Source organism: Chlorocebus sabaeus, chromosome 29 (assembly GCF_047675955.1).
Source record: "Chlorocebus sabaeus isolate Y175 chromosome 29, mChlSab1.0.hap1, whole genome shotgun sequence".
In the NCBI taxonomy this organism is placed as follows: Eukaryota; Metazoa; Chordata; class Mammalia; order Primates; family Cercopithecidae; genus Chlorocebus; species Chlorocebus sabaeus.
The window spans coordinates 7,838,957-7,983,135 of NC_132932.1; the positions used below are offsets into that span (position 1 = coordinate 7,838,957).

General features: G+C 44.0%; 1 long non-coding RNA gene across 2 annotated transcripts; it reads left to right on the top strand.

Moving 5' to 3' along the window:
- Window positions 1–5,803: 5,803 nt before the first annotated feature.
- On the top strand, window positions 5,804–105,232 carry LOC119620281 (uncharacterized). 2 transcript variants are annotated; one of them, XR_005236792.2, is made up of 3 exons: window positions 5,804–5,994; window positions 101,244–101,342; window positions 104,256–105,232. It is a non-coding gene; the product is annotated as an uncharacterized lncRNA (long non-coding RNA). The 2 variants fall into 2 exon arrangements; XR_005236794.1 differs by lacking the exon at window positions 5,804–5,994 and adding an exon at window positions 97,199–97,418.
- Window positions 105,233–144,179: the final 38,947 nt, after the last annotated feature.

Genomic DNA, 144,179 nt, shown 5'->3' on the forward strand with positions numbered 1-144,179 from the left:
AGGGCTCACAGTGTCCTCAGCATTGATGCAACCAGCACTGTGTGAGTGTCAGCTGAAAGTCTGAAGAGATAGAAAGAATCCCCAGGAGAACTTGGACTCTGGCACATCTGGTGGCATTCCTGCTGTTGTGGTGTCCTTCATGAAGAAACCCTGAGGTGCATGGGCTCAGCACACACCTGGGTTAGCATCCTAGCCTGAGGTCCACGTGACAGTTTGTAGGGCATGCAGTGGCAGAGCTGGGTGTCCCAGGCAGCTGGGAGGCCCTGAGTGGGAACAGGGACTGTTGCATTTAATTAGTCATATCTTGCTATATTTCCACACACTGCCCAAGGAGTACACCACTAACAATGCTATTGTTGGTGTATATACAGCTAGAATTTGCTTTAAAAGTGCAGCATTTTATTCTATACTAGAAATCATACCGCACATGCAGTTTAATTTCTGCTTTTTAAAAATGTGAGAACTACCTGAGTTATTTTACCCCAATGTTTTAACCATCATACCTTTTTTTTTTTTTTTTTTTTTTTTTAAATAAAAGCAGTCTTGAACTCCTAGGTTCAAGTGATCTTCCCACCTTAGCATCCGTAAGTGCTGGGATTAGAGGTGTGAGTCACCCCACCTGGCCCGTCATACTTTAATTCTGCATGAGATCTCGTCACATAGCTGCACCATGGTGGACACCACTGCTTTCCTCCTCTTGAATGTTTAGGGTCCTTCCCGTTTCATACTGTTATAAAGAACAATCTAGGCTGGATACAGTGGCTCACGCCTGTAATCCTAGCACTTTGGGAGGCCGGGACAGGTGGATTGCCTGGGCTGAGGAGTTTGAGACCACCCTGGGCAACATAGTGAAACCCTGTCTCTACTAAAATACAAAAAAAATTTAGCCAGGTGTGGTGACACGCACCTGTAGTCCCAGCTACTCGGGAGACTGAGGCACCAGAATTGCTTGAACCTGGAGGGTGAAGGTTGCAGTGAGCCAAGATCGCACCACTACACTCTAGCATGCGCAACAGAGCAAGATTTTGTCTCAAAAAAAAAAAAAAAAAAAAAAAAAAAAAAATCTCCAAAATGAAGAGATCTTACCCAAAGGAATAAAACCAAGGAGAGTAGGGGAAATATTTTTGGTTAGGGGAGGATTTCTGATACCCTAGTTTGATAGTGGAACTATTTTGATAATGGAAGAACTAGTGGCATTGTGGTGGGGGAATGCGGACAGGGCTGTAATCCAGCAGTATGCTGGCCACATTTGGAGTGGGTCGCCCATGCCTCCTGATCTTAGGGACCTCTGCCTTCCTTCCCCTGCATATCAGAGCACAACAGAGGTGCAGGCATGCCTGGCAGAATGCACGTGTCAGAATAAAGAGCACAGTGATTGCTGGTGTTCCAGTGTGACCAGGTAGCTCTGATTCCCCAAAGTTAGTCTGAGGACCCTGCTTTGGATGTGAGATGATTTTGAGGGATGTGTGGATGGCTGTTACTAAGTTTATTAGTTCTCTGTTGATCCTGAAGTTAATTTTTATTGGAGGCAAGTGGCACTCCTTTTGATTGACAGTTGCCCTATGAAGTTGATATTTACATACATGTTTGCAAGTATAATAATGAGTTGACTTAAGAAAATAAGTAAACAAAAATACAAGTGGCAAAATCGTGAAGATGACATGGAAATGAATATGTTTGGTAAACAACTGAAAAGGCTGGGAAGAAGGCTCCTAAATGGAGAGCAATGAACCGAACGGCACGTGGGGTGGGGTGGTGGGGAGGCACCTTGGTAAAACTTCGTCAGGGATTTTTCATCCTTCCTGTGTTTTCTCCTCCTCCTCTCTCAGGTTTGTAATAATCCTCTCTCCTCACTTCCTGTACAACAAAGAGATAACACAGAACCGGAAGACTGGTTAAGTGGCAGAACACATTTGGAATCTTGATATGGCTTTGTGTTCACGGCAGGTGATCTTGGGTGGGAAGTTTAATTCTCTGAGCCTCAGTCTCCTCATCTGTGAAAAGGGGATGATAATATCCTGGTCCCGGTGTTGCTGGGTGGTGCAATAAGCTGATGTAGGTGGAGGTATCTCAGCTGTAAGGTGGAGCCAGCTGTTCCACGGTGCAGATCAGAAGGGCAGTCCATCCAGCAGGTGTCATCTGCCTTCTGCATTCTTTTTCTCTGCTTCCAGAATAGCCCGAGTTTTGCCCGAAATCCCTCTCTCTGCCTCTTACCTGGTGGTTAGAACAAGGCAGGTGACCCAGGCCTAAGCCAGTCAGAGCATAGGATTCTCCTGAGTCACTCAGGGCGGCAAGTTGGCTTGAGCTGGTCCAGACAGAATGAGCCTCAGATGCCTGAAAAGAGTAGAAGTGAGTGTGAAAAAGCTGCTGCCATCTTGTGGCTACAGAGCAGGGCCAGAAAGTGGAATGGGAGCTGAGAGATGGGGAGACCTGCGGTTTACTGAGTCTCTGAACCCAGCTCTGCCTGAAGCCAGAACTACTCCTAGAGTTTTCAGTGACAAGAGTTAAAAGTCTTCCTCTTTTGCCTAAGTTAATTTGCCTAAGTTGGCTTTCTGCCCCTGAAACCAACAGTCCAGACTGACACGTTCCTTCTCCCCAATCGACTATCTTTTGTGATAATGGAGGGAAAAGAGAATGGTTATATGGAACCGCAGATAGTTAGAGCTGTACAGGCCTCCAGAATGATCCAATTCTTCCTATTTGCTTGAAGCATGACTTTCCTGGGCCTTACGAACTTTTGCCTTCATAGGCCCCTTCCTCCATAAAAATATTAAAAAACATATTTTGGTACTGTGTTGGTATAAAGACAAATATACTCCAAGACAGATTGTATTTACTTACTTTTCTAAAAAATAAATTAAAATATTTCCTTGGGCCTTGGGCAAGATGCCTATGTACTTAATGGATAGATCAACTCTGGGGCTGTTAACTTTCTTTTCTTGCTTGTATACTTTTTTTCTTTCTTTCTTTCTTTTTTTTTTTTTTGAGGTAGAATCTCACTGTGTTTCCCAGGCTGGAGTGCATGGGTGCAATCGCAGCTCATTGCAACCTCTGCCTCCTGGGTTCAAGCGATTCTCCTACCTCAGCCTCCTGAGTAGCTGGAATTATAGGCACTCACCACCATGCCCGGCTAAATTTTTGAATTTTTAGTGGAGATGGGGTTTCACCATGTTGGCCAGGTTGGTCTTGAACTCCTGACCTCAGGTGATCCTCCAGTCTCAGCCTCCCAAAGTGTTGAGGTTACAGGTGTGAGCCACTGTGCAGCCTGCTTGGAGACGTTTTTGTCATGGGCATACGTTTGTGATAAACAGTGAGTTCCTAGTGCAGACACATCACTTTTCAGCTGATCTACAGTGCATATTAATGGCCACATCAATGGAGGCCGTTTATGGATTAATAGAACAGTTACAACAATATTGTGGATCCCGGTGGGTGAGGGCTCAGAGTAGTGATCACTTCCGATTGGCTGAATGCATTTATGGTCTGTTTAGGCTGAATGTGATGGGGATGGAGCTCAGAGCAATGCTTACTTCTGATTGGCTGAATACGCTTGCTGTCTGACTGGCTGGAATGTAACAGGACGGCACTAAAGAGCACTGCTCACCTCCAATTGACTGAATGCACACGTGGTCTTGTTGGCCTAAGTGTCAGCCAGAGATCCACAGACTGCAGGCTGAAGAAAGGACCGTCTCATGAAATCATGGTGGTTGTATCAGAACAAAATCTTTTCATTTGTGTTGATAAATCTCTAGCATAAAATGTCCCCAGTACAAATCTTTCTGTAAGGTGGTGGAAATCCATGAGCATTTATGTTGCACAGATGACCCCAGGCCTGTCCTCCACAGAATGTAAGCCTCCAGAGTGTAAGCATCCTGCCCTCACTGACTGTCTGGAGGCTGCATTTGGGACCAACAGCCTTTGCAGGCCTGAGGCTGGGTATGACTTTAACTCCTGGTGGATCTGGGCTGCCAGAGCGTAGCGGGTGGGAGAGAGCCCCATGTTCAGCTCCATTGTATCCCCTTTCCCATGCCCCCCCCCCCCCCCGCCCCCTGCCCAGCGCCTCTCTGGCTTTTCCTGAAAAGTCCCAGACTCAGGCTCTGGAACTCTGCCAGCGTAGGTGGAGCAAGATAAGTGCAGATCACGGGAAATTTTTCAAATGTTCAGGAAGAAGCAGCCCAGCTTAAATAGCTATGAGGCTTAAGAGTGGGTCTCAAGGTGCTCCCCAGACCAGCAACATCACCATCAACGGAGGACTTGCTAGAAATGCAGATCCTCAGCTCTCACCTCAGACCTGCGAATCACAACCTCAAGCCCTCTGGGGGACGCTGATGCATGCTCAGGGGTGGGTACCTGCGTTCTGTAGGGTACCTTCCCTGAGAACACAGGTTTTCCCTTCCTTTGGAGGATTTTCTGTGACAGTTTTGCTGACCCGCACTCCCAGCAAACAGGCTCCTGGGCCGGCTCTAGCCCAGGCAGACAGGTCCTAAGACCCCATTGGCGGCGCACGGGGGTCCCACTAGCCCAAGAGAGCCGAGAATCCCGCTACAGCGTCCCCTTTTAGGGCTCTCCACAACACCCAAGCCGAATAGGTCAAAATCCTTTAAGCGTTTTGGCCCTTACTTCTCTTACTGAGGTGGCACTGATGTTATTTAAGAAGCTCCAAAGGCCGTGCTGCTGCGCTGTGACCACGCATCGCAGGGATCACGTTCTCCTGCGGACGGTGGATCCTGGGTTGCGGCGCGCGCTCTCCGCTGCCTCCCAACGAGGCCACTAGATGGCGCTGTTGCACTTTCCTATCGGCTCCGCGGGGCGCGCCGGCGCCTGTCTCCTGACTTCCCAGGGTCCCACCCGAGTCCCAGAAGTGTAATAACGACGTGCCACTGTGAGCTGAGGCCGGCCTCACTAAGATGTCCAGGAAATGATATGCAACCAGGAGGCTTGGCCTAGAGGGAACGCTGACTATGGGATTGTCGCTGGACAGCCTTTAGGACTTTACAGGTCTCCCTCTCCACGCCCCGCATGCTGCCCCCACCCAAGACCAAGCCCCTTGGGGTGGCAGAGTTCCCGTCACGGACCCTACTATCAAGGCCCTCCCTTGCCGAGCGCTCATAAAAGTGGCGACAGGCGATTTTCTTCTCACGGGAAGTCTCTAATCTGATTGCATCCCGCATTCTTTTGTGTTTGAGCATCAATTCAGCCATGACAGGGAGGAAAAGGAAAAACGCCACAGATTGGCAAGGGGCCCGCAGAAGGCCCCGAGAGAGAAGGAGCGATCTGCTGGGCTTGAGGACTGCAGGGCTGGGCACGCGATTGAGTGGTCTGCGGGCGCTGTGGGAGCAGACGAGGGACGGCAGGGTCGGGCCAGGACTGAGACACTCGCTGCAGGGAGCTTCCGGGACACACGCAGCAACCTTGGCCTTTCCAGCAGCAGTTTCCTTGGAGGATGAGGCCGTAATGGTGATAGTAATAAACACAGGGCGGCAATGAGAACGAACGCACTGAACTCTCATTGCACCCCTACGAGGGAGGGACTGTGGCGTCCCAGTACACAGGTGGGGAAGTGGAGGCACAGGGAGGCGGAGGCAGGATTCCAAACCAGGCCTTTGATTCCAGGCCTCGTTGCCTCCAAGCCAGAGGCCCTCAGGTCTGCAGTAGAGGTCTTAGGAGCTGTGGTGTCCCGACTGAGGGGTCTGCCCCAGCTTGGGGCCTTCTTGAGATGTGTCTCTCCTCATTGGCTCCAGGGGCAAGGAGGGGACCCAGGGTTTGCGACTGTTCCACCCAAGGCCCCACCTCCTCCCTCAGCGCAGCTTTGCAGACACTGGGGACTCCCAAAGGACAGAGCTTTGAATCCACCTGGAAGGTTTAAGAGAAAGTGTGCAGTCCGCTATGCCCTACCCCTGAGACTGCTGACAAGCATCGCTGAGGGCTGCAGCTTTGGCATCAGGCATCTTCTGAGGAAGAGAAAGGCACCACAACCACAGCACAGAAGACTAGGTGAGGGCAGTGGGAAGCCTCTGGACCAGGAGAAGCGGCCAGCCAGAGCCGACCTGTCCATAGGGACCAGATGGAGAGAGGGAGGTGGATGAACATGAAATACAAGTGCAGGAAATTGCTGTGTAGACAGCACCCCTGGAGCTGAGTGAGGCTCCCGGCAGGGTCTCCTCTCAGTGACTGGCACTCCGCTCACCTAATTGCTCAATCCGGGATGCCTGGGAGCTGCCCTCGCCCCTTTCTTGCTGCGTGTTTTCAAGCAAATGCTTCAATGAGCCCCTCAAGACCACCCCTCAAATGCCCCGCTCCTCAAGCCTCCCTCAGCTTTTGCTTTAGTGTTCCAGAAACACACTCTAATTCAGGTTTCTGGTTTTACTTTCTCATAGGACCCTGTGTTAGGGTGTTCGTGTATTGTTATAAAGAAATACCTGCAGCTGGATAATTTACAACCAAAATAAGTTTAATTGGCTCACAGTTCTGTAGGCTGTAGCGCATGGTACCAGCGCCTGCCTCTGGCGGGGGCTTCAGGAAGCTTCCAATCATGGCGGAAGGCAGGGGGTGGGGTGGGAAGTCAGCATCACATGCAAAGAGCAGGAGCAAGAGAGAGGGGGAGTGCCACACCCTGTTAAACAACCAGGTCTCAAAGACTCACCCACTGTGGTGGGGACAGCACCAAGCAAGCCAATCCCGAGGGATCTGCCCCCATGGCCCAAACACCGCCCACAGGCCCCAACTGCGACATTGGGGTTTACACTTCAGCATGAGATTTGGAGAGACAAACAGCCAAATTATATCAGCCCCCCAATTTACTGTCTTAGATTTTTTTTTAATTTAAGAGATGGGGTCTCACTCTGCTGCCCACGCTGGAGTACAGTGGTGCAATCAGAGTCTGCTGTGACCTTGAATTCCTGGGCTCAAGCGAGCCTCCTGCCTCAGTCTCTCTAGTAGCTGAGACCACACATGGGTAACACCACATTCAGCTAATTAATTACTTTTTTTTTTTTTTTTTAAAGAGATGGGATATCACCATGTTGCTAAGGCCAGTGTTTTAGATTTTTTTTGAACTTCTCCCTTATAGCTTTTAAGTTTGCTATAACCCATCTACTGGTGTGATTTTTGGCCTGTCTGCTTCCCCCTCCTCCTCCCTAAACCCCTCCTCCCCCCCCCCCCCGTTCCCCTCCTCCTCTTCCCCATTCTTCTCCCCTCTCCTTCTCATCCTCTTTCCTTTCGTCCTCCTCCTCCTCCTTCAGGCTGTAAGCCTCCTGAGACTGTCAGTTTTGCTCCCCACTGTGATAGGGCCTGGGGCAACCCCTGGAATCCAGTGGGACTTGAGAAAATTGGCATCAGCCCTCTCCTGGGCCCCAAGCTCGTCCCCACCCCTGCTGGTCACACTTTGCTGCCAGCTTATGCTCTAGTGGTGGAACATTCTCTCCCTCTGCCTGCAGTTACTCAAAGATAAGATCTACAAGCAGACTACTTGACCGGGCACAGTGGCTTATGGATGTAATCCCAATACTTGGGAGGCTGAGGTGGGCAGATCGCTTGAGGCCAGGTGTTCGAGACCAGCCTGGGCACCATGCAGAAACCCAGTCTCTACTAAAAATACAAAAATTAGGTGAGTGTTGTGGCACACACCTGTAGTTCCAGCTACTCAGGGGGCTGAGGCAGGAGAATCACTTGCACCCGGGAGGCGGAGGTTGCAGTGAGCCGAGATCCGAGATCACACCACTGCACTCTAGGCTGGGTGACAGAGTGAGACTGTCTCCAAAAAAAAAAAAAAAAAAAAAAAAAAGTGCCGAGCTTTTTTTGGAATTAATTTTAAATTGACAAGAGATGCAAAAATGTAGGTAGTACAAGGCACTCCTGTGTACTTTTTATTTCAACTCGCTTGTGGGTCATTTTTTTTTCTTAGCCATTGGAGGGTGAATTTTATGGAACATGGCCCTTTGCGCTTCAGCACTCCAGTGGGTATTTCCTAACAATGGAGATAACCTCTTATGTCATCACAGTGCAGTCACTGACACCAATTTGCATTGATGCAGTACTTTCATCTTATCTACTGTCTGTATTCTAATTTTGCCTCTTGGTTTAATAATGACCTTTATAGCATCCCCCCTCCTCCATAGTACAGGATCCGGTTTAGGGGCAGATACTACATTTAGCTGTCATGTCTCTTTAGATACCTTGATCTGGACCATTTCCACAGCATTTCTTTTGTCTTTTATGAGATTGGCATTTTTGAAGCATATAGTACTTCTGCCTTTAAAAAAAGAACCTTCTTTATTTTGTGTGTGTCCGATGAGTCTCTGTAATTATGCAGGAACAAGAACAGACGATTTTATTTCTTCTCAAGGTATCCCATGTGAAAGCAGATTTAAAATCAGAACCTTCTTCAAGTGCCTTCTCATAGCACAAGCTATTAATATTTTCATTTCTCTTTGCTACCATGGGATCTGTGCAAATGCTGGAACGTCAGGAGATGGCTCTCTTTCAATATGGGCTCTGAAAAAAACTCATTTATTCTCAGCTGTGGTTGAAAGACCTTAATAAGCCTCCTGGCTTCGAGCAGGAAGGCCGGCTTTAGGCATGAGTGATGCTGGCAGTTCCCACGCTTCCCAAATGCCATTTTCCCTGTCGGCACTGCCCGAGCGGTGCTATAAAGTCGTCCCCACAGAGCAGCTGTGGCTGGGAACAATCGACCTTTTACCTCCGTGGTGGTTTCGCTGCATTGTTTTCGAAAACACTCCAGTGTGCCGTACCACAGCGGGGGTGCCGGGGAAACAGCTGGCACGCTCCCTTGCCCTCTGGGCCACCTCTCTGCACTTGGAGTGATGCTAAAATGCTGATGTCCCAAGAAGAGGGGACACCAGAAGCTATTACTGGCCATTGGCTACTGAAGATGACCTAATAACTGGATGTCCCTGGGGAGGATGGTGGAGAACTGGACCACAGGGGTGCATGGTCCCTGGGACTGATAGCAGTGGTGACACCCTTGTAGACATCCTGTTCTGCGTGACTCTCACTGGTCCCAGAAAAGAAAAAAGACATATCCTTGTTGATGCTTTAAAGTCTCCATTGAGAGAGCAGCCAGAGGAGGTGGAAAGAGAACCACTGTTCACTGTTCAAGTCTTGGGTTCAAATCTTGACTCTGCCTCTGATGAATGAGGGGTTTTAACTGCTCCTGTGCCTCTTCGGTGTTCACAGTTTGTGGTGACGATAGAGGGGGTGATATAGGGAACGGGCATCGTGTCTGCTTAGAGTCAGAGCTTCCACAGTGCAGTGCGCTGCCTCCTCCTGCCTCCTGACTGCCTCTGTGCTCCCCCAGCATTGAGATGGGGAGACTGTGTCACCATGCCCCAGGCCACGTGGGCACAAGTATCTGTGTGTTCTAGATTTGTTTTGATGATGTATGCTAAGAAGCTCAGATATGGGAATAATTGTCGCCAAGAAACACCTTATCCTAATTACAGTTTCCTGCAAACAGGAGGCACGTTCACAAGAGGAAGCGCCGGGTTGGTCAGGGTGATTGGGTTGGGGAACATGGGTCAGAGGCCTTTATTGTGCCTTCCCTGGGGTGGAGCAGAGAGGCAGGGCAAGCAGTCTCAGGATTGGTGAATTTGAAGAATTTCCAGGTTCTGGGGCATCCAGGCTGTCCCTAGTTGTCTGGCACCTGGGCCTGGGTGATTAGGGTGGATGGATGGTGGCCCAGGAGGGTGGAAACCCAATAAAGAAGGATGCTGGAGGGAGTTGTGAGATCGAGATTTGTTTGTTTGCATTTGAAAAACATACCTGGGGATAGGGGGCAATTTGTTGGCTGTCTTAGAGATTAGCTATCCCTGGAGGGGCAGTCCCTTGAGGGTCAGCAAAACCACAAATGTGATAGCATCAGCATACAGAAATAAAAGGAGTGAGGAGACATGGTTGATATGAGTACTTCCATCTCCTGCAAGGAGTATGCTCTGACTTTGGACAGCCCCCCAGGAGGCTGCTCCCTGGGTCTCTAAGGCTGTGGCTTTGTGTATGGTCTTCTAGAATGCATGCTTCACTGACACAAATATAAACTTCCTGGGTGAGCACAGAATGGCTGGATTCTTCATTCAAATGGGGATGCTTCCAGCATTCCATGAAGTTTGGCAGGCAGAGCAGTGCCTGCAGAGGCCTTGTCAAAAGCCTCTCTTCAATCTGTTTCGTGCTCAACAGGTCAGCCAGGCAGTCACCAGGAGATGCCTGCCTGGGGTGGGTTGGGGAGGCCCAAGAAGAGGACTGATCCCTTTGGGAAGAGGGTGGTGAACTGGCTTTGCATGACAGCTTGTCTCAGTGGAGTTTACCTTCTCTCCGATGGCAAGTCCGAAGGGGAAGCAAAACATCATACAGACCACTCTGGAATGTAAGGGCTCTGAGCTCACCAGTTTTTGTTTGCAACTGAGAATGAGGCCATCTCAGGTGACCAGCTCCAGCAGGGAGCAGTAGAGTCAAGTGGCCTTGCACATTACTTCCTGTGTGTGTGTTTGTGTGTGTGCACTTGTGTAGGCTATGGGGCGGTCAAAACTGTTGTGAGCTCCAAGGGTGATGGTGAAGGTCAGTGTTGTGCAAGGCCACTCATGGGCCACAGTGGGTACACACTTGGGGTGGAGAAGGGAGGGAGACCACCTTTTTTGTGGCTCTCTGAAACTGAATTGTTGAGGGCTACTGATGAGGACTGATGTTGTCCGAGATCTGGGAGGAGCATCTGACTTGATATCAACAACTGGACTTGGAAAAATCTGGAAGGTTGGTGAAACACTTTGACAGAGAGACTACAGCGCATTGGTCAAGCCAAAATTACAGTGCCCCTTCATGCAGCCCTTTGTTTTTCCTTTTTTTTTTTTTTGAAATGGAGTCTCACTCTGTCACCCAGGCTGGAGTGCAGTGGCGTGATCTCGGCTTACTGTAATCTCCACCTCCCGGGTTCACGCCATTCTCCTGCCTCAGCCTCCTGAGTAGCTGGGACTACAGGCGCCCGCCACCACGCCTGGCTACATTTTTACCTTTTAGTAGGTGCATTTTCACTGTGTTAGCCAAGATGGTCTCGATCTCTTGACCTTGTGATCTGCCTGCCTCGCCCTCCCAAAGTGCTGGGATTACAGGCGTGAGCCACCGTGCCCGGCCCATCCAGGCTTTAAGTTTTTCTGAGAATGTGCTATGTGACTTCCTCCCTCCTCCTCTTGGTTCCTTCTTTCCCTTTTCCCTTCCATTCCATACCTACTGTGAATCAGTCACTGTGTCTTAGGCACTGGGGACAAAAGCCCCAATACTGGCCTGCGTGGAGTTTATAATCTAGACCAGGGTTCTTCAGCCTCAGTGCTATTTAGTGCTCTGGGCTGGGGAATTCTGCTGCCAGCGGCTGTCCTGGGCATTATGTGGTGTGCAGTTGCATCTCTGGATGCTACCTAGTGGATGCCAATAGCTCCTCCCTCTGCTCCAGTATTTGGCAATAAACAAATGTCTCCAGACATTCCCCAGTATCCCACGGGGTGTCACAGTCTCCCTGGCTGAGAACCACAGGTCCAGGGGGGAAAACAGCCAACCCATCAGCCTGGTCAACACAGCTTGCATAGCGCAGCCAGAGTGCCCAGATGGGGCTACTCAGGAGTCTTCTCCTGATCAGAGTCTGAGGCAGTGGAATTTGCAGTAGGTGGTTAGGAGTAGCCCAACTCCTGGGCTCAAGTGATCTTCCTGCTTCAGCCTCTGAGTAGCTGGGACTACAGTCACGTTCTACTGCACTTGGCTAATTTTTTAGTTAATAGTTGTTGTAGAGACAGGTTCTTGCTGTGTTGCTCAGGCTGATCTCAGACTGTTGGCCTAAAGGTATCCTTCTACCTTGGCCTCCCAAAGTGCTAGGATTACCGGTGTGAGCCACCACACCCAACTCTCTTAGTATCAGGGGGTGCTTGTCCTGGATTCTCTGCATTGGTTCCATCAATCAGGGATCTGTAAATAAGATAAAGAATAAAATGACCTCCCTTGCTAATCTCTTTCTGCTTTTCCTTTACCTTTACATAAATGCATTGTAGGAGAATGAGTTCATTTGGTGGCAGGCCTGCAATCGGAGGTTTTCTACTTTGGAGTAAACCTGGAATTCCCTTAATGTTTCTGTGGCCTTTTAAAGAGGAGGCAAAGAAGAGGGTCCTAATGGTTATCTTGTGTCTGATCCAAGGGAGCCAGCTTCAGCTTTTGCCAAGTGTTTGGTTGCATCTGACGCTTGGTGAAGGCACATGCATCTGCTGCCCTGACATCCAGCAGAAGGAACCATCTGGCTCAAGAATCCATTACAGAAGAGGCCGTCAGCACCCGCCACTTCTGTCTCCCCATGTCCAGCTGAGTTTCCTTCTCTCTGCTCAACTCCGAAGTGTTGATGGGTCAATCGATGCGGCCCTTGCCATTGCATCTCACTGGGAATTCTGGTGAGGCGGCTGTCTGCCTGCGTGCATGCCAGCTAGCTCCTTGGTCAACACACACTTGTTTAAAGTGCTACAAGATACTGCTGGAAACGATTTTCTCCGGCTCATTTGACTGTTGAAAAAGGCCACGCCTGCTTCAAGTTCCTCAAATACTCAGGGGGTAATTACAAGCATTTTTAGAAAAGAAAATAGCCAAATGGGAAATTTTTGTTACAAAACATGCTTTGGCCACTTCTATAGTTGAAATGACAAGAGATTGGAAACTCCCTTAAGTGAGATCATGCTAGTTTTGAGAACATATTCTTTAAGAGGAAAACTGTTCTAAATACTAACAATGGTGACAGTGATGCTGTTTATGATAACAATGACAGATCCACATAATTTCCATTCCCAAATGTCCCTTTCGGTCACTCAGGCTCCCAACCTTGGAATAATCTTTCTTTCCTGCATATCTTCTCATGGTCAACTAGTTGCCAAGATCCCTAGAGTTTCCATCTTTCATCCCACATTGCTGTTTTTCTCCTTTCCATCCCCATCACCTTTGTTTGGTTCCTCATGTGTCTTTCCTAAACGTTGGCAAGGGCTGCTTAACCTGTATCCTTCCTCCCTTCTATTTTATCATTCACCTTTCAACCATTTCCCACGAATTCCATTGTATTAGTTACTTATTGCTAAGTAAAAATTAGCCCAACATGTGTTGGCTAAAAACAACAAATATTTACTACGTCACATAGTTGCTGAGGGTCAGGAATTTGGAAACATCTTAGCCAGGTGGTTCTGGTTCATGGTGTCTCATGAGGTTTTAGCCAAGATGTCAGCTGGGGCTGCAGTCATCGAAGGCTTGACTGGGACTTAAGGATCCACTACCAAGATGGCGTACTCATATGGCTATTGGTAAGAGGCCTCAGTTCCTCCCTAGTTTTTGATAGGAGGTGTCAGTCTCTCATCACCTGAGTTTCTCCACAGTGCTGCTTCAGTGTCCTTATGACATGGCAGCTGGCTTCCCCCAGAGCAGGTGATCCATGAGAGGAAGCAAGGAGGACAATGCCATGCCTTTTAAAATCTAGTCTTGGATGCCAGACACCATGTCTCCCTCATATTCTGTTAGAAGCTGGCCCATATTTTAGTTTAGAGGAGGGGAATTAGGTTCTACCTTTAGAAGGGAATGGTGTTGAAGAATTTGTGGACGTACTTTAAAATGATCTCATCCCTTATGAAAACACTGCTCTCTGTGTTTTCAGGGAATTTAGTCCACAAGCTCTTCCATGGTTGGTTTACCCAGTCTAGACAGACAGGCTGCCGGAAAAGTAACCCAGTCCTGCTGTATCTTTCATTAAAAACCCTCACAGACTGTCCCGTGTTTAAAGAACTTAGCACAAAGTGCTCCTCCCACCCTCTGCGACCCTTAACTTTCCCTCCCTCCCTCCCTCCTTACCCTTCCCTCCCTCCCTCCCTCCCTCCCTTCCTTCCTTCCTTCCTCTCTCTCTCCCTCTCTCTCTCTCTCTCTCTTTCTCTCTCTCTCTTCTCTCTTTCTTTCTTTTGATGAAATTTCACTCTGCCTCCCAGGCTGGAGTGCACTGGCATGATCTCAGCTTGTGGCATCTTCTACCTCCCGGGGTCAAGTAATTCTCCTGCCTGTCTCCTGAGTAGGTGGGAATACAGTCGCCCACCACCACGCCTGGCTAGTTTTTTTTTTTTTTTTTTTTTTTTTTTTTTTTTTTGAGACAGAGTCTCACTCTGTTGCCCAGGCTGGAGTGCAGTGGTGTAATCTTGGCTCACTGCAACCTCTGCCTCCCGGGTTCAAGCGATTTGCCTGCCTCAACCTCCTGAGTAGCTGGGACTACAGGTGCATGCCACCACGCCTGGCTAATTTTTTTGTATTTTTAGTAGAGACGGGGTTTCACTGTGTTAGCCAGGTTGGTCCTGATCTCCTGACCTCGTTATCCGCCTGCCTCAGCTTCCCAAAGTGCTGGGATCACAGGCATGAGCCACTGTGCCTGGGCAATTTTTTGTGTTTTTAATAGAGAAGGGGTTTCACTATGTTAACTAGGCTCATCTCCAACTCCTGAGCTTAGGTGACCCACCCTTCTCGGCCTCCCAAAGTGCTGGAATTACAGCCACCACTCTCCACTGCCACCCCTAACTTTTAAGGTGATTGACATTTCTGGTCATATCTTCTCCTACTCCCCAAAGAGCAGCCTACCTTCTAGTTTACCTGGAAGCTCGCTGTCTTCTGAACACATCCTGTGCTCCACATCCTGTGGCTCCATCAATTCCCACTGCCCTCTGAACTCCTGCCTCTCCCTTACACTCATTTTTAATCACCAAGCCCTGCTGGCTTTACTTTCTTAATTAGTTCACAAATAGTTCCCCACCTCTCTCTCTGTCTTTCCAACTCAGGGTCAGACCCTTGGCTTCTCACCAGGAGTCCTGCAAAATTTCCCCTCTGGGTTCTCTCTCCACCTTTGCCTGCTTCCTCACCAATTTCTGGAGTTGCCCTGTGACCCATCTAAAGTGTGAATCTGACCACATTCACTCTTTGCTTAAAATCCTTTCCTGGCCTTGCACCAATGACTGGATAAAGTCCAGCTTCCTCCTGTGGAACCCAAGACCCTCTGACAGGTGCCCCAGCTGACGGTCCTCTCAAGACTCCCACATCTTGTTCTTGCAGCACTGCACCCCAGGCTGTTACAGACACACCGGGTGGTGTCCACTTTTTCCCTTTGCTCATTTCCCTTTGGCAGGTGAGATGAAGAGCCAGTAGGAAAGAAAGCTGCACAAGAGAAGCCCACATGAATGTAAGCCTCAAGAGCCTGAAGACATCTAGGGGAGCACTCAGCCTTCCACCTGGCAAAGAATGGGGCTCCTCAGTTAATTCTACATAGGCCTCAGAGGACGGGGTACATATGGATTCTGCAACCAAGGTGCTACTTAAACTCCCTAATGATCTTGACCTGGAAAATGAGGCTCTTTGCCGAGTCCCCTATAAGCCTGTCAGAGCTGCTACTAATAACTCTCAGCATATCTGGCAGAGTAATATGCCCAGAGGAATTTCTGCTTTTTTGTGCATTTTTAAACTCACTTCCAAGTTAGGGAAAGAAGCACTTCCTCACTTCTGTGCAAGAATCCACATTTCTGAATGGTTCCTCCCTGTTCTTGCCTAACACAGGCAGTATTGTGATACGATGTGGATGCCCAGTTAATATGAATACAGTTGACTTTTAAAGAGATCAGTAAGAGAATTCTGAGAGCTCCCTCACACTTTGCTAAATGCGAAACAAAGCTGTCTTCTGCAATGACCTTCCCCTTCTACTCAGAGCTGTTGTGTCTTGGGAAGGGTTTGATTCCCTTGCCTGGGAGTCATTCTTGTGGGCATCACTGTCCAGCGCTGGCATGAATGGAGCTTACTGGATGTTTTCTTTTCTAGTGGTGTGTGGTGCCCTTTAGTGTTATTTGCGAAATATTTTCCTTTGTTCCCACTCTGGCCACATGCTGGGGTTGCCCATCCTGGTCCTGTCTTGATTGGATGGTGTCAGATGATTAGCTCACACCAATGATTGTGCATAGATCATGTCATCCACAGACTGGACATTTAATTGTAATTATGAGACCCTCCAGATCTCTGTTTCCTCCTGGCACTGCTGATCAGCACCATTTGAGATGGTAAATGTTCAGTAAGCCTGGATCTCTGAGCAGAGTCCCCTTGCTGACCTGTATCATGATTTTTAGCCCACTGAGATTTTGGAGTTGTTTGTTACTGCAGCACAGCCTATCCTGACTGATCTATAGCATTTGGCATTTTTGGCAACTTAATATTTACCGTAACTTGGCTTGCACAAAGGCAGTGTGCCTTTGTTGCTTTGTCAATTCACAATTCTTGAGGGAATTTTCACTAATGGCCCATTAGAATTTATTATTCTTTCCAAGGTTGGGAAGAGGATGTTGTGGACTAATATTTTTGGCAACTCAACCTAGTGTCAAGTGGTCTAATATCTGAGAATGACCTTGGCATACTTTGTGAGGTTAACCCTTCCTGGCTTAAAAACAGATGCCCCAGCTTTGGCCAGGTCACTCCATGGTTAATATTGATAATAACAATTGATGGGGTGCCAACTATGTGCCAGTCACTGAGCATCTCTAATTATTACTGTAACTCTAAGCGAGGCTGTATCTTATTCCCATGTCTCAGATGATAACACTGAGGGACAAACAGGGAAAATCTATTTAAATAGATTGCCTAACCTCTCTTCGGTAGTGGAGCCCGGATTTGGTCCCAACTCTGGATGTAAAAGTCTATGTTCTTTTTTATTGCACTTAGCCAACTCTCTTTTGTAAATTTCTAGGAGAGGGATGAAAGGTGCCTCTGTCCTTAGGGATGTTATGGATGTTATCCTTGACGGTATTAGCCCGTTGATATTCTGTGTTTGGTTGGATGCCACATTTTTATTCATTCATTCATAAATTCATTCATGTATTCATCCACAGACTAATTCATGCATTCACTCTTTCATAAATTCATTCACTCATTTGCTCATTCATTAACTCGTTCATGCATTCATTAGACTTTGATGAGAGTCTATCAGGTGCTGGGTTTTGTTTGGGATTGGGATTTAGACAAGGACTGGTTAGGATTTCTGCCTTCAACCTCAGTGGACTCACAGCCTTGCAACAATAGCTCTGTGTGTGCGTGTGTGTACATATGTATATATATGTACACTATACATATGTGTACACCCAGAACTGTTCCTTCAGGGCTGTAAGTACATACATGTATTCACATATACATACATATATGTACACATACATATACCTATGTGTACACACACACACAATGTTATAGATATGTCCAGGGAAGTATGAGCCCACTGAGGAGGTGGCTTCTGGTCTAGATAGGATATAAAGTGGTGTCAGGGCTGACTTCCTGAAGGAGATGATAGTTTTAGAGTTTTTTGTCTTCTATTTTTCTTTGAGAGTTTTTCACGCTCCCCCTGACCCTCATTCCACTAAATTCACAGCCTGAGGGTCAATGTCATTATCCCCAGCCATGATCCTTCTGTTTATGAGGGTCACAGTGTCCATGGCTTCTATCTTCCACCCTCTTCCCCTTCCTCTTCTCCTGCCCCCACTGTGGTGTCATTACTTCCCACATCTAAAAGGTTAATGGCCCCTTCCAAGGAATGGTGATATGGAATCCTAGCTCTTTGGGGGCATATATAGATTTTTTTTCCTCAAAGTTTGGCCTGTCACTTGCTCTTAATGGCTTGAAGTTGGTTGCAGAACTATCCGGCAGGAACAAATGAAAAGAACCCTCTGATTATGTGCTCCTAAGATGGCTGGGGTAATTTGAGCAGAAACGACTTTGCAGCTCTGGGGAAAAAAAATGTAATTCTCGTGTATGAAAAGCGTGAACCAGAGTTGCCATGTTCACTTCTTGTTTTTAAAGCCCCCACAGGCCAAGTCACATATCTGGGTCAGAGGGTCTATTGATTACCTGTCAGGCCTTGAGGTGTGAGTGATCAATAATACTAACCTACAGGAAAGGTGGCCTTGAATGCAGAAATCCCATCGTGTTGACCATCCGTTTTTTTCTGGTCTGTAAGTGCTTTGCAGAGAAGAAAAACTGTCAAACCTAGGGCCACAAATGACCCGAATCCTAAAACTGTTCCTACAAACCAAGGCTTTGGAAATGCCCCGTTCCAAAGGAAGCAGAGGCAGGTTGTTGGCACTGTCTCTCAGCGTTCGGACAGTAGGGCAGACAGGGAGGCAGGGAAGTGAGGATGCAATGGCGTTGAGCAGGAGAATTCTTGAGGAATAGAGACAGAGGTCTCTCGCATCACAACCTTGACCTTTCATTAATGTTTAATCAGGTGCTTGGAGCAAAGCACTTTCAAAAAATCCTGAAAATCCATATGACTAATGAATCATTTTGTGATGGGAAGGCTGGCTTTGCCTGGATCTGCTTGTGAAGCTCTAGATGAACCCCTTTCTTTCTGCGGGGGGATCCCGTGCTCAGGGCATGTACCAGTTTTTTTTTTTTTTTTTTTTTTTTTTTGAGACTGAGTCTCACTCTGTCACCCAGGTTGGAGTGCAATGGCACCATCTTGGCTCACTGCAACCTCCCGAGTTCAAGCAATTATCCTGCCTCAGCCTCCCGAGTAGTTGGGATTACAGGTGCCCACCACCACGCCCAGCTAATTTTTGTATTTTTGGTAGAGACAGGGTTTCACCATGTTGGTCAAGCTGGTCTCGAACTCCTGACCGCAGGTGATCCACCCGCCTTGGCTTCCCAAAGTGCTGTGATTACAGGCGTGAGCCACCGTGCCCAGTCCATGCGCCAGCTTGTTATTGTGTGTCTGCCAAGGGGGCCGAGTCTGAGGCCTGTGTTGATGAGTCCATGTCATATGAAATGCCGTGGCTCTTGCAGCCACCTACCCAGTAACCAGTTTCCCTTCCTTCTTTCTAAGGGACTCAGATTTTGTTAATTCCCCTGCTCTTCCCTGGTACAGCTATGGGAAGCAGGAAGTGTGGTCGACCCCAGGTGACAGCTGAATCGAGGGGTGAACACTGGACCTTCCTTGGCCTGATCAGAAAAGTGCTGGAGGCCACTCAGGTGGGAGGTGTTCTCACTCCTGCAGGATATGAGTGGTCTACCTTCCAGCCCACCTGGATGACATAGTCCACCTGCTTGATGGAAGGCTGCTGATGGAACCATTGGTGGATCTCCAGGGGACCAGGGTGAAGATGACATTAAGACCACGGAGGGCAGAGTACAATCCCTGAAGGCTCTGTTGAGTTGGCAGATCTACATCCTACCTGGGTGTCCTGTTTATAACAGGAAATAATCAACGTCCATATTTTAAAACAAGTCTGAATCCAGGTCGTCTGTTGCTTGTAGTTGAAAACATCCAAACTAGGCACTGGTGGATACCATGGGCATAAGCTGCCATCCTGAAGTGTGGCCAGGCCGAGCTGGTGGACATTATAAAATCCACAAGTTGGGCCATCGGTGTGGGAAGGGAGTCAGAATCACAGAATGTCTGAAAAGAAATGGCTTGTGTTGCCCACAGTAAAGCCAGAAGGGTTCATCACATATCTTGCTGGGGGTTCTTGGTGGGCAGTGTTTGGTAGGGAAAGAGTGTGGATGTTGGATGCCATAAACCTGGGTGGGCAGACTGCTAGATAGTCAAAATTGATCAACAATAACGGTTCCACTTGGGTGACATGCTTTAATGATTTGTCATGAACACACGACTGATGGATGTTACTCTCAATGGTGCTTTAAAATGGTTTCTTCTGTAGAAGCCAGCAAAATGTAGATAGTGAGAGAGCAACCTCTGGCACCTTCAGGTGTCTGGAATAGCTCCACACCTGGAAGCACAGGGCGAGAGAAAATGCACCTGGGGTAGGAGGAGAAGGAAGGAGTGACCCAGTTGCGCCTGTTCACCCACCTCAAAGTCATCAGTCAAAACCTTAGACTTCCAGCCCCAGGTCCACCAAAAGTAAAATCTCTTGGGATAGGGCGAGTGTTCTCAGTAATTTTTTTTAAAGCTGAAGTCTTTGGGCTCCTGCATGGAGGACTCAGCAGTGGTGGGAGCAGCAGGAAGATGACAGGATTCTGTCCATGTAATCCAGTTAGGGATTAACTGTATGAGAGCGCACGTGTAGGTGTGTGTATGTGCACATACTTGCATGCATGTTTGTGTGTGCACGCATGTGTGCAGTGTTCTTGTGTGCATGCGTGCTGTATGTATGAGTGCACATGTGTCTGGTGACTGGAGACAAGGAGGGTTGAAGGGGAAACAACAGAAGCCTGGAGATTTGGAGAAGCAACAAGGGCATCCCCATCTGCTCAGAAATGAAGAGCACAGGTGGCTGGGAGTGTTGGGGGTGGGAGAAGGCAGTAGAAGGTCCCCTTGTAGGGAAGGGGCCTCATAACCCCACACATAGCTTCCGGGACTCCTAGCAATTCCCCTTGCAGGAGAGAGATTATCTGCCTCCCTCTATGGATGAAGACATGGAAGGCAGGACTTTAGTGAACAAGTCCCTCAGCTCACGAGCAAGACTCAGGAGGGGAGGGGAGAGTCTGGCAGGAGAGATGGTGTTTCTCACCGGCCTGTCTCAGAATGAGCTGTTGCTGCATCCCGGGCGACTCCCTCCTCTGTGCCTACCTCAATTTCCTTGTCTTTCGAGACTCCAGGCGGTGGCTACCTTATCAATCTTCCTGCCCCTTCCCAAGGCCCAGGTTGGAGCCCCTCTCTGTGTTCAGGAGGACTGGGGGCTTCCCCTACCCTTGCCCCATGTCTTTGTATTGCTATCTCAACTTTAATGCTGGGTTTTTCTGGAGACGTTGGGATCCTTGAGGACAGAGCTATGTCTTACCCACTGTTATGCTGGGTCCCTTACTAAACAGGTACTGAGTGCACTAATTGCAGCCTGGAGCTGGGGGTGGGTGGGCAACAGATACCCCTTGGCCTCAATGTTGTAGGTGTGGGCTCTTGGGAACTGCGTAGCATTTTTTTGTGTGTGAGTGTGAATGTATGTGTGTGTATATATATGAGAGAGTAAGAGAGATAGCCTGCATCATTCTGCACCGCGTTCTACATATGTGTAGTCACAGTACCATTTACAACACCTAGAATCTAGAATGTGGCTCTAGCATGTCCCAGTTTTCCTCAGACTTGTGGGTGCCTAGGAAAAGAAGGAGAAAAGTTAGTGAGAAGCAGCAACAGCAACCTGGGGCAGGGGAGGAGGTGCCTGGCCAGAAGCCCCAGAGGCACCAGTAGCCGATGGTGAACGGACCTTGTACAGGATAAGCTGTCCCAGTAAAGCCTGAGTCAAGGGCTCAGTCTCCATTCAGGACAAACTTCTTTAGGGTGAAGAAGGGGCTCAGACAGGCTGGCCTTGGGATCTGCAGCCTCACCTTTATTGTTCCAGAAACAGGGATTCTATTCAGGGTGGCTGGCCTTGAGGGGGTGTCCAGGAGCTCTGGGAACAGTGCAGCTCTGACGTACACAATGCCTTTTTTTTAGCCCAAGGTTATGTGTGGTAAACTATGTATAACATACAATCTACCATCTTACCATCTTAAGTGTACAGTTCAGGGTATTAAGTGCATTCACACGGTTGTGCAGCCACCACCAGCACCATCCATCTCCAGAACTCTTACTGTTTCGCAAAACTGAAACTGAAAACTGAGAACATGTGGTGTCTGGTTTTCCGTTCCTGTGTTAGTTTGCTGAGAATGATGGCTTCCAGCTTCATCCATGTCCCTGCAGAGGACAGGACCCCATTCTTTTCTATGGCTGCATAGTATAATCTCCTTCATTTTTAAGGCTGAATAATAATCCCCTTGTGTGTATGTGTGATCCATCCAGTCATCCGTCGACAGGCATTTGGGTCGCATGGTGCATCTTTAGTATTTCCATCATCGAATAATTAAATAAGAGGTTGGAGTCTACACACAGCATTTTCTACACTGTTGTCTCATTGATTAATTTCCCTGGAATTATATTCGTGTGGTTACCTTGATCCTTCTGTGGGAAGGGGCTTGGGAGGCAAAGAAAAGTATGAGTGTGTCTCTGATGTAACCCTTAGACTTCCCTGAGGCGGACAGTGGGTGGACGTCTTAGGTTGATAGTGTCACAGGTGTCTGTGCAGTGATGGGGTGTTTCTGCCGGAACCTACCCAGGTTCCCCACCTTGCCTTTTTTATCTGCCCTGGCCAGCGTGGGATGGTGCACTGCCGCTGAGGCTGGAGTTGGATGGCCTGGAACTGAGTGCGTGGCCTCAGACAGGTGACTTTGCTTCTGTGAGCCTCTCTTTACTTGTAGTCCCCAAAGGTGGCTGTGGGAAAGAAATGGGAGAGCACAGTGTCTGAACAATAGGCCTTTTGTGATAAATGGTAGTTTTCTTCCTACTGCTCTCCCACTTTGTGATTATCAATTTAAGAGAAAGGATTACCTGATTTTTGGGGAACCGCACACATGGCGATGCACTGGATGTTGTCACCCTGGTCAGTCTGGCTCCCCCCATCCCCGGACAGTTGAGATCTTCCTGAGAAGCCCCATCTTACGAGGCGTTTGCAGGACTTCCCGTGAGTGATTCCCAGCTCCATTATTCAGGGACACAATGAGGCCCCAAGGGCTAAATGTTGTGGCATTGGAAGCAAAACCTACAGCCCAGAGTTTGCTTGGGTGAGAGGCCCATGGGGCCCTCATGGCACCGACCTCAAAGACCTACAGGGATTGAAGCCTGGCAAACAGAAATCCTTCATCACTGCCCAGAAGTTCAAAGCTACTGGTCCATTAGGCCAACAGCCCTGCAGACCTCACGGTTGGATCCAAAGCAGCGTTCGTAGAGTTCACAATGAGCCTGGTCACCTTGGACATTTTATTGTGCCACCTCCTTGCAACAAGCCTCCATCTCAACACAGATGAGACATACCCCCAAGTAAGGAATTCGAAAAAGCAGGAAGCACCAGCAGATGGAGTGCGAGCCCGGGATCCCAGCTCACGCTGGTGCGGTTTGGGACCCAGCACACTTGTGCATTTTTGTGTGTTCATCCACACAGCACATCCTCCACTGTGGCCCTACCTGCTTCCCACCACTGCTGCCTGGGCCCTTCCCTGCTCGATTCAGCCCTTTTCTTTAGAGCTCAGGTCCACCCTCGTAGAAACAATAACACTATGACTAATTATAAAATCATTATATGATTAAACTCAATTAACTTCAAATAACCCTTGAAATTTGCTTAATGTCAGCCTTTGGCCCTGCTTGAACTGCTAAATATTGCTCTCCTTTGAAACTCCAGTGAGACCAGCTGATTACAGTGTGCTACCTGGCGTGATACCTGGGCTCTGTGGAGCCATGTGTCTTGGAGTGCAGGGCAGGAAATGATGGCCCAGTGCTGAGGGTCTGGAGCACAGGTTAGGGAAGAGGTTGGGGGAGGTAGTGGTGATGGAATTTGGGAACCTTTGGCTTTGCTGGCTATTAGTTGATGAATGGCTGGGAGGAGCTCTGAGGTGGCCTTTCACTTGGGCTCTGACAAGTTTGTTCAAGTCTCTGAGTTTGAACTTGGTGCCTTTTTTGGGCTGAATGGTGTGCTCCTAAAACTCGTATGTTGAAATGCTAATCTCCAGTATCTCAGAATGTGACTGTATTTGGAGACATGACCCTTAAAAATGTGATTAGGGTTAAATGAAGTCATGTGATGTGTCTGGTATGCTAATAAGAAGAGGAAATTTGGACACACACACATGTGCAGAGGGAGATCATATGGAGACATGGGGAGATGGTGGCCGTCTGCAAGACAAAGAGCGGGGTCTCTGGGAGAACCAACCCTGCTGATGCCTTGGTTTTGGACTTCCACCCTCCAAAAGTATGAGGAAATAAACTTCTGTCGTTTAAGCCACCCAGTCTATGGTACTTTGTTGAGGCTGCCTGTGATGGTTAATATTGGGTGTCAACCTGATCGGATTGAAAGACGCAAGGTGTTGTTCCTGGGTGTGCCTGTGAGAGTGTTGCCCAAGGAGATTAACATTTGAGTCAGTGGACTGAGAGAGGCAGACCCACCCTCAATCTGGGTGGGACTATCTAATCAGCTGCCAGCGCAGCTAGGATAAAGCAGGCAGAAGGAAGTTGAATGAGAGTGGACTTGTTGAGTCTTCTGGCCTTCATCTTTCTCTAGCACTGGATGCTTCATGCCTTTGAACATTGGACTCCGAGTTCTTCACCTTTTGGACTCTTGGACTTACACCAGTGGTTTGCCAGGGACTCTCAGGCCTTTGGCCACAGACTGAAGGCTGAACTGTCAATCCTCCTTAATAAACTCCCTCTCATATATGCATCTATCCTATTAGTTCTGTGCCTCTAGAGAACCCTGACTAATATACTGCCCTAGCAAACTAATACAGCACCCTTCATTCCCTGCCTCTCCGTTAGCCTAGAAGGTCAGCCTGTAGTCCTGATAGCAGGGTTGGGATGCGGGCACCCCTCAGACTAGTTACAGATACAAAGATGAAGGTTGGGAAAGCAAACCAGTGCCCTGTGGGGAGGCTGGCAGACTCCCAGAATTTCAGGTTAGAAAAAGTATTAATATATAAGAACTGGCTTAGTCTCTGGTTCCCTGATTTCCTCATGGGTAAAATTGGGATGATAAGTGTGTGCACCTCATAGTGTTGTGAGGATTAATTGAATTAACTAAACTTATAGCTGCCTGGCAAAGAGGGAGCACTGAGTAAGTATGTGCAACTGTGCTCATTTTCTATTGCTGTGTAAGAAATGACCACATACTTAGGTGCTTCGGGCGACCCACTTACTAGCTCATGGTTCTGTAAGTCAGAAGTCTGGATACAACATGACTGAATTCTGTGCTTGGGGAGGTGGCCAGGCCACTGCACCTGGTAAAAAATCTACCTCCATGCTCAGTCTCTGTGTACTTTGCTGGTTTTCAGCTGGGGATGCTCTCAGCTCCTAGAGGTCACCCACATTCCTTGACCTGTGATGATGGTCCCTCCATCATCAAAGCCAGTCACTGAGAAACTCCCTTGCATGGAACCCCTCTCATGCTTTGAGTCTCTTTTGCTAGGAAGAGGCCTGTCCCTTCTAAGGATTCAGTTGATTAGGTCAGACTCACTCAGGATAACCATCTGTTCTTAAGATCAACTGATTTGGGACCTTCATTACATCTGTAAAAATCCCTTTATGGCAGCATCTGGATTAGTGCTGGATTGAATACCTGGGGGAAAGTGTGTGTATACCAGGGAGAGGGAAGCTTGGGGGTCTTCTCAGCATTCCGTTTATCACGGCAAGTCTTATTAGTACATGTGTATCCTCCCAGCTCTATCTGGGAAGCTCACCTTGGTCAAAACACTCTGGTCTGCTTCCTCTAGACATTTCCCCTGCAAAGCAGGGCTGCAGTGACATGAGGAATGAGGCATTTGCTTTAGTCATTTTGTGTGCTTTCTGCTGACCTGCTGGGAAGAGGTTCAGAATGTCCTTCACTTCAAAATCCCAGCCCCTTTTCCCTTGATTGATTGCGTCGCCCCTTTCTGGTTGATTTCTCTCTCGGGGGTTGCTGTACGGTGATGAGCAGCAGTCCTTGCTGTGGTGGCCTTGGGCGTCTCACAGTTCGAGCACTCAGCAGCTTCAGGAGAGGTTCTGCTGTCTGGAAAGGATGTCAGACCTGGAGCCAGAGGCTGCAGGCTAAAGTCCTCACTCACTCTTATTGATTAACCACCTAATCTCATTTCCTAATTTCTGAATTAGGACTTTGAGAAAGGGTTTTAAGGATTTCATAAGAGGAGGCACGTGAACACATTTTGCCCCTTGTAAAACATCAAGCAGACATAAGACAGGTGTTATCGTCCACTTAGATCACCCAATGAGTGAACTTGGCAGACTGACTGGAGGAATTCAGATAACTGAGAGTCCTGAAATAAATTTCATATTTGCTAGTTAAGTCATTGTTCCTTCCTCAAGAAGGGCCCTATCATCTGCACGTCTCAGCGATCTTCCACATTCTCCCTCCTGAGCCATGTTGACTGTGTGAGTGAATGCCAGAATCTTCTCTCTTAAGCTGATAATGAAGCCCATGGTTGGCTCCTGGATGCGGCTGGAAAGTTTCTGAAGTCTCCACCTAAAGGATGTGATTTTGTGCTACAGGTTGGCCCTCAGAGGTTCTGGATGCTGCTCTGGTGGGATCTGCACAAGTTCCTCACATGGTTCTCCCAGGAAATGTGTGCCCAGTCGTGGGTGGCTGAGACCTTTGATGCTTCTGCACCGAGGGGAGCTGTCCACTCTCACTGTGCCCATGGGCAGCGGAGCCAGATGGGTGTTGTGATGATCTTTGTGGTGGTGAATTTTATCTGTCAACTGGATGGTGCTTTTGGGTAGATGAACATTTAGATTGATGAGCTCTGGGTAAAACAGATGGTCCACCACAATGTGGGTGGGCCTCATCCAATCAGTTGAAGGCCTGACTAGACCAAAACCACCAGCCTCCCTGAGCAAGAGGGAATTCCCCAGCAGGCTGCACCACTGGTTGCTGGGCCTCTGTTTACCAGCCCACAGCTCACTCTGCAGGTGTGGACTGGCCAGCCTCCAGAGTCACGAGAGCCAGTTCCTCATGAGAAATCTCTTTCCACACACATGCATCCAGTTGGTTCTGTTTCTCTGGAGAACCCTGACTGATACAGCTTTTTTCCCCACATCTTCCCACTCTCCAGCTCAATAGTGTCTCACTCTCTGTATCTTGAAGTTTGGAAAGCTCATGGCTGATCCTCTGTCACCTGCTGCAGGTAGGCGACCCATCACCAGGTGAGGCTGAGTCCATCTTTGCATGCTTCAGCTGCGGCCACTCCCTTCCTTTGTATTTCTGTTCCTTGGGCCTTAATCATTTCTTGGCTAAAGAATTTGTAAAGCTGCTTACTTCCAATTTGACCCTCTCATTGTTTTCAGAGAGATCCTTGAACATGGCTCACTTTGTGCCATTTCCCTGCTTAAACCATTTCCCATTTGGTCACAAATTACTATGCCAGTTCCCTTCTCTGGCTCCCTCTCTTCCACTACCCTGGCTCTGTTCACCCCCAGGACCTCCGTCAAGGGCCACCACCCATGGCGACTTTCCCAGTTTCTTCACATTGGTTTTGTGCACAAGCATGGGAATGTGATAAAAATGCGACTTGATTTTCTCCCCACTGTTCCTTCTGAGTGTGGACTTTCCCATGGTGCCTGGGCTCCATGACCTGAAGGTCCTTCTGAGGTTATAGGAGGTCCTACAGCTTCTGCAGCAAACACAGTTTTCAGCAGGCATGGAGATGCCCGCTCCAGTGTAGTACTGAGCACTCCAACTCTGATGGAAGTCAGAGCATCTCTCCTCCCCAACTAGAGCCAGCCATGTGGTCCAGGCGAGGGCATGGGCTCAGCTTATTTGCTTGCTTCTCTTCCCACAGGTTTCAAGTTCTGGCTTCTGCCTCCCTCAAGGTTAGAACTTGGGGGAGAGAAACAGGGAAAGTAGGTAAGAATAGCTTCACTTAATGTCTTAGGTGGCTCAGGTTGCCTTAAAAAACACCACAGCGTGGGTGGCTAAAATCACAGACATTGATTTCTTGTAGCTCTGGAGGCTGGGCAGTCCCAGATGGAGGTGCTAGGACGGCTAGGTTCTGGCTCGTGGGGAGGGCTCTCTCTCTGGGTTACAGATGGCCACCTTCTCACTGTGTGCTCACATGGAGGAATGAGACAGAGCCAGCTCCCTAGTGTTTCTTCTTATAGGGGCATTAGTCCTATCATAAGGGCTCCACCCTGAGGATGTCTTCTAAACCTAATTATCTACCAAAGGCCATCTCCAAATACCACTACACTGGGGGTTAAGGTCTCAACATATGAATTCTGGAGGGCACAGTGCAGTCCCCAGCCTTGACTCACACTACCATGAGGTACTGTTAGCTCCCTGCATCTGGCCAATCTCCAGAGCTGCCTCTTCATCACATGAATGTGCCTGCGGGTCCTTCAGAGGCAAAGGCCCTCAGGAAGAGGGTGATACTCATTTCTCACAGACCTCTTTTAAAATATCCGCAAGACAAACTCTAGTCTGTGGATTCCTCTCTGGGTCCCTGACCTTCTGCCTCAGCTCCAGGAGATTCTTTCTTTAGATCCTCAGGCATGGGCCAGACACAGCCCACTGCGCCCCAACTCAAGGGCCCTTGCTGGGCTCCTCCAAGTGTCCCTTCAGAGCCCCACTCTGAGGGAGAACTGTGCAAACTGAAACCTCGAGGGAAGGACCCAAGGTCCTCCCTATTTCTCAGGAGCCCTGAGGTCATCAGCAGCCCTGTCCACACACGGGGCTTAGGACCTTACTCATCTCTGCTTCCATCTCCTCCTGTTGTCTGGCCTCTTTTGCAAGCTGAGTCCACGTGGTGTTAGAGCTGCTGTGTTGACCACATCTACCTGCTCTGTGTCTTGTGGCCCAGCTTTTCAAGAGAGACCACCACTAGCTTCTGCCAGACCTTAGAACAGTTAATGGGATACCTAGGATGTATGTTTTGCTCTATTGAGTTCAGCTGTGGCCACAGCTGTGGCCAGGGCCACAAGACCACCCAGACCAGACAGCCACCAAAGCCACAGGCTGGATGGGAGTGGGACAGGCACTCTAGAACATGCCTCCTGTAGCCTAGGGCGAGACTTTATTTTTCCTTATGGCCTCTGGTGTCCAGCTCATTACTTTGCATAAAACAGATACTGGGCTCACCAGTGAGAAGAATACAGATCATTTTTAGGAAAGGCATTGTGTTTGCCTTTTTCTCTATATGCCGGCAGCACCATGCAGCATGCTTTATATGACAGAGGTGCTTAATAAATATTGTTGACTGATTCACTGGGAAAAAGTTGGTCTAGACATGCCTTCTGGAAACGTCCAGTAAGCCCCATTATTCCTTTTTGCAGTCAATTGTTGTGGAATGGGCCTTTTGGCATTAATCCCGAAAGGGCAGTAAACAAAGATGGCTGTATAATTTTATTGTCTCTGATCTTCCATCAAAGCCAGCTTCCTCGCCTCCACCCTCATCTCTGCCTCATTGCTTCTGGGTTCACCCCCGGTACAGCTGTTGGATCACGCTAATAGCCCTTGGATCTTCATTGTGAACAATAATGTTTGTTTCCAGAATAATTGAATCCAGCGGGGGAAACAAAGGGTATAGAACACTTTATAACACTTACTGTGAAAAAGGGAAAATAAAGAATTTCCTTGATGGCATTTAGTTCAGGGAACACAATTCATCGGAGTTGTCTTTATCTACTTATGTTTTAGTGATTAAATGCTGGGGGAAAATAGCCTCAGACATAAAATAGGAAGAGCACTTCTGGCAAAGCCTGTCGGTTTAATTCAGATGTTAAATATTTTCAGCAGGGTCAAGTGCTGAAGGCCTGTATGCTTTGTCCTTCGAGTGAAGCGAGCTCAAATAAAAAGGAGATAATCAGTAGCCCCAACCTGGGATACGCGGCAACGGGGAAGGGGTTAGAGGTCCCCATTTTACAGGAAACGAATGTTCCAGCTCTGGGGCTCTGAGAAAAGAATTTGAAATGTGGGTAATTTCATTATGTAAAAGGCAGCTTAGAAAAATCCTTGTTCCAGGAAAATAGATGGCTTATTTAAGGTTGATTAAATTGGAACTCTCACAACACTTTTGTCTGCCTGCCATTTCCCCAGCTTGGACAAGGGGACATTCCAGTGGAGGAAGTCCTGCCCCGTTTCCATGTGTCCTGAGCTAATCACCAGGAGTGGGTGGGTATTGGTTTGCTTCCTCTTCTCAGAAAGCGTCCCTGGGGAGAATTCTAGTCTTTGGGGCCTCCAGCTGTTTGCATGATGAGGTTCACACCCAAAAGGTTCTTTATTGTCTCCTGGGTACCTCAAAGCAAGAGATGGGCACTGTGACCCATTGGCCAGCGGTCCCATAGGGGTGGTCCTGCAGGAGCTAACCAGCAGGGCTTCCCACAAAAGTATACTCTTAAACATGGAGAGAAATCATCACACTGATAAGTCAATATGGCTTAATTATTACTAATCCAAATACCACATTTAAATAGGTAAGATTTAGGGAATTACTATTATGGTCACTTTTATGTTCAACTTTCCTTATCAACTAGCTCTAGTATACAGAGGTAACTGGAAATAACTCTATAAAATGGAATTTTTTATTAAGTCAATTAAATATACACATGAATCAATTTTAGTGTCAACATAGTTAAAATGAACTATGCAATTAGGATAAGATTTAAATAATTGTCTCCTTTATTTAGTAGCTGTACTCATGGACTGAATTAGAAAGAAATAGGTAAACTGAAGTCAGAACATAACTTAAAAATGAAACAAAACGGAATGATACACACAAACTCTTACTTTAAAATAGGAAGTGACAAGGATTTAGAACAGAATTTTGGAATAATTCTCCTCTTCCCAGGACCCCTGGATTTGTAGGAGTGGTTTTGAATACTATATGCTGGATATTTGAACTAATAGAGAAATGCCCCAATTTATAATTCAGGGGAGGCTTAAGGACTTGGCACCCAGGAATATTAAAGCATGAGATAAAATCTGCCAAGAGTTTTTTTTTGCAAAGAAACAGCAGTCAATTTCCACAAGGGTTGTTTCTGGGAATTCCTTTTCAAAAACTCAACTTAATGTCTGTATATTCTTGCAAAAGTTTTAAGCCTGGGATGACCATGTAGTTTATGGTCCCAGCCTGGCTGCATCTGAGAGTAAAAGGCAAAGCTATAATGTTAATAATTAACTTGGGACAACAGGATCAACTGGGAATCAGGAGAGTGGTCTTCCTGGAAATGAGATACCAACATAATCATAGCCTTTTCTTTCTTTGGTTCTACCTTCATGGTCCTGCTGATGGCTTCAAGTGCTCTCTGAATTACTTCAATGGGTTTAAAATATGTAAAGTTGCAGTATCTGGGACGGATTGTTCCAGAGAAGCCCTTGAAAGGCAGGAGAGCTCAGTCGCTCCGGCATGTGAAGTGAGGCGACACAGCGCTTGATTGGAATCTTAGCATTGCCCCATATTATAATAGCTTTGCATCCTACAGCAAGTTATTCCACCTCATATACCATGATTTTTCTCATCTACAAAACAGGGATTGTTATGAGGGTTAAAGACCATAAAGCATTCAATGCTTTGCAGCATTATAGTGAGCACTCCATAACTGTAGCTATTATTATTACTGTATATTTTAAAATGATGAATTTGATCAGGCTTAGGAACAACAAAATGGAGTCTGACTTCTTCAAAGACTGAGCTTCGCAGGAGCCCGGTTGGGTTGGAAGGTGGTACTGAAGCTGAAAAGTCTTGTCACATTTTATTAAAGGTGAAACCGTTTTTCCTTCGGAAGAAGCACTTAGAAGCGGGAGTCTAAGAAATATACAGAGAAGCATTTGCCTTCCTGTGTGTCTTAGTCCATTTTCTATCACTTATAATAGAATCCCTGAACTGGGTGATTTATAACGAGAAGGAATTGATTTTTTACATCTGTGGAGGCTGAGAAGTCCAAGGTGGAGGGACCTCATGGTGAAAGCCTTCTTGCTGGTGGGGACCCTCTGCAGAGTCCTGAGGTGGCACAGGGTGTCACATGGTGAGGAGGTTGGTGTGGTAGTTCAGGTTTCTCTTCCTTTCCTTATGATAGCTCCCACTCCCATGATAATTCATCAATCTATTACTTTATTGACCCATTAATGGATTAATTCATTCAATAGGGCAGAGCTCTCATGACCCAATCCCTGCTTAAAGGCCCCACCACTCAATCCTGCCACATTGGGGATTAAACTTCAACACGACTTTTGGAGGGGACAAACATTCAAACTATTCCTCCAAGCTTTCTGAAGTCCGGCCAGGCCCAGGTCTGCCCTATTCTTGGTGATAGTCATATACTCTGTAACAGCTGCTATAAGGATGGATACCTTGGTTTGCATGCCTCTGCATGGCTGATGAAGCTCTCTCACCTACACTCCTTAAATCTCTAATTGAGCCACTCAAGGAGATGGGGATAGAGGAGATAGAAAGAAACTATTTAGGTAGATAGTGAGGTGGAAAGAGTCATCAGCATCCCTTTTAACAAAAAGCAGACTCCAAATCATTTCTTTTCTAACAAAGAGCAGCCTAAAAATTGGAGCTGCAAACATAGACCAGAAAAGCTGGAAGCTTGCGTGGGTGAATGCGGGCAGCTGTGCCAATAGAAAAGGGCTCCCTGGGGTCCAAGTATGTTCAACATTGGAGACTCTTATCTTTCCTTTTCCTTGTCACCACGTGTACAGTAAAGAAGCAGGCAACAAGATGCCAGCTAGGTAGAGAAACCATCTACATAATAAAATATTAGGGTGGGGCGACCAGCTTTATTATGCAGTGTGCAAATGGCACACCTAGTCCTAACCAGTTTTTCACACCTTATGCAAATGACATACCTGGTCCAACCAATCTTTCGTGCCCTATGTAAATCAGACACCGCCTCCTCAAGCTCATCTATAAAACTCATCGCATATCACCTTGGAACCGGCAGCTCTCTTCTCCAGGCCTTCTTCAGTCTCTTTCTTTTACCTGTTAAACTTCCGCTCTTAACCTCACTCTGGTGTGTCCGCGTCCTAGTTTTCCATGACCATGAGACAATGAATCTCGGCTATTTACCCCAGACAACGACTCTGCTTCAGTGGCATGGACCCATTTTCCAGATGAAGATGTTGAGGCTCACTCAGGACACAGAGGGAGCCAGGGACAGAGCTAGCTAGAACTGGTGTCCGATTTTAAAACAGGAAACTGGCTTTCTTTCTGCTGCATTGCCCACCTGCCTTCTTTGAGGTTTAGCATGCGGCAAAATCAGAACAGCCACAAGGACAGGAATCATCACAAAGGCTAAACTTGGAAAGGTGGAGTGAGTATGGGGGCAGGGACACACGTATTCCCACCAATGCTGCTCCAGGCCGCCAACAAGGCACAGGTCTTGCAGAAGGTCAGCTAATACTTTTGATTGAAACCATTCTTGGTTGTTTAAATGTAACAAATCAAAATGTTACAAAATCGTAGTGATTTGGAAAGTGTACTGGGCTATTTCTTTTTAAAGGAGGAAGAAGAGCAGCTTTGTTTCACCGGGTGTTCCCACAGCATTCTTTGCTTGATGCAGATGTCTAAAACACGTGGATGGAACCACGCCTGAATGCAAAAGACACACAGTGCTTCAGTGGCGTTTCTAGTAACTGATGTAATGTGTGTGCATGTATGTGTGCGTGTGTGTGTGTGCATGTGTGCACGTGTGTGTGTGTGCTTCTGTGCGTTCACACCTACTAGGGGGTAGGGGCTCAGAATCACCGAAGGCTGTCCAGCTGCTTATTTGGATGTGAACAGTTGCACTTGCCCACACGTATGTCAATTTCACAACATGATGCTGTGCACACGTGCATTTTCCCACCCAACATCTTTATTTCTCAGCCACTTGGTTTCAAACTTGGAAAAGCTGCATCTGATGTTGAAAGCTAAGTTCACACCAGGCAGGGTATTTTAAAACCGAGCATCTGATGCCTGAAGTGTGAGAAAAACATCTTTCTTATCCTTTTTGTGGGTATCGAATGCCGGCAAAGTTTTTCTTAACTAACGTAGGAACATACGGCATTGACAGGATGCCGGTGTCTCTCAGTCATTGCAGGAAGCACTTTGAAATGATCCTGGATATTTCAGCCGAAAGACAGCTTCATTAAAATGTTGGTTTGGTAGAAAAGTTGTCTAAGTGTTCAACAACAAGGTTGATCTTCTGAGAAAGAATTATTCAAATTCAATTAGTAAAAATGGGTTTATATGAATTAAAAAAACAAGTATTTATACAAATAAGTTTTGAGGCTTATAAAGCAAAAGAATAGAAGGGACAGTTGATGGAATCACGACTAAAGGAAGAAAGGGCCGCACAGTGGTGAAGATGGGCAGGTCCCCTCACTGAAATGATTCCAGCATACTCAAATTCGTTTGAACCTTTGCTGGGCCGATGGTGACTTTCTTAGAGCTGTACCCCAATGCGAGGTTCTTCCTTTCCAATTATCCTTCCTTCCCCTCTCTTTCCTGCATCTCAGAGCTGCATCCTGAGCTGAAGGCTCCCTTCCTGCTCCTGTTCCCTCTCCCCTTTACAAATCTCCTGCACTTCTGGCTCCAGCTGTCCACCTGCTCCCAGAGGAAGCACCTGATAGACCTGCTCATCGGTCTCCTGGGCTTCTTGTTAAAATGAAGATTCTCATTTAGCAGGTCTGTGTGAGCCTGTGATTCTCCACTTCTAGCCAGCCCCCAGGTCCCCTTGATGCTGCTGGTCCCTGGACCCCACATTGAGTAGTGAGACTCATTTGACGCCCGTGTGGTATTTTGTCCCGCAAGTTTATTTTATGTGTGTATTTCCAACTAGAGTGTAGGCACGAAGGAGAAAAGGACTCATGTCTGGTTCATGTTTGTTTCCCCCTAAGTGTCCTAATAGAACAGCACCTTTCCCTTTGTGCTAAAAGGTAGCAGTTTATATAGAGGGGAGTTGGAGAAAGGCCCCCGGCCTCAACATATCTTATAGAAAATAAATTCTGTACTTGCAGAAGTCAAATCTAGTCTCACAATGGGCTTCCAGTTGGAAGATAATTTTTAGGAGTTAGGATAGCTCAGAAAACAAATTATGGAAACAAAGAATTGTATATACTAGTGTCCCCAGTTGAGTGGGAGGCATTATCCACAGTATCAGCTGAAGCCCTGTTTTGAGGCTGAGGTACAGCAGAGATGGCAGAGACTCACAGGCATCCTCCTTAGTCCTCAAATCTTCTAGGACTCAACCACCACCAAAGCTAGACCACAGTAGTAAAGAAGGAGTACCATGGTACCAAGACCCATGGCCTCCCTATTTCCCTTCCTTCCTGTAGAACAGAAGTTGGCAAATTTTACCTATATAGGGCCAAGTTTTACATTTTTGAGGGCCATCATGTCTCTGTCACAACGTCTCAAATTTGCCCTTGTAGGCTGAGAGCAGCTGGAGACAATAAATGAATGATCATGGCTGTGTTCCAATAAAACTTTGTTTACAAAACTAGGCAGTGGGCTCATTTGGCCTGTGGGCCGTTGTTTGCTGGCTGCTGCTTTAGAACAGGGTGTGACAATAGGAGAGGCAAACAGGGAACAGGTTCTTGAAAATCTCTTCTAAGAAGAGCTCTTTTCTGCTGATCTCTTATTTAACACTCCATGGAGGGAGGTGACCTTGCCCCATTTGGCAGATGAGAGCACTGAGACTCCATGTATCAGCCAAGTTGCCCACATTAGTACAGCTGACAAGAGATGCAGGTGGGTTTGAATCCAGATCTACTGAGTCAGAATCCCATGTCCTTTCTACACTTTCATTTCCTTGCTCTTGCCTTGGAGTATAGGCTACTAAGGCTACTAGCTCACAACACCCGCTGTGCCAAGGTAGGGCAACTCCACCCAGCTCTCTTGGAATTGTAACCTATCTTATATTAACATCACAGGAAACTGTCTCTTACCCAAGTCTTCTGCTAACGAATAGGCAAAGTATAAAGGACAATGTGTTACTCTGAAACATGGAGACACTGGGCTGGATTTCCTACAATAGCCCTTTGTGCACAAGGCAGTGAAACACCAATAGAAAAAAAAATAACCTTATCACAAATTAAAAGAACAATCTTTAGAAAATAGCTGAAATGTAAGGTTAATTGGAGCCAGAAATGTCAAATTAATGCAGCAATGCACCGGGGAGCCTGCCCTGGCCTTTGTGCACAGAATCAGAGCGCACGATGGAGGGAAGCAGGGAACGGTATAATAGGATTTTAGGGAATCCCCTGTCATATTAAACAGGCTGTGCAATTAATTTCTTGCTGCAATGTTATTTTCATTGGCCTATATTTTCTTTGACCTCTCACATTTTTAAAGCTACCAATGCAGGGCAAGTGGGACTTAGGACTGAAACAAAAAAGTCCCACAATACTGTTTTGACTTAAAATCAGTAGAAATAGGATAAAACTTCAGTGGGGTGGGTGAGTAGTTGGAGCACCCTTGGGGTGAGTTGGGGTTCACAGGTCATCTAGTGGGAAGAGGTTGACCTGGGAACCTTATCTCAATCCCTTTCAGAATCCCCACCCTACCCCTGCAGGTCCGATCTGGCAAGGAAGTCTCGGGATACCCAGGAAGAGGGCAGTGGCCTTTATAGCCAAGGTCTTTCATTCACTGAGTGGAAAACACAGGCCAAGCACCTTTTAAAAGCATCACCTTATTTAATCTTCATAAAAGCCCTAGGAGGTATGTTCGATAATTATTTCCATTTTCAGAGGGGGAAGTGGAGGCAAGAATGGTTAAGTGCCTGGTTGAAGCCACACAGGTAGTAAACATTCCAGGTTGGGATTTGAACCCAGGTCTTCCTGATTCCAGGGGCTGTGTGTTTAACCACATGCTATACCTTCTCCTCTTCATTACGGCACCAAACTTCACCGGGAGAGCCTGCAGGCCACATGATCACAATCGAATTACCTCTTATTTTTAGTTGTGGTAAAATAACACAAAATTTACTATTTCAATCATTTGTAAATATACAGTTCAGTGGCATTAAGTATATTCACATTGTTGTGCAACCATCACCACCAACAACCATCTCTCACATTTTTTAATCTTGCAAAATTGAAACTCTATATCCATTAAGAACTCCTCATTTTCTACCCCCTCAGCCCCTGGCAATTACCATTCTACTTTCTGTTTCTATGAATGTAACTACTTAAGGTACCTCCATGTTATACCAGGTGTTCGAATTTCCTTCCTTTTTAAGGATTAATATTTCACTGTATGCACACACCACATTTTGCTTATCCATTCATCTGCCAATGGACATTTGGTTTGCTTTTGCCTTTGTTTATTGTGAATAACGCTGCTATGAGCCACAATCAATTTTAAAACTTGGTATTGGGGTGTGACTATCAAGAGTTGCATTAGGGAATTCCTGTGTAGTAATGGAATGTTTTGTGTCCTAATGGTGGTGGTGGTTATAGGAATTTATTCATGGAGTCAAATTGCTTAGACATGCACATACACACACACACATGCAAACACAAACACTGAAAGTGTGTAAAAACTGGTGAAAATTGAATAAAGTCTGTCATCTAATTACTAGTATTGTACCAAAGTCAGTTCCCTGGTTTTGATATTGTGCTACTTTTCTAGATGAGACCACTGTTAATAATCGTTCTGTTCTATAGGTGAGTGCACAGACTCAGTATTTTTGTAATTTTCCGTGAGTACATAATTATTTCACAATAAAAAGTTAAAGAGAAGTTGCACACATTAAAGAGAAATTGCCCACATTAAAGAGAAGTTAGTAATCGGTTTGCTGCATCAGCTCAGCTACCAAAAGTGTTGTCATATTATGAGGTACCAGGTGAGGATATCACCAGAAGGTCTTTCATGGTTTCCTGAATTATCGAGGACCACTCATTACTACATTAGGAGAAAATTCCAAAGAAAATTTTTGTTCACCAGAAAAACGATCCAATGTCTGTAATGGCAGCAAGGGAGGAGGCTGGAACGTTGTGTTTGGCATTTTATTTGTTCAGAGGGAAGGTTTAGCACTTTGTTCTTGTGAGGCACTGGACATCTGGGGAACCCAGCACACAATGGGGAGCAATGATCCTGAGTCATAGGAATTACCCACCCACCTTGGCCTCCCAGAGTGCTAGGATTACAGGCGTGAGTCACCACACCCGGCCCAGCATTTAAATAAAAGACAAAATGCAGAAGTTTGCTATGTTGGGCTTCATGAGAAAGAATATATGTATCTGGAAATTCTTTGGATGGACTTGGCATAGGGAATTTGGGGGGATGGATATATTTAAAAGCAAGAAGTATAAAATCCTGGTATCATTGCTAAAATATGCTCTACCTTTCTTGAAAAATGTTGGTTCCTGGAATTGCTGGAATGCCTACAACTTAACACTACAGTAGTTCATGTTACTGCGTCCAGTCTGCCTGTGTATCATGTGGGGTCAAAGCATTCATCCATTGTCAGTCTAATTTGGAATAAAACGTTATATTAATTCAGAAATGTCTCAGGAGACACGAATGGCTTTTAAAGACCACTCCAGCAGTGTGCCCTAGGAAAATAGGAGAAAGCTCCCTGCACTGTAAACAGAGCCTCTCAGCAAACCAGAAGGTTTGCCAAGGGCAGATTGGAGAGCTGGCTTTCTCTCTTTTACAATCAAAGAAAGTGGGCATTTGGCTCTTCTACTTCAATTCTCACTACAACCTTGTAAGACAGATATTGTTTTCTCTGCTTTGCCACTGAGGAAACTGAAGCTCAGGGGAGTTAACTTGTTGAGGGTGACAAACTAGTAACAAAATAGTCAGGCTTGATCCTACTTTTGGATTCCAAGTCCAGCTCTAACCCCTGTATGCTATAATGAATTTCCTGTCATTTGGTTCTTCCAGAAAAATGACAAAGTCAAAGATGAGAAAATTCTGGCTTCTTTACAGATTTCCATAGATATATTTTCAGTGTATGCATCTACATGTATGTGTGTATTTATGCATACATTAGCACTTACCACTTAGCATATACGATGAAACTTGATCTTTGATGTGATAATTTTTTTTAAAAAAGTTCATATCTTATATGAAATGTTCAATTGTTAAAAATCCACCCAAACTGAAAAATGAGTTTGAGTGTGTTTAGCCAACTTAGCAATTCATGATCTCTTAGGAGACATCAAATGTGATATATAGATAAGTGCATACAGCTGGCGTATTTCCAGTATTTCAGGCTCCATTGAGAATTTAGAATTCACAAGTATCTTTCATCCCTTCTTGCCCTCCCCCTAAAATTTCCCCAATTGTTTGTATTTCCAAAACGCTGAAAGGTGGGGAGGATTTATTCGTAATATGGGCAAATCCTTAATTGGCTCTGCCAACCAGGTGGCTAGTAGATGAACCTCTGTATTTCAGTGGTATAGGCATTAACTTATAATTAAATATTTGCACGTGTATCTAATTGTCTATGCAAAATTGTTCCTGCCAAATAGAAATCTGGTTGAGCCTTCAAAATAACTTGGCATCCAACATGCATTAATATTTTAAACCATCCCTAACACTTGGTGCAGTGGATCCAATTTTACTAATGTGTTTTTTTAAAACACCTCCCACTGCAGTGTGTAATTTTTGAATATTTGTGGCATGCTTAGAATGCTACTGTAATGTTCCAAGAAACAAGAATTCTGATGATGTACTCACAGTGCTCAGATAATCAGTAGAAAAATCCCCAAATTGGGTTTCATCGACGAGTTTGTTTTCTTTTCCCAAATGATGTCAAACAAAACTGTTTTGGTAAGTATAGCTCCTGAGTTAACTTTGTGTTACTGCCCAAGTGTGGAGGGAGTTGACCACTTAGCACAACACGGGATGGATGAAGGCACAGCGATAATGCTTCAGGTTTTGACCCATGAATGAAATCCTTCTTAAACACCCATGGAGTGCCTGTTGGGTTCCTGGCTCAGTGTTGGGGCAGAGCAATGTTCTCCCTCCTGGCATTTGCAGGGATGGGGCAGATGGGGTTTGAGGGAGAGAATTATTCATTCTGCTTGAGGAGGATGGTGAATTCGGAGCCCAGAGTGGAACCCTCAGATAATGTCCTGCAGGGAGGCAAGGAAGGGGCCAAGGCTGTCCAGGCAGAAGGAGCAGCCATGAGCCAGAAGAGGAGAGGGCAGAAGAGAAAGGATACAGCACGCCTGGGTCATGCTGTGACCTTGGAGTTGAGATCATGAAAAAACTTGGAAGTTGAGCTAGGCACTGTAGACTGACCTGAGGGATTTCCAGCAGGGTCGTGAGGCACTTTGATGACTACTGAACCCGTCTGTGATAAGCAGCTCATAGCCAGTCATAGCATTGACACTGGGGAAATTTCACTAACTCTGCCCAAGAGCTTGTTTAATACACTGTGATCCTGCCCAGAAGAGGTAGATCACCCTCCCCATCATTGTACCCCCCAACCCTGCGGTCTCACTTCTACAAAGATTGTGAGGTTAAACAGGTCTGAGAAATAATACTGGAAGGTAGAATTCAAAAGCAACATCAGTGCAGCTAAATGCTTGGACAGGGCAATGGCCATCTGTGTATTTCATTTAACAAACATTTATTTTGTTCGGTGGCTTTCCAACCAGACAAAATGTCGGGAGACAGTTTTGGTTGTCACGACGAGATTGGAGGTGCTACTGGCATCTGTTGGGTTGAGGCCAGTGATGCTACCGAATGTACTACAGTGCCCCAGACAGCCCCTATGGGACAGAATTATCTGGCCCCAGATGTCAACAGTGTGAGGTTTAGAAACCCCGATTCAGTACCTAGTAGCTTCTGGTAGTCACTACGACTATCGAGGTCATGAGACCTGATTCATGCCCTTGAGAAGCTTGTGATCTACAGCAAGGAACGGGGTGGAGATATATAGGTAGGGGTCACTGAAGGTCTCAAAGCTGTTGGTTTCTAGAAGCAGAAGTGCCTCACCGCCAAGTCTGTGCACAGACTGATTCGGCACAGGGTTGCCCCACCCAGGACTAGGATGTTTGCTTTGCCTTTTCTTATGTGAGAAACAAGCCATGTCCTTCCTTCATTGCTGGGGCTGGCTCTTCTTTTAGCCTACATAAAAAAGTGAGACTGGCAAGGGGAAGTTGAAATGAGAAAAAAAGATGAGGGGCAAAGGGCCAAGTAAAGAGAGGCTGAGTTTAGAATGTTATAGCTGTACTTTTAATTTCTAGATCATATTTTATTTGCAGAGACATTTCAGAGGGATTGAAAAAGGCAAAGGACCTTGGCTTAGTTTTTTTATTTTTATTTTTATTTCTATTTTGAGACAGAGTCTCATTCTGTTGCCCCGGCTGGAGTGCGGTGGCCTGATCTCGGCTCACTGCAACCTCTGCTTCCTGGGTTCAAGCGATTCTCCTGCCTCAGCCTCCCAAGTAGCTGGTATTACAAGTACTCACCACCATGCCCGGTTAATTTTTGTATTTTTAGTAGAGAGGGGGTTTTGCCGTGTTGGCCACACTGGTCTTGAACTCCTGACCTCAGGTGATCTGCCTGGCTTAGCCTCCCAAAGTGCTGGGGTTACAGGCATGAGCCACCATGCCTGGCCCTTGGCTTAGATTTTTGCAGCCCATGAGTTCTGGGTCAGAGTTGACACATAAGAGGTCATTTCTTTTTCTTTTTCTCTCTCTTTCTTTTTCTCTCCTCCCTCCCTCCCTCCCTCCTTTCTTTCCTTCCTTCCTTCCTTCCATCCTTTCCTTCTTTCCTTCTTTCCTTCCTTCTCTCTTCCTTCCCTCCCCCACTTCTTCCATTCCTTCCTTCCTTCCTTCTTTCCTTCTTTCTCTTTCTTCCCTCCCTCCCTCCTATCCTTTCTTCTTTCCTTCCTTCCTCCCTCCCTTCCATCTTTCTCTTTCCCTTCTTTCTTTATCATTTTTTAAAATGAATTGTATTGAATAATTAAATGTTTACAACATGATGTTATTATATATATAAATGATTAAACACATTAACATATCCACCATCTCACATGACAGGTGCCTAATAAACATTTGTTGAGTTGCTTTGGCCTTTGACCTTGCATGAAGTCTCTTACACTCTGGTGCCCTTTCAGGGGGAATGTTTTTATGGTGTCAAGGTTTCCAAATGATGGTGTAGCTTGTCCTGGAGGGAGTAGCCCCATCAAGAAGCATCCTCTGCCTCTCAGCAGGCTCATTATCTAAGACTTGGCCACAATTCCTCTGCCTGCTTTTACAATCAGGCTAGTTACCAAAGTCCCTCCTTCCTGCTGACCTTCTCGCCCTGTGGAGGGCAAGCTGCAGCTGTACTACCCGCCAAGACACTCACAGCTTCCCAGATGTTTGTCTCTACTTGGCCCTAATGCCCCATTGCAAGGCTTCTGCAAACCTGAGCCTGCAGTAACCCTTTATGAGACCATGTTGGTTTCACAAAGTCATTCACTGGAACCCTGGGTCACAAGAGTCACTAGAGTCTTAGTGGCAAGAAATTGACAGGATAGGGGCTGCAGATGGACCCCACGCCCACACTGAAGCAGAAGAGTGACATGAATGGAGAAGAAAACATAAAAATTCCTGTGTGCTGGAGAAAAATTATGCTGGCTTACCCACTGGGCTCCCGCTGAGCCCAGTTGTAATTGGAATGTACTCTTTGCAAAGTTTATTGGGTCCTGGAGCGACTTGTTACTGAACTGGTCAATTAATCTATTATTATTATTTTTTAATGAGTTAGGGGATTTCCTTTAGCAGAAAATCACCAGGAAGCATGACCAAATGCCCAGAGCTCAGGGAGAGGCTGGCCTTTCCTTCTAGAAAAACCTATTCAACAATTAAAGGAGGAAATGGACGCCTCCTGCTACAGGTGGCAAATTGGGCTGATCTGGGAAGCGAAGAGGAAGGATTTATTCTGCTTGGAGGTGAGCACGGGGAGATCACCATGAAACCCGATTACTCAAGTGCAGCAGTTTGAATGTTCGGAAATAAAGCCGTTGAGTCTCCCTGCTGAGAGACAAATGATTTCTATTTAAAAACCTGCTTGTTCTGTGCAGTAACTCCCAATGTAGGAATAATTAATGATATCAGAAGGTTAAGAAAGACCTTCTGCTGGAATCCCTCTGCTCCAGGCATGAAATTGGATTAAAGTGAAGATAAACTTAGACATTGAATCTGTTGAGGAAATCAGTAATTATGTGGAAATGCACACATTTTGAGTTATTTGAGTGATTCAGGTTGATGCTGTGGCTCTGGTATTGTTCCAGGCATTTGGGTGCGTGGTGGAAATGAACTGTCAAAAGGGGTCACTTAAACAGGGCATTGTAGCCACTTTAGTCCCAACTCTAGGTTTAAATTTTTTCTCCCAAGTGAAGCTTTGTTGCCTTTTGGGCAATACTGCTGACTGACTACCTAATGGCTATTCCTCACTTTTCTTTATTGACAAATGCTTTTTTCAGCAGGACAACATAGAGATAAAAAAAATGTTATTTCCCATGCTATCTGGCTGGTGAGCATGGCTGCGTGACATGGTTTCAGCCAAAGACATTTAAGTGAAAGTCTGCTGGGTGAGTCTTCATGGAGAGTTGTTGATTTTTTCTGATGAAAATGGACAGGGTCAGCCAGCATGTGCTTTTTTTCATTTTCCTTTTGCCCCCCTCTCTCCTTCTTTTCTCTGCCTGGAACAGCAATGCAGAGCCTGGGGTTGGGCTGCCATTTTGTGACCATGGGGATAAAGATTCTGTCCTAAGGATGGTGCAGTCAGCAACTGGAGGGAACCTGGCTCTTTCATGATTTCCTTGGGCAGATGCGAAGGAGAAGGGTTGGCTGTCAAGTATGTTAACTGATCAAGCTTCAAACTATAAAGTTTAGATTTAGAATCAAATCCTTTCTCTGATTTCAGGCAGCAAACCAAAAGAAGTGGGATGCCTCATGGGAGGGCTTCATGTGAGGCTTCCCTGGTCTCCCAGGAGGAAGAAGCCATTTGTTTTTCTCCTGGCCCCTGAGAGAATGGGCTGGGCCATCTGTGGCACATGCCCTGGCATGGGAAGGATGGAGGGGTTGACACCTTCCATGATGTGTGGCTGAGGGAGGTGGATTTTGGTCCCCTCTGGGACTCCTCAGTCACTCTCAGCTTATCACATGTCTGCCTCCAGCGCCCCAGTCCATTCTGTGTGCTCCAGATTGATTCTGAGTTGAACACGCGGTATCCTGGTATCAATGCCTTTAAGATTAATAGAAAAAAAAAATATGTGCAGTCCCTCTTCCTGCAAATATCCAAAGTTCTAGACAGCGAGGACTGGAGTTCCACCTCATCAGGTCTCCTTGTCCTTAGGATGTCACTGTTTAGATCCATGCAAAACTGGACCAGAGGCTATTTTCCTCCTTTGTGATGGGCTTGCTCTGCTCAGCACTCTAGGCTACGGAGCTGGGGCATGGGGACAGTGTGCTGAGCAGGCCCTTCTGGATTTGAGCAGGGAATAGATTTGAGGCTGGGTACCTCTTGAAAACACCTCCCCTACCAGCAGAGGTCCTCAGCTCCCTCACACTTGCTGGGTCATATCGCCAAAGTCCTTCGTTGGAGGAAGGGTCCAGCATCCGTTCTGGTCTTGAATCATTTAAAGCCCACACCTGCGTGCATTGCTTCCATCAGTCCTTATAACAACCCGTGGGCTATTTTTAACTTCATGCACATATAAGAAACTGAGTCTTTAAGAGTTTCCATATCTAGGCCAAGACCACAAAATCATTCCATGTCAGAGCTGGGCTGAATTTAGTGGAGTCTTTTTCTTCTTTCCTTACTACTTCCATACTGGCTCCTCCTCCTTTCCAAGCATTCCCCAGGAATCACAGAGACTGTTCATCGAGTTGCTTGCATGCAAATATCTGGGGTTCCACTCCTTCCTGGGTACAGAGCTAAACTGCTTTTCCCAAGGCCTCACTTGAATTGGTTGGTACAATGAGTTTGAACCAATGATGTGGGAAGAAGTGATTTTTGCTACTTTCCATCCTGGCCCCTAAAATGTCTTGTGTGATGCAGACTCTTCGAATGTGAAGGATCCAGGAGACATTAAGAGGACTCAGTGGCTGAGCCACAAGATACAAGGGGTCTAACACATCCTTGGAAGAGAGCTGCCCAGCTTCCATTGGTCTATTATGCCAGTGAGAAATGTGTTTTTTTCTTTCTTTTTTTGATACAGCAGCTAGTGCGAGTAATCCTAACAAACACAGGCTTCTTGGGTTGCTGACACACAAATGTTTGTCTTGGATCTTGTAAAGGTTAAGACTGCTTAGTGGGGAGAAACCATGTTCTGGATATTCTGAGATCGGTGTAAGGTTTTGGTGAAGATGATCTGTTCCAACTTGAAATTTCTATAATGATATCTCTTTGAAGATTGTTGACATGGTTATGCTTTTCAGGATACAGCCACAAAGGCATGCAAATAGCTACTTCGCCTCAGTTATTGGTGCTCTCTGTCTTTAGTCTCTTAGAGTTTTTCCCCAGTGGTGTCTAAATTCCTCCATGGGGTTTTCTCTGAACACAAAACTGAATCTCTTGCAGCCACTTCCTAAATCTAACTTGTAAGGAATTATTGTCATGTTATCAAGACAGCTCTAGACACTCATCACCTTCTATCTTACTTCCCAACACACACACATGCAAACACACACACACACACGCACACTCAGAGGTTAGTTTCATATTGTTTTGTTTTGATCTCCAATAGTAGTATGTTTAAGACTGTATGTATTGGAGAGCAAGTTACTTCATTTCTGAAATTCAGTTTCTTCATGTTCCACGTGGAGGTAAAAATACTTCTCTCTCTCTCTGGGTTGTAGTGAGAACACATGTCATAACCTGTGTAAAAGTGCTGAGTTCTGTGTTGGGACCTCAGTGAGCTCTCTCAACAGGGGATATGATATTTATTAACTGAACAGACTTGTGTTCACAATTTCAGCAGAGGGTGGGGCAAGTCCAGAGTCTATGTTGCAGGATAGTTGTTTGATAAGTATGTGTGCTCTGAGAAAACACATAATCTGAAAGGAAATGCAGCCAATGATTTGCAAGAAGATCTACCTTTTAAATAAATTAATATGATTCATTTTTAGAGAAGTTTTAGATTAAAAGCAACATTAGGTGGAAGGTACAGAGACTTCCCACATAACCCCTACTTCACCCTCCCCAACCACTCCCACTACTAACATTTCACACCAGAGTGGTACATTACGACTGATTGCAACTGATGAAGCTACATTGACACATCATTACCCCCGAGCGTTCATCATGTACATTAGGGTTCTATCTTGATGTTGTACAATCTATGCTTCTGGACAAATGTACTATGATGTGCATCCACCATTATAGTACCTTACAGAATAGTCTCAGTGCCTACAATTGTCTGCCTTCTGCCTATTTATCCATTCCTCCCACTGCCCAAACCGTATTTTCTCATATGTTATCTTCTAGGAGTTTTACAGTTTTGAGTTTGAGTTAATTTTTGTGAAGGGTGGAAAGTCTGTGTAAATTTTGTGTGTGTGTGCCTATGGGAGTCTAGTTGTTCCAGTACCATTTGTTGAAAACACAATCTTTGCTCCATGTGATTGCTTTTGCTCAATTTTCAAGCAAACATGAGTTGGCTATTATGTGATCTATTTCTGGGCTTTATATTCTATTCCATTGGTGTATTTTTTCAACAGTAGCACATGGTCTTAATTACTGTTGCTTTGTACTAAGTCTTGAAGTCATGTAGTAACAGTCCTCTGACTTTGTTTTTCTTCAGTGTTGAGTTGGCTGTTCTGTTGCCTCTACAAAGAGACTTTAAAATCGGTTTGTCAATATGCACAAAATAAATTTCTGGGACTATTATTGGGTTTGTATTAAGTTTATAAAGCTGGGAAAAACTGATGTATTGACAATGTCAGATCTTCCTATCCATGAATATGGAATATCTCTCTGTTTGTTTACTTCTTTGATGACTCTTGTCAGAGATTTGTAAATTTTGTAATTTTCCTCATGTAGATCTTGTACATATTTTGCCATATTTATACTTAAGTATTTTATTTTTGTATGCTAATGTAAATGGTAATGTGTTTGTAATTTCACATTCCACTTGGTCATTCTTGGTATGTAGGAAAGCAATTGATTTTATGGATTAGCCTTGTATCCTGCAACCTTACTAAAATTGCTTACTAGTTGCAAAGGATTTTTTTGTCAGTTCTTTCAGATTTCCTACATAGATGATCATGTCATCTGCAAATAAAGACAGCTTTAAGTTTTATTTATTTCTTCCCAATCTGTATAGCTTTCCCCCAGCCCGTTTTCTTGTCTTATTGTATTGTCTAAGACTTCCAGTATATTGTTAAAAAGCAGTGGCGAAGGAGCACATCATACCTCATTCATAACCTCTGGGAAAACTTCAAGTTTCTCACCTTAAGAATTATGTTAGCTGTAGTTTGTTTCTTCTTTTTTTTTGGTAGAAGTTGTTTATCAAGTTGAAGAAGCTCCCCTTTATTTCTAGTTTGCTGAGATATTTTTTAAAAATCATAGGTGGATGTTGGATTTTGTCAAATGCTTTTTTTGCATCTGTTTACACAATTATTTGATTTTCCTTCTTTATTCTGTTGATGTAATTGTATTACATTAATTGATTTTTGAATGGTAACCCACCCTCGCACACTTGGGATAAATCCCACTTGGTTGTGGTACATAGTTCTCTATATACTTTGTTGGATTCGATTTGAAAATATTTTGTTGAGAATTCTTGCATGTTTTCTTGTAATGTCTTTGTCTTGTTGGTATTGGGGTAATGGCAGCCTCATAATGATTTAGAAAGTATTCCCTCTCTTGTTATCTTCTACAAGAGATTATTGAGAATTAGTATAATTTCTTCTCTAAATGTTTGGTAGAATTCACCAGTGAACCCATCTGGACCTGGTGCTTTCTATTTTGGAAGGTTATTAATTACTGATTCAGTGATAGTAATAGATATAGGCCTATTCAGATTGTTTCTTCTTGTTTGAGTTTTGGCAGATTGTGTTTTCTGCTTTATGTGGTTTAATTGAGCATTTTATATGATTTTCTCCTTTCTTAGATATCAGTTATACTTTCTTCGCCTCTTTTAGTGGTTTCCATAGAATTTTCAATATATTTTACAACTAATTCAAGGCCACTTTCAAACAACACTGTACTACTTCACAGGTAATGCAAGTGCCCTGTAACCTTGTAATAACAAAATAGTTTGAATTCCTCTCTTCCATCCCTTGTATCATTACTATCACTTATTTGAATTATATATAAGTATATATACATATATATACATGCATAATTGAATACATGATTGTTATTATTATTTTAAACAAAGTGTTATCTGTTTGATCAATTAAGGGTAAGAAAAACAAAACATTTTAATTTTACTTTCACTTATTTATTCTCCGATGTGCTTCCTTTCTTTATGTAGATCTGGGTTTCTGATCTCTATTAATTTTCCTTCTCTCTGAAGAACTTCTTTTAATATTTCTTGCAAGGTAGGTCTACTGGTAACAAGTTCCCTTAATTTTTGTTTGTCTGAGAAAATCTTTATTTCTCTTTCACTTTTGAGGGATAACTTCGCAGGTTACAGAATTTTAGGTTGGTGGTTTTTTTTTTTTTTTTTTAATCTCTCAACACTAAATATTGCACTCCACTCTCTTTGTGCTTGCATGGTTTCTGAAGAAAAGTCAGATATAATTCTTATCTTTGCTTTTCTTTTTCTTTAAGGTTTTTTCTTCTTCTCTGGATTCTTTCAACATTTTTTCCTTATCTTTGATTTCCTGCAATTTGACTATAATATATGTATGTGTAGTTTTTTTCTTTTTTTGCATTTATTCAACTCTGAGGTTCTTGGATCTGTGGTTCAGTGTCTCACTTTAATTTGGGAAATATCAGTTATCATTACTTCAAATATTATTTCTATTCCTTTCTCTCTTTCTTCTCCTTCTGATATTCCCATGTATGTTATACCTTCCATAGCTGTCCCACAGCTCTTGATTACTTTGCTCTGATTTTTTTCCAGTATATGTTTTCTCTTTGCTTTTCTGTTGTGGAAGTTTCTATCATTATATACTTATGCTCAGATACTCTTTTTTCAGCTGTATAAAGTATGGCATTGAGTCTGTCAAAAGCATTTGTTATTCATGCTAAAGTGATCTCCAGCATTTCTTTTTGATTCTCTCTTAGAAGAATCTCAACTTCTTTTCTTACATTATCCATCTGTTCTTGCATGTTGTATAATTTTTCCATTAAGGCCACTAACATATTAAGTTTTAAGAAAGTTCCTGGTCTGATAATTCCAACATCCCTGCCATAGCTGAGTCTACTTTTGGTGCTTGTTCAGTCTCTTCAAAGTGTGTTGTTTGCCTCTTAGTATATCTTGTAAATTTTTTGTTGAAATCTGGAAATGATGTATTGGTAGAAAGGAACTCTGGTAAATAGACTTTTAGCTGTGTGGTAGTAAGGTGTGGGGTGGGAGAAGCATTCCATTATCCTGTGATTAGGTCTCAGTCTTTCAGCGAGCCTGTGCCCTGGACTGTGAACTTCACCAGTGCATCTCATTTTTTTTTTTTTTTTTTTGTGGAACAGGTTGGGTAGAGGAATCTGGGGTTTGGTAACTTCCTTCCTCCAGGTAAATTAGATTGATAATATGCCAGCAGGTTATAGGCTCTGGTAAAAGTGTTTCTTTTCAGAGCAGGCCTTGTTAAAAAGACCAGAATTCTCTGGCATATTTCAGAATGGTTTTTCTCTTCCTTCCTCTTTTGGAAGCACAAGGGGATTTTCTCTGATATTTACCGTAAGGACCTAGTGGAGCTCTTGGAGGTAAAAGTCACGAAAGCATGGGGATTCCCCTATGACTGGGTCCCCTCTGGAGTTTTTGACTCTCAAACTTGTCCATGCTGAGCCCCCATCATTTATAGTTCAAGTTTCCTACCTCAACACTGGTCTTCATGGAATTTCCTGCTCGTCGGTTTCACTTTCAGAAGTTGTGATTTTCTGCCTCTGCCTGTTTATCTCTCTGATTTTTGGTGCATCGGTTTGCCCTGTGACCGCAGTTCTCTGACAAATCTAGCAAGAAGTGTTGATTTCCCAGTTTGTTCGGCTTTTCACTTGTTGTTAACTCCTTACATGCCAGACCCAAAACTAGAAGCCAATCAGTTTATTTTTGAAAAGAGTCTTCTTACGTTTATTAAAAAATTAACATTTTATGAGGATTCCAGGATTCTCCTTCCATTTTACTTTACCGTCTATTCTCTGTTTCAGTTAAAATTTACTTTCTAATATCTCTCCCAAGAAAAGTTAGTATACACTACCTGGATCATTTAAATTGAACAGTCCCATACAATTGAATGCTTATTTATTAACTATAGAAGTAGAAGGCTGCCCTTCTCCTGCTCTCAGCGGTAGCTTGCTGACACTTGAGATCGGAATATGAATTTAGAATAAGTGTTCCTCTCGGTGAATGCAGCAAATTAACGGAATGTTCCTTTTGGAATAGCTTCTATTTGGAGTGTGCTTTACGGTACCTTGGCTCTTCTGTTTCATTACATTTTAACTTTGCTTTTTCTAACATCACTGGAAGTGGCCAGAGTTGGCAGCTCTTGCATCATGTATCCAAGGAAATATTTTGGGGGCCTATTAATTCTCAACAACTTCAGCTGGCAAATGGAAAGTCTGGAAACAAATGAGTTTGGCGGACAGCCCAGGCTGTCAAACCAGGCTCCTGTTCATTAGTGAGGACCCACCTTTTGTGCTCTGATGCAGTTCTACTTTGCAGATGGTTTCTTTATCTGAGTTAGTGGACAGCTTTGGGAGCTGGAGGATTATTACTCTACTCACTCAAGCAGGAACATGGAGGCACAGAGGACTGCATAAAGGAGAGGCACAACCGCGGTCTCAGTGGAAGGGTCTTGAGGTGTTCTACCTGCATGGTTGTTTTTCTCTCCTGGACTCTTGAGGTTTGCATTTCAGTCCTATGGATGAAGAAATATGAACTCAGAAAAATACCTTTCTCTTCCTTTTGGAACAGAAGTCACATTCTGACACGTGTCATATGTGTGTCTTACCCATGAGCAGAGCTCTGAGTGTCTTGGCTGCTCCATCATTCTTTCCTCATCCAGCTCTTCCCTCCCTACTCACCATCTTGGTCTCTGGGGTTCCCCTTGTCAAGTCAGAAAAGTGGGAAAAGCTTCTGGATGTTCTACCTCTCCTCTTCCTCCATTTACTTCTTCTCTAGAAAAGAACTTTTATTTTCTTATTACAAAGGTATTGGTGATTCCTGTAGCAATTGTGCAAAATGCACTCGGTTGAGTTTAAACTGGGATCCACTGGTCAACGGGGTTGGGGGGATGGTGTACCTTATTCTCACCACCCCCGACAAATTGATTTGTATGAGTTTACTATTAGTTTTCTTTTTGCAGGGGATAAGGTAAGAGGCTTGCAAAGGGAGAAGAGACACATTAATCACAGCATTTTAAACACAAGAACTGTAGAAACCCACTTGGCTTTCCTCCATGAAACCTTGTTTAGGAATTGCATTTGATTTTCTAGACCTTCATCTAAATCAGCAGTTCATAAAGGATGGCCCAAGGACCCCCAAGGATCCCGAAATTTCTTTAAGAAGGTCTGCAAGATCCTCCCATTTCCAATGACATATCTGTGTGAAGCTGGATTTTCTTTGTCTAATTCAACCCAACAACATATTGCGACAGGTTCGATGCAGAAGCAGACCCAATAGTATAGCTGTCTTCTATGATGCCAGATGTTAAAAGGCATTTGAAAAATGTAAAATAATGCCTCTCTTCTCATTAAGATTTTCTCTTTTGGAGAAGTATAGTTGTTTTAATAGAATATTTGTATAACATGTAATGGGTTTTTATTGTTATTTTTAAAGGCTCTATTAAGTATTTTAAAATTTCTCAGTTTTCATTCCTAATAAAGTGTTGATAGATAAATGATAGATAAATAAAATGTTGACAGATAAAACCAGCATAATACAATTGCTTTGGGATCCTCAATAAACTTTAAATATGTAAAGGGACCCTGAAAACAGAAAGTTTAAGAATAACTATCTGGGTTATCTTTTCCAATGCTAATGGGTATTTTTGTGCCTTAAAAGCAACAGTTGTTTGGAAGATGTCCTTCAACTACGATGGATGATAAATGATGATATACTCATACATGGAATACTATAAAGCAGTGAAAATCGACAAGCTACAGCTACACAATATTATATGTTGAATAAAAGAACCCAGGCACAAAAGAATATATATAGTAGAGTTTTTAAATTTTTTTTTTTTTTTGAGATGGAGTCTCGCTCTATCGCCCATGCTGGAGTGCAGTGGCATGACCTCAGCTCACTGCAACCTCTGCCTCTCAGGTTCAAGTGATTCTCCTGCCTCAGCCTCCCGAGTAACTGGGACTACAGGCATGCACCACCATGCTCAGCTAATTTTTTTTTTTGTATTTTTAGTAGAGACAGGTTTTGCCATGTTGGCCAGGCCACTCTCAAACTCCTCACCTCAGGTGATCCACTTGCCTCGGCCTCCCAAAGTGCTGGGATTACAGGTGTGAACCACCGTGCCCAGCCCCTTTTTAATTTTTTAATTTTTATTTTGTAGAGATGGGTCTCACTATGCTGCCCAGGCTGGTCTCTCCTGGCTTCAAGAGATCTTCCCACCTTGGTCTTCCAGAGCACTGGAATTGACGGCATGAGCCACTGCATCTGGGCCACACTGTAGGTTTAAAAACTAGTAAAAATAAACGATAGTGCTTAGGGATGCATATCTAGGTGGTAAAAGTATAAAGAAATGCACAGAGGTGGTATCTTGAAAGTTAGGATCGTGATTGCCTTCATGGAGTCGGGTGAGGGCTGTACATGGGAAGAGTGTGTAGGAACTTCCTGGAGGTGGCAGTGCCTAACTTGTATACATTGAGACTTGGTGCCTTTCTCTCTGTGTGGGTCTGCTGGTTATTAACCTCTTGACTTGGAGCTTTAAACCCACATTTTTATGTGCCTTTCTTGATGCTGGGGCTGGGACTCTGGAAAACACATTCTCCTTTGCCACATGGTTCTGTAATGCACTGACAGTAGGGGCCTCTGGAGAGAGGCTGGCAGGCTAGAGGAGGGAGAAGGGATTTGTTATTTCCCTTGTCTTTCTGCTCTTGTCAATGTCTCTGCAGCCACGCTCCTTCACCCTGGCAGGTCCAGTCAATTCCAGTAGTAGCTGGTGAGTCCAATTTGTAGCTTTTTATTTTTATTTTTTGAGATGGAGTTTCACTCTTGTCACCCAGGCTGGAGTGCAGCAGCATGATCTCATCTCACTGTGACCTCCACGTCCCGGGTTCATGCAATTCTCCTGCCTCAGCCTCCTGAGTAGCTGGGATTACAGGCGCCTGCCACCATGCCCAGCTATTTTTGTATTTTTAGTAGAGATGGAGTTTCACCATGTTGGCCAGGCTGGTCTTGAACTCCTGAGCTTAGGAGATCCACCTGCCTTGGCCTCCCTAAGTGCTGGGATTACAGGCATGAGCCACCACACCTGGTCCAGCTTCTTATGCTACTTGAGACAGCCTTGATGTATCTTCTCAGAGGGCTCAGCACCAGCCAGCAAGGCACCCAGTCCCAGTGGAGCCTTTTCTCAAAGGTCTCAGTTCCATCTCTGCAGGATCCTTTCTTCAAACTTCTAAACTTTAATATTTCCACCCTCCTTCATTTATCCCTCCAGCTCTGGGGGTAGTAGCTGCTGCCTTCAGGTAGCCACTTTCTATAGAAAACACTTGCTACTTATTATTACCTAAGGTTAAAAATAGCACTGGGCCCTTTTACTGCTGTTGTTGTCATTTTCATTTTATTACCAAGCATTGGAGGAACTGCTGAGGAATCTCCTTTGGGAGATGCTCTAGGTATTACCTCTGTGAGAAATCCATGTCTACCATGATCTATTTCATTCTCAATAATTTAGTTAACACTTCTTCATTTACATTTTTTTATTAAAATAATTGGTCTCTTGAGTGAACACTTATAATACAGAAAATGGTTCCAGGAGTGACCCCAGGTCCTCAAAGACGGGATTTGGGGCAAGATTCAATCTTTGGATTTGAATACGGAGCTGAGTTCCTTGTCATGGCAGGCAGTGGCATCGTGAGTAATTAGTGTGTCACCTGCAGTGTCGTGTGAACAAATGCTTCCTCAAGCAAATGCCTGAGGAGCAGGTGGCTGCCATGCTTGACTGTGAAAGGATCATGATGACCACCAGGACTGTAGGGCAGGTGGCTCTTCCTCAGTGCACTGGAGCACATAGAGAGAGGAAAAGGACACACTCAGGCCATTAAACTCTCTGTTCAAGTCTCTACCAAAGAACCAGAGAGAACCCTCTAAATCTTTCTTTTTTCTTTATAGCTCCAGGGCCGACCTTGCTGAAAACTAGACAAAATACTTAATTGTGCAGGATGAAGAATTGCAACCTAAGTGAATTCAAAGCTATGGCAAGCCTCTACATGAAATTTAGAGGGTTCTTTGGGAAGGAATGGGACCCTGAGAACTGATATGGAGATATTTGGATGCATTCAGATGAAGCTGATAATTTTAGAGGCCTGAGTCCCTTTGATCCTCCTTCCTTACCAGTGGAAACAGCTTGCCATTGGTGTCTGAGGAGACCAGGCTTTTATTGCTGGAAGAAATTGTAATAATGTCAAGGAGGGAAGTTGCCTTGAAATGTAGGCTGATCCTTTTCAAGACTGAACCAGCTACCTTTTGTTGCTCAACAAGGTCTAAAGAACAAGCACAAAGCAGGACACCAGAGGAAATGGCTTATGTTTCAAAAGAATTGTGAGATCTGACCAATTTATGTTACAAGAAACTTGAGGGATAAGAGTAGTAATGTGTTATAAGGGTGTTAGACAAAGAAGACAGGATATTACACTGGGTAGGACCAAATCCCTGTATGTGGTTGCACTTACCAGAGACCGTGGATTTAATGTGTGGCTGGAATTAGGTTTAATGGTTTATTTGGTTTGGATGACCGAAGCTTGGACTCAGTGGGGATCCACGCTTAATGAGGATGAGATGCCAGAACTTCCTTGCCATAATGTAGGGGAAGGGATCCAAAGGTTTAGGGAGACAGGAATGTTGAAATTTTTTTTTTTTTAAGACAGAGTTTCGCTCTTGTTTTCCAATGGTGCGATCTTGGCTCACCGCAACCTCTGCCTTTCGGGTTCAAGTGATTCTCCTGCCTTAGCCTCCTGAGCAGCTGGGATTACAGGCATGCACCATCACGCCCTGCTAATTTTGTGTTTTTAGTAGAGACGGGGTTTCTCCATGCTGATGTCAGGCTGGTCTTGAACTCCCAACTTCAGGTGATCTGCCTGCCTCGGCCTCCCAAAATGTTGGGATTACAGGCGTGAGCCACTGCGCCCAGCATGAAATGGATTTTTTTTTTTGAGACAGAGTCTCGCTGTCTCCCAGGCTGCAGTGTAGTGGCATGATCTCGGCTCACTGCAAGCTCTGCCTCCCGGGTTCACACCCTTCTCCTGTCTCAGCCTCCTAAGTAGCTGGGACTACAGGTACCCGCCACCACGCCAGGTTAATTTTTTGTATTTTTAGTAGAGATGGGGTTTCACCGTGATAGCCAGGATTGTTTCGATCTCCTGACTGCGTGATCCTCCTGCCTTGGCCTCTCAAAGTGCTGGGATTACAGGCATGAGCCACTGCGCCCAGCCTGAAATGGATTTTTTACATTAAACCTTTACCTCCCAACCCCGCTACCTCCCAATTACATCCCTTAAGAGGACCCAGAGTGTCTTCCCTTTGTTAAGAATCTGAGAAGCACAGTGGTGAAGGGGCCATTGTACTATCATGGACGATGCTGCTACTCATTTGGATTCTGACTGCAGCAGGGATGATGGGATCCCCAGGTAGCAGAGATTGAGTGGCAGAACTTAACCCTCAAGATAGGTGGGCCATGCAGAATGCTCAGTGGGAATGAGGGGCCAGCAGACTGCTGCCGGCCACAGGGATCTTTGACAGTGGATGATTGGCTATCATGGTGTCCTTAAGAATGGAGTAGATAGGCAGCCTGATAAGTGTTGCTTTATCTATTTGGTGGCAGAAACCTCACCAGGTCTGGGTGGCCAGAGGTGCCACAGGGAATAGTCAAGCCTCTCGCCCCAATCCGAGGTGTAACCAGTTCTCAGATTGGCCCCTCAAGGGCGGCTGCACTGTCACAAGTGGAGATCATGAATCTTCTTCCAAGCCGAACCCAAACGAACACGGAGTCACTTACAAGAGTGATGTTACACAGAGGAAAAGGAAATACTGAGTCCCTTCAGGATTTTCTGACTCTGAATTGATGTTAATTTCTGGGGATCCAAAATCAAACTGAGGGCTTAGAGTGCTTAGGTAATAAATGGAGAATTAAGCCAAGCTCAAATCATAGTGGTCCCTGTAGGTCTGTGGACTCATGCTGTGGCTCTCTCTCCATTTCCAGAATACAAAATTTATGGTGTACATACTTGGCAATGGGCAGAATTCTTTAGTTGTTTCTGATAGGAAGTCCCTGGAACATCCTTCCCTATCAGGATAGTAAATCAAAAGCTTAACCACAATCCTCACTCTGAATGGATGTAAGTTCCACCATCAAATACAGATAGATGTGGTTGATACTCACCACATACTTTGATCCCATTAACTCACCTGTTGGGGCTGTGCTGATGGTGGATGGATCCTGGGGAATGAAGGTGGGCCCTTTACTGCTTAATCAAGTGGTGACTTTGATTGCTGCTGCTATTCCTGATGTGGAATTTTATTTTGGAGCAAATCAACATGACCCTTAATAGTGGAATGCAGCTCTCAACCAGATAAATACCTTTTCACTAGACCCATTTGCAAGCACAATCAGAAGATGTTTGCTTTTACCTGACAAAGCCAAATGACACCTGCCTGATGTGGTATGTTATAGTTCACATTTAAGGTTTTTTAAAAATAAAGAAAAATCATAATGTCTCTTAAATAAATACAATTAAATTTCTATCTTAGTGTTGTTACAGTATCAAGACAAAAGAGACTGAAGAGATTTTTATTTGAATTAAAGGGTGTATTTGAAGGGGTTTAACAAAAAGTCAGGTGTTATAGAATGCACATTTACTTTAGGGGCCAGGGGACATGTTGCTGAGAAAGGCAGTCACCAATCAGGATACACTGAGAGGCATGCTAACTACTGACCAGGACACACAGCTGAGTTCACGGGATGTAGGTGATGAAAAACCCAGTGCTTCAGCACAGAAATCTTCATGCATAGCCTCCAAACTCCAGTCTCTGGTTCAAGGTCAAATTGTTCTCCCAAGGACATCCCAGTGCTGTGTGCCCTGGAGCCAGGCACACTGGGGCTGCATTTCATGCTGCACATGGACCTGGAGCAGCACCAGAGAAGCCTCAACTTGCTAGTCAGTTGGTCAAAGCTTTTGTGAATTAGCCGGGGGATAGTCGCACATCAAGATAGTTACACACCATCTGGATTACCCAGAACCAACACACATGACAGTGAGGATGTGTTGGAGACTGCCCTGTGTGAGAAATGCTTTATGAGCAAGAAGAAAGATTATCTCTCTGGTCTAGTTTTTTGATGAAGCCTGTGGAAAAATTAAAGCTTCGAAATGACTTCTCAAGTAATTAGACTGACCTCATACCCAAAGCAGGAATAAGCTTGCCAAATACAAAACTATGAGCTCTACCACCGCTGAGAAAAGATAGGAAGCAGCTTCCTATCTCCATTCTTGGATGTAAGTGTGGTTCCTTTGGCTTTCAACAGGCCCAAGGGCTTCCCTGGGTCTTAGTATGTACCACACTATTTGTCTTTATAAACTTTCTGGTCCACTTCTGTGGCCAGACTGTGAGTCAGCAGAGACACACACCAGTGTTTACTATTCCCCATCCTTGGCTATAAGTATGTGTCCAATAAACATTTCCCCAGTGGAGAAGTTTGATTTCTTTTTTGTCTTTTTATCTCTCTGCACTGACAACGTCCTATTCTATAGGCTGACAAATGCACCCACATACACACACTCTCTTGAGAAAGATGAGATAGAGGAGAACAGTTGAGAATTACGTGGTTTTTGTTTTTCTAGCTTTACACTACAGGGCATCTCTAAGGAGCTGCAAATCATTTCTCCTAATGGTTAAAATAAGATTCTAACTCATTTGAATTTTAAAATATATGCCAATGGGATTTTTATTTTGTTTCACAAGGAAGATACTAGACAGGATGCCAATACAAAGCTAGGTTCAGAAAGCTCTAAAAAAGTCTTTCAGTTGACATCTTTGAATTTGGCAACTGACTAAATAGGACGGACGGTTGTTTCCACTGATGATGCTACTCATAGGCGGGGTTTCAGTGCATACCCGGAGGAACTGAAATTTTGGAACTGAAAACGAGCACAGAGAACTTTGCAGACCTCCTCTTTCTGGGAGAGGTCCTACCTCTGTGTAGGACCTGTGGAACTGAAGATCTTTTACTTGGGTGAAGATCCCCACCAAATAAATAAAAATCATGCAAGGTTGTCATCATCTTTGCTGATGTTCACAAGCCTCCATTTTTTGTGCCCTTAGTTTGCTAACCCATTGCATGCCCATCACACACCAAAAGGTGAGCAATATTTACCCCCACCCTGCATTGGAGGAGAGCAAGTCTTGGAAGGGGTGAGAACAATTCCCCAGCGTCTCCCAGGAAGGAAGTGACTGAGTGGGTTCCTTCAGGTCCTCATGCCATGTGGCTTCTCAACCATCTCTAGAGAGGAGAGTGGGCACCTGGAGGACAGCGACTGTAGGTCTGAGAAAGGATCCAAGGCATGGACTTGAGGAATATAAAGACTACTGGGAAGGTGTCCTGCTTCCTATGGGAAAGGTGAGAACAGCTTCTCCTATGTTGACAACCCAAGGTTCTAGAAACTGGAGAGTCCTTCTGGTCATGCAACGTGGGAAATTTGCTAAACCATATGGGCTTTAGTTTCCTTCCTGATCATAAATGAGGATAAATAGTGCTTCTGCTGTGGGATTAAATGAAACAATGAATGCAAAGAGTGCAACACACAGAGACTTGGAGATAGGACAGCAATTGTGCTTTCTATTCGCTCCCTTGTTGACTCTTTCTGTCTGAGCCAAGGATGCGTGGCACCCAAGGCTCCATTTCATAATTTCTTAGGAGAAACTTTCTCTCTCTCTCTCTCTCTTCTTTTCATAGAGACAGAGTCTTGCTCTATTGGCCAGACTCACTCTGTTGTTTAATGCAGTGGCACGATTCTAGCTCACCGCAATCTCAAACTCCTGGCTTAGTCCATCCTCCTGCCTCAGCCTCCCGATTAGCTAGAACTACAGGTGTGTGCAACCCTGTCAGACAATTAAAAAGTTTTTTTTTTTGTAGCAACGGGGGTCTTGGTATGTTGTCCAAGCTGGTCCTGAACTCCTGGCCTCAAGCAATCCTCTCATCTCAGCCTCCCAAAGTGGTGGGATGATAGGCATGAGCCACCATGCCTGGCCAGGAGAACCTACTGACCTCTTCCAGAAAGGGTATGTGGCAACAATGACAGCATCTCTGTGATGGTATGCAATGGCTCAAATTTAGTGTCACTGTGTATGCCTTGGACTCTAACTTTGAGGTATCATCATTGGAAACAGTCTCTTTCTTGCAGTCTCTCATCACATTTTAAAGTCAGCAACTTTTCTCCCCCATTACGATTTTACGTCCTGTCTTGGTACGATCTAAGTGTAAATACAGAAATATTTATCTGAATGTACATCCATATGGATAGAACATGGATAAAATAGATGGCAGAATGGGATTTTTTCCACTTCTGTCCCACCCTCAACCCTTCTTGTTTCTTTTCTCTGTCTTGCATCTTCTAAGTTTGTGTGTGTGTGTGTGTGTAAGCGTGAAAAAGAAGCTGCTGATGCTGGTCTGTCTAAGTTGTACTATAAGAGGCAGCCCAGGTTGATAGGAGAACTGATTGGTGGTCTGTCTTGTGTTTATTTGGAAGAATCTAGACTCTGCAGTTAAAGGAGCCCTCAGGAGTCCTCCAATCTGGTGGACTGGGAGCGGGGGGTTCTTCCAGGAGGAGTAGGGATGGGGTGAGAGCAGCACAAGGGGCCTTATAGACACTTCTCTGGGTGACAATGGGACAAGCAAAGGACTGACTTTTGTGTGTTTCTGCTGTTGTCTAATGGTAAGATTTCTTTCTGGCAATGGATTGTACCTTCAAGCACTTTTATTTTTGAGATGGAGTCTCACTCTGTCTCCCAGGCTGGAGTGCAGTGGCATCATCTCAGCTCACCGCAACCTCTGTCTCCCTGGTTCAAGGGATTCTCCTGCCTCAGCCTCCCAAGTAATTGGGATTACAGGCATGCACCACCACTCAGCTAATTTTTGTGTTTTTAGTAGAGACGGGATTTTGCCATGTTGGCTAGGCTGGTCTTGAGGTCTTGACTTCTGGGTGACAATGGGACAAACAAAGGACTGACTTTTGTGTGTTTCTGCTGTTGTCTAATGGGTAGATTTCTTTCTGGCAAATGATTGTACCTTCAAGCACTTTTATTTTTTGAGATGGAGTGTCACTCTGTCTCCCAGGCTGGAGTGCAGTGGCACGATCTCAGCTGACAGCAACCTCCGTCTCCCAGGTTCAAGCGATTCTCCTGCTTCAGCCTCCTAAGTAGTTGGGATTACAGGCATGCACCACCACACTCAGCTAATTTTTGTATTTTTAGTAGAGACGGGGTTTTGCCATTTTGGCTAGGCTGGTCTCAAACTCTTGACTTCAAGTGATCCGCCCATCTTGGCCTCCCAAAGTGCTGGGATTACATTTGTGAGCTACTGCACCTGGCTGATGTTCAAGCACTTTTAGACATGGCTCACGTAGCTATGAAGTTACAAATGTAATCTTAATATCCCTCTCCATGTGTCTCTCTGTCATCTATTTTTAAAACAGACCCAAAGAGGTAGGTTCTTTTTTAAAAAAATCAGGATTAGGGCATCACACATTCAGTCAATAAAATTCTACCATTAAGAGTGTAGCAGCTAAACCATATGCAATTTAGTAATTTTTATTTATTTTAATTTAATTAAGATTTATTTATTTATTTATTTATTTATTTAATTTTTATTTATTTATTTTTGAGATGAAGTCTCACTCTGTCCCCGAGGCTGGAGTGCAGTCCTGCAATCTCTGCTCACCGCAACCTCCGCCTTCCGGGTTCAAGAGATTCTCCTACCTCAGTCTCCTAAGTAGCTGGGATTACAGGCACCCACCACCATGCCCGACTAATTTTGTAGTTTTAGTAGAGATGGGGTTTTGTCAGTCTGTTGGCCAGGCTGGTCTCAAACTCCTGACGTCAGGTGATCCACCCGCCTCAGCCTCCCAAAGTGTTGGGATTATAGACATGAGTCACCGCACCCAGCCAATTTAGTAATTTTTAAAAGCATGGAATACATGCACACACTTTGCCTTCAAATGTCACATGCAGGAATGTCCTCTTGATGAGCGCTCAGAAGTTTTAGGGCCCCAGGGTCCTATAAGAACACCAGCTCTCATGGACTAGAAGAGGCAGTGGGGCTCTTGGCCATCATTTAATTCAGGGGACTTTGGGTTGTGCTCTGTGGGACTCTACAGACAGTGGAGGATTTTAACTGGGCATTCAGGCTATATTAGCTTTCTAGGACTTCTATAACAAAGTACTACAAACTGGGTAGCTGGGGACCACAAAAATTTATTATCTCACAATTCTGGATGCCAGAAGTTTGAAATCAAGGTGTTGGCAGGGCTATACTTCCTCTGAAGGCACTGGGGGACCAGGGTGTGTGTGTGTGTGTGTGTGTGTGTGTGTGTGTGTATGGGTGTGGGTAGGATTGAGATCTGTTCCAGACCTTCCTCTGGGCTTCTGGTAGCCTCAGGCTTGTAGTTGGCCATCTTCTCTCTGTGTCTCTTCACATTGTCTTCCCTTACTGAACGTCTCTATGTCCAAATTTCCCCCTTTTAAAAGGATACTGGTCGTATTGGATTAGAGCCCACCCTAATGACCTCATTTTTCTTGATTACTCTTGTAAAGACTTGGTTTCCAAATAAGGTCACATTTCGAGATACTGGGAGTTAGCACGCCAACATGTCTTTCTTGAAAAGGATGTAATTCAGCCCATAACAGGTGCTCAGGTGCTTTTACAAGGTAGGAACTCTATCCTCTTTTTCCTTTTTTTTTTTTTTTTTTTGTTTGTTTTTTTTTTTTTTTTTGAGACAGAGTCTCACTCTGTCACCTGGGCTAGAGTGCAGTGGTGTGATCTTGACTCACTGCAACCTCTGCCTCCCGGCTTCAAGCAATTCTCCTGCCTCAGCCTCCTGAGTAGTTGGGACTATGGGCATGCGCCATCACACCAGGCTAATTTTCATATTTTTAGTAGAGAGAGGGTTTCACCTTGGTGGCCAGGCTGGTCTCAAACTCCTGACCTCAAGTGATTCTCCTGCCTCAGCCTCCCAAGTGCTAGGATTACAGGTGTGAGCCACTGCGCCTGGCCTCTACCTTCTTTTAATAGGGCAAGATTTGTTGGAAAAGAAGTTCACTGCTAAACGTTTTGAAAACCTATCATCTGAAACATGAGGAAACTGAGGCCCAGGGGGGTAGACGATTTGCCCAGGTAGTATGACTTATGGGACAGTTTTGGGACTTGAACCCATGCCTCCAGACTTTGTGTGTTTTTTTTACTACACAGCAGTAGCTGTTATGCTAGCCCCTAGGAAGTTCTGATTGCCGGCATGGTTGTTAAACCAACTTTATTCTTTGAAGTTTCATCAGTCTTTTTCAAAAATGTCCCTTTTAATTGGAGAATTTGACATTGACATTCTGTTGGCTGGAAAGAGCCTAAGGCAACATAAAGTAATTGTCTTTCATTAGAAGAGTTCAGAAGTACATTTGATGATCTTGGTCACCTGCTGAAAAATATTCATTTCTTCCTGGAATAATTTTGAAGTGAAAAGGTGGAAAACAATCCAACAGTTAATGACATATGATCGATACTGAGTAGGAAGAACATAATGCTTTTGTTGGGCTACTGCTTCTTTGATTTTTTAAATTCCTTGTCACTTTTTTTCTCCTACATTATCTGAAAAGACTTAGTGACAGAAACTGACTTGAAGGATTCAGAACTTCTGGGAGAGTGGATACCAGTCTGAAAATCCTGTGTAGTTTTGATTTTCTTGTGACAGTTTGGTAGTGTGTGTACACCCACAAAATAAAAGTAATTAGTCAGTGAGATTAATCTCGTTAGGCCAAAATCTATGCTGTACTGTTTATATGAATTCACGGCAACCAGAGATCTGTCCAGGAGGCAATGCTGAGATGAGAGTGGGTCATATCTGTGCTGGGTGACCCCTACCATTCTCCCTCCTCATTGCCCTGTACCTGGACACCCCTCCATCCCTTGCTTTCTTCCTGTATCACTACTAGGGAATTCTGGGAATATGGCAGCTTGCATGCACATCTCCAAGACCCTCTTCCTCTTTGGAGTAATTCAACAACCAAGGCCAGTGAGGCAGCAAGTTCCCCCAAGCTCTCAAAGGAAGAAGGAGAGGCTAGAATTTTCCAGGACACAGGGTGAACACGAGGGACTCATGCACAGATGTCCTGCCTCTCCCAGCAGCCCAGAGCTTCCTCTAATTGTACCCCTTGAGAACTTCCAGGCCTCCGCACTGTCTGCTCCAAGGGAGGCTGCCCATATTGCTGACCCTGGAGAGCTGGAGGGTCCCCACGAGGAGGCACAGGAATATTTGTGTACTGCATGGTTGGGAGCTGACTTACTGGTTGAGTGGAATAAACCTAACAGCAGTGAGGCTCCTTTGGCATTCCTCGGCTGAGAAATGAGTCAGTTTAGGTCCTTTAGGAAGCAGCTGGTGAGACACAGAAGCGCAGACTATTTTGGAGGCAAATGCATGTGAAAGATAAAAAGGAGAAGGAACAAGACTAGGCAGAGAAAGTTGCAGACCATGAGGTGGGTCTGCTGTCTGTGCAAGAAAAGGCGTAAAGAAGGCTTGCCATGCAGCTCTGGGAACTCAGCCTTCCCCAGTGGAGCTTCAGGACAAAGGCTGCCCACAGTATCCCTAAGGGACAAAAGTGGCCAGGCCTAGTACTGCATTGGGCTCCATCACTGTCTGGCAGCTGCTGAGGAAACTATGGCCTTGGCTCAAACACTTCAGCAAGTCCTAAAGGTGCGGCAGCCAAAGAATGTCAGCCGATTACACTCCTCATCCAAGATTGTCTCAGGAAGGCAGCCCTGAGCAGGGCACCCCATGGCTGCTACAGGGGTAAGGCCCAATCACATCACTGGCCTCAGCAAATGCTGGAAAGACCCCAACAACCCAACCTGTGCACACTCTACACACAACCAGTAAGAGGCCAGAACACTCTGACTACGGAGGGGACTTGGTAACTTGAGAGAGGAGAGCCAGGTTAATGAACTCTCTCTCTCCCTTTCTCCCTTTCCTTTCTTCTTTCCTTCCCTCCCTCCTTCTCTCCCTCTCTTTCTTCCTCTCCCTTCCTTCCTCCCTCTCTCCCTCCCTCCCTCCTTCTCTCTTTCTCTTTCTCTCTCTCTCTTTCTCTCTTTCTTTCTTGTCTCATTTTGTTGCCCGAGCTGGCCTCGGGGCTCAAGTGATCCTCCCGCCTCACCTTCCCTAGTATCTGGGATTACAGGTGTGTGAGGCTTCTCTGGGCCACTCTGTCTATGGGATAGCCCTGCTCTGCCTGTGCAGCAGCCAAAAAAACCAAGAAACAAAAAAGAAAAAAAATCCCCACAATACACATATATGTATATATTACATATAAGATACATATATGTTATATATACTTATATATTTGTATTGTATATACATACGTATGTACACAGATAGATACAACTGTGTGACATATGATGACTCGTGTTCACATATGCATTTATATTTGTGTAGACATAGAGAAATGCATGCAAAGGTGTCGGGATGACAATGTGGTTATCCTAGGGGTGAGAACAAATGGAAGGCTTGTGTGCATGTCAATTAGTAATAGTTTCCTTTACAATTTTACAATTTTGTGCACCTTCTATAACTAATTATCTGTGCACTGTAATGTTATCAAAGTAAAACTTGCACGTTTTAAAAATCTGAGTGTATAAAAAAGATTTATAATGAAAACAGAGGCCCAGCCCCCAAAGCCACCACTGGCTTGGCCATCATCCCACAGGCAATCACTTTTTAAATATTTCAGTTGTCTTTTTTCCCCCACACCTGTAAACAATATGTTCACACTGCACTTTCCTGATTTTTCTATTTTGGACATTGCCCAGGTCTTCCTGGGGTAACAGGGGAGCATTTATTTCCTTGGCACTGCCTCACCTGACCCTCCCTTCCCTCGTCTCCCCCATAAGATGACACTGTTTTACAATTGTTAGTTAAATCAATAAAAAAGCATTCATATCATTACGACTCTAGGAACATGGTTTCCTGGACAGTCAAATATGTTGCTACGATTGCTTTTCTTTTATAACATAGGTAATTTTGTGCATTTCCACTGAAAAATAAGTTTTTCTACCATCGTTCTCTCCCAGCAGGCAGATTCCTCCATGGAGAAACCCACATTGCTTATGTATCCTTCTAGAGAAATTTTATGCACATGCAAGCACATATGTATATATTTTCCTTTTCCCCTTGAAATAGCATATGATACACATTATCCATTCTTTGTTTTTTCTTAAAAATAATACATGGTAGATAGTATTCTACATTAACACATATAAGCATGCCTTATTCTTTATAATGGCTGTATAGTATTCTATTGCATAAATGGACCAAAATTTATTTAACTACTGGTCTATTGATGGAAATTCAGGTTATTATCAGGTCTGGAATGCATACTGTATACACATGTCATTTCATATGCGTGTTTGTGGTCTATTTACAAGAAAATTTCCTGTATGTGGAATTTCTGGGTCAGACAACACAAGCATTTTACATTTGAATGATATTGTGAAGTTGTTCTTCAAAGGGAGTATACCAGTTCACATTTTCATCAACGTAATTTGTTTCTCAAGTGTTTTGCAAGCATGAAATGATTTCTTGTTTGGTAAGTGACTTGACTTACTCTTTGCCAATCCGATAAAAATAGTACAGTGAGATGTGATTATAGTTCTATTTTGTAGTTCTTTTACAATGAATGAGTTTTAGTATATTATTTGTATATTTAGGAGTCAATATAACTCCTTTTATGTGAACTATTTATTAGTCATGTTTTGCCAGTTTTTCTATGAATTGTACATTCTATTTATTGTAGAAACTATGTATGAGGGAAATTGGCTTTTTGTTGGACTATGACTTGCAGATTATTTTATTCAGTTTGGGGTTTATCTTTTAACTTTGTATAGTGTTTCTTTCACGTAGACATTTTCATTTTTTTATCTAATCAAATTTTTCAGTTGTATAGCCTTAGTCTAATTATGAGATGACATCAGATAAATTCGAATGGAGGAACATTTGACAAAGTAACTTGTCAATACTTTCAGAAGTGCCAAGGTCATGAAAGATTGAGGAATTGTTACAGATACAGGAGCTGCAGGAGAAATAACTAAATGCAACATGGTTTCCTGGATAGGATCCTGGAACTGAAAAAAGGACACTGGCAGAAAAGTTGGTGAAATTTGAATAAGGTCTTTAGTATTATGCCAGCACAAATTTCCTGGTTCTGATAATTGTAGTATGATTACGTAAGATGTCAGCATTAATGGAAGCTGAGGAGGGGGGTGGGGGCATGTAAAAACTCTCTGCTCTTGTTTTGTACTTTTTCTGTAAGCCTAAAATTAGTTTTTTTTTTTTTTAATAGTTTAAAAATGTTGCAGTTTGGGCAGAGGCTTCCAATTGTCTATCCAATATTTATTTTACTCTCTTTCCTTATTAAGAACCCTGGTTAATGTTCTAGCTTCTTTGCAGATTAAGGCTGATGGAGGAGAAGAAAGGGGAATTTACCAAATGGGCCTTCTGTGAAAGCTCGTTTTGCTTTTCTGTTTCCAGTTGTCTGGGAAGCAGAAAAGGTGACAGGGTGACTGGAGCTCCAGCAGCCATCCTTTGTTTGTGAATTAAGTATCAGAATAATTTCAGAGACCTTACATTTGACACCTCTGATATCATGAACCATCTGCAGCAATGGCCTATCATGTTGTTATGAAGTCTCTAGATACCTAGAATGCAATTTTTAACTGAGATAGCAGTGTGGCTCCCGGCCTGCCTCACTTCAAGAACTTAAAAAAAGACAAGTCTCCATGTTTCTTCTGGCATAATTTTGGTTTCGTTTTTATATTAAAAATTTTTCATCTATTTGGAATTAATTTCATTTGTTCTAAGGATTAAGATAGAGACCTAACAATTTTTTCTCTAAATACCTACTCAGTTGCCAACACCACTGATTTACTGAATTTCCCCTAGTGACATTTGATGCCATTTTAATAGTATTTTAGATTTTAATAGCAATTTTGGTCTATGTCTGTGCTTTCTATCTTGTTGCTCTGATCTAATTATTCATGTGCCATTACCACAATATTTTCACTTTAGTTTTATTAAATACTTTAATGTCTAGTAGGACAAATATCTCCTCAACTTTTTGTTTCAAAATTTTTTCTGCTGTTCTGCGCATTTCCACATGAACTTTAGAATCAGATTGTGTTCTATATTTTTAATTGATGTTTCATTGAGACCACATTGAGTTTATGTATTAATGTAGAAAAAAATGACACCCTTTAAATATTGAGTCTTCCTGGCTGGGCGTGGTGACTCATGCCTGTAATCCCAACACTTTAGGAGGCTGAGGCAGGCGGATCACAAGGTCAGGAGTTTGAGACCAGCCTGGACAATATGGTGAAACCCCATCTTTACTAAAAATACAAAAATTAGCCAAGCGTGGTGGCGCATGCCTGTAGTCCCAGCGACTTGGGAGGCTGAGGCAGAAAAATCGCTTGAATCCAGGAGGTGGAGGTTGCAGTGAGCCGAGATCACACCACTGCACTCCAGCCTGGGTGACAGAGTGAGAATCTGTCTCAAAAAAAAAAAAAAAATACTGAGTGTTCCTATCTCAACAAAATGGAGTATGCCTTTTAATTTATTCAAGTATGTCCTTCGGTAGCATTGTAAGGTTTTATTTAGGTGAATCTTACACATTTCTTAATATTTTTATTCTCATATATTCAATCTTCTCTGTTATTTTCTTCCATTGTATTTCCTAACTTGTGTATAATCTAATAATCTTGTAAATTGATTTTGTAATCACGCAACTTAATTTTTATATTGTTTATAATAATGTTTTAGTTGATTTTTTTCTAATTTCTTCAGATATGAAATAATATTGCCTGATTATAATGATACTTTTACTCTTTTCTTTATCATTTATGTACTTTAATTTCTTCCTTACATCTAATTGCATCAGATAGTTAAATTGTAGTGTAGAGGAAGTCAAAGCTCTGATATTGGAACAAGTGGGTGATTTGATATCTAAATTGGGTGATTTGAGAAAAATTTAATGAATGGGCTGTTTCTAAAGCAAGCAAGGTGTGGGGAGACATCGTGGTGCAGGACTCTGTGTAGCAACCGTGGGAAACCCTTACTTCCTCTAAGCCTGATGGGTACAGGGAGGGAGAAGCTTTGGAGCTTGGAGCCAGAGAGAGCTGTGTGAAGGGGGCCGTCAGACAGGAGCAATGGTTTTTAGTTGAGGATCACAGTCAACCTGCAATGACAGTGAGAAAACAGGAAAATTATACTTAGTCCCACTCTCTCCCTCCCTCTGATCTGCCAGTACTCTCCACTGGTTGAACCCCATGAGCAGTCTAACATAAAGTATCCTGTCGATGACATAGGTGAACTTGCTTCTTGGGCAAGAGCAGACGGAGAAGTAAACAGTGGACTGAGAGACACAAAGCGGGAGATGACCAGCACAGGGAACATCCTTGTCTTATTCCTGACACTAGCAGGAAAGCCTCTAGCATTTACCATGAGGCATATATGTTTGTATGTGTGTGCATGTATATATCTAGATAGCTACATAGATGTGTCTATCTACCTGTGTATCTGTTGACCCTTGACCAACATGCACTTGAATAGCGTGGGTCAGTTATATTTTTCAATAAAGTTGAAAAATATTTCATGGGTGGACATTTTTCAATAAAAGTTACACTAAGTATGCTTGTCTCTCCTACCTCCCCTTCCAACTGTTCCATCTCTTCTGCCTCTGCCACCCCTGAGACAGCAAGATCAAGTTATCCTCTTCCTCCTTCTCCTCAGCCTACTCAACATGAAGATGGTGAGGATAAAGGCCTTTACGATGATCGTCTTCCACTTAATAGTACACAAATACAATTTCTTATGATTTTCTTAATAACATTTTCTTTTCTCTGGCTTACTTTATTGCAAGAATACAGTATATAATGCATATTGTTACCACTGGCAAATTCATGTCATTTACTTTAAGGTTCATTTTATGGGTTTGAACAAATGTATACTGGATACTATTGCAATATTACATAGTATTGTTTCATGGTCCTCTAATATCCCCTGTACCTTGTCTATTCATCCCTTCCACCAACTAATCCCTGGCACCAACTGTCTTTTTACTGTTTTCATAGTTTTGCCTTTTCCAGAATGGTCGTATAGTTGAAACTAGTTGTATGTAGCCTTTTTATGTTGGCTTCTTTCACTTAGCAATATGCATTTAAGTTGACTTTATGTCTTTCAATGACTTGATAGCATGTTTCCTTTAAGAGCTGAATAACATATCGTTGTCTGAATGTACCAGTTTATCCATACATCTAGTGAAGGACCTCATGGTTGCTTCCAAGTTTTGGCAATTATTAATCATGTTGCTATAAACATTTGTGTGCAGGTTTTTGTGTGGACATAAATTTTCAATTATTTTGGGTAAATGGCAAGGAGTGCTATTGCTGGTAAGAGTCTGCTTAATTTTTTTTTTTTTTTGAGACGTTGTCTCGCTCTGTCCCACAGGCCAGAGGTGCAACTGCGTGATCTCGGCTCACTGCAAGCTCCGCTTCCCGGGTTCACGCCATTCTCCTGCCTCAGCCTCCGGAGTAGCTGGGACTACAAGCGCCCGCCATCAAGCCCAGCTAATTTTTTTGTATTTTTAGTAGAGACGGGGTTTCACCGTGTTAGTCAGGATGGTCTCCATCTCCTGACCTCGTGATCCGCCCACCTTGGCCTCCCAAAGTGCTGGGATTACAGGTGTGGGCCACCACGCCTAGCCCCCAGTCTGTTTAATTTTTAAGAAACTGCCAAACTCTTTTCCAAAGTAGCTGTACCATTTTACATTCCCACCAGCAATGAATGATGATAGTTTCTGTTACTCCATATCCTCACCAGCATTTGGTGTTATCAGTGTTTTGGATTTTGGCCTTTCTGATAGGTGCGTAGTAGTATCTCATTGTTTAAATTTGCAATTCCTTAATGACACAAGATGTTAAGAATTGTTCCCTATGTTTATTTGCCATCTCTCTGTCTTATTTGGTGAAGTGCCTGTTTAAGTCTTTTGCCTATTTTAAAATTGAGTTGCTAGTTTTCTTATTGTTGAGTTTTAAGAGTTTAAAAAATATATTTTGGGTAACAGTTTTTATAAGATATGCCCTTTGCAAATATTTTCTCCCAGTCTTGGGAGGCTTGTCTTTTTATTTTCTTGACAGTGCCTTTTACAGAGTGAAAGTTTTTAATTTGAATTAAGTCCAGCTTATCAATTATTTCTTTCATGGATAGTATCTTTGATGTTGTGTCTAAAAAGTCATAATTATACCCAAGGTCATCTAGAATTTCTCCTATGTTTTCTTCCTGCTTTTTTTTTTCTCAAATAATTTACTATCTCTTCTTATTTTTTTCTAAATATTCCATTAAATGACTTATGCTATAGAGTTCTCATTTTTTTCCATGGACCCCCCCCATTCCTGTTATCACTCTTCCTGTTTTAACATGAATGGTTGCTCTCTAATGCTGCTGGTTACTCAAATTCCTCCCTGCCTTCCTCTCTCCATCCCTTCCTCCTTCTCTCCCGCCTCCCTCCCTTTCTTTCTCCCTTCTATTCGCAAACCAGGCATTATTATGGGTGTGATATAGCAGTAAACAAAGCAAAAATCCCTGCCTTCATGGTTTTCACATTCCAGAGGCTGGTGCCATAAAATAAACTAACTGAATAAATAGTAACATATCAATTGGTGATGAGAGCTAGGGAGAAAAATAGGGTAAAGATGATAAGGAGTGATGGAAGTAGAGAAGGGGTCACTGTTTTGTAGGATGATCAGTGGAGTCCTCCTTGATAAAGTGCATTGGAACAGAGATTAAAGGCAGTGAAGAAAACAATCACAGGGATATCTGGGGAAAAAGACTTCTAGGCAGAACGAACTGAGGAAAATCTTTTTAGTTTAGAATTTTACACCTAGTCAAACTACCACTGAAATATAAGGATAAAATAAAGACCTTCTGTGCAAGGACATAGAGTATTCAAGTACAATGACTGTTTCTTAGGAAATTACCATAAGGTGTGGTCCAGCAAAATTGAAGAGTGCAAAGGCATTAAAGTAGGGATGCATTTGGAAGGTTCAAATAGAAAAGGAGGCAGCATGGCTGGAACTGAGCGAGTGCAAGAGAGAGCAGCAGGAGATGAGTCAGAGGTGCAAGGAGGTCATGCATGCAGGACATTGTAGACCACTGGAGGGATGTTGGTTTGCACTCTGTGAGACGAGGCGGGAAAGGAGGGTTTTGCAGAAAGGACATATATTTTCAAAGGATCTTTCTGGCTTTTCTGTGGAGAACAGATACAGGTGGAAGCCGGGGGACTAGGTCTCTTGTGTTAGATTTTGTTTTCTGCATCATATCTACCTCATTTTTTGATTTACTCTTCAATTCTGCCAGGCATGTCTTTAACAGTATCCTAAGAAAGAATGCTTTGAAAGTAAATTCTCTGTGTCTCTGTATGCCTAAAAAGGTCTTCATTCTCTCCTTACATGTGAAGAATATTCCAACTGGGTATACACTTCTAACTTGAAAATTACTTTCCTTCAGAATTTTGTAAACCCTATGGTCTTCTAAGACCTTGTATCGAGAAACTTGATGTATTTCTGATTTCTGATCTATTGCTTTTGACTATTCTTTTTATCTCTGGAAGCTTTTAGGATATTCTCTTCAGTTTTCAAGTTCTATAATTTCATGATGATGTAGTATATGTGTGTGCACATGTGTCTTCCCATCTTAGTAGGCACTTTTTGGAGAGCCATATTTTTCAGCTGTGAGGAAATTTTCTTGTATTGTTTTTAAAATTTCCTCTTCTTAATTCTCTGTTCTATTTGTTGGATTTTGGACTCTATAGAACGACCTTTGATATTTTTTATTCTTTTTGTTACACGTTTCAACTTTATGTCATTTTGTCCTATTTATTTCTTGGGACATTTTCTCAATACTCTACAAATTATCTACCAGTTTTTTTCTTTTATCTTTGCAATTAGACAATTAGATTTTTAAGTTTCTGTGAGCACTCTGCTATAAAACAGCATTGTGTGTTTGTTTTGCGAAACAAAGCACGTGTAGAGGAATAGTAAAAGTAGAGTTTTTTTATTTGTTCCCTGTTCACTGTGTGCTCTGTTTCTTCTGGGTTCATTTCTACTCTCATTTGTTTATTTTCTTTCTATTTTCATATTGGATGACTTGCTCCCATGTCTGATGGTACTTCCTTAATGTTGGGTGATTTCATGGGGGGCCTGACCTTTATTTGAGTGGTTTCCAAATGCCAGACTATGGTGGTCCCCTTCCCTTCCCTTCCCTTCCCTTCCCTTCCCTTCCCCTTCCCCTTCCCCTTCCCCTTCCCCTTTCTTCCCCTTCCCCTTCCCCTTCCCCTTCGCCTTCCCCTTCGCCTTCCCCTTCCCCTTTCCCTTCCCTTTTTTGAGACGGAGTCTTGCTCTGTCACCAGGCTGAAGTACAGTGGTGCGATCTCGGCTCACCACAACCTCTGTGTCCCGGGTTCAAGTGATTCTCCTGTCTCAGCCTCCTGAGTAGCTGGGATTACAGGCGCACGCCACCACGCCTGGTGAATTTTTATATTTTTAGTAGAGATGGGGTTTCACCATGTTGACCAGGATGGTCTCGATCTCTTGATCTCGTGATCTGTCTTCCTTGGCCTCCCAAAGTGCTGGCATGAGTGTGAGCCACTGCGCTTGGCCATATGGTGGTCTTTTCTTTGGTTTGTTCCACTTCTCCAGGTGAATGCTCTAATCTCTCTCCTGGAGGAATGGATTCTTGGCTGCTGGCATTTGGTATCTAGGGTGTGAGACTGGAGGTAAGACTCAAGATCACTGCATATTTGGTCCTTCAATTACATGTCCCCATCTTGAGTTCAGGTGTTGGATGTCTCTGACTCCTGCACCATTCTCTTTCAGTTTCTCCAGGATGAGGCCTTCCATTTTCCTGCATAGGGGTGTACACCTGCTGCTGGCCTTCTATGTGGGATTGGAGCTGGGGAGAGGGTGGCAGTAGGCATTTCTGTGTATTACTTTTAACTGCTATCTTCAACTGCATTCCTCTGACTCCAGTTTGCTGGATATTTTGAGGGGGGCGGTGCAATTGGACTCTCTTCCTGTCCAGATGCCTCTTTGCAGACTCTTTGGGCTATTGCTTCCTCCAGTTTGCCAAGTTAGTTACCACTGCTACATCTGCCTTCTGTTTCCTAAAATATGTCAAATTCTCCTGCCCACTGATAGACATCTTTGCCACCATTCTCTCACCTTGTGGACTGCACAGTTCTTTCCTTTGCTATAATACAAGTGGGGCATAGGAAGAAAGGAGACAAACATTTACTTCATCTACCATCTTTTGATAATTAAAAACTCAAATAGGGTAAATTTAAATAGGGTAAATTTAAAAGGAAGAAAAGTAATTCTACCGGCAGAAGATCATTTTGCAGTGGAGTTGAATTAAATTCACTCTGTCACCTCCCTTACGTACCCCTCCCTGTGAAAAGTCCCTGTCATCCTCAAGAACTTTCAGGCACAGAAAACTAGAGGTAGGTTCTGTGAGAGAGCAGGAGTGAGGTCCTGAAAAAGCTTACATAAGTGGCTGGCTCCAAGGGAGAGTGAAGTCATACTAGACTCCCGTGTATGTCTTGGGACAAATTGTCCTGCTGCCCAGCCTCTAGCTCTTCAACATGCTGGAAAATTGGGAACGTGGAACATAGGAGCTGAGGGCCAAGGCAGGACAGGGCCTAAGTGGCTTCTGCTGCATCTTAACTTGGTGAATCTGAGCTCCCAAAGAGCCCTCTGATTTGCAGGCTGGGACCCTTGGAGTAGGCAGCATTTACATGAAGACACCTGTGCTATAAAATTTCTTCATTTTTAATCATGTGCCTCTGCTTCAGAGCCCTGGTCCCTTCAAGAGGAGCTGAGCAATAACTTTTGTGAGTTAATATCCTATGTCAAGCACCATGCTAGACACACAACAGGCATCATCTCATTCAATTTTTAAAGCAAACATGAAAGATAAGGCTCACTGTTCCCATTTCACGGAAGAGGAAGTAGAAGCTAAAGAAATCAAGAAATTCAGAGCCAGAACCTGAATCCAGGATGCTTTGGCCTCTGCAATGAACAAAACATGAGGTAGATTTAGGTCTGTGGTCTTATCAACAACTCTTGGACCACACTTCTGTGCAGATATGTTTTGCTTGGCCCATAAACCAGATATGTTTTGCTTGGCCCATAAACTAGAGGCTTACACAATGTTCTAAAGATATTTAGAATTAGTTGGCAATGTTGGGGGATCAGGAGAGTTTACATAATCACCTGGAATTTCAGCTTTTCTTGAAGAGTCAGCAGACCTCACAGCACTGGGTCTGATATGGTTTGGCAGTGTCCCCACTCAAATCTCATCTTGAATTGTAGCTCCCATAATACCCATGTGTTGTGGGAGGGACTCGGTGGGAGATAATTGAATCATGGGAGTGGATTTTCCCATGCTGTTCTCATGATAGTGAATAAGCCTCATGAGATCTAATGCTTTTATAAAGGTCAGTTCACCTGCACTTGCCCTCTACCCAGCTGCCATGTAAGACGTGCCTTTGTTCTTCCTTCGCCTTCTGCCATAAATGTGAGACCTCCCCAGCCATGTGGAACTGTGAGTCCATTAAACTCTTTTTCTTTATAAATTTCCCAGTCTTGGGTTTTTCTTCATAGTGGTATGAAAATGGACTAATACAGGATCCATAAAGCCTGTGTGGTAACAATACCTTGGAGCTAGGTGAAAGTTACATCCTTTAGAAGGGTAGGAATGTGTTCTGTGGCCTTCCATGTAGTCCCAAAATAATCCACGTAAGCATCTGGCCCCCAGACAGCATGACGTTATTCTATGTAGATGCAGCCAAACTCCACAGATAACACAGATATCTGGCTGCCATTTTGTCACTGTCCCCACCACTCCCTATGACTCTCCATCATAGGCCCTGATGTTGGCACTTGTTACTAAGCTTCTGCTGTGCTTTTTTTTTTTTTTTTAAAAATAACATTATCTATTGAACTGAATGAGTAATATTAAGTATCTAAATTATTGAATGAGCTGGATTTAGAAGAGGGAACTTATAGAGCAGCTTTATGAATTATAAGTATTTCCAGTTCAACTCCCTTTCTGGGTTCATTTTGTCATTTTTTGTTCCTGGATGAATCTTGAGCTGGTGCATCTTAGATAGTGAGAAGTTTATTCAGTCTAATAATAATGTCACTTCAACCTTCTTCGTCTCCCATCTTCCTTCATATCTGCCACCAGCCTGCAGCTGGGTGATGTGGCTGGTTGATTGGCTTATCTTACCTCTCCTTGCTGCATCTGCTTCTAGTGCTTGGCTGCTGCCTTCAATACCACCATGTCAAGAGTGTGACAAGGCAGTTTAATGAGACTAGAAAGGTTGAAACTGGCTCAGGTTGGTGTCCTCTGGATTGAGCTAACCCTTTTTAGTTCCCATCTGGGATCTCTCCCTGCAATCCAGCTGCTTTTGACTCCCTTCAGTCTCTGGGCTTCCCTGGGGCCTCAGGACCCTCCAAATGGTACTGTTGGGCAGTATTCATTTTTGGATGACTCTAGACAACCTTGCATTTGTTGGTTCCTCATCTGGGCTTCTGAGAAACCCACATGTTTATTCTGCATACTTTCTGTTTAACCAGTTCCCTATATCAAATTCTCTCTGTTAGACATAACTGGTGTGGTTTCTGTTTCCCTGGCTGGACCTCAGACAGGCAGCTCTGGCATCTAACCATTTTCTCACTGCTCCAAATGAGATGCTAATTGCCTTCAAGAGGCATCAGTTAACTTCTAACTGTGCTTCAAAAATTAATTTTTCACTTGAATTCTCTCTCTCACCCCATGTCCATCTCTTCCCATCTCTTGTTTTCTCCCTGCTTTATTATGTTGAGAATGTGGTACATTTGCCACTGGTTAGCTCACAGTACCTATAGCAATGACTCTTTTAGTCAAAGTTGTTGGTGGGAAGAGGGAAAGAGTTATATATATATATGAATTCGGAATCATGGTTCACTTATAAATATTATTTCTACTTAGCAATGTTTGTTATTCAAGCAAAATAACCAAAGGAGGAATGATTCATTTGGAAACCTGATTTATAGTAGACACAGGGCAGGTTAAATAATTTAACGGTTTCTTGACTTTGGATCTCTTCACTTACAGAGTCTATTCTGTGAATATTTATTCTACTGACATTTGGTGTAGGTCTAGTATTATCGTCCTTATGAGATATGCTGAAAAAATGTGTGAGTGATTGAGAAAATGGTTTTATAATTCAAAGGGCTAGAATTCTGAGGCTGACAAGACTTTGAAGGGTTTGGTTTATCTCCTTGCCTTCAGGCAAGTAAACTCCAAAATCAATTTAGATGAAAAATATTCAGAGAATTTCCCCTATTGCTTTTATTAGTTTAATTTGTATGTTAAAAAGAATTTCATCCAGAAAACCTTCCTTTGATCTTATTCTGAATTGATTTAGTGCTTCCTTCCCTCACTCATTAATTCAACACCTTCTTTTTGAGTCTTTACTACGTGCCAGAGACTGTTTGCAAAGGAGACACAGTCTTGACGTAGCCCCAAATGTTTGCACCAGGACAGATGAGTGGAATGGATGTTACAGGAAGACGAGCTCAGCTCAATTAAGAAAGAGCTTTCCAAGAGTGAAACATGTCCAAGTTGGACTGGGCTCAAACACAGCCTTAGGTCACTTTGCCAGAAGTAGAAAAGATGGGAGCAGCTGCTGGAGGGATAGAATAGATGACCTTAAAGAGCCACTTCAACTTTAGGATCCTGTCTCTCATCTGAGTTCTTCATTACAACGCTGGCTCTTTCTTCCCTTTGGCTTTTCAGGGAATTCGTTCTTCTATTTTCTTGGGCTGATAGGAAGCCTGATCACGTGGCAATTGACTAGTAGTTAACTGGCAATTGCCTAGTAATTAATACCAGAGAAATGACTCATCCTCCTGATTTCATTTAGAAGGATGCTCCCTGATTCCCCTCTATCCTCCCTATCCCACCCCTGAGGTGGTGCCCCTGGTTGCATTCTCTATCACATCAAACCCTTCCTTCATTGCACTTATCGCAAATGCAACTTTACTTTTATTTGTGTGATCTTTATATAATACGCATCTATTTTATCACTGTATTCCACCTTCTAGCTCCTAACACACTGCCTGGCACATAGTAGATGCTTAATATTACAAGTTTATATGTATATAATGTGCATATATCATATTTATAATTTATATGATATATACACAGGTGTCTCATATGTAATGTGTACATACTTAATACACATATCTATTCTGAAATGACTGAATATCTTCAGTCACTGACTGGATTTGTATAAAGCAATAACAGCAGTGACAAGAAAACAATGACTTTTTTTTTTTAAGGAATTGACTCATTATTTTGGGGTCTGACAAGTACAAAATCTGTAGCATGCTATAAATTCAGGTAAATACTGATCTTACAACAGTCTTGAGTCTGAATTCTGCAGGGCAGCAGGTTGGAAACTCAGGCATGCTTTCCATGTCGCGGTCTTGAGAATTTGTTCTTCCTCTGGAAACCTGTCTTTACTCTTGAGGCCTTCAGTTGATCTGGGGAGACCCAGCCACACCATGGATGGTATTCTGCTTTACCCAAAATTTACTGATTGTAGATACTAATCACATTTAAAAAGTACCTTCACAGCAACTAATGTTTAACCAAGTGACTGGGCACCAGAGCCTGGCCAAGCTGACACATGAAGTTAACCATCACATATATAGCAATAAAACTTACTCTTGGCTACACAGTAGGTTCCAGGTGCCATGTTGGGCACTGAGCAGAAAGGCACTAAGATGGCCCCAGTAATTCTTTCCTCCTGGTATCTGTACCTTTGTGTAATCCCCTTCCCTTGAGTGTGGGCAAGACCTGAGATTTGCTTCTAACCAATTGATATGGTTTGGCTGTGTCCCCACCCAAATCTCATGTTGAATTGTAGATCCCATAATTCCCATGTGTTGTGGGAGGGACCTGATGGTAGGTAATTGAATCATAGGGGCGGGTCTTTCTCGTGCTCTTCTCATGATAGTGAATACGTCTCAAGAGATCTGCACATGCTCTCTCTCGTCTGCCACCATGTAAGACAGGGCTTTGCTCCTCATTTGCCTTCCACCATGATTGTGAGGCCTCCCCGGACATATGGAAGTATGAGTCAATGAAACTTCTTTCCTTTAAGAATTACCCAGTCTTAGGTATGTCTTTATTAGCAGCATGAGAACAGGCTAATACACCAGCAGACTGCAGCAAAGGTGATGGGATGCATGACTGTAGATCCTGCGTATGTAAGAGTGTGTTATACAGTCTGGAGTGAGGGCCTCTCTTCATGCCCTGGAAAAAATAAGCTGCTGTGAATGTGAACTGCCTATGGGGAGGGCCATTTGGCAGGGAGAGAGGGCCTCAGTCCTACACCTGCAATGAACTGACTTCTGCCACCAGCCATGTGCACTTAGAAGCGGTCCTTGAGCTACAGATCAGATCGCAGCCCCACCTACCACCTCAGTTGCAGCTTTGAGAGACCCAGTGCAGAGGACCAACAAGGCGGTGCCCAGACTCCTGACACAGGGAAGCTATGAGATAATTAGAGTGCACCGTTTTAACCTCCTATGTTTGTGGTACTTGGTTATGCAGCAAGAAAAACCTGACTCTTACACCATTGCCTAAGGTGGGTGTCATTTCTCTATTTCCTAGATGAGGTTCTGGGGCTCAGAGAAGTCAGCTATCTTGCCCACATCAGAGCTACTTCAGAGCAGAGCTGGGACTCCAAGTCCCAGTGTGTCTGAGCCCGTGCCCATGGTTTCCCTGCAGTGAAGTGTGGGAGAACAGACCAGAGAATGGACTCTGTGAAATGGTGAGGATGGAAAGAAGAAACCAATCTGCTGTGCACCTGTATGTAGAGAATCCAGCAGGTGAGATTTAAATTTCCTTTCTCACCTAAGAAAGACTCCAGGAAGCTGGATCCCTCTTTTTCAGTGCCAAGAGATTCTCCAGGCCTCCCTCTGAGGATAACCTTAAAATATCCAGGGGATTTTTAATTAGCAACAAAGAGCTTTAAACCTTGAACTAATCTTCCTTTGAAGGACTTTGATGCAGACCCAGTAGGTAAGAAGGGAGCACAATGCCATGGGGTGGGGGTGGAGGAGGAGTGTGGGAATCACGACTGCTCTTGTCAGGGGCTAAGCTGAGCCAGCCTGAAGGTGCACAAAGCCTGCTTGACAACTGTCCTCCACTCTCATCACCGTAAATTAGCTCCCTGTGGATAATGCTGCTTCCTATTATCTACAGATGCCAGGACGTTTTATTATTCCTACCTTCTGGGTCTTTCTGTCTGTCTTCCCTAAGTGCGAGAGACAGGCATAGTATGGCCTTTGGGAGCCCTGACTCTATTTTTGTATACTAACCTGCATTGTGAGATGCACACATTAAATTTGTTCACAAGATGAAGAGAACCAGGGCCAGAGTGACAGGGCATGGTGTTAGGTCCTTGCCCCACTTTCTGTAGTGGGCTCTCAAGAGATGAGGAGGGTCTTCCCTGGGTCTTGTGTGGTCCCATGGGTGGTAAACTGATTCCTTCTGGAAAGAGATCCTTGGTAATGTTTTTCCCTTTTCTCTAAAATGGGTAGTTGATTGTTCTTTCTGAGTCTCATTGTACCTTCTAAGAACCTTCTCCAGGTTAATCCTGTGGGAAGCTACCTCTTTCTCCCTTAACTTCAGAGCTCAGGTTACTGTTCCTTCTCAGTCTGTGCCTTAGCTTGCGTTCTCTGTTCCATGGTATATGACGTGTTCCATGAGATGGTCATCCCTATAGCTCCCTGAATTTTCCTCCTGCCCCTGCCCCCGCTCTACCTGAAGCTCCAGCTCTTAGGAGTCGCCTGCATTGCTGGAACATTGCCTGACTTCTCATTCTTACTTCCATCCTTAGCAGAGGCTGTTCCCTCCACGTGGAGTCCCCCGCCTGCCTCCTGGACACACCTGTCTCCAAAGCACAACATCAGTGTTGCTTTCCCTGCAAAGTACTGCCAGTCCCCAGTATTATCTCACAGTGTATTCCAGCTCTTGATTACCAGCTGTGAAGCTCTAGGCAAGTGATTTGCTGCTCCATAGCTCGGTTTTGTAGGGTACAAAATATGTCTGATAATAATGCCTACTTCATGTGGTTGTTGTGAGTTGTAAGTGAGAAAATACATGAAAAGGCCTTAGCACGATATCTGATGCATACAAAGTACTCAAAAAATAGTTAGACATTATCTCATGCTGGCTATATCAGTTTAGCTGTCTTTCTCCTCTCCAAATCCATGAGCACTGTGAGGACATGCTGGTTATTATTGCTGAGTAACAAACTACCCCCACATTTAGTAGCTTAAAACCACAATAATTATTAATTTTGCTCACAAACCTGCAATTTTGGAAAATTCAGCTGGTTTGGGAAGAATTCATTCTGGTTGCTCCATGAAGCAATAGCTGAGTCTATTGCTTGGGTGTCCTTGTTGATCACTGGGCCTAACTGTGGCTGGTTGTGTTCTTCAAAAATGGCTGTAACCTGCTCTTCTTGCAATGTAACTTTGACACTCTTCCCAATAAGAGATGGGGTCTATATTCCTTCCCCTTGCATGTAGGTGGGCTCGTGACGATAGTGGGAGAGATGCTGTGTGACCTCTGAGGCTGGGACATAAATGGTGACACAGCTTACGAACTTGTCCTTTTGAGGTGCTTGCTCTTGGAATCCAGTCAGCATGCCATGCCGTGAGGAAGCCCAAGTAGTCCATGGATAGGCTCATGTGTGGAGGAAATAAGGCCCCTGGCCAGCATCCCTGGCTGAGCTCCCAGCTGGTATGCAGCACTACCACAACGCCTATGTGAGTGAGCTGTCCTGAAAGTGCATCCTTTCCAAAGCTGCCTCAGCTCTTGCTTCATGGAGCAGAGAAGAGACAGCCCAGCTAAATCCATCCCAAATTGCAGATTTGTGAGCAGAATAAATAATTATCATGGTTTTAAGTTACTAAATTTTCGGGGTAGTTTGTTACTCAGCAATAATAAAAAGTGTGTCCTCTTTAGACCCTGAATTAGAAGATTTCCAGAGTCTATGGTCTGTATGTTTCTGTACCATTGCCCCCCTGCCCCATTTCAGATGTTAAAATAATCACCCCCAAGTGATAATATTTGGAGTTGGGGCATTTAGGAGGCAGTTAGTTCACGAGGGTGGAACCTTCATGATGGGATTAGTGTTGTTATAAAGAGAGACACCAGAGATCTCCCTCTCTCTCCTTCCACCATGTGAACACAGTGAGAAGGCAGCTGTCTGCAACCCAAGAAGAGAGACTTCACCAAAACCCAGCCTTAATGATGTCTTGATCTCAGACTTTCCAGCCTCCAGAACTGTGAAAAACAGATGTCCGTAGTTCATAAGCCATTCAGTCTACGGTGTTTTGTTACAGCAGCCCGGATGGACTAAAATACCAGCCATAGTGTATTAAGTGAACGTACCAAGGAATTCAAATGCCAAAGTCAGTGTCAGGAGAGGTCAGAAAGGGGCACATCACCAAGAAGGAAGTTGGGGTAGAGGTGAGCTGGAAGGGCTGGGAGTGTCTAATGGCCTCGGGGGAGAAAGGACGGCATTCTGGTAGGGAAGAATGAGTCTGGGGACAGCAGGGGTGGCAGAGGCAGATGAGGCTTGGGTGTCTGGGAGGAAGCTGAGCATGCAGGAGGCATCCTTCAGCATCAGGATAAAGACTGAATTAGATTCATTTTAGATCCCATGATCCATTGTAGATTCCAGAACAAGAGAGTGACTTGGTATGCAGGTATTCTGGAATGATTTGTGGGTGCACAGTTTCCAGGGTAGATTGGGTTGGGCAAGAGGCCAGGGAAGGGTGAAGGGGAGTTTCAGCAGGATCCATGAAGCAGGATTGTTGTTGGTCAGGAGACCTCTCCCCTGTGAGGTCTCTCTCATCAGTGCTCCACGGGCACTGCCCAGGACCCCCTGATGTCCCTTGTTCTACCCGCTAGGCTGCCTACAGAACTTCTAGTGGCACTGCCTCTTTGTTAGTGAGGTGATGTGTAGACCCTGATGACAGCTTAGGTTTGAATCCTGGCTCCAGCTCTTATTTGTCTGTGTATTCTTGGGGAAGTTAACTAATCACTTTACCTCAGTTTCCTCATTTGTGAAATGAGAATAATAATGATACAGGACTTTGTGAGATAATTAGTTCACTACACAAAGAAGAAATAAACAGTGATGTTCACATTATTATTATTATTATTAGAGATGGAATTTCACTTTGTCACCAGGCTGGAGTGCAGTGGCATCATCTCAGCTCACTGCAACCTCTGCCTCCTGGGTTCAAGCGATTGTCCTGCCTCAGCCTCCTTAGTAGCTGGGACTACAGGCATGTGCCACCATGCCCAGCTAATTTTTGTATTTTTAGTAAAGATGAGGTTTCACCACATTGGCCAGGATGGTCTTTATCTCTTGACCTCATGATCTGCCTGCCTTGGCCTCCCAAAATGCTGGAATTACAGGTGTGAGCCACCGTGCCCAGCCATGTTCACACTATTTTATGGCATGTCTTCTACATGTTTCCATAGCAGGACTTTGGCATTAGGTATGTACTCATCTTTTGTTTAGTACTCTGGGGCTTCTCAAATACCCATCCATCACCAGCTTACAGTATATCCTTTAGATGGCTTGCTTGAAGAGATGTCTGAGCTCATCCAGTATACACGCATTTAATCAAATTTTACATTATCTCACTATTTCCACATTATGTTGTTCTTCACTTCCAGATGGTTGGTAAAACTCTTGCACTCTACATTTATGAAACTGAACAAAATCATTTTCCTTTAAGAGAGTTCAAGCCAAGCAGATAATCACAAAACATCCTAAGTGGCTTTTGACCGTGGGGAGAAGTAAGGCCAGAAAGATGACATTCCCCAGAATTGGAGCTGATGTGAATCCTACTGAAGATAGCTAAAATCTGGAGCCTATAGTTAGGAAGGGGTTTGAAACATATCATATCAGCAAGAATTCCTCTCTCACCTTCTCTCTCTTTCTCTGTTGTTCTCAATTCCTATATCCATCCACCCATCTCCCACCCATCCACCCATCCACCCATTCACCGTCCATCAGTCCGTCCATCCATCCATCCATCCATCCATCCATCCATCCATCCATCCACCATCCATCCATCTTTCTTGCATACTGCCAGATCTTTTTTATCTAAAAAGCAAGCTAGAATTGATATATTTGTTAACTTGATTGGTTACTCAGTTGAACTGACCAAACTGATTACCTGTTTTAGTTATATAGACCCAGTTCAAATATTAACACATTGTTCTGGAAGTCTTTATTTGTATTGTTATTATTATTTGTTTTTTTTTTTTTTTGAGACGGAATCTCACTCTGTCACCCAGGCTGGAGTGCAGTGGTGCAATCTCGGCTCACTGCAGGCTCCGCCTCCCGGGTTCACGCCATTCTCCTCCCTCAGCCTCCCAAGTAGCTGGGACTACAGGCGCCTGCCACTACGCCTGGCTAATTTTTTGTATTTTTAGTAGAGACGGGGTTTCACCGTGGTCTCGATCTCCTGACCTCGTGATCCGCCCGTCTCGGCCTCCCAAAGTGCTGGGATTACAGACGTGAGCCACCGCGCCCGGCTATTATTATTATTTTTTGAGACAGGATCTCGCTGTGTCGCCTAGGCTGGAGTGCAGTGGCATGAACTCAGTTCACTGCAACCTCCGCCTCCCAGGTTCACTCCTGCCTCAGCCTCCTGAGTAGCTGGGATAACAGGTACCTGCTACCATGCCCAGTTAATTTTTTGTATTTTTTAAGTAGACACGGAGTTTCACCATGTTGGCCAGGTTGATTTAGAACTCCTGACCTCAACTGATCCACCTGCCTTGGCCTCCCAAAGTGTGGATTATAGGTGTGAGCCACCACGCCCAGCAAGTATTGAGCTGTGTTTTTGATATGTGATTCATTCTTAATATTTATCATTGTGAATAGGTGCTTGCTATAAATGAAGGTGGAGCTTATACGTATATTCAAAGCCCCAGTGGGTTGATGATAACTCTCCTATAGTCTTGTGTTCCTATAGGCATTCATGATGGATGCTTTTTCTTAAGGCCAGAAGGACAAAAAGCTTCCATGGTGTTGATTGGAGCCATAAAATGAAACACATGGGAAAAGCACATTGCTTCCATTACAAATCTTTCCTATACTGGATATAGAATCCTCTTATTTCGTAAGGCCTTCAAGCACTGACTTTTTTTAAAAAAAACTTTTCTCTTTCATTTATGGATGGTGCCTCAGGCATCCACTATATGATGGGTTCTTAATAAATAATAATAACAGTTATTATTATGGAGCAGAAATTTGCTGATCCTTTCACATGAATGGAACCTTGAGACCCCTTTTCTATTATGTAGGAGGGTGTATTTGTTTTAACACTACATTATTGTAACTTTTTATTTCAATGCATCAGCATTCCATTTATCCACATGCTTTGGAATTTATGGTTATTACTGTGTCTGTTTTTCTGTCTCCTTTATATGGAAAAGCTTCAAGTTCTTTTCTTTCTAAATTTCAAGAGTTAAGATAACAGCATAAAATGCATAATATATTTATGCCTCAGTAAATAATGTAGGAAGTGAATGAACCTCTGCATGTGATTAGACTCATTTTGTCTGTATTTTTCACATATGAAGAATTTCTGATCAGTTTCTTCCTTATCACTTTGGGAAATAGTAGAAAATGTGATTAAAGGCGTACATACTCTGAGCTGTGTTCCCAGAACTGTTTTTATTTAGTATTGCTGTATTTAGGTGATGAGGTGGACTTTTCAAGTCACTCTATATTCAGTAAATATATTGCATTTAAACCTCTTACAGATCTCCGCTTGGGGATGATTGAGGACAGAGTTCTTTTTGTTTGTTTGTTTTTGCTTTAAATATTTTACAAAGTGCTTTGGATGGAAAGATTTCAATAAGGGTGATACATTTTCCACCACTTCATGAAATGAACATGACATCATGTTTTCTTCATGACTCAAAGTTGTTGTGAACCTTAGTTGTAGGGCATTGCAATTTCTTCGGGCGTTATCCAGATGTTCTCACACGAAACATCTCCAGGCTGCTTTCCTGAACATCTTTGTCAGTTCTGTCAGCCCCTGCATTATCACTTTTTTTTCTGTCTGCTGCCGTTTGTGGCTCCAGTGTTCCCTTCCTTCTTACCCATTTTTTTTTTTCTTTTTTAAGGTGGAGTCTCGCTGTGTCACCCAGGCTGGAGTGCAGTGGCGTGATCTTGGCTCACTGCAACCTCTGCCTCCCGGGTTCAAGTGATTCTCCTGCCTCAGCCTCCCAAGTAGCTGGAATTACAGGTGTGCATCACCACGCCCAGCTGTTTTTTGTATTTTTAGTAGAGGCAGGGTTTCATCATGTTGGCTAGGCTGGTCTCGAACTCCTGACCTCAAATGATCCACCCATCTCGGCCTCCAAGGGTCCTGGGATTACAGGCATGAGCCACCATGCCCAGCCCCTCTTACCCTATAGTTACAATATGAACTTTGAGATGGAGAAATACATAATCGACACTGTTGTTATTGTATGTTAAATGAGAATCTGTAAGCTAGGAGAAAGGTATGTTGTATTGTGTGACTCCTCTGGGCACCCAAATGGGATTTATAAGATTGTTTCAGTGGGAAGAATGTATTTTCAGGCCGGGCGCGGTGGCTCAAGCCTGTAATCCCAGCACTTTGGGAGGCCGAGACGGGCGGATCACAAGGTCAGGAGATCGAGACCAGCGTGACTAACACGGTGAAACCCCGTCTCTACTAAAAAAATACAAAAAACTAGCCGGGCGAGGTGGTGGGCGCCTGTAGTCCCAGCTACTCGGGAGGCTGAGGCAGGAGAATGGCGTAGACCCGGGAAGCGGAGCTTGCAGTGAGTTGAGATCCGGCCACTGCACTCCAGCCTGGGTGACAGAGCAAGACTCCGTCTCAAAAAAAAAAAAAAAAAAAAAAGAATGTATTTTCACGGCAAGAAAACTTTTAAATAATTTATTTGGAATAAACTTTTCAACAAAACCATTGCAAGGAGTGGAGAATGGCTTTTGCACTGTATTTTCATCTCCTGGAGTCCAGGGACCACTTGCTTTTCTTAGGACCTTGTGTTGTGCACCTGGCACCTAACTTCTGTTAGGAAAAGTGGCACAGGAAAATAGCTAATGATAAAAACTTGTGACTTATGTGGCACTTTATCATTTGTAAGCCCTTTAATAAACAATATTTCATTTAATCTTCACAAAAATCTTGTGAAGGGGCTTTTCCTATTCCAGTTTTACAGAAGAGTAAACTTAGGTCACATCCATGCCTCTTGTGAAGAGACGAGTGTTATCAGTTGCAGGCCCAGTTCTCAGCCATCCTGTTGTCTACAGAGAGCAAAGAGGTCCCCCCAGGCCCCTCCTGATGTGTTAACACAGGTCTCATTGTGTGAATCAGTTCAATCCAAGCATGTTTATTAAGGGTACTTTGAACAAAAGTCCAGCCCTTTCCCCTTGCCTGGGATTTTCCTGAGCCTTCAATAGAAATCTCTCAAGAGGAGAGTGTCTGAGACCTCTAGTGCTGAATACATGCTCTATTCAGAGAATATTTAGGGTAGACCATCCCATCTTCCCAGCTGTCCCAATCAACCAAAAAAATTTGTATAAGCCTATAAACTGCAGCTAAACTCACATCTATTGTGGTTATATATGTGGACTGATGGTAGCTTTTTCCCTCTACATTAATCAATTATGTTTTTTTCTAAGTTGCTTTTCTATCTAGTCAGAATCTACTTAAAATAAAAGTGTGTAGGACTTTGAGTTGGAAAACAGGTTGGCTGTATCCAGTAAAGCTAATCACATGCTTACCCTATAATGCAACAATTCCCATTCCTACGTCTACACCCAAAAGAAATGACTGACAGACAGGTACAAGAATGTTTACAGCTGCTTTTCTGATATTCATCCACGATTGGAGATATTCCCAAGGTCTATCCTCAGGAGAATGGACAAATATAATATTACAGAACAAAACAATAAGAATTACTGATGTACACCAGAGCATGGATGAATGAATAAAACAAGCAAGATCCAAAAGAATCCATTGATGTGAGGTTCAAGAACTGCATAGCTGATGTATGATGCTGGCAACTGTATCAGTATTTATCTCTGTGAGGACAGTTGTGGACCAGGATGGAGCACAAGGAGCCTGTTGGATGCTGACAGTATTCTTTTTTTTTTTTTTTTTTGAGATAGCATCTTGCTCCGTCACCCAGGCTGGAGTGTAGTGGCGCGATCTTAGCTCACTGCAACCTTCGTCTGCCGGGTTCAAGTGATTCTCCTGCCTCAGTCTCCTGAGTAGCTGGGACTACAGGTGCATGCCACCACGCCCAGCTAATTTTTGTATTTTTAGTAGAGACAGGGTCTCACCATGTTGGTCAGGCTGGTCTGGAACTCCTGATCTCATGATCTGCCCACCTCGGCCTCCCAAAGTGCTGGAATTACAGGCGTGAGCCACCGAGCCCAGCCAAAAGTATTCTATTTGTGGACTCAGTAGTGATTACATAGATGGAGATGTGAGTTAGTATTCATTGAGCTCGTACTGGATGCTGTGCACGCTACTCAATCTACCCCTGCAGGACCCAGGCACTCATGCCTCCACCGCTGGGAACGTTAACATCACAGGGCTCTCGACTAAGTCCATCTCTAGAAATTGCCCTTGGTTATATTCCTCCCCGAGAATAGCCAGCATGCAGAGACTGGTCTTTGGAGGCAAAGACCTGAGCCCGTGCCAATTAAGGCACCTCTTCAGGGCCATACCAGTTCTGGAGCTCTTATAGGATCAGTCAAACCTTTCTCATGACTGCATTGCAGCCCAGCTCTTCTCTCTGTTGTGTGCTGCTGCTTTATTGCCTAATAGGTAAGGTTGGCTACCTGCTTTGTAGAGCTCAATGCAAAATAAAAATAAAAATGTGGGCCTCCATTCATACATTATGAAGAATTCCAAAATGTTGACAACAGAGCTCTAGACGAAGTGAAGGCCCTTCTATGTGCACAACCTGGTACTGTGGCACGGGTTGTACTCTTGTGAAGTCAGCCGGGTGCTAATCTGGGAGCACGCCCCTGTCAACCACCAGAATGCAAATCTCTGTCTCAGAGGCTCCTCCCCACGGGGAAACCTGGACAGTGATGGAGCTTCACAGTGAAGATTTAGGCACTTGACTGTACCTGCTGTATTGAAGAAAAAATTAACAAAATAGTAGAAAAGAAATTGCAAGAGCATCTGGTAGGATGAATAATGCCTCCCAAGGATGTCCACATCCTAATTTCCAGAACCTGTGAATATAATTACCTTACATGGCAAAAGGTACCTTGCAGATGTGATTAAGTTAAGAATCTTGAGATGGGGAGATTATCTTGGATTATATGGTGGGTCCAATGTAATCACAAAGGTCTTTATAAACGGGAGTCAGGAAGCTGACTTTGAAGAGGGTGGAAGGGGCCACAAGCCAAGGGAGCCAGAAGGCCCCTGGACACTGGAAAAGTCAAGGACACAGATTTTCCCCTAGAACCTCCAAACAGGAACATGACCCTGCTTGTATGTTGATTTTAGCCCCACAAGACTCCTTCTGGACAACTGACTTCCAGAACTGGAAGAGAATAAATGTGTTGTTTTAAGCCACCCAGCTTGGGGTACTTTGTTATAGCAGTCACAAGAGGTGAAAACAGAGCTGCTGCTATTCTTCACTTATGTGGGGACTGGTCCTCTGTAAAAGCAAGCTGGCTAAAGGGATCTAGGAATGACATGGGGAGCATTTTCCCAGACTTGTGACCCAAAGCTGTCCTGAAAGGATGAGGGGCCCGGTTCTCTGGCTTCTTTGTCCTGGATGTCGGAAGTGTAGACTCCCTCTGCAGGCCCTGGATCCTGGGACAGGGATAGAGATCCTGGCCACGGGGCAGGGGGAGTGGGCATGGAGAGCTTCTCTTCCTCTGTAGCTGACTGGGAGAGACAATGTTTCCATCCCCATCTCCAGTGCATTTGCTTTTGCCTAAGCTTCCAGGTCACAGGCCATCCTAGGGTGGTTTTCTGAAGCCCACCTCCTGCTGCCCCTGCCTGTATTCTTCCCAGCTCCTCTGCCCAGTCTGGATCCATCTTGGCTGCTGCAGATATTTTGGCCCTTGCTGCCCCGAGTCCCGCATCATGCCTGGTATCCTGGGCAGTCATCTCTGCAACCAGGCCTCTGATGGCACCTGCTCCAACCTGAGGGTTTCCCTGTCCTGGGGCCAATCAGAATTCTCCAGCCCCATTTCAGATCACTGAAAATGCCAATTCATTTTCCTCTTCCTTATGGTGAGCTTTCCAGTGTCCCCTGGATTAACTTGATGTGTTATGGGAGCTCCATGTTCTCAGGGTGTAGAATTTGTTCTTTCAGAATGAATGTGTTAATTACAGGCCTCTGTAAATTGTGCTTCTGTGCACTGCACGGTGAGGAAAGCATAACAAAAAAATAACTCCACGAGTTCTTCTCCTTCCAGCTCATGGAAGTCAGCCCTGCGGGGTGCCCCCAGTCCATTGGCACAGCAGTAGAGACAGATGTGCAGGGCATAGGCAGTGACTGCCTGGGCCGATCTGAAGCATTTGCCCAGGGCATGTTGTATTTAAATTGGTTCTCTGCCAGATTGGCTGGAAAACAGTCAGAAGTTCAAATGAAGTCGGCCTTGATTCGTTTATTAGTTGTTTGGTTATTGGGAACCCCAAGGAAAGAGGGAATGATCCCATGAAAAGGCATCTTCACGTGGTGGCAAGAGCACACGGGTCAGACACAGACAGACCCGGGCTCACAAAGCACTACCACTTTCTAAAAGGTAAGATTTTGGGTGAGCTCCCGGTCACCTCATTCATACAATGGGTAATAATAATATCTACCTTTTAGAGTTGTTGATGAGTTAAATGAAATGATACAAATAACCTCATTTAGTACCTGGCATATGGCAAGGGCTCCAAACTGCCCCCCCGCAATAGTCTCACCTTGCATTATAGTCTAATTATGCTAGACTTCTAAAGATCCAGGCTGCAGGCACTACCAAACATGAATATGGAACAGTTTTCTTATTCTGTATTTTGTGATTTCTTATTCTGTAATACTGTTCTTCCTACATGCTGAGCAATGGCTCTCAGTTGTGCAGGGGAAGTGTGGGTCCCTATTAGAATAAGTCACTGCTCAGCCTTGCCCTTCAAATTAGATTTGGATTTGCTGCTCTTGGCATTGTTGGAGGAAAAAGGCTTTTTCAAATTCTTAAGTGGAATTAGCACCACGTTTGGAGGCCTCAGGTCGCATAGTTTTTCTATACTGCGAGGAAGGCCCTCCTTCACTTATGAAGGCTGGGGCATGAATTTCACTGCCCTAGAGGTGGGAAAGCCCAAGCCTGGCTCTTCTAGCTTAGTGAAGCATGTGTGTAGAGGACTACGTGCTTGCAAACGAGGCGTTCCCGATAAGTCCTGCTCTTGCAAACAAAGCAGGGCGTTGGGGGCTTGTTTATGTGTAAACATCTTGAAAATCCAGAAAGTCAGGGAAAGGTCAGAGAAACAACAATGTGTCTTGTGACTTGGCAACATTCCACAAACGACTGTATAAAATAAAACAGAGCGCGCCATTTGAGGCGGCTGCCATGTTTGTCTTGTCTTGTGTTGTCTTGTGTGTTCATTCCTTTGTTTAGGAAACACGCGGATCCCAACACATGTGGTAAAGAAGGGATAGAGTCAGAGAATGACCCCTGGGGAGTGGCAGCAGTGCTTTAGAAACAGCGGATAGGTACAGGAGAGGTCTCCTGAAAGATGGGACCACTTGAATGCTTGCCTGCCTTGTCTTCTAAGAAGATGCCTGTCCTCTGTCCCTTCCAACATGATGCATATTGATAGTACAGCAGTGTTGAAAGGAGGGGACTAGATCAGTGAGGTTGGCTTGAACATGGTAGAGTGTGGGATGCAAAGATCCCTGTCCCCCAGTGATGGAAGGTGTAGGCCTGTGGCTGGGCCTTTGAGCCTGGTGGTAATTGGCCCTAACCACGGACTCTTGAGGGGAGGTTTCTCATGTTGAGGACAAAAAGCCACACTCTGGAGACCACGATATGATGGTGATAAGCTGTCCAGCCACTCAGTAGCAGAGACCAAGGAAGATCCAGAGGACACCATAGATCCAAGGACCTTCTCTCCTCCTTCCATTCCCATGCCTGGGAAGACACAGTGAGCTCCCCTCACACCTTCTGGCACCATCTTAGGGAAGAGGATGAGCATTTGCCTAGGGAGACAACAAAAAAGGCTCCTTTCCTGAGGGCTGAACTTTGCATAGACTGGCTATTTAAACCAAGAGGAGATTATTCAAACCGAAGAGACAGAAGAATGCTTCATTGGCACATGTATGTTTTTCTGCTACCCAGGAAGAAAGTATGTTAAGCACATTTTCTCTGCACATCTGAGTGTAGTGTAAGTATATTCGCAACCCCAGTAGGTATTAAAGCTTTGTATGCAAGTTATTTCCATTCTGGTGATGGATGGGGATGATATATACAGCAGGGAGGAAATCGATTCTCAGGGTGGTCAGGCTGTGGACTGGGAGGCAGGAGTTTAAGGTGATATTCTTTGGTAAAGTACTTTCCATGATGGAGAAAAGTCCCTCAAGCACTTCATCAGTGCTGCAGTCTTCTGAGCTAGTACATGTCATGGTTCTGATTTAATGTTCTTCAAGCCCCTTTCTGATTGTAATTTGATTTACTATTCTCTCCTAAGTGGAGGGAATCTGCTGGCTATGACCAAGAAATAGTCCAGTCAAACCAAGGCCATTAATTCATAGGCATTGGCTTATATGTTAGTCTCTATTAATTTAATTATGGTGAGTTGGCCTTTGGCAGACAAAGTATGGGGACCAACAACATCAGGACTGTGTGCCTTTAAGGCCAAAGGGTATGGCACTGCTGTGTGGTGAATATGTTAGAGGCGATGCCACCCCATTCTCTCCCAGAAATGTTCCAGAATCACAGCATATCTTTCCCATTGACCAACAAGCCTTTTTGTAGAATTAATTAATTATTTAAGTCTATGATGGATGAAGTTCTTTTTCTTTTTTTTTTGAGACAGAGTCTCACTCTGTCACCCAGGCTGGAATGCAGTGGTGCAGTCTCAGCTCACTGCAACCTCTGCCTCCTGGGTTCAAGTGATTCTCCTGTCTCAGGCTCCCGAGTAGCTGGGATTACAGGTGAGTGCCACCACACTTGGCTAATTTTTGTATTTTTAGTAGAGATGAGTTTTCACCATGTTGGCTAGGCTGGTCTCGAACTCCAGACCTCACATGATCTGCCTACGTTGGCCTCCCAAAGTGCTGGGATTACAGGTGTGAGCCACTGTGCCTGGCCAGAAGAAGTTCTTAAATGTATCTTTGGTTGCTCTTGGCAGGCATAAATATTTTATGTCTCTGATCCCAGGTTTAGGTTTTACTCATGCACTGTCTCAGTTTGAAAAAGGATGTAGCTCTTTCCAGACAGTCTCCACTTCTATTATTCCCAGCTGAATAAAATCACATCATACACAGTGGAATCACATTGGATGAACACCTAACTTACTCAAGTTCAACGGTATGAGCTCCCTATGTTACTGAAACACTAAGGGTTTGGTCTAGGTCCCGTTGTTTGCTACACAGAAAGGCAATCACTGAAACAATGAGTATTGCCAAGGAAGAAGGCTTTGACTGGGTGCCCCAGCCGAGAAGTCTCAAATCAATCTCCCAGGCTGACTAAAGTTAGGGATTTACATAGCAGGGAAGCAATGTAACCATGTGTGGGAAAACAGGAATTAGGGAGGGGTAAGGAAGAGAAGTTGGTCAACAGGAAGCAGGCGGGCAGTTAGGCAGTCATGATGGGTGAGTGGTCTGACAGTGATCTGGTGAATTTCAGCTCCTTGATACTATCTGGGAGCCCTGATGGTTGGTTTCCTGAAAAAGGAACTCAGATAAGACAAATGTAACTTTCTCAAGTTTCAAGACTGGAAGCATCAATTTCTATGTTTATTCAAAGAAACCTTAAACATCAGCTCTATGGGACAATTGGATCAGTTTCAACTACAAAAGGAAAATGACAATTTCAGTGGTATCATTGGGAAGAGAAAGATGTATCACTGGAAGGCATACAGGATTAGTCTTTACTCTTCATAGTTCATCAGACATTCAATTTTTATGCAAACACAGTAACATACTGGGTACTGTATACCAAGCCACATGTACTAACAAGCAAGGGCTGTGAAGCCAGACTTCCAGTGTTCAAATCCTGGCTCCACCACTGAGTGGCTCTGTGACCTTGGGTGAGTGTCACTGACTCATTCTATGCCTCAGTTTCCCACATCTATAAAATGGAAGTAGTCATCATACCTATATCTTAACACTAGACTAGTGTGGGTCATAGTAAGCTCTTACTAAGTGCTAGGTGTTATCATGATTATTGTTGCTTGGCTTAACAAGCTACCTAAGGGATTTTCAAGGGCAACTTTCACTCCATATGACTATTCCATTTCTTGCTGATGTGATAAATTTCATGGGTCTTACTTACAGAAAGTGGGACCTGTAGGACTGGGAACATCTCCAAAGTTGTCTTCTCAGGGGTCCCAAGAATTATGATCTTCCAGCTCTGTGGGAAGGAGGGTCACACTCCTGCTCAGGCTCCCTGACCTCCTCATGGCTAAGCTAACCTTGATGGAAACTTCCAATAAAGCATTTCTGCAGAGTGATCCATAAAGCATGACCTAGAGCTATATTAAACCTACAAAAATCAGCCTCCAACAGTGAGAAACAGTTTTATATGATAAAGTAGTGATTACATTTTCTAATGATTGCTCAAAGTGTTCTGTAATCTACAGGGAATATATTTCATAGCTCCCGGGAGCCCTCCCAGCTCCCCTATTTGTCATTCTAAGTTTAAGTAGAGCACAGAATATGAGGAGAACAATCTTGGCATACATTATCCTTTTGGGAACTCAATATATGCCATATCCATGTAATTAACCCAGGTTTAGCCAGCCTACTCACGATGCTGCAACTTGTCCTCAGCAACGAGGATTAAACATTGTACGAATTACCCATTGGGACTCCCACCCTCACCCCGTTTCTTTTTTAAAAAATAGGATCATATTTTTCAGACTCTTAGTAAGCATTTTCCATTTCTCAGCAAGAAATTTTTTTTTCTGTTAAAATGTTTAGCACTGTGGATGATTGTGAAGTCTTCAGAGGGGCTTATGGTGACATGTAGTGGGCCCCCGTCTAACATTTCATCAAAGGAGCTTTCCCATCAGAGAGCATAGAGCTGTTTTTCCAGCTTATCCATCAAACTGGCTTCCAAGGCAAGCATTCCTGGCTTGAAGTTTGAATCCCAAGAGCAAGACTTAACAGTTTTCCTGCAGAAAGAGCAGTGTCCCTTCCTTTAACTTGCAATTGCTAATCATGAAGAACATGCTCTGTGTTCAGATTCTAATAAGCTGTAGAAAAGATAGGGGAACAGTAGAAAACAGAAAAGCAGGATTTATTGGGTCTATTTCAGGGCTGGGTCAGTGTTGGAGGGGCAAGTAGCTTTGTTAATTGATTTCAAAGAGGGAGTCATTGTCTGCTGTTGAGAATGAGGCTGTAAAGGTTATTTTCTCACTCAATAATATGCACAGGGTCCCAAAGACTTCTATTTAAAATATAAAGCTATAATGATATCATATTCTATTATAGAACATGAAACATTAAGTTGAAAGGGACTTACAGATAAATAAAAGCATATACACTTAGTACATATATATATATGTGTGTGTGTCTGTATGCACACATAAGTACATGAGCACATGTCTGCCCCAGTGTCAAGCTCGATGCTGTGCATGTGTGTTTCATCAAAGAAGCACAGATTTGGAATGGGGGCTATTATTTCCAGTGACTTGCTGCCTCGGGGGCAGCAAATGGAAAAGAGCAGGGCAGCCTGCTCTCCCAGCGATGTTCACTGCATCTGAAAGGTCATGTCATGTTTCCCGGCAATTGACTCAATGGGTTTGGATTCCGCAACATAAGGTCGGGCCATTTCCACTTTGCTTGTGTTTCCTGGGGAACGTGCCTTCCAGTTGTTTTCACATTGACCTCATTACCCAGTCCTGGTGATGAGCTTGGCATGGACATGTTGTGGCTGCGGCCGGCTCGGGGCTGCCCTGCCCTTGCAGACCCCATGCCTCTGCCTTGATCAGTGTGGCTGGGGATGCCTATGCCTTGGCTCAGAAAGGTCTGATCCCTCCCCTCCCCCTGCAAAGGCCCTCTGCATACAACTGAACAAAGATTACAGGAGGACCAGGATGTGATGGAGGGGCTGGGGACCCTTCCTCCCATTTATGCAAGGGCAGGCAATGAAGAGGAGAGTCAGGAGACACCCAGGTCCCTAGTCTCAGATCTTCAATGCATGAGCAGAGGGATCTGATCAACACCAATATAACATTTCCCAAATTCCCCAGCTCCTTTTCAGAGTGAATGTTTTCTAATCAGTTCTGGAAGCTCATTTTGAGCAATGAGAAAGTGATTTTCTCAAATCCACTGTCTTTGTATACCTCCTGTTTACAACCATTTCTGCTGGGTCTCTTTCAAGGGAATTAGAATACTTTCTAAAACATAATTGTTTTGGCTCTGGGAAGTGCACTACACCAAAGTAAAAATACTCAGCGAACTCAAGGTTTTATTTCCCCAAATGACTGAGGAACTTGAGCGTGAATCAGTGATGAAATGCTTCTATTAGGTGAGTCCTAGACAGTCAGTTAGAGGGGACTGGGCTGGGCTGGGCTGGGCTGGGCTGTAAGCCCATGAGGATCTAGGCCTGCCGTGGTTCCATCCTTTGTGTTGTGATAATGGGTGGGTTATTTAAAATCTCAGGGCCTGTCAAATGGAGGATTAGTATGAGGATCGAAGGAGATCACACCTAGGGAGTACTTAATAAAGGCTAATTTTAGTCATTTACCTCTGTGTTTCCGGTTTTCACTATGGAGTGATTTTATTCACCTGGGTCTGGCCAATTACTTGGTGAAGCCAGAAGAAAGAAAACCAAAGTCTGATGTGGGGGAAAAAAATTCTGGACCATGAAGGTCAATCAGGCAGTAGAATAATTTCACTCAGGAAGCCGTCACGACTCTAGAACTAGAGATATTTAAGGAAAAATTGGATGTCATACTTAGGGAAATAATATTGGAAGACTTTGTGTCCTTGTGTATGAGTCTGAAGGAGATGACCCAGCAGCTGATCTAAAAATAAAATGCTTTTTTTGTTGTCTAAGATTTGGGCACTGTGGGAATGGCAGGATGTGTCGGGCACATTGAAAAGTGATAATACAAAAGCGTTGCAGTACAGTGAAAGCCTGATGTTTCTCTTCATCACAAAAACTATATTCGAAGCGTGAAGCCCATTCTAAAATGCAAATACAACCAGGCTGCTTCCTGTCTTACAGTAGACTAGCCTACTCTGTATAAATGTGTACAATGAATTTTTCAACAGAAGAGAAGTTTATTTTTGTGCTCCACGGTCTGAGGCAGCTGTTGTTGGTTGGTGGGAAGCTTTCTTCCATATGATGACTCAGGAATCCAAGCTCCTTTTGACTTACGGTTCTACTGTCTCTTACCCCCTTGTCATCCTCTACATGAACTGGTGAAAGGTGAAAGGATTTGTAGGAGGGGCAGTCACCTATTAAAAGCCTTGGCCAGAACAGGCGCCATCTTCCTTTTCATATTCCTTTGGTTAGGACTCAACCACATGGCCACACCTACCAGCAGAAGCAGCTGGAAATTAGGGTCAGCTGGACACCCAGGAGGAAGAGGAGATGGCTCCAGCTGGGCAGCCTGGGGTTTTGGCACATTCCGTTTCCTCAAGTCCTTCAACTGATCCCACACTGCTCTGAGATTGCAGCATTGACATCAGGCAGTCACCATCTGTTATCTTTGAGAAACAGATAAAAGCTATGGATCTCTCTCCATGCTTATACCCATTGCCAATTCTGCTTGCAGGTTTACAGAGGGTTCCCAGATGCCATCAGTGGAATTCCTAACCTAGAGGGACAGAGAAATTGCTCTCGAAGTAATGTTTTCAAGATGGACTAGTGCACCTTCAGAAGACCTGCAGTGGATACGGAGCATGTAAGGGGCTAATTTCGATGCCAGCATCCCTAGGATTGGTTGCTGGGGAAATGCATAGAGGTAAGCTGCTAGCCCGAGCTGAGCTGTTTCCTCCATAGTGCTGCTAACAAGGCTCTGCTTGATCTCAGTCCTCTGCTGTGTGGCTCCCCACCATGAAGGCGAGTCTGACTTGTGTACACAAGGTTGAGAATCCCCAGGCTCCAATTGTACAGAAACGTGTGCAGGTGTCATAATTAGCCATTTCCTGCCAAAACCCCACAAATAAGCTACAATCCTCGAGACAACCCTCTGGAACCTTTTACAGAATTGTTTGCAGACCAAATAATATTCATCTGTAACCTGCTTAATTACCCAAGCCATATATTTAACTGCCCCAGACTTGCTGGTACAAATTTTACAGAGAATCGGATGTAAGGGGAGTTAATGGCAGGAGGGCCTTTAGCCACCATGTGGAACTCAACAAAGCAGAAACCAAGGCTGGTCTGCCCACAGACCAGTCAGATGGGTGCAAGGTTGCAGTTTCCTGTTCTATTCCTTGCCTGTCAAGACCAATAAACATGTCATGAAGTGACCAGAAACATGTGGATTTGGAAACGCAAACATTGACATTGGGCACACTGTTTCAATGGTCTGAGCTGCTTCTCCTGTCTCTCTTGAGGGGAAGTTAAGGCACTAGATTGTATAAAAAGTGCAAAACCCCCTTAAATACCTGGTTTTCCACCTCTTGACATTTCCCACATATCTCACGAAATACATGAACTAAAGGAATATTTTCCCTTCTAAATTAAGAAAATCAAATTTCATGTTAAAAAGTCTAAATGATATTTAGACTAATGAAGGCAAGGACTTGAATTACGCTTGCTAAGGACCTAGATGAAGTCTTCCCTCCCCCTCCTCCTGCAGCTATTATCGAGACGTTGAGGGAGCCACTGTGCATTTTACACTACAAGAGAGATGCCTGCTGGGGATGGCGTCCTGTGATCTGCCAAAATGTTTAGGGTCGGCACTGTTGGATAAACAATTGTTCAGGTTATCTGGAGATTCATGCAAATGTATTTTCATCACAAAATTTATTTGTAAGTGCATAGACACAGCCACAGCCTCTCCATTCAGAGAGTCACAGTTCCCATCTGGTTTTGCAGTTTTGAAAATCATGTTATACCTGCTAGCCTTTTCCTCACCACAAAGGCTGTTCCTGGGCCAATGCAAACTTAACTGTATGGTTAAATAAGAAAATTCAGATGAGAAAGTATTGTGTGAAATACAATATTGAGAATATTGGGAATGAACAAGATGTAACAGGAATACAGAAACAGTAATATTCTCTCCCATATTTGCAAAGTATAGTATGTGTGAGTGTGTATGAAAGAGAGAGAGACAGATTGGATGGCATTCCTTTGAACAAAGCTTTATTTAAAATATTGAAATAAACTTACATTGTTTGCTTTTCTTATTATTGTAAATAAGGCTTCAATGAACATCTCCCTGCAAATGACGTATTTTCTTCTAAATAATTTCCTCCAGAATAAATTCTATGCAGGGGAATATTTGGCGAATGGGTATGGATTGGTTTTTGGTTTTTAAAATAAACATATTGCCAACTTACTTTTCCAGAAGAATTATACAAATGTATGGTGTTACCAGCAAATAATGAATTTAACAATTTCTCTGCAATTTTATCACTGTTGGATTCTGCCCCATTCATTAACTAAGTCTAAAATGGTCCTCATTATTGTTTGAATTTGCTTTTCTTTTATTTATCACAATAATATTTTGCTGTGTGCTAGCTTACTTTTTGTATTTTTCAGGGCATATTCAAATATCATGACTTTTGATTTTGCTAGATAGTGTTCTTTTCCATTTGAAGGAGCCTTTTATAAAACATCAGTATTATCCCTTCAAACACGTTGAAATCCATCGGTGATAATTATATTCATATGTGTAAAATGTGCATAACAATTCATTCCCTGGGCTATTGCACTGAATTGTTGTGATAATGCATTTGAAAGTGCTTTGAAAAATCCCTGGCATTATGTACACGGAGGTATATGATGATCTTAATATGGAATTTATACTTAGTTAAAAGTATAAGTATAAATAGAAATATACTCTGGCGATATATAGTTCTGTAGGAACTCATGAGCAAAAAGATCTGGGTATTTTAGCTAATCATAGGTTCAATAAGAGAAAATATTGGAACCCAAGTGATAAGAGGTTAATATGAGACACAATTTATGCCTGAATATGTGATGAGCTTTTCCTCCAAAAATTATGCATCGGAAAAAAGTCACCTTATATTTAAGGTCTAATAAGTCTCTCATATTACAGGAAACAAGAATATATTGTATTATGAAGACATATTACCTCCATCAATGCCAGTTTTGAGGCTTACAGAGGCCCCTTGACAGAATTAGTTAAAAAAAAAAAGGAGGCAAAGAAATTTCACATCAATTTAGTGATTATTCCTGGGTGTATGACCTCCCAGTTTTAAATGCAAAATGTTGATTTAAACAAGTTTTTTATTGATTTTTAGAGATCACTTGACAAAGCCAGCAAATAGGGAGTTATATGGTGGAAATCACACATCTATAAACCTATGAGATGAATTTCAAAAGCCCAGCTGCCTAATATTATGCAAATGGACACTTGTGGCTTGGGGGAACAACATAGTAAATGCACCACACACAGACGTAAACTTAAACCTTGAACTACAAGTGTAACTACAATATAAAATAGTATGGATGACTCTCATGAGCATAATATTGACTAAAAGAAACTAGACACAAATAACTCTTACATAAAATTCAAAAGCAGGTACCTTTAAACTGCTGTGGTAGGAGTCAGGATAACGGTTTCCCTCTGAAGAGGAAAAGGGCGGGGTTTCTGGAGCACTGGTTTGTAATGAGGGCCAGAGTCGTTCTGTTGGCTCACTTTGAGCAAAATCAATGAGCCAAACACGAATGATTTGTGCCTTTTTCTGTATATGTATGGTTTACTTAAATGAAATTTTTTTTTTGTTTTTTTGAGATGGAGTCTCGCTGTGTCGCCCAGGCTGGAGTGCAGGGGCGCTATCTCCGCTCACTGCAAGCTCCGCCTCCCAGGTTCACGCCCTTCTCCTGACTCAGCCTCCCGAGTAGCTGGGACTACAGGCGCCCGCCACCACGCCCAGCTAATTTTTTTGTATTTTTAGTAGAGTCGGGGTTTCACCGTGTTAGCCAGAATGGTCACGATCTCCTGACCTCGTGATCCGCCCACCTCAGCCTCCCAAAGTGCTGGGGTTACAGGCGTGAGCCACCGCGCCTGGCTGAAACTTTTTAAAAATACTGCACTTTGAGCAATTTAGAGCTAAAGATGATATGTTCTGGAAATCTGTTTTATTTATGTGACTCTGAAGGTGGCTCCAGTGATGGCAGGGATGATGTAATGATGCAAATGAAGAGTGAATAATTTTTTTTGATGACGTGTGTAGAAAAGAAAAGCCACGTTTTTATTTTGTGGTGGTTGTTGAGATGGGGTCCCACTGTGGTGCTCAGGCTGGTCTTGAACTCCTGATCTCAGGTGATCCTCCTGCCTTCACCTCCCAAAGTGCTGGGATTAACAGGCATGAGCCACCACATCCAGCCAGAAAAGCTATGCTTCTAAATTGATCTATTCTATTAGAATGTGTGATTCAGAATAAATATGTAATTTAATTCCTAAATTACCAAATTGGAATTTTAAAGTAGACTTTTCACTATTTCATTCTAATTCTTCAAATTTATATCTAAGTTGATCAAAAAGTGTGTTGTGGATTCTCCCATTGGCAAACTGTAGCGTGGCCTTGTTTGGTGGGATTTTTTTTTTTTTTTTTGAGAAGCAGTTTGAGCTCATCTTCTGCATGTTTAGTTCTAGGTGCAATGTTTTAAAGGGAAGACTTATATTATGAAGCTAGGTCAGAAGAGGGTAACTAGATACTGAGGAGCTCCTACTTGGAAGGGCTGTAAGGTAAGATAAATCTTGGTGTAGAGAGTGTTTATGAATATGGGAAAGGCTGTCAGGTGCAAAGAGGCTGGTACAGTCAGCTGGATCCAGGAAAGAGAACTAGGATGCCTGAGTGCAGGGCACACTTCAAGCCAGTATTAGGAAGAATTTCATAATGACTGGAGCTCATTAGAAGGGAGATGAGATATCTTCAGATTAATTCCCATAGATTCAAGAATCCCTTAGATTAATCCCCTAGAAGATTCTGGGATAATCTGGATAATTATTTGCTAGAGATGTGGATGGAAGGGATTTCTTCAATGGATCCGGTCTTTTCATGATTTCTCCCAACCTCAAGAGCTCATGACATCAAGGTTCCTTTCTTAGCTGTCTCCAGTTGGTCAGCTCTGTGTCTGCAAAGTTTAGAAGGTGAAGAGCTTATTTGTGAAGTGGTCCACACCATAGAGTCAAGCCATTTTGGCCCCAACCAGGAGCCAGGATAATCTGGTTTGATTCTTGACAGGGATCAAATGAGCCAAAATAGCATTTGTTCTCTTAGTTATTTTTTCTAGGTCAACTTCTGAACCACTGGTGTGTTTTGTTTAGCTTAGAAATTAAAACAAGAGCTTGTTGCCAACATTTAAAAATAAGGAATTTTTTTTTTAAACTTCAGATTCCTGGGTTTTTCTTGAAAAGCCTGTGGTTAGGCAATGCTGGACCCCATTCCCACAGGCAGCGATGGGGTCCCTGTGTTTCTTGCATTCTGTAGAGGGGCTGGCATTCCTGGGCTCACTGGCCCCCCCCGCCAACTGCTTCCCTTATTCACTCACATTATCTGTCTGGCCCCAGAAGCTGTTGAGCTTGCAATCCCTTTTCTAAGAAATATTAATAGTTTTCCTTTCTTTTGTACATAATTTCAGTTGCCTTTAAAATCAATTAAATTTATAGCGATTAGTCCATGGTAATGAAAAAACAGAGTCTAGTGCCTGTCAATTTTATATTCCAAGTAAAAGTGACCCTAAGAAGAACTGGTAGAATATCTGCTCACTTGCTTTTCAATGTGAATTTAGAATTTTATTTTTCTTGTGGCCTTAATCTCTTTGCTCCTCACTTTCTTCATCTGTAAAATAAGGTTACTGCAGTAACAGACAACTACCTCAGGAGTAATTTTTGTGGATTAAATAAGGTCATACTGGGAAGCACTTATGTCAGTGCCTGGCAGATAGAATGCTCTCAGTAAACATTTATTAAAAAGAAGGAGTATAATGAAGGAATGATCTAAAATTCATATTGTCTAAAATATGCTCAGTAGAATACATTGAGCTAGAAATCTCAAAATATTTGCTGTGGCAATAAATTGACAAACATTTCAATAATTTAGCTGCTGTTGTGTTTGGTGGGATTCACGCCATTGTCACGTTCACTTTCCAGCTCTCCTGCACCAACCCAGCGGTTACCATAGCCCTAGAAGGAGCTCTGTTAGCCTGGGGATGATCACTTGATGAGGCTGGTGTCCTCTAAAAAGTGGTAATAGTTTCCCCACTTGCTTATCTAGGATATCGCTTGAGGAAATTGTCTTCAAAAAGAGAAGCAAGACTAAAACCTAAACAAATGAACAAACCAAATAGTTAATTCCTTTTGGAATAAATGGAACAGCAAAAGTCTTTCAGGTATTAACTTGGAGTCAGCCAAACTCAAGGTTAAGGGCACAGTCTTCCAAGACTGTCAAGTCTCCCCAAGACTTCTGACACCACTTACAAGTTTGGGAGTCCCCCGGGCCATCCTCACATGAGAAAAGGTAACAACAAATTTAGGGGTTCCCATGGACTCCCTCAGGTTTGATAAATTGCCAGAATGACTCACCGAATGCAGGAAAGCACCATACTTAAAATTACAGTTTTGCTATAGCAAAAGGACACAAATTAGAACCAGCCAAAGGAAGAGACACATGGGACAGGATTTGAGACTCAGAGGGCCACAAATGTAAAGCTTCAGTGTCCTCAGGGATGTGTTACCCTCCTGTTGTTGAAGTGTGATAATGTGCAGCATTGTCAGCCTATGAAGGTCACTGTCTTAGTCACTTTGTGCTGCTCCAATAAAATATCATAGACTATGTACTATACATAAAGAACACATATTTATTTTTCACAGTTCTGGAGGCTGGGAAGTCCAAGCTCAAGGTGCCAGTGTCTGGTGAGGGCCCTCTCCTCATAGGTGACACTGTCTCAGTGACCTTAGAAGGCAGAAGACCAGAAGAGAGCAAACTCACTCCTTCAAGCCCTTTTATAAGGATCCTAATTCCATCCATGAGGGCTCTGCCCTTATGCCTGAATCTACTCCAAAAGGCTCCACCTCTTAATACTATCACATTGGTGATTACATTTCAACACATAAATTTTGGGGGGACATTCAGATCATAGCAGTCACCAAATATCAGTGTCCAGAGTTTTTATTGGGGTTTCATTATGTAGGCATGATTGATGGAATCCTTGACCAGCTGATTACCTGATTGAATGTCCCAACCCTCTAATCTCACTGGGCTTTCAAGGTGGCCAGCTTTCACCCTTAGTCATCTATGACCACAAACTCTTCAGGGGCCCACAGTGAGTCACCTCATCAGCATAAGAGGGGTCCACCATGAATAACAAAGGCACTGCTATCACTCAGGAAATTCCAAGGATTTAGAGATTCAAAGGCTAGACTGCTGCTCTTTGGGTAGAGTTAATTCTTTACTACACAGGCACCTACCTGGGGCAAGCAGCCTCTGTCTGAGATGGTCCCCACTGACCTCCAAGTGACTGAACCAAGTGACTCATTTCTGGCAAATAGAATACTAAAAATGTGGTGGATATCATTCTGGGATTAGGGTACAGAAAGGCTCTGACTTCCTTCCCCATTATTCACCATCTTCTTCTTTTGCTTCTTGCATTGAGGAAGGCAACTGCTATGTTGTGAGCTGCTCTATAGAGAGGCCCATGTGGAAGGAAGTGAGGGAGGCCTCTGGCCAACAGTCCAGGAGGAACTGAAGCCCTCAGTCCAACAGCCTGTGTGGAACTGAATCCTGCAAACAACTCTGTGTGTAAGCTTGGAAGTGGATCCATACTCAGTCAAACCTTGAGATGGGACCCCATGCCCTGCTGACACTTGATTGTGGTCCCAGCTAGGCCACTGCTGAAGTCTTGACTCAGAGAAACTATGATATAGTAAATGTTGTTTCAAGTTGGTAAGTTTTGGGATAACTTTTTATATAGTGATAATTTTTATATACTTTAAAATAACACATTGCCCTATCCTTTGCTTACACTTTTCTCTTAGAACTCTGCTTGCCCATATATTACAAATATCTTTCAGATCATGGGCTGAAAGGTGGATTATGGATGCAGTGTTTAAATTTAGCAATGTCATTTATGACTGTTCATATGAGCTTTGCTGCATAAAATGTTGATATTAATTTGTTTCCCTTTAAGACATTCTTAATATTTACCTCTCAGTATTTTCTTTGTAGTCAATTAATATAAGATGAATGTAGTTTGTAGGTTTAGCCTTTCTTAATTCGTATACAAAACACACAATGTCTAACCATTGTTATTTGAAGATTAACTAGGAGGAGGTGATGGAAACTGTTTAGGGTCACCTTCTTTACACATTAGGTCTATTTCCCCTAACTTGAGTATATATTAAACTAGTGGGGGACTGAGCTACAAAAATACTACTTGGTGAGAATTTTTTTTAATACAAATACTCAACTCTGAAGTTATGTTTTTTGTGGAAAGCTATCACTTTGGAATTTGAATTTTCTTGGAGCTAAGCCACTGGTAGTTGTAAAAGCTACACCTGTAAATTTGCTCCCTAGAAGATACTTTCGTTTAGTGACCACTTGTTTCTCTGTGGATAAATTCAATTATAAATTACAATCGAATTGACTTTTTCATAGCATCCTTCACTCTCCAAGTATCTCAAGTCCTCTGTGAATTATAAAGTAATTACAGTGCTCAAAGGACAGTTTCATAATTGTGTCCATGAGTACAGACTTTCTCTATGTTCGAGAAGGGCTCATTCCCAGCCGGGAACATTAAGTTGGATTTTATTGAGACTGGGGACTGCTGGTCCAGACAGCTGGGTGATCCCCTGTGCTATTTTGAAAAGTATCCTGGGATCTTTAATTTCCACCTGGATGGTCAGGGAGGTGAGAGAATGGCCCTCACTGGGTGTGACCTTGTATCCCACTTGGGGTCTTGAACCAGGGGACCCCCAACCCCAGAGGTGAGATGTGCAATATGGTCAATTATACAACCTCTTAATTATTTTTGCTGAATCTCAAGTGTATTCTCATGGCCTGTACTCCCCCAGGTGGGTTCAGATGGTGACCAAGAAGAAATGTTAGAAAATTCCCAGAGAGCCATTTCATGAGAATGTTTTCATTGGTTTGTGCCTGATACTGTTTTGTTTTGTTGCTGCTTTTTAATAACATTTTTTTCTTTCTGTGGGGTCATTTGTGTAATACACAGGTGACGAACACTCAAGGTTATTTGGTCACATGCCACAGCTTTCCTTTAGCACGTCTGCAATGAAGGAGTCTTTCTCCTTTTGTTCCTTATCATCTGTTAGCTTGGCACAGCTGACTGAGCTGTTAAATGATTACTGCATATTTTGCACCTCACCTTGAGAGGCTTTGGTATAAAAAGGTGCTAATTAAGCTGAAGCTCCTGGCCCTCTTGCCTATGTGGACCCCAGGAAGCAAAGCAAAAAGACCTTAGGGAGCTGGAGCTTGTGTGTGTGTGTGTGTGTGTGTGTGTGTGTATGTGTGTTTGGTTTTCAGCATTTTGAGGAATTGTTACTGGAGCTTATAAAATAATTGTTTTAGACCTATAAACACAGCAAATTCTTCAAACTATGTATGAGGTTGACTCAAAAAGCCACATAAAGGTAGCTTGGCAAATCAACTAACTGTTGATCAGTTTGTGGCTACCGTAAGTCTATATATACTGGATTTGAATATTTTCTGTATTTAAAGAATAATAAGTACATTCTAAGAATAGTTGTCATCTCCCTCTCTAGACTTGCCTTGTAGCTATTTGAAATGGGGATTAACATATTTAAGAGTAGCAGGAAGTGCTATTTCATCAGTGTTTGGAATGGGAGGTGAATTCACGTCCCTGCCTGGACTTGTTGACTAGCTTGCTGAGTTGTGAGAACCACGGCATTCTCCTGGGAATTGGTTCCAGGGCGCTGACTGCATTTCTTCTGAAGCTAAAGCACTTAACTTTGCTTCCATGCCTTTTAATATAATTTGTAGGCTTCAGCAGATTTCTAAAGTACACCACTTGATATCTTTCACAGCTCAAGGTAAATTCTGCAGCATGAACTTATAGAAGTTTTTTTCTTTTACCTCGGGTGAGAATGTACTTTTTTCTAGTGCTATTTTTTTTTTTTTCTGGGATACCTTTCATCTGTTTACATGAATTCCACTTTTTCTTGCTGTATTAAAAAATCGCCTAAGCTGTCTACATAGGTGTGAAACTTTTGGTTGTGATTTCCTTGAAGTTAGTTGGAACTGGAACATTTTTTTTTCTGTATTCTGAATGGCTCACACATTCCCTAACACAGAGTGGGTACTCAGTGAACAGTTGCTGAATCAGTGAACAGTAATGGATCAGTTCTGTCAGACAATGGATTGAATTATTTTTACACACTTAGTTCACTCATGGACTGAATTAACCTACTCATGGGCTGTTTGGGGCATCAAGCGGTATTTATACATTTCTGGAGAATGCGGAATCACCTGGGTTAACAGTGTTTGCAGGTGACATTCGATTGCAGGGGCCCAAGGAACTATGGTTGAATTCTGCTTGGGCATAGGCCATTTTCCACCAGCAAAGTTATGAGAACTTTTTTTTTTTGGTAACTGATATGAAATTTTCAGTTCTGAATAACATCCAGAAACTCTCCTTCTGCAGCAAACGAATAAAATGTTTTGAGGGAATTTGAGAGGAGGGTTGGTCTTTTATCTCTCACCTCTAGCAGGAGGACGCTTGCAGTCTCTTAAGAGATGTTCTCTTTATGAAGTGGTGGAAGGACAGAAGCATCAGCCAGCCCATTCATGCTTGGGGACAGAGAGGGAGCTCAGAGCCTAGGGGAGCACAGGTCACTCTAATGAATGACAGCTGTAATAATAAAGACATGCCATCCATGCTACTTTTTGCAGAAACCAGAAACATCCTTGTGAAAGTTAAAGGGAAAAGAAAAATGTGTACTTTGAGGGGGGTGTTAACAGGGGACAGGAGGTGGCGACATAAAGACTGGTTTAATGTGTCTCGTTGTAGCCCCTAAGGCTTTACCTGACCCCATCACTGTCACAACACCTTCTCCGGGACTGACAGTCTTGGTAATTGATGGGTTGGTGGGGGCTGTTTTCTGCAAACACATTAAGGCAGGAGGGAATACTCTGGCCCCCACCTCCCCACGCCTGGCACGGGGGACCTGGAGGCGAGCAGACACAAGGCCCTGCGGTGTTGAGGGGAGAAGGAATCAATTCTGTCAACCAGACTGCCCAGCTACTGTCAGGCGCTAGGACCTTTCACCCGCTCCTTGGAGTCATTAGAACTCCCAAATCTCTTTGCAGGCCTTTTCTATCAGACACATACTCCCATGTTTTGATTTTTTGCTCCCAAAGTCATTTTTTTAAATAATTACCTGCATCGAACCACACTTACCATCTGTGGGCTGAGAGCGGGCAAATGATTTATTAGTCTTGGTTTCTAACGGTGCTGAGCAGCGTGGGATTGATCTTGCTGGTGACACACTCGGTGGATGCACCGATGGGTGGGAGGGTCAGTGTCAGGATGAAGCTTCTTGTGGAGCTGACATGCATGTGGGGACCCGGGGTTTGGTGTTTAGTCGGCAGACTGTGACATTGCAAAAGTGGAGTCTCAAATCAGGGTGGCTAACAGGAGGCAGAAAGAGCAGTGAGGGAGCTTCTTGGGATGTTTTACTTTAAGCAGAAAGTAAAACTGCATGAAAAGAGGAGACAGAGTATGGAACTCAAATCATTGCCAAGAAGGCTCTGGGTTTCTTCTGTGCACACTGCCTGCCTTGTATTCAAGGGTTTGACTGTGCAGAGGCCAGTCATGTTGGGGGACCCTGAGCACTACACTTGGCATTTGGGTGTATCCTGATGTACATCCAAATCAAGATATCCATCAATATAGCCATTTCCACTGCTTGACATTATGTTTTGGGGGCTAGTTTTTAAAAGATCAATGATTGAATTGTAGCTCGGCTGATTGGATATATATTCTTGGAGACTCACCTGTCCTCCCCGATGAGATGCTGACTACACAACAGCAGTCATTGTGCTGGGCACATGGGCAGTGTTCAGGAGACGTGGCTTCCTTCCTCCTTCTTTCATTTCTTCCTGCCCAGAACAGCAAGGCTGAGACTGATAATAAAATTCCTGGAACATGGAGAAACTGACGTGGGGAGTAAAACAGAAATATATTGTGACTTCCATGGGCTTTGGGCACTTTTGGACCTCCCCCCTCTCTTTTCCATAAAAAATGCATTTTAAGACATATTGGTATAAAGATGGAATTATTCATAGTACATATTAAAATTTTTCCACTACCTAAAAGTTTGTGATTTTATTGTCTTCTTGTTTTTAAAATAAATTAAAATATTTTCAAAGGCCCTTAGAAGAACTGTGGACCCTGGGCTCGGTGCCTGCTGTGCCTGATAAATCAGGCCTGGAGAAGAGACATCAGTGACATTTTAGTGTCAGGTAGAAAATGTAAAATATCATGATTGTTTTCCAATGATATACTAAGTAAGACACATAAGATGTGTTTTAATTTTTTTTTGTTGATGTATGCTGTGGTCTTTTAGTTATAAATGCTGAATATTGTTAAAAGATAAACTGAGGCACCATAAAAATTTAAAGAGTTTATTTGAGCAAACAATGATTTGTTACAGAAACACCAGGGATTCATCGAGGTCCTGCTGCTCACTGCACAGAAAGCCAATCACCGAGACAATGAATATTGCCAAGGAAGAAGGCTTTAATCAGGTGCTGCTGTCCAGGAGATAGGAGATCAGTCTCAAGTCCACCTCCCTGACTGATTAAAACTAGGGGTTAGCAGGGAAGAAATGTAACAATATGTAAGAAAACAGGAACTAGGGAGGGGCAAGGAAGAAATCATGTAGAATGAGGGGCCTGACATCTCATTGCATGTGATGATCTGGTGAGTTTCAGTTCTTTGATACTCTTTGAGAGGTCTGGGGTTCCTTTCCTGTGGAAGGAACTCAGATAAAACAAATGTAAGTTTGAAGCTGTAAGATCAGAAGGATCAAATTCTATGTTGATCTGAAAACTCCATGGGACTACTGGGTCCGTTTCAGATTCATGAATCAGGCAGCTCCAAACTAAAAGTGGTTCAGTGCCTATGGTGAAGAAAGGAAGAGACAGGCTTTTGTAGAGTGAACCAGGAAACAACAGAAATTAAATATTTGATTGGTTACAATTAAAACTTGCCTCATTTGGTCTATCCTGCTGAGAAGTCCTCAGTTATATAATTATAAATTTGTTGGCTGCTTCTGATTGTTAGCGCTTCAGTTCTGGTTTTCTAATATGGGCATTTACAGAAATAGCTCACGTTAAGTTTTGTTTCTGTTTGCAAATCAAGCAAGATTAAGGTCATTAATGAAGCCTAACTGGCTTTGCCTGCTCAGGGCATCTTCAAGCCTGGTTTTCATTTTAATTTACTGTAACAGTACTTTAGATTTGTAAGGTAAAGTTAGAATCCATCTTTGTTGACTCCAAAACATACTCTGAAGTTTGAACTTTTTAATAACTCCCTGATATGTATTAACTTTTTTTGTAGGTATGACTGTCATCTAAATTTCCAAGTTCTTTTTTTGAGACAGAGTCTCACTGTGTTACCCAGGCTGGAGTGCAGTGATGCGATCTCAGCTCACTGTAACCTCCACCTTCTACGTTCAAGAGATTCTCGTACCTCAGCCTCCTGAGTAGCTGGGATTACAGGCGTGTGCTGCTATGGCCAGCTAATTTTTGTATTTTTAGTAGAGATGGGTTTTCACTGTGCTGGCCAGGCTGGTCTTGAATTCCTGACCTCATATGATCTGCCTGCCTTAGCCTCCCAAAGTGCAAGGATTATAGGCATGAGCCATGCCTGGCCTCCAAGTTCTTTGTAGTAAGTACTTAGTATTTTAGACTTCTTAAGCTTTTTCCTCCTACTTAGCTGAAATTTTGTATCCTTTAAGTACTTACTACAGAGAACTTGGAAATTTAGATGACAGTCATACCTACAAATAAAGTTATTATGGATAAGTTATAGCGTTATTTAACTTATTATGGGTAAGTTATAGTGTTATTTAACAATCAATATGCTACTTAGGAAAAAACTTCCTGAGCTCTATGCAAAAAAGCCTGTTGTAAAGCAAATAATGCCATCTAATGTATTTGCTTGTCACTTGGGTTGTTTTGCCAATTATTGAAACGTTTAAACTGAATGCATCTCTATTCTTCCTAGCCTGGTGAGTACTGAAGGGTTGGGCTATATCTCGGACTTTTTTCCACGCTGACAAGTGTTTCCTAAGAGCAAGTGTGGTGCACAGGTAATAGCCTAGGCTATAGAGGTGACTGACTGTAGTTCAATTCCTCACCTTTCCATTTGCTCTAGGGCAAGTTACTGAAATGCTCTGTGCTTCCGTTTCCTCAACTATAAAAAGAGGGAAAAAAATGCAAGGATCCTTCATAATCCAAAGCAAATTTGTTCCGTATACCAGGTAAGACAGTGAATATCCACAGAGCAGAAGCCCATGTCCCTTTATTTAATTTAATGTATGTATTATTAATTTTTCTATTATTTATTTTTTAAAACTGATATAGAATTGTACATATTATTAATGGTGTACAACATGGTGTTTTGAACTACATATACATTGTGAAATGGTTAAATCAAGCTAATTAACATGTGCATTACCTCACATACTTATCATTTATTTTTGATGAGGACACTTAAATCACCTTTCTTAGTAATTTTTTTTTTTTTTTTTTTGAGATGGAGTCTCGCTCTGTCGCCCAGGCTGGAGTGCAGTGGCGCGCTCTTGGCTCACTGCAAGCTCCGCCTCCCCGGTTCATGCCATTCTCCTGCCTCAACCTCCCGAGTAGCTGGGGCTACAGGCGCCCGCCAACATGCCCAGCTAATTTTTTTGTATTTTTAGTAGAGACGGGGTTTCACTGTGTTAGCCAGGATGGTCCGAATCTCCTGACCTCGTGATCAACCCGCCTCGGCCTCCCAAAGTGCTGGGATTATAGGCGTGAGCCACTGTGCCCGGCACTTTCTTAGTAATTTTCAAGAAAGTAAAATATTATTACTAACTCTAGTCCCTGTGTTGTACAATAGATTTCTTCAACTTATTCCTCATATTTAGCTGAAATTTTGTATCCTTTGACCAACATCACTCCAATCACTCCGACCCCGCAGGCCCTGGTAACTTCTATTCTACTCTACACTTCTGTGAGTTTGACCTCTTTAGATTGCACTTATAAGTGAGTGAGATCATACAGTATTTCTCTTTCTGTGCCTGACTTAATCTCACTTGTGGAAAAATAATAAACAGGTTTCTAACTCATCCTAAAGTCCCAAATGATGTCCCCCGAAATCCCTAAAACTCAAACAGGTTGGTTCATGACAAACCACTAAAGATGTGTGCATGACACAAAGTGTTTAAAATGTTACCTCATTTTAAAATAATTAACTCATTGATGGGTGCGCTTGTGTGTACAGTAACTCTAGAAATGATTTTCTACAATTCATGAAACATATACTCTAATGTAAATGAGCAATGAAGTAATACATTAAAAACAGGCAGGGCATGGTGGCTCACGCCTAGAATCCCAGCACTTTCGGAGGCCGAGGTGGATGGATTGCTTGAGCCCAAGAGTTTGAAACCAGCCTGGGCAACATGATGAAACCTCATCTCTACAAAAAATATAAAAATTAGCTGGGCATAGTTGCATGTATCTGTTATCCCAGCTACTCGAGGGGCTGAGGCGGGAGGATCACTTGAGCCCAGGAGGTTGAGGTTACTGTGAGTCATGATAGCACCACTGCACTCCAGCCTGGGTGACAGAGTGAGACCCTGCCTCAAAAAACCAAACCAAACATAACAAAAGACAAAAATACAAAAAAAAAAAAAAAAAAAAAAAGAAACCCATTGTGAAGTAAAATAAGCAAGCAATGCAAATTTAAAAAATGATTCCTTACAAATGGGAGACCTACAGATTGAAGGTGATTGAGATTTGGAGGTGAGAGAAGGGATATGGGACTGTTGTCACTGTTGTTGCCTGTGCTAAACCTCTAAGGTACAACGACTTCTTGGTCCATTGGTGGTAAAAGCAACTTGAACTTTATCTTCATAATCAACAGCACTAGAAAGAGTGTGCTCTGTCAACAAAAGAGTGTTGATTGCAAAATTTTCATTCATCGTATCTTTAATGGATGGTGACAGAAAGCTGCTGGTTCGTACAGGCTTATGATAATGGTTCGTACAGGCTTATGATTCAAATATCAGGTGACAGACAGTGCCTTGTCTTCTACTTGGCTCTAAAGGGCACTGAAGTTTTTGGAGTAGTATATCAGTGAGAGTTTTAGCCTAACGTCTTCTTCATAAATGCCTCCAAAAGTAGCATTAGCCTTTGTTTATGTTTCTATCTAGGCATATATTCTTGTCTTCTGAAATGGACATATAAGTTGCCTTTTTTTCTTTCTTTTTTTTTTTTTTTTGAGACAGTATCTCTCTCTGTTGCCCAGGCTGGAGTGCAATGGCATGATCTCGACTCACTGCAACCTCCGCCTCCTGGTTTCAAGCGATTCTCCTGACTCAGCCTCCCAAGTTTTAATGTGTAGAGAGGCAGCCCCTGAAAGGTCTCTGTGGCTTCTAATAGTCCAGGGAGACAAGAAGTCACAGAGGTCCCTGTGTGGACACTAGGAGAGGGGACAGGGAACCTCCTGGGAAGCAAGTCACTCAAATGGCCAGGGCCAGAAAGCCCTCAGAGAGAGCAGAGAAGAGAGTCACGAGGGTCTGTGGTTGGTGTCTGGGTTGATATAACACTGTTTTTGTGTGTGTTTTTTTTTTTTTTTTCAGTTAGTTTGCTAACGTCAATCTGAGTTAGAGACACAAGACGTGTGGGCTAAGAGATGTCTCCATGTTCAACACACACTAGACAAACTTAATTATTTATAAGAGTCTCTATTGGAGCACTTCAGGCTGTGCAGAGGCAGCTTTTAGATGGTGAAGGCAGAGCTAGTTTTTTTCAAAGGGCGCTGGAAAGATAGGGCTAGTTTTTGGATTTTGTTTCACATTTTGTTTTTCAAACAAGCTGGTAAATGTTGAATTAAAGCATTATTTTGGGCCAGGTTTACATAGAGTGGCAATGAAACATTTCACTGGATAAAGGAATAGGGGGGAAAGAGCCCCAGGGTTTCTTGCCTCTGGATTTGTCGCTTTCTTGCATCACTAGGGGATCGTTTCTGCAAATGGAGTGGGAAAAGCCAAAGCTTTGGAATAGATTCTAAGTGAATGGGAAGAAACAAATGTAGGGTGAACACACACACAAGCCAGACAGAACCTTGGTACAAAAATCAGATGCGCCATAAAGACTGTTTCACTTTAGGAATGATGTCTAGATTTGAAATGCTTGGTTTAAAACGACTATTACGTCACCGCCACCTGCTGGCCAGAAACGGTATTATCTTAAAGCTCCATTAGAGTAAAGGGTCTTCTTGGGGTGGGGTAACTGATTGGGATTCTCATGGTTATTTTTATGTGGAAAGAGTCTTTCTCCGAGAAAATCTGCTTTTATTTTTTCTTCTTTTGTCTAGAAAATGTTCTGTTATTTTTGAATGAACATTTTTAAAATTTATAAAAACATAGTGATAGGAAATTTTAAAAATACAGAAAAATATAAGGACTATCTATATTTACACATTTTCCTAGCACGGAAATATTTGAAAAAACTCCAACAAAATTGGAATTTATTATACATATGAATTTGTTTCATTTAGTTACTGAATTAATTTTTTGTCATGAAATATTTTAAACATACAGCAAAATACAAAACATAACAGATGCCCAACTGGATTTAATTCATTTTTAAAATTTTGCTACATGTTTTCTCTAAAATTTTCTTTTGGAAAATACTACTTTACAGGTACAAATAAAATTCACATCTGTCCCCACCCTCATCATCAACTTCCCCTCATTATTCCCCAGATAGTACCACTATCTTAAAAATGATATGCAACTCTTTTTGTTTTTATGAGTTTTGCTTTATATGTTTTAAATTGTATACAGTTGAGTGATACTCTATTTTTTATTCCATTTGTTTTTTTTTCACTGAAAGTTATGTTTATGAACTTTATTTACATTTACATAGGTAGACCTAGTAGATTCATTTTTACAAATAGCTGAATTAAAAAAAATCTTATCTGAAAGTATTGATCTTTAACTGGAGAGTTTACTCCATTTACATTTTTTGTGAATATGTTTAGATATATTTCTACTATATTCTTTTTGTTATCTGTTTATTGTGCTTTGTTTTAAACATTTTTGTTTTCTATCACAGGCTGTGTATTTAAAATTTTTTTCCTCATCTACTTGTTTTGAAGTTATGTTTCCTATTTCTTTTCTACCCTTCAATTTATACTATGTCTACTTAACAAGTCTAAACATAACAATTATTGCTTCTTTCTCCAGAAGAGTACAAAGACCTTAGAATATTTTACATTACTTTTACATTTCTTCCATCTTCTATCTTATGCTTTTTAGGATTTTAAGTTATTTTTGTTTTAAATCACTATATTAGCGGTCACATCATCATCATCACCACTACCACCACCACCACCATCATCATAATCATTACCAGTCAGTACTTAGCATTGAGAAAACGGCCAAGCAAATATGAAGCAAAGAAAGCCAGAATAGCAATCTTATTCCTTTTTGTTCTTTCATTTTTGCCTTGAATTAAGTCTTATCTATCATCTATCTATCTATCTATCTTTCTATCTACCTATCTACCTACCTATATATATCTAAAGGAACAATTTAGTCTCAAGCATATAAAGTCACAATGTGGCAGAAGTACAAGGAAAATAAATGAACCAATAATTTTAACATTCTTTTTGGAAACTGATAGATTTAGGAGACAAATAAGTACAAAGATACAGAAAATTGAATAACACAACCAATATTAGGCATCACATTTTATTAAATTTTCATCAGTCTGATAGTTGCTAAATTCTAACTTATTTTAATTTGGATTTAAAATTATTATTGAGATTAGGTATTTTTTCATACATTTATTGGAAGTTTGTAGTCATGTTTGTGTATAATTAACTCCATGTTTATTGGAGATGTTTGTTTTTACTGAGTTGTAAGAACTGTTTGTATACAAAAATCATTAAATGTTTATTTGTTATATATGTTAAAATATTTTCAGATTTATCATTTGTCTTTTAATTTTGCCTATTTTTTTAGGGCTTATTTTACATTTTAATGTTTGTATACTGTATTCTAGATATCTTCTTTGGGAAAAGATTAGTTTTTTGGAAAGGATGAAGGAATGAAAAGATTAAAAAATGAAAAGGATAGGGTAATGAAGGGATCAAATGGGAATGCAGTAAAAACTAGAAAGAAAAAGAAACAAGAACCTAAAGAATAAGAAGAGGAGGCAGGTCGGGCGTGGTGGCTCACACCTGTAATCCCAGCACTTTGGGAGGCCAAGATGGTCACGAGGTCAGGAGATCAAGACCGTCCTGGCTAACACAGTGAAACCTCATCTCTACTAAAAAAAAATATACAAAAACTTAGCTGGGTGTGGTCACGGACGTCTGTAGTCCCAGCTACTCGGGAGGCTGAGGCAGGAGAGTGGTGTGAACCCGGGAGGTGGAGCTTGCAGTGAGCCGAGATTGCGCCACTGCACTCCACCCAGGGGGACAGAGCAAGACTCCATCTCAAAAAAAAAAAAAAAAAAAAAAAAAAAAAAAAAAAAAAAGAAGAAGAAGAGGAGAAGAGGAGGAGGAGGCCTGGTGCAGTGGCTCACACCTGTGATCCCAGCACTTTGGGAGGCCAAAGCGGGAGGATCACTTGAGGTCAGGAGTTCGAGACCAGCCTGGCCAACATGGCGAAACCCCATCTTTACTAAAAATACAAAAATTAGTTGGGGCTGGTGGTGCTCACCTGTAATCCCAGCTACTTGGGAGGCTGAGCAAGCAAATCGCTGGAACCCGGAGGTTGGAGGTTGCAGTGAGCCGAGATTGCTCCACTGCACTCCAGCCTGGGTGACAGAACAAGATTCCGTTAAAAAAAAAAAAGAAAAAAAAAAAAGAAAAGGAGAGAATAAAAAGACATAAAGGTCTAGGACCTGCAAATAATTTACCTAAAATGATGAATGGAGTTCAAATATGAAGTAACATTTTTGGAAAGCAAATTATAAACTTGTGAGTGTAAGATACATTAAAAAACAAACAAACAAAAATACCCCTTGCTGCCTAGTCTTGGAATTGGAAAATAGAATTGGACAAAATATCAGAGATATCCTCTTAAACTTGGATTATACACACATTCCTTTTCCTTGACTATCTGATCTGATGGAGTAGGATGCTAGGTCAAGTTTACTCCTTTTGGGAAACCAATATATGAGGAGACAAAGTCAAAGTTTTATATGGTATTTAGAGAAGTGCTTTATTTTTTATTTCATTTATTTTTTATAGTGTCATTTTGGAGTGGACAGCTACTGGGATGAATTGAAGAATTCTGAGTAGAATGTTTTAGACTCATCAGCAACTTCTTGGTTGCTCCTGATAGAGGACTGTCCTTTGACACACTCACAGTAGACACATTAAGATCATAGAATTACAGTAGGATAGCCTGGAAAGCTCTTTAGAAATGGAATCATCCGACCTTCCCAGATGAGGAAATGGGGATTTGGAGTGGTTCATGGTTTGTAACCCAATACTCCCCAGCTTGTCCTTCAGAACATGGCCAATTTGGAGTTCTGGGTTAATAAAAGTGCTTTTGTGAACTCAAGGACAACCCACACATATCCCTAATAAGTAAAGGCATCTCTCATCAGAATCATAGGCACACCTTGAGATCTGGGGAGAGCACTGAGCTGGGAGTTGGGGGATTGGTGTTCTAGTTCCCCATGACCACCCCCAGCTGAGTGACCAGGAGACTCATCTGCCACAGGAGGCAGTGGAGAGAAGACCCCTGTTCTCTCCCACTCTAACGTCCCCCATGTCTCAGTTCCTGCCTGGGGTAACAGGTACAGTTTCCAGTGCATGGTCTAAGGCCTCAGGACTTTATCCAGGGGTCTTTGCTACAGACTGGTTTGTTCTGTAGAGCAGAGATTGGATATACAAATGAACAATTGATGGTTCATTTATAAAAACAAAACACTGACCCACAACCTGTAGCCACCTGCCCAGGAAACCAATCCCTTATCTACAATAACCAGCCTGGGAAGCCAGCCTGCTGTAAGCCAGGTTTATGGGAAGTCAGATTGCCATCTCTAGTAACAATCCAGGAAGTCAAACAATAGCTTCCATAACAATCAGCCCCAATTGGCCAAGATCTGATTAATAACTGATAGCCTCTCTAATCTCTTTTTGTCCCTACTTCCAACTTAGTACCAATTAGACAGAGCCCACCATGCACCCCTAACCAATCCCATAGGATGCCCTGTTCCTGACACCAGCAGCCTCCAATCAGGGCACATCTAAAGCCTTTCCCCTACATTTTATCCCAACAATAAAGCTCTCCCACTCCTCTGCCTGCCTTTAGGTCACTGCCATGTGCAAGTGACAATGGCTGACTCCCTTGTTGAAGCAAGCTCTGGATAAATAGCCTTTGCTGTTCTCATTTGGTTGGTCTTTGCCTCTTTCCGCCCAGCAGTAATGCAGGGGATGAGACTAGAATGCTGGGCTTCGTCCACCCCAACCTTCCTCTTGGCCCTTGAAGGTTCCAGTAAGGAGATCAGAAGCCAGAGACATGTGGGCGCAAAAAGACCCCTCCCTCCCACACCAAGACCCACCCATTCCAGCCTTCAAATCTTGTTTTGTGTGGTTTCCCCGGTGACTAACCTCAATGTTATTGACAATGACTGAAAAAAGACAGTATTCATGGAATAGAAAATCTATGTAACTTCAACTTGGGTCTTGCTGCTGGCAGTGTACTTAGATGTACATTTTCAGTTAGTTTTGTCACCTATGAGCTAGAAAATTGCAGCATTGGGTTAGGTCATTGGAGTTGGGTCAAGATTCTGTTTGAGAGCAATTGAGTATGAAATCTGTTCCAATTTGCTCAGACCCAGGTAATTTTTTTTTTCAACTTGCTTTTGCTGATAATAAGTAATTTAATATTTGACAGCAGGGGAATGTAAAAATGTAAAAAAAGATGTATTAAAAAAATTAGACTGGGCACAGTGGCTCATACCTGTAATCCCACCAATTTGGGAGGCTGAGGCTGGTGGATTGCTTGAACCCAGGAGTTTGAGACTAGTCTGGACAACATAGAGAGACTCTGTCTCTACAAAAAATAAACACAAAGCATCCTGGTGTCATGGCATGCACCTGTAGTCCCAGTACTCAGGAAGCTGAGGTGGGAGGATTGCTTGAGCTCAGGAGATTGAGGCTGCAGTGAGGCAAGATCGTGCCATTGCACTCCAGCCTGGGTAACAGAACAAGACCCTGTCCTGAGAAAACCAAAACCAAAACCAAAACCAAAAAAACCTGTTTATTTACACAGTGGTCATTGAACTCCTCCTGCCTGCTAGGCTCATGACTTACTATCAAATTAGATTTTCATCATGTCTATGAAAGCACAAGTTTATGCAGATGCAGTTGGGTCATTGTTACCATTTTCTTTTCACATCTTCTTTTCTGTAGTTAAAAATTGATTGATTGACAGAGTGTTGGATGAGAAAAATGCCTGGAGTGTTGGTTTTTTTGTTCTAGGTTTTTTTTTTGTGTGTGTGTGTGAGTTTGACCACCTGCATCTTCATTTTCAGGGATGTTTATTATAAAAGTACAGTTCACCGGGCCTAGCTCAGATCCACGGAATTGGAATTCTGGGGGATGGAATCTGCATTTTCTTTTTCAGCCTCCTCATGTGAGTTCATGAACTCAGTCTATGGGTTTTATACCACATGGCTTCTGTGTTATTGGATGGAGAGGGATTCTATTATGGATGAAAACAACTCAGAAAAGGAGGTTAAGTGGCCCGCTAAAGGTCACAGAATCAGTTAATAGGTGGTTGTAACACACAAAACCCAAGGAGTAGAATGATAAAGCGATTTGGATCTGTAAGTCTCTCTGAGGTTTTGGGTCAAGTGCCTAGTATTTGCAACTCATAAAATAAATCACTTAATAAAACAAGATACTGTTCTCAGTCGAAAGCTCATTGAATGGGGTGGAAAACCTGGTGCTATTTCTGGAGCTTTGGTTTATCTGGGTGTGGCTCTTGGGCAGTGAGGTGCTAGGGTCTTAGAAACCTGGGCTCCAACACGGACTCTCACTCAGGCGGGCTTTCTTAACTGAATGAAGGAACCAGGACCTCTGGTTGTCCTGTTCGTAAAGCAGTCAGAATAATGCCTCTCCCTTTCCAAAGAGAGTCAAGGCAGTTATAGCATCTTTGAGCAGAGGCTTCAACAATATCAGTTTCCCCTGTGGTCTGGGGGATTCTGTGGAGGTTTAAGCCGTAGCAACCCCCTCCCCGTTTTGGGGAAGTAACCGAATCAGGAAGACTGGTTTAATCAGAATGATGCCCCCTCTTCCTTCCTCTTCTGTTTATGGTATTTGACTTTAATTAATTAATTTGTGACGGGGTTTCTCTGTGTTGCCCAGGTTGGAGAGCAGTGGTTCACTGCAATCTCCACCTCCTAGACTCAAGCCATCCTCCCACCTCAGCCTCCCAAGTAGCTGGGACTACAGGTGCACACCAGCACGCCTGGCTAATTTTTGAATCTTTTGTAGAGAAGGGGTTTCACCATGTTGCCCAGGCTGGTCTCCAACTCCTGACCTCAAGCAATCCTCCTGCCTCAGCCTCCCAAAGTGCTGGGATTACAGACATGAACCACCGCACTGTGCCAACTTTATTTTATTTTATTGCAATCACTTTTCAGTGCCAATGACCTTCTCTGGGAGAGTGGGGAGAGAGCTGAAAGGAAACACCTTGGGTGGGCTGCCTGCCGAGTTGAGGTGTTGTTCCCTTTCCAAAGCAGCCAGCAGTTGCTGCCATGTCACGGCACCCTGTAAGAGTGGCCCCTGGCAGTTCAGAGTCTGAGTCCCAGGCTGGACTGGTCCCTGACCCTACACTTCCCACACTGCCATTTCAATGAACACAGTATCAATGGTCAAATCCAAGCCTTTCCACAAACAGAAAATAGGTAAGATGAACACTGCATTTATGTAGAACCTGCACTTTATTTAACAAGAATTGTTTTTGTAAACTGTAGTATATCCAGAGAGACAAACTTCTTGGGTCCTTCTTGCCTGTTTCATGTACTCTGGGTTAGAAAGCCACGTCTGCCCAAATGAGGCAGGTCTGTCTCCCCATCTGCAATGCTCCAGTGCGTTTGGTGCTCACCTACCACAGATCACATGTGCTATACAATTGAGTCCTAATGAAGGCTTCTTGCTCCCCGATTACTGCTGACAGCCCCTTCAAAGAAGCAGGGTTTGTGCTGGTCCCTGTCTTTCCCCTTACCCTGGTTCTGCAAATTCTTTTCCACCGTTTTCATGCTGTTCTGGCTGAAGCAGGCTCTCATGGGCCGGGCTGTTTCTTTTTAAGTCTGTGACTGAACTTGCTCAAAGTTCCACATCTGAAGTCTTTTTTGTGGGGTGGACTAGGAGGCATTACTTCCTTCCAAAGTACTCTGAGAAACGCTAGACACTAATTACTTATTAATAACCTGCTCAGTGCTGCAGCTCTGTGCTCTGACGCATGCCGACTGCTTGGTCAGCATTTTGGCCCCTGGAATTCTCGACTGCACTGTGGTGAAGAGAGGCTAAACACAAAGCAAGACAAATAGAACAAGCCAAAGTTTCTTTACTCATTCAAGCACAGTTGAAAATTTAGAAAACACAGATGAGCTGAAAGGAGAGAGGATCTTGCTGCAGAAATAGAAACATCAACATTTTGGTCCACATCACAGGAGACCTTGAGGAACCTGCCGTCTGCTTTTTCCACATAACATGGCTTCTTGAGCATATTTTCAGGCCATTCTCTTACTTTTAAAACACATTAGTATCCCATTGGATAGACATTCTGTATATATCTGAGGGCTGTTGGACAGCATAGTTTGTTTCTGAATGTTTGGTATTATAAACAATAGCAGGGTGAGCACCCGGTGGCTGTCTGCTTGCAGCAGGAGGGCTGTTTTCAATGTCTTTGTGGTTGGATTACATCTGAGCTGAAAACAGATGTCCACTCTAGGCAGCAGCAACCTAGTGGGGATGTCATGATGTTCTCAGGTCACCAGGAAGCATCTTCCTGGCTGCCCCAGCCCAAAGGTGACCTGCTTAACCCTTTGAGCTCACCTTCAAGGACTGCACTTTCTTATTCTCACAGTGATTCCTGGCCACACATCAAAGGAGGTAGGAAGGGCAAGCATTACTGTTATTTTTAGGAGGAGGGAAGAGACACACACTAACTAAGGTGTACTTGATAGTCTCCATCTGATGTGGTGTGGCTGTGTCCCCACCCAAATCTCATCTTGAATTGTAGCTTCCATAATTTCCACATGTTGTGAGAGGAACCTGGTGGGATGTAACTGAATCATGGGGGCCGTTTCTCCCATGTGTTCTCGTGGTGGTAATTCTCATGAGATCTGATGATTCTATAAGGGATCTCCCCTTTCACTTGGCTCTCATTCTGTCTAGTCTGCTGCCAGGTAGGACGTGCCTTTTGCCTTCCACCATGATTGTGAGGCCCCCTCAGCTGTGTGGAACTGTGAATCCATTAAACCTCTTTTTCTTCGTAAATTACCCAATCTTGAGTATGTCTTTATTAGCAGCATGAAAATGGACTAGTACGCCATCCATGCACAGGTGAAACTTGTCTTATAACTTGTCTGCTTCTTCTTCTAACTGGATCCCCTTTCTCACCTGTGATCTGAGTTCAAGCCTGTCGCTGCCATAAGGTCCTGTTGCCATCCCTCACCTGGGAGTGATAAGGGCGGTCATTCATTATGTCACATCTGTCAACTTTTTTTGGCTCTGTGAGCTCCTCCACCATTCAGTGCCGCAGGCATTGATGACTCCAGTAGAAGCTAAGTGACTGCCAATCTTTCAAATGGATTTTGGGATAGAATGATCACCAGTAGTCTTGTAGGTGATGGGTCTGTAATGGCTTCTTTTGGGTTTCCTAGGTGAAAAGTAGGCTTTTGGAAGACTTCTCTGTACACTTGGATGCCACTTTTTCTTCTTTACTTCATTGTAAATGTTTCTACCCCTTTCCAAAATCAAATTTGCCATCTACACCCTGGCATGGGAGGCCATTTCAGCATGGGGCACAGGTCCTCACATGGCATTGGTAGACAGACACTTGGCCCTGCAGTTTGGGTTTTATTTGTTTGTTTATTTATTTATTTATTTATTTAAGATGGAGTCTCGCTCAGTCGCCAGGCTGGAGTGCAGTGGCGTGATCTCAGCTCACTGCAACCTCTGCCTCCCCCGTTCAGGCGACTCTCCTGCCTCAGCCTCCCGAGTAGCTGGGACTACAGGCGCCTGCCACCACGCCCAGCTATTTTTTTTTTTTTTTTGTATTTTTAGTAGAGATGGGGTTTCACCATGTTTGTCAGGCTGGTTTCGAACTCCTGACCTCATGATCTGCCTGCCTTGGCCTCCCAAAGTGCTGGGATTACAGGCGTGAGTTACTGCCCCCCCAGCCAAGTTTGGGTTTTAAAATCGCTGAGTTAGTGGTACAGTTCTGTGCAGGAAACAATCTCACTGGTGGTTTGGCTCCAAGCTGTCGAATTACCAGAGCACTTGGCTGGTTACTTTGGGGTCTGTAAGGAGAGAGGGTCTCTGCAGTCGTTCCAGTCCACGTGTAGAGTTCGCCTGTGTTCTGTGTTTATCACCCACATATTAAGTTTGTGTGTTACCAAGATGACCTCCTCAACAATAAAAAAAAATGAAGCATTTCAAAACTTTTAATGCCTTTCAATCTAGCAATTCAATTTCTAGGGATCTATTATTTATAAATTAATCACAAACCACTAAATAAGTATATTCAAGGGTGCGCATGGTAGTGTTATAATACTGTTTTGGAGAGGGAGAGGAAGAAAATCAAACGGAGACAACTGACAGGACATCTAAAGGGGATTGGTTAAGAAAATCACGGGAAGCCAGAGTCATCATTAATAACAATGCAGGAAAGGTCACTTGGGTACTTGAGGGAAATGTTTAGAGTCTAACCGTGAGGAGAAAATGCATGGGACAAAACAAGTATAATTTGGTACATTTCTGCTATATGTGTAGAATGAATGAATACATGCCAATATGTGGGTATTAGTTGGAGCTGGCTGGAGGCGTATTTCTTCTCTCTCTCTCTCTCTCTCTGTTTTTTTTTTTTGAGACGGAGTCTCACTCTGTCGCCCAGGCTGGAGTATAGTGGCATGATCTCCGCTCACTGCAAGCTCCTCCTCCTGGGTTCACGCCCTTCTCCTGCCTCAGCCTCCTGAGTAGCTGGGACTACAGGTGCCTGCCACCACTCCCAGCTAATTTTTTATATTTTTAGTAGAGACGGGGTTTCACCATGTTAGCCAGGATGGTCTTGATCTCCTGACCTCGTGATCCCCACGCCTTGGCCTCCCAAAGTGCTGGGATTACAGGTGTGAGCCACCACGCCCGGCCGTGTTTCTTTTCTTTTATGAGTTTTTCCTCCTCTGGCCCCTTTTCTCTTCCTCCTGCCTCTTTTCTCCTCCTTCTCCTTCGTCTTCTTCTTCTTCTTTTTTTTTTTTTTCTGATGGGGTCTCGCTCTATCACCCAGACTGGAGTGCAGTGGCATGATCTCAGCTCACTGAAACCTGCGCCTCCCAGGTTCATGCGATTCTCCAGCTTCAGCCTCCTGAGTAGTTGGGACTACAGGCATGTGCCACCATGCCCAGCTAATTTTTGTATTTTTAGTAGAGATGGGTTTCACCATGTTGGCCGGGCTAGTCTTGAACTCCTGACTGCAGGGGATCCACCCGCCTTGGCTTCCCAAAGTGCTGGCATTATAGGCAAGAGCCACCGCACCCAGCCCTCCTTTTTCTTCTTTGTCTTCATCTTCATCTTCTTTGGCAGGATTTCAGCTGTTGTGATTAGCAAGACCCGGTGGCAGTGCCTTAACCAGCATTTTAAACTCACAGGATAGAGAGGTGTTGCTTCCCATTTTCCTAACATAAAACAAAGAGCTAGTTGAGGTTCCCTAATTTGGTAGCATTTTAAACTTTTATAGTGCACACATCTTTGTTACTTCGTGTTGTCTACACAGTTTCAGTCTTTGAGAACTGGGGAGATAAAATGACTTATTAAAGTTGAAGGGGACCCTATTTCCTGAGCTCATAGCTTGGGCATATGGTTGCTGGGTCTTAGAGCACTGGAATATACGTGGAATATAGGTTAAAATTCTAAAATCAGAACTTTCTGGAAAACCAGTGTGGTTACCACCCATCTGGGGGCCCGCATTTCTCTCCAGCCATCCAGGGAAGAGGATGCTGGAAGCTTGTCCTGACCCCATCTCCTGCTGGATGGGAAAGTGTGCCTGAAAAATCTTACTCCCCATAGTGGGAATGTTTTGAAGCGAGGAGGTTCCATGGCAGAGACAGCTGGGAGAAACTGGTTATGAACAGAAGGCTCCTCCTGAAATCCTTTCCACAAAACACACATGAGTGCATGCATGTGCACACACACACACAGACACACAGACAGAGACAGCTGGGTGTATGTGTGTGAGTCTGAGTCTGAGTTAGATGCAACGGCATCTGCAGCCTAGATGGGAGGTCTGCCCCAGGAAGGAGGGAGGTCAAGAGCCCACAGGTGGGAATCACCTGAAGCTGTGAAACAGAGAACAGACTTCTGGGGAGAAGCAGGAGAATTCCCTGAAAATATGTATAAATAAAATGCAATTTCCTTATTTTTTTTGGAAGAGCCAGAGTTGTTGGCTGGAAGCGGGGAAAAACATCATTCTGGAGACATTTAAAAAGTTTTCTAGGGGGTAAACTCTACTGAGAGAGGTGAGAGAGTGCGCCTTGGGAAGGGACAGCAGAGTGGGGCGCCGCGAGGTGAGCAGGCTTCTTGGACCGCTGGATCCTCCAGGACACTCCTCCCTGTGCAGAATGGCCTGGAGTAATGTGGCTGCAAGGGAATCCATCAGGGAGGGCAGGAGTGTGCAGAGATTCCGGGTACTAGGGAAGGGCCATCAGCAAAGGGGTGGGGACCAGGGAATAAGCAGGACTCAGGGCCCCCTTGGAGCCAGCAAAGTGAAAATAGAGGAAGGAAAGGGATCTGGACAAGGGGACAGGATCTCATACCCACCAGAGCCTTGTGACTTCAGAACTAGAGGGCACTTTGGTGGGAGCAAGGCCATCAGGACTGTATCCAGTGTATGGAAATAGGATACCTTGCAAGTGAAAATGAACAGGGCCTGGTCCAAGTGGAGAAGAGAAGCTGGGGGTGTTGGAGCCTCAGCACTCTCTGGCCTTTTCTTTCTCCCTACCCCCCAAGCTCCTCAGCGACCCCAGAGGCATCCAGTGTTTTTGTGCCCTTTGTCCCTTCCCTTCAATTGGAATCCACTGCGATGCCATTCAGACCATAGGGTGACTCTACTGCCTGTGGTAGACCACAGTGTTCTCTCTGGGATTTAGTGACGACTGTGGGATGGGGTGGAGGTGGGTGCAGGGGTTTGGGGTGCTCTGAAGGCTTGCCAGCAGACAGGGTGCACCTGAGTGAGGGACAGGGGGATTCAGGCTGGGGCGATAAATGCTGTCCTGGAGAGGTACCCAGCCGGGGTGGCAGATGTGAACATCCACAGGAGCTGCCCGCAGATTCCGTGGGCACAGGAGGAGAAGGGAAGCCAAATGGGCACACCCTGTCTGAGAGACGTGCTTCCCCACAGCTCTGGCTGGAGCCCTGTGGGTGTGAATCTAGGCTGCTGTTACCAGAGGAGCTGATTTTCCAGGAGATTTCTGCAGAGCGACGTGTTTGTGCAAAACCTGTCACTTACAAAATGCCATTGATTAATTTAAAAACAAAACAACAGTCTCAGCCCAACATAGCGCGTTCTTTGGGCCATGGGCTTATGATTCCTGCTGCAGTAGCGAACCTGATGGTGCTAGGTCCAGACTGGCATGGCGTGAGGCATGTTGTCCCTTCTAACTTACAACAGAGCCCCTAACTAGGTTGGAAGCCAGTATAGCCACGTGGGTGTAGCAAAATAGATGGAATGCAGGGTCTCAGTTAATCTGCATGCCTTCCTTTTGGGATAGAGCAGTCCTATTTTGTAACTGAGAAAAAAGGGGAGCTCAGAGAGGTACCTAGTTGTCAGGGAGTAGCAGGTTTCACTCCAGCTCTTTCTGATTTTCAAGACCGATTTCTTGTTACATATAGCTTTTGTATAACAGAGAATGGCTCAGATAGAGTGAATGTTACTGTACTAGGGTTCTCTAGGAAACACCAATAGAATTTATCTGTATCTATACCTATAGATATAGAAATGTAGGAAGATATTTACTATGAGGGATTGACTGATTACATGATTATGGAGGCTGGAGAGTCCCACGGTCTGCTGTCTGTAAGCTGGAGGCCCAGGAAAGCTGGTGGTGTGGTTCCAGGCCAAACTCAGATGCCTGAGAACTAGGGGACCGATGGGGTGAGCCCGAGTCCAAGTCTGAAAGTCTGAGAGCCAATGTCCAAAGTCATAAAAAGATGGAAGGTCCGGCTCAAGGAGAGAGGGGAAATTTGCCTTTTCTCTGCCTTTTTCTTCTGTTTGAGTCCTCAAAGGACTGGATGATGCCTTTCCACCCTGGGGAAGGTGATCATCTTTACTCAGTCTACTGATTCAAATGCCAGTCTCTTCCAGAAACACCCACACAGGCACACCCTGAAATAAGGTTTTATTGACTATCTGGGCATCTCTTAGCCCAGTCAAGTTGACACATAAAATTAACCATCACTGCTACCATATCCACTGCTAATAGGAATATGGTGAAGCAAATTCTCCAGAAGGAAAGGCTGCCATCCCTAGGGCCAAACTCCTGCCTTTTCCGTTCTAGTTGGGAACATTCTGACAGACCAAGACAGTATCAGGGGCTAGGATGGAGAGTTATAAGATGGCACGGACAGTAATGTGCCATGTGCATTTCATTAATTCACTCATTCATTCAACACACTCCTAATGAGGACCTGCTCAGTGCTGGACTCTCTGTTCTAGGCACTTGGGATCCAGGAGTGAACTTAGTAGACAAATGGCTCTGCCCTTGTGCCTACATTCTAGCTGGAGGAGGCAAACAATACACAATGCATGTAAAAAGCAAATCATTTGGTAGGTTAGGAGGTGACAAGTGTTATTCCAGACATACAAAAAAGGAGGCATATAAGTGTGTGTGTGTGTGTATGGGGGGGTGCGGATGGGTGAGGGAATTGCAATTGTGATTGGTTTTGTGAGGGCGTGTCTCGTTGAAAGGGTAGCATTGGAACAAGGCTGTGGCAGGAGCATGCCTCCTGTGAGAAAAGCAAGGAAGCCAGAGCAGCCAAGTGCAGCAAGGGAGCAGTGTTGAGGTCCGAGATTCCAGAGCCCCACTCACCCAGGGCTGGGTGCTGTTATGCCACTCATTGCCCCATCTCTCCAAGTCTCTGATTCCTCAAGTGTAAATGCAGTGGATTACATTTCCTCTGCTTCACAGGTGTTGGAGGATCCACCGTGAAAAACTTTGAAGACTGATTTCTATTTTTATGTGTGGGGCTGCCCTAGGAAAAACAGTCTCAGTCACATTCTTATTCTTCCTAGATAGGATGGCCACCATGAAGCTTCCCCCAGCCTCTCTGTCTGCAGGGATGTCCCACTCTCTGCTTCTACTGCACCTGGGTGCATCAGTTTCCTCTGAAGGGATGGCTGCCAGGAGGCCAGCTTCCCCAGCCCCTGCTGACTTCACGGGCATTTGACCTCTGCAGTCACACAGGGACCCATATGCAGAAGAGCCCTGTGCATGGTTGAATGCTCTGCCATTGCCATCTTTAAATACGCCATGATTTTATCTTTACACTTGTGATGAAGTCCAATGGACCAATACAGCGTGCACCTGAGCAGAGGCAATATGCGTGGTGTGTGTTGCCATTCCTTGCCTCATGAGCACAGAATTCTGGTGCTCCCATGATGGCGGGAGTTCAGAAAGACTCGAAGTGAGAACGAGATTACTCAAAGTGCGTACAAGTGCTACAGCTCTGATTAAGTACGGGCCTGATGGGCCATACTTTCCATTCAAACTAGAACGTGACTCAAAACTGGAAAGAAGGAAATGATGTTCTAAGAGACATCAGTAGCCAAGGAAGCCTATCATATTCTTTCTCATTCCTGTTGTTTCTCTGTGTTAGTCAACCGCTTACGCCAGTAGTTACGACATAGGAGGAGAGGGAACTAGCCTTTCTTTTTTCTTTTTTTTTTTCTTTTTGAGATAGGGTCTTGGTCTGTCACCAAGGCTGGAGTGTGGTGGCACGATCTTGGCTCACTGCAACCTCTGCTTCCTGGGCTCAAGCTATCCTGCCACCTCAGCTTCCCAATTAGCTGGGACTACAGGTGTGTGCCAGCACACCCGGATAATTTTTTTAAAATATTTTTTGTAAAGATGGGATTTCACCATATTGCCCATGCTGGTCTCCAGCTCCTGGGCTCAAGTGATCCACCTGCCTTGGCTTCCCAAAGTGCTAGGATTACAGGTGTGAGCCACGGTGCCTGGCTTTCAGGTCTTTCTTAATCCTCAGTAAGTCAAAGGCAGAGGGTGCTGGTAGAATGTATGCATATCTAGAAATGAAATAAAAACAGCAAAGCTAGTTTTTGTGCAGCATTTCCAGTAAGGGATTGGTTGAAAGGGCGATTGTGTCATTGCGTGCCTCTAAATGCAATCATCTGTACTGGTTAAAAAACCCCCCAAATCTATTTATGTATAAGCTATGAAATACGAATTCTGTAATTTCTGTGATTCTGCATGTGAGCTAAATGCTTCCATTAGTATTGTAAGATGGCATCGCACAGGAATGCTAAGATTTATGCTATCAATTTATATTTAATTTTTCCAAAGTTAGCACATATGAAATACCAAATAATAACACTGCAAGTCAATAGAGAGACAGCAGGAGAAAGGAAAAGTCCTTATATTTTAGTAACTTTCCTGGCACCTTCTTTCCTGCTTTTTGGAAAAGGGGCCCAGCATTTTCATTTTGCACTGGTCCGTGTGCATTCTGTAACCGGCTCTGGCCAGCTCACTGGTGCCCAGCAAACACTGTCTCCTGCTCACTCCACTCCAAGTCCCGACTAGGGCCGACAGGGCCAAGAATGAAGTGTCACTGTGAACTCGGGCCTGGCCCCAAAGAGTTTCTGCTGTGATTCCCATCACTTTTTTTTTCAAGGAATTAAGACAAAAACTTCAGGCTCTATTGGGGTCGATGTTGTGCCCATTCTCCTTAAAAGGGAATAATAAGTTATTTAATTGTCTATAGGCCAGAGAGCATCATAAGGTACATACGTTTTTAAAAATAAAATTTCACATAACCCCAATATATAACAAAAAGAGAGAAAAAGAAAAAAAAAACCAACATAGATATTCTCTGAACTGTGTAAACCCTTTGGAAATTTCCATGACAGAAGGTTTAGAACATTCTCTAACGGTGATTTTAATACAACAAAAAGGTCACATCTGTATTTTATTACCTTAAGGAGAGTTCTCAGGGACTTTTCCCCAAAGGTGTGTTACAGCCCGTGCTTCCATTAGTAAGGATAGATAAAAGATGTTAACTTTGGATGCTATTCTAAAAAAGAAAAGAAAACAAAACAAAACAAAAAAACCCTTCTCTTTTAACACTAGAGGTCACTCTGCAACCGCAAATGCGAAATAAGCACCCTGGGGCTCCAGAAGGTCAGCACAGCTAATCTGTATAAATTGCTGAACCATGAGCCAAATTTGTACCTAATTACAGGTTGCTTTGATGCAGCCCCACTCCTATTAAAAGTTTCTCTCTTTCCTGCAGAATTGTGGATGTTGTGACTTATATGTTTCTACTGAGCCCTAATATTTCTCAGCTAAGCAGGGGCATTGCAGTCACTGTAACCAAGAACACACACCTCCCTACATTCCAGATTTTTGATGTTCATTATCCAGATGGAAAAGAGCTTCTGCTACTTGGGTATCAAATGGTGGTAACTTGGTCTTTATTTCTTTATGAGACTGAGGTAGAGACAGATTTAACACAACCCTGCATGTGGGCGCGCAGAGACCACAGGCACAGCACGTTGCGCAGAAACAACTGACAAATATTTTCAGTTTCTTTTTCCTGTTTTTGGAGCTACGTATAAAACTGACTCTGCGTCCAGTGTAGGGAAATAGGGTTATTTGCATCTATTGGGGATCGGAACTCACAAATGGCTTATCAATCGAAAATTAAAATCCTTGTACAGCATCCCTAGAAGACTTCGATTTCCTTTGGTTAGCTACCCTTTCGGAGTAATTCACGTTATTTCTGATTTGGATTCCTGAGGGTTTAGATATCTGTCTATGCAGTAATTTCATATATAATTGCATGCAAAAATGTGTGCTTTCTTTCTTTCTTGCCTCCTAATCTTTGTTGTTTTTTTCTGTGATGGATGGGAGTTATGAAGGGTCTTCATGGTCTCCTCATTTAGGGAGAGTGGAATTCCTGAGCTGGGCAGGCATAAAAGACCTGAATATCAAACAGCGAAAAATAACGGGAATAGTGGAAGCTTGTTACTCTCTGCAATATCTTCTTGAGGCACGGATGGGAATTTTGCAGCAGAGGCAGGTGATACACAGGAAATGCAAAGCTCTCTTCTTCCGAGGGGGGGCTCAGCTCCCATGCTAGAAGTGCCTTGACACTGGCAGCCTCAGCTGGGGTGGAGGGCAGTCTCCTTGCCGTTCTGCTTAGCCTCCAGCACTTGCAGCAGATGGAGAGCTGGTGTGGATAAAGTGAAGCTGCTGTGCTGCTCCTGGCTCCAATTCGTCACATGCGGGGGTGGCCACGTTTAGAAAGATTTTAGCCCTAGACCAGCCAGACCCCTCCCTCTCTGGATTACGGCACAATCGCATAATCACCCTGACCTCCTCTGTGTTGGATTTTCTGTTGTATTTTGCTTAGATTTAGAGCACTCAAGGTGGTTGAAATCATTACTCTCTGTAAGGAGATAACAAAAATACGCTATGGTCACTTATCTTGGCACCTAGCCGGTCCAGCCATCGATTTCCCATTTCGGTTCACAAGGTGCTGAATGGAGCCGATCAATTTAACAGCACCGATGCGACTCAAATATTCTCATAGTCTGTATTATCAGTGGGCTTCCTTCCTGATGTCCTCATCTGACCTGGTCACCGTGGCTTCTTGATCGGAGAAATGAAAGCAGGGATTGGAAGGTCTTTATAACGGGAGTATGTGAGCTTTAGCGCGGCCACTCTTCGGGACTGAGGGTTCATCATGCCCACAGCCCTGCTGCTAATGCTTTTAGTAATGTGCATGCTTGGATTTAAATTAGGAATCCCAATTAGTCTCCTGTTTTCTAGCAGCCTGCAAAAACGCCATTTAGGGAGGAACTGTTTAGAAAGCAGGTTTTTACTTAATAAACAGTGATCAATCGAATTGATTAACCATGAACACATTCCCACAGTCTGTGGGTGGCGCTTGTTGTTGATAATTGTGGTTCATGAGTACAAGACTATTAAGTGGCTACTCATAGACGATTTCCCAGCTCTTTCACCTAAGAGAACTGGGGGCGCGCTCTGGGGATGCCAGCAACTGTTGACAGCACTTTTTGGGTTGGGGCTATGCCTGAGCCAACCTCTGCCCCCAGCAGGCCTTTGGAGTATCTCTATCAATTGTGGCCATTTACTAGACACTGGCAGACATTTCTGTAAACCTCGCATCTGTTTTTTTACTAATTCACGCGGTAATTAGGTGTTCTCACGCTGGCTTTGTGGCTTTACATAAATGGTAAGTGTTTGGAGCTGCCTGTGCATTAGAATTAGTGCTGTGTTCTGTGCAAGGCTTATTACCACCGAGGCGCTCTCTCTGCTCGCCAAAACGGCAGCTAGAAAACTGGGAGGAGAGCTTCCTGGCAGCATTAGCAAACTAGCAGCCCCTGAAGGGCGATGAGAAAGATGTAAGTGAAGGCGGGTTCGGCGGGAGAGTCCCTGGTTGCACTGCGCGGTTGCGGCGCGCGCCTGGAGCTGCGCTTGATGAACGCAGCCTGGGGGCGTAGCGAGCACCGCTGGGCGGGTTGCCCGGGGCTCCAGGCCCAGCTCCCAGCCCAAGGGACGGACTGTTCTTTGTGGGACAGAGGGGAGAAGACGCCTGCCATTTGGAACCCCTGCTGATGCTCCAGCTCATTTTGGGCAGGTTTCTGAGCCTCTCTTGGCGTAGTTTACCTAATTACCAAAAGTACAGAATAGCAACGCGATGTGTTCTATTATGTAGGTTAGAACGCCCTTTATGCTCTCGGTGCTGGCCCTGGGTAAATGGGAAGCCGCCAGAGGGCTGGGTGCCTTTACAGTTGTCTTGACCAAGGACTCCTCGGGGCCGAATGATCTCTTGCGCCCTCTAGCGGTGTACATACCTACTCTCCGTGGACACCAACCTAGTGGTCCTGGATCTTCACTCTGAGTCAATGGCCCCGCCCCAACCCTAGAGGTTTTCCTTGCGCTGAGGAAGCCACCCAGGCCTTCGTGTTTTTTACAAGTGCCCCAGGAGATTCTAATGTGCATCCAAGCTGGAGAACTTCTGCTAGAAACCAAGGCAAGACAGAGCCACACGTGATAGGTGGTAAACCATATGTGCTTCAAAATACGTTTATTACTTATGTGTTTATTATTATTATTTTAAACATAACATTTACTCGTGGGTAGTTTTTTTGTTTGTTTTTTGGTTTTGAGACGGAGTCTCGTTCTGTTGCCTGGGCTGGAGTCCAGTGGCTCAGTCTCAGCTCACTGCAACCTCCGCCTCTCGAGCTCAAGCAAATGTCCTGTCTCAGCCTCCCAAATAACTGGGACTACAGGCGCATGCCGCCATGCCGGGCTAATTTTTGTATTTTTAGTAGAGACAGGATTTCACGATGTTGGTCAGGCTGGTCTCGAACTCCTGACCTCAGGTGATTCACCCACCTCAGCCTCCCAAAGTGCTGGTATTACAGGCGTCAGCCACCCGACCCGCACTTACCTATAGGTAGTTCTAATTTGGAAATTTCCAATCCTCTGGGAAGACTCTGCAGATTGCCTGGGATAACAGTAAAATTCCAAGCCCTCCTCTCTCTTTCCACCTTCTGCTAGAGACTGAAGAAACTAAATGGGTACGTGATTTCTTAGTCTCTCTTAATGCAAGGGTGGCCGTATGACACAATGCTAGTCAATATGATGTAAGTGTAAGGAAAAGTCCACTCTGGGGTGTTTCTAGAAAAGCCTTTTTCATCCTTTCTTTTTTTTCCTGTTAAAAATAGATGTAGAAGATCACCACCCACTTTTCTCTTCTTGCTTTGGATGTAGATGTGATGCCTGGAACTCATGCAGCTATCTTGCAATGATGAGGATGAGGCTAAGAGAATAGGAGAGAGCCTCGCTCAAACAGGGTAAGCCAACCCCAGAAGCAACTTGCCTCCAGACTTTTTATTATGAGGGAAAATAAATCCCTAAACGTTTAAGCCACTGGTAGGTTATATGTTACTTGTAGTCAAATAATTCATAACAAATATACTTTCAGATGAAACATCATGATGAAATGCTGCCTAGAAGAAAGATGAAAAGAAAAATAAAACTTTTTGAAGTGCGTACAATGGGCCAGGCCTTGGGCTTTCACATGCATTATTTCATGCAGTACGAAAGACACTGGTATCATGATTACTATTTTCATTTGTTGAGAAAACTGAGGTTGAATAATTTTCCTTTTATCAAACTGACTACCAAGTGTCTGTTTAGTATGAAGGAACAATTATGAAATGCAAGAGTCAAATTTCCAGAGAGTTTTATCTGTCTTCAGAGCCCATGCTTTTTCTTGGAATTTTTTCCTCCTCCTGCCTCTTGCTTGCCAAGAAGAGATGCTGCAGTCAAGCCCTACTAGGGAGGCTGAGGAGGGCAGCCAGGCTGTCTCAGCTGGAAGCAGGGACACAGGGGTGACTGCAGTGCCATCAAGCAGGATATGGCATGTCTAACACTCAGAACCTTGAACTGCTTCCCCATCCCCACAGCACACAGAACAATGTAGTTGGCCCTGGGAGGACTCAGCTGGCCAGGACCTGGAGCCAGCTTCTTACATCAGAGAGAGATGGACAGAGCGGTGCAGCATGGTGGAATCACACGCTGGAGTAGAGAACCTGGGAAGGGAGGGGAGCAAAGCTCCTGGCAACTTCTTGAGGGAATGTTTACTTTGTTTTGTTTTTTGAGACAGAGTTTCACTCTCGCTGCCAGGGCTGGAGTGCAGTGGCACAATCTTGGCTCGTTGCAACCTCCGCCTCCTGGTTCAAGAGATTCTCCTGCCTCAGCCTCCCGAGTAGGTGGGATTACAGGTGTCTGCCACCTCTCCTGGCTGATTTTTTGTATTTTTAGTAGAGACGGGGTTTTACTATGTTGGCCAGGCTAGTCTCGAACTCCTGACCTCAGGTGATCCAACTGCCTCAGCTTCCCAATGTGCTGGGATTACAGGCATGAGCCATGGCGCCTGACTGGGAATATTGATTTGAATGATAAGAAGACTGAGAATCTGGCAACGTGGGCTCGAAATGAGAAGTGACACCTCATCCAGGTCTGCAACAAAGGCAGAGAACTGTGTATTTAGTGGAGGGGATGGAGACCTGATATCAGAAACCCATTAGAGACTGCACATTTGAATATCTGTATTATGAAAATGCATGTGTTATAAAAGGGTCGATGCTCTTCATAGTTTGTGGGGTCAACCATTCTCCATCAGTCTCTTATCTTCACATAGGATTGTATTAAAGACCCTCCCCCTCCTCCAACCACTGTTATATATGGCCAGGTGGACATGGACCCTGAGTGGCTCTAACATAGAAGACTGAGGTGCCCAGACAGGGCCCACATTAGACCTCAGCCCCACAGTTAGCCATCCCTCCAACTGTGCCAACAGGTGTGGCAGCATCCCCTCTCTGAGATAGAGCTGCTGGCTTCTCCTCTAAGCTCCCCGTATCACTGATTCGCACCTTCCCTAACTGGATAGATCATTAAGAGAATTGGTTTACAAGGCTCTTGCTGAGCTGCTGGCTGTGGGAGAGGAAGTAAACAGACGCGAGAGAGAGCTGTAACATATGATGTTATATCCAGTGCTTAATGAGGCCCGTAAAAACAGGAATGCAGGAGCAGCCACAGATAAATGAACGTGCTTCATGCAGAATCGAGAGTTGACTGTATTTTATTTGATTTAGTTCTAGAAATAGCAGATGTTGTGTCAATTATGGCAAAGTAGTTCTAACTAATCTCTTCATTGAATTCATCTCATTGACCAAAATGGATTAAAAATTATTTTGTTTCCATGATTATAAGTCAATTTTCTATAGAAAATATACAGAAGAATATACTGGAGAATTGAAATGACCCGTAATCCCGCCACTAATAATAACTCATAACAATGGATTACGTTTGCAAGTGCTAACTGGTTCCCAGTCACTATCTAGAACCACTCTTCTGTTAGCATGCTAATTAAACCCTCTGGGAAGTAGAGAGAGCTAGCAGCTGCATGCTCAATATAGGGAAACTGAGGCACTGGGAAGTGGGAAGTTAAATGACTTCTCCAGTGTCAACACATTTGGAGGTGGTGGAGTCAGGGTTCTACCTTGGCAGTTTGGTTCTAAAACCTGCATTTTTTTTTTTTTTTTGAGATGGAGTCTTGTTCTGTTGCCCAGGCTGGAATGCAGTGGCGTGATCTTGGCTCACTGCAAACTCCACCTCCTGGAGTCAAAAGATTCTCATGCTGCAGCCTCCCGAGTAGCTGGGACTACAGTTGCCTGTCACCACACCTGGCAAATTTTTGTATTTTTAGTAGAGACAGGGTTTTACTATGTTGGCCAGGTTGGTCTTAAACTCCTGACCTCAGTTGATCCTCCTGCCTTGGCCTCCCAAAGTGCTAGGATTACAGGTGTGAGCCACCATGCCTAGCCTAAAACTTGCATATTTATCCAGGAAACTCTATTGCCTTTGGTAGAAACCCCAATTAATGTGTTTTCTTTCTCTGAAAATGCATGCAAATATCACGTACTTTTACATGTATACACACAAATTGGAAATCATATTCTATATGCTGGTTTGCAATCTGCTTTGTTATGTAACTTTATATAGTGTTATTATAAATAAGTGTTTGATGGCTGCATGGTGTTCTTTCGTACAGAGGTACACTGGGATATTTTTAAAATCAATCTCCTAACCTCAGGCATTTATGCTGTTTCCACGTGTTGTTGGTTCATTTTATAAATAATGCTGAGATGAAAGCCAGTTTTATGTACATATCTCAGAGTGAATCCCTGAGTGTTTTATCTAAGTAAATTCCCATAAGCAACATTACTGGGCAAAAAATATGGTCAGTTTTAATGACCTAAATACTTATATAGATTCTTACACAGATTTAGTTTGGCAAGGAGCTTTGACCAAGATGATGAAATGAATGGACTGGTTTCAAATTTGTAGTTGTGATTACAGCTCTATCCTGAGTTGTATGACAGAGATACATTTAATGGGCTGGAAAACAAGTGACGTGGTGCTAAGGAACCCCAAGAAGCACCAGGGTGGCTTGTCTTCCTTCATTCCCTCATAGTGTCCTGTTAGACACCCTCATTTGTCCATCTTCCCTGCCAGCCTGTGAGCGGGAGGAGGATCACGCATTGACCACATGTCTACCGAGTATCTTCCCTGAGCCAGGTCCTGGGAGGAGTGAGGGCCCCTGTGCTCACCTGCATCCCAGAACTAGTGTGGAACCGGCTGCTCTGGAAGCCTTGGCAGGACTGCTGAAGCGAACCTCTCCCTCTGACCTGCTTTCCTCATACTCAACCTTTAAAACTCGCTCCAGTTGCCTTCTCCAGGGGTGGAAGTGGACATTATGCCAGGCAAGAGTGACAGTATATTCAAACCTTGGGAATATCTTAAAAGGTAGGTCTTGCATTATTACCCCATTCTGCAGATGAGGAAGCTGAGGCACCAATAACTTAGTAACTTGTCCAGGACCACACTTCCAGTAGGTGGCTGACTTAGAATTTGAACCTGCATCTGCTTCACTCCCAAGATTTTAGTTTTTCCACTGAACCTTGAGGCTTTTAGGAGACAGGTTTAGCAATTCAGGCTAGGGTTAGGTGTAGGCTTTGGTACTTGTCCTGATTCCTACTGAGTCTGTGTGGCCCAACATTGAGACAGCAGGAACTGGAGTTTCTACTTGTACCTCTGGATTCAGGTGATGGACTTGGAGGGCCCCCTGGAAAGGAGGAAACCCTCTGGTTGCAGTAACTGCTAGGTTGAGACAAGTGTTTACAATTATTCCCACTGGGCAGCCCTTCTCCCTGTTGCATCTGGTGGCAACAATCTCCTTTGCTTCTTTTAATTAAGGAAGAGACTTTTGTTGATATTACTATTTTTAGCAAAATGGCTTCCACTGCATTGTCGGTTATTTGAAATAAGGAATCCAAGGGCTCCCTTGTTTGATCATGTATTAGTCAGTTTTCATGCTGCTGATAAAGACCTATTCAAGACTGGATAATTTACAAAGAAAAAGAAGTTTAATGGACTCACAGTTCCATGTGGCTAGGGAGGTCTCACAATCATGGTGGAAGGCAAAAGCACGTCTTACATGGTAGCAGGCAAGAGAGAATGAGAGCCAAGCAAAAGGGGAAACTCCTTATAGAATCATCAGATCTTGCAAGACTTATTCACTACCATGAGACCAATATGGGAGACACCACCCCCATGATTCAATTATCTCCCACCTGTTCCTTCCCACAATATGTGGAAATTAAGGGAACTACAATCCAAGATGAGATTTGGGTGGGGACACAGCCAAACCATATCAGATCATTTGTTCATTTGGCTGCTTTTGAGACCTACCTGTCAGGCCTTGCTCTGTGCCCTGAGAATCCAGAGGGAGCTCGGAGAGCCTCAAGGGTCTCCCAGTTTAGTGGGAAGACAGATTTGGACATGACTCGCTGGTATGTGAGGCAGAACCGACTGCGGCTCCAGGACTGAAATACTTTGGGCAGGACTCAGTTGATCTCTGCCAGATGCAGAGTGACTAAGAAAGCTCCTGGGAGAATCTTCTTTGAAAAACAAAAAGTAAGCTAGAAGTCATCAGCAGAAATGTGTTACTATAGATCAAGCTAAAGGAATGACCAAATCAGGCAAAAAAAAAAAAAAAAAAAAAAAAAAAAATTAAAAAAGCAATGAATGGCAAGAAATTTACATCACAACTGAGCAACCTTAAAGTGGGCTCATTTTAGTTTCTTTTTGGCCACAAGCTAAAAACAGGGCAGGAAAAGAGGTAAGCAACAACGAAAAGAATTGAGTTTTCTTTCTCTCTGCCAGAAACATTTGCAAAGCTTGACATAATTTGTACCGATATTTTCTTGTGAAGTACATGGGGATAACGTTTCTTAAAATAATTATGCTCTTAACAGTCCCGCTCAGACTAGAAGCTGGGAAGCTGTACAGGAATCAGAGAATGAGATTCTGAGCCTCTGAATTCCGATGGTCCCAAAGGACCCATAGGTTCCCACTCAGGCCCAGAGGAGCAGTGGCTTTGGCAGAGGCGTAGAGGAGAAGAGGTGGGAGGCTGCTGACACGTGGCCCTGTGAGCTTAGCAGTGTTCTTGGAGGCTATGTTTGGTGGGGGGAGGAGTAGAAAGCCCCTGGCGAACACCAGCCTGGATGTCCCTGGACCTGCCACCACTTATGTCTGATATCAGGAGCCCCACAGTCCCGGGACATAGCCACAGTGCCTTGGTCTTGCACAGAAAAACAGGAGAGTTAAATGTTGCAGATGTTTTGTTCTCCTTCTTCTGCCTTCTTTTATTTTTTTCTTTTCTTTTCTCTTTTTTTTTGAGACGGAGTCTCCCTCTGTCGCCCAGGCTGGAGTGCAGTGGCGTGATCTCAGCTCATGGCAAGCTCCGCCTCCCGGGTTCACGCCATTCTCCTGCCTCAGCCTCCCGAGTAACTGGGACTACAGGCGCCCGCCACCATGCCCGGCTAATTTTTTGTATTTTTTTTAAGTAGAGACGGAGTTTCACCGTGTTAGCCACGATGGTCTCGATCTCCTGACCTCGTCATCTGCCTGCCTCAGCCTCCCAAAGTGCTGGCTTGTAGACATGAGCCACCGGACCCGGCCTCTTCTGACTTCTATATTGCAGATTCCTTTTTTTCCGTTAGACCGTGTTGTGAAACAGGATTCTACTACCCTGCAGTTGAGTGGAAGGACATTAAGTGGCAATTGTTCTGAGTGCAATGGCTACTGTTCGCATGGAGCCACACTATTTCATAAGAAAAACATGTAAGAATGCTCTCAGCTTAGAGATGTTAAGGGAGGCCTTTTCCCTGTTGGGATCCTGGACCGAGGAGAGCTGATATGTGGGACTGTCTCCCTCGGAGGGTCCTGCAGCTGTGTACCTGTACAATGGACTCTCTGTGAGAGCTGCTGGGCTCTAGGGTCATTCGTGTTCAAATTAAGTATTTACACCATAAGTTGTAATTGTATTCGTTTCAAAAGGAGATGGTGGAGTCTTTCAAACCAAAAAAGACTTTTTAAAGTGCCAGCTGTTTCATACTACCTGCTCCATGGGATTGGACACAATAACTCAGGCTTCAAAAATTCCATACCTATGTTGTATGCTTGAATATTACAGATCTCTGTCTGAAATCACCTCCCTCCTGTGACAACCTTCTCCATCAATGAGAAACCCTGATTATTAAACTTTTAAGGAAAGTTTATGAGACTTTTTGATTATAAGAAATAATGCTCCTTGTAGACATTTTTAATAATAAAGATATAGTACATTTGTTCTATAGCTCAAAAGCAGTCCAACCATTAATTCCACTTCTTTGAAACAAAATAGGCCAGGCGCAGTGGCTCACGCCTATAACCCCAGCACTTTGGGAGACCGAGGGGGTGGATCACGAGGTCAGGAGATCGAGACCATCCTGGCTAATACGGTGAAACCCCGTCTCTACTAAAAGTACAAAAAATTAGCCGGGCATGGTGGTGGGCACCTGTACCTCCCAAGTCCCAGCTACTTGGGAGGCTGAGGCAGGAGAATGGCGTGAACCTGGGAGGTGGAGCTTGCAGTGAGCCGAGATCGCACCACTGCACTCCAGCCTGGGCAACAGAGCAAGACTCTGTCTCAAAACAAATAAACAAACAAACAAACAGAATCAGGCTGCCATTGACAGTTGTGTTAAGAATGCATCCTCTCTTGTCCTGAAGGTCAACCTCCTGATGGGCATGGACTCCATTATGTGGGCTGCAATACCATTCAGAACAGGTCCTGCAGGAAAAAGGAAGTAACTTTCCTTACTAGGTGACATTCCAGTTATAGAACTCCAGGCCACTGGTTCTCTACTGGGCGCTATTTTGCCTCCAAGGGCAATTGACAATGTCTGGTGACATTTTTGGGATTATCACCACTGAGGAGGGGGCTGCTGGTGACTTCTAGTGGGTGGAGGTCAGGGATACTGCTAAATATCCTACAATCTACAGAACAGACCCCGACAACAAGGAACGATCAGGCTCAATATGTCAAGAGTGCTGGGGCTGGAAAACCCTGCTCTAGGCATTCTCTCTTTTCAGGAAGAAAAACAAGGACAATGTAGGAAGGGAAGCAAAGAGAACTGACTTATACTGATCACCCAGGCTTCTGACTCTGTGTTAGATACTTCATAGATTAGAGCATGTAGTATTCAGTCTTCACAATGAAACTTTGATGTGGGTATTATCATCCCCATTGTACAAATGACAAACTGAGGCTCAGAGAGGTTAAGTGACTTGCCCGAAGTCAACCAGGTAGGACCTTTAAACACACATCTGCCTTGTTTCAAGTCCCACACTCTTTCTACTAGACTTCTGGAGTCCTGCAAGTAATGCGATGTTGATAACTTCCTCAGTAAGTATATTGGATGAGAAAGAATGTCTTCAGGAAGGATATAATGGATCTTTTGCATTATAACACCTTCTTAATTTGGAATCTGAAAATTCTACCAGGCTGAGGTTGAAGTGTCCCTCTGTAGCACTTACAAAGAAAAGATCTGCACTATGTAAACGAAACCATAGGTCAGGCACAGAAAACTCTTTAAGAGGAGTGAGCTTTCTAAGGCAATGATTGTTAGTTTAAGCATTGCAGGATTCCAGACGGTAACCACATCACCACATCACCGTTCCTTATTAATGAGATGTGGAAAGTAATAACGTTCCTAGCACTCTGCATTCAGGAAGAGATAACTTCCTGGTCTTTGTCATCCATTAACACCTTCCACAAACATTTACAGAGCACTGGCATTGTGGTTGCTGCTGTCTCAGGGGACACCAGATAAGACACACTGGCCTGACGAAAGATTTACTGTCTATTTAAAGATAGATCTAAAAGGAAAAGTTTCCATACCCTGTTTGAAGGGCTACAAGTCAGATGTAGATAAAGGGATAGGAGATTGTAGAGGGGACAGTAAGATTCCTGCTTGAACGGAGAGTGTCCCTGGGGGGAGTAAAGCTTGATCTGGGTTTTGAAGGATGAATAGAAGTCTCTTGAGTGGGCGTGGGAAATAACAGCAGGCCAGACAGAGAAAGCCACAGGGGCAGAGGCCTCATGACTGAAGAGCATGTAATTTTCAGAGGACAGTGATAGATAAACATGTGAGCCCCTACTGTGTGCTAAGCATTGGAAATAGTGAGGAATAATAGAGACAAATAACTAAGATAACATCAGAGCAAAACGAGTGCCATACAGAACAGGACAGGGTCATGGGACAGGAAAGTGAGGATTGGAAGAGGGTGACATTTGAATGAAGACCTAAGTGGCTAGGATGAGCTAGTTCCATGACCTGAGCATTCCAGGCCTAGATGATTCTCCTCTCCCACCCCAGACTGCAGTCCCAGCATTGCAGGCAGTGAAGCCCACCTTCATGGCTGAGGCACCCGGGCCAAGGTACCCAGGGCACAGGAAAGGTTATAGAGAAGGGCTATGCCTCCTGCTTCTTCATTTTCTGTGCTGGTCATCTAGGGGAACAGGGAGTCTCTCCTGGCATTGAGAAGCCCCTTGACAACTCCCAGGAGTGCTTCCCTGAAGGTGGGAGCTGCTGAGCACCCCGAGACTCAGGCTGCCTCTCTCACTGAGCCAACTGTATTAGTCCTTTTTTTTTTTTTTTTTTTTTTTTTTTTTTTTTGTTGCTGATAAAGACATACCAGAGACTGGGTAATTTATAAAGAAAAGGAGGTTTAATGGACTCACAGTTCCATGTGGCTGGGGAGGCCTCTCAATCATGGTGGAAGGCGAAAGGCACGTCTTACATGGCAGCAGACAAGAGAGAGAGCTTGTGCAGGGGAACTCCCCTTTGTAAATCCATCATATCTCATGAGACTTACTCACTATCCCAAGAGCAGCGTGGGAAAGACTTGTCCCTGTGATTCAATTACCTCCCACTGGGTCCTTCCCACAAAACGTGGGAGCTACAATTCAAGATGAGATTTGGGTGGAGACACAGCCAAACCATATCAGCAACACTCAGAAGATTCCACTAGTGGGGAATGTGATGCATCTCCAGGGTCACAGAAATTGTGTCATTATTGAGAAAGCACAGACCCACTCTGCACTGGACCAGGTACTCCCTAAAGGGCAAGGCTGGGAGTTTATGGGAAAGGGTCCTAGGCTGAGGAGGGATGGGGGCTCTGTGCCCAGTTGTAGCTCTGTGCAAGACGAATAGTTGGGTTTTGTTGGGAGAAAACGTCATCAGGGTCATTACGGCATTGCCTCCAATACCCAGGGTGGCCTTGTCGCTGGTGGAGGCTTCAAGTGGGTCAGACTGATGAGAGCTGAGCAGGTTGAGGGCTTCAGCCTCCGGAGTCCCCAAGGACCGTCCCAGTGAGTGTGGGGAGGGCTGAGAGGTGAGAAGGCTGGGAAGGGGCTGAAGCTTTTTGAAGAGTCATGACACAGACCTTGGAGTCCCCTGCACATGGTGAGGAGGCAACCAATGGTATTGGGCAGGGAATGGCACACCCAGTTTGTACTGATTTGTGCTTTAGATGGTTCTCTCTGGAGGCTGTTGAGAGAATATCTGAATTGATGAGGGGCAGACAACCTCTGATCCGTCAGGCAATGTCAAGGTTGATGAGGGTCAGGACCAAGTGGCATCCCAGGCTTCCCATGGAGGATGAGGAAGTGGATGGTTGTCCTGCCATTAGACAGGGAATGTGGGGTCAGAAACAGGCCTGGGTAGGGAAAATACTGTAACTTTGATTTTGAAGATGCTGAGGGCAGAAAGACAGGCAGCTGTTGGAAATTCAAGTCTGAGGTTCAGAAGGCCAGCAACACAGTTGATGATGTAGAAGATGATCCATGAGCAGCGTGTTGA